The sequence below is a fragment of the Bos taurus genome, chromosome 27 (assembly GCF_002263795.3).
Source record: "Bos taurus isolate L1 Dominette 01449 registration number 42190680 breed Hereford chromosome 27, ARS-UCD2.0, whole genome shotgun sequence".
Lineage (NCBI taxonomy): Eukaryota > Metazoa > Chordata > Mammalia > Artiodactyla > Bovidae > Bos > Bos taurus.
Window position 1 is genome coordinate 37,102,115 of NC_037354.1, and position 121,896 is coordinate 37,224,010.

A 121,896-nucleotide genomic window follows, 5' to 3' on the forward strand; every position below is an offset into this window, starting at 1 on the left:
CGGGTTCAGTTCCTGGGTTTTCAGGAAGATCCCCTGGAGGAGGGCATGGCAACCCCCTCCAGTATTCTTGCCTGGAGAATCCCATGGACAGAGGAGCCTGGAGGGCTACAGTCCATAAGGTTGCACAGAGTCAGACATGACTGAAGTGACTTAGCACGTATGCACGTGTATGTAGAGCTGACTCACTTTGCTACATAAGAGAAACTAACAGAACATTGTAAAGCAACTACACTCCAGTAAAAATTTTTTAAAAAATGGCATATGGAAGAGCTATTTGAATATTGATATATCTTGTGCAAACGTGTGAATAACACAGGAAAAGTGACCATCAGGTTTATTATTGCTAAAGTTTTAATATATTAGTAATTTTTAATTTGGAAGTTTACCAAGTTTTTGGCTTCTGAAACAAACAAAAAAATCATCTAAAATCTTTTTATGAAACACTGTTATATAATAAGTAACAAAAATTAGACATTCTTAAAATTTTTCTTAGTAAATGAGAGATTCTCCATGTAGAATCACAATTCAAGGTTTAATTTAAATTGTATTTATAGTACTTGAACCCAAGAACAATTATAGGATTAAGTTATAAGAGTAAAAGAGAGATTACAGATAAATTTATGTGGGCATGTTAATATACAAAAGATAGTTTAGTGCAGTTAAAATGATAAATACATATGCTACATTATATTATAATGACTGCATACTTAGAAAGCACTGTCATTACTGAATCTGGACTGATCCATAAAACAGTAATGCTTGATTAAAAGAAAGAATCATTAGTTACAGGTTTTCCCCCAATTAGATAAATAAATGGGGGAAAGTTAGACTTGTTAAGTTAGCTTACAGTAATGTTTATGATCCTCACACAAATAAATAGCACTCTATGAATTTCCTTGTGATTTGAATTACCAATTAAATAATATAGCTGTTAAATCATGAGCGATTATAAGAGGTTCTGCTCCTATAAACCTTCATATGCTTGAATTAGTGCTGCTGTTATTGCTGCTGATTCAGAGGCCATTTGTGATTTTTTTAAAAAGTCTTCTTAAAAATATATCCCCAAAGGGCAGGATTTTAATTTTTAACGGGTAGGTTCTGCCACTCTGGGAAGGTAGAATGAACAGGTTTTCTGTATTCTTCCTGCTAAATACAACTGGAAACCCTGGACATTACACATAAAACACACTTAAGAAGCATCTGGAAGGTGGAGAGAAGGCAGACGGTCTGGGAGGCCTCAAGTCCCAGGCAGTGGCGGTGAGTTCTCTGGGTTTTCTTTTGCCTCGTCTATTTCCCAGACTTGAAGCTGGAGGAGGGAGCCACCTGGAAACACCAGTAGGTGCCACCCAAAAGAAAAAAACAAAACAAAACCCTCAAGGAAAGCCTGCTCCTACTACCAAAGGAGCAGGGGAAAGGCAGCCTATCTCCTAAATGAGACAGACAGCTTAAAGACAGTACTCTACCCTAGCCAGACAGCACAGAAAAGCTGTGGACCCACAGTCACTCACACCAGCCATGGCTGAGGCGGTGCTTGGACCTCCACCCTCCCCTGGCTGGAACCGGAGGCCCCTGCCTCCCTCCTGGGGGCTGTCAGAGGAGCAGAGAGAAGAACCAAAACTTTCTCCATTGCCCAGTGTTGACAAGGTCACCCCCATGATGTGTGTCACGGAGAGCACATGGGGAGCTGGAACCTCCACCCACCCCCCAAGCAGTAATGACCCCACCCTTAGGGATCAACGCTGGCAAAGTGAGGAAACTGGACTCCTCCCCTCCTGGCTGTAGCTTGCATCCCTGGTGGCTCAGACGGTAAAGTGTCGTCCTGCAACGCGGGAGACCTGGGTTCGATCCCTGAGTTGGGAAGATCCCCTAGAGAAGGAAATGGCAACCCACTCCAGTATTCTTACCTGGAAAATCCCATGGATGGAGGAGCCTAGTAGGCTACAGTCCATGGGGTCACAGAGCATCGGACACGACTGAGTGACTTCACTTTCACTTTCCTCCTGGCTGTACTGAGACAACGCTGTTGGCTGTCTTGGCCCCCCATCCAGCTGTGCTAACCAAACTATAGAGACAGAGTCTGGAGGAAATAGACCTGTGCTAAACAAACTATAGAGACAGAGTCTGGAGGAAATAGAACAATGGCTTCACCTTTGCCTGGCAGAGGGGAATCCACCGTAGGCTAACGCCTCAAGAACTATGGCCCCCCCCCCCCCCCCCCCCGCCCCCGTCTCTGGGGAATAGGGAGAGGTTTTATATTTCAATAAAGGTCTTGCATTTTTTTGTCTTTGCAAGGTTTCAAAACTGCCAGAACTGGTTTCAGGCAATGTAGCAACTGGGGCCGTTAACCCTAAAGTTATTGCCTGTGACCTTCTTTCAGAAATGCAGAAACCTACAAGAGAGCGTAGGGACAGAAGACTGCCAGGTACAGAGTACAATTCTCATGGGTCTGAGAGTAATTCTAATAGCTTTGTGAAGGACACGTCCTGCTTACAAGTGTAAGTTGGTACACTTAAACTTTTCGTGTTTGTTGGAAGTAACAGGCAAAGAATAACCAGGGTTGTTAAACACTTGCCGGCCTGTTTGGCTGGTATGTGCCAAAGGCTGTTCATTCATTTCTGCTGCCCACACCTGCCCCTCCAGAGCGGGGTCAGAGGCAGCTCATTAAAACACAAGATTTGAAAAAGATCCAGAACCTCCTAACATGATACCCCAAATCACTCCTTATGCCAAGAACCAGGAAGGTCTCAAACAGTCAATATATTGAGTAAAAAAATGACCATCTATAGGTGTCAAGATGGAGTTGACAGAGATGTCAGAATTATGTGATGACGATTTTAGAGCCCCTGTCATAAAAATGCTTCAGTGAATGATTACAAACACACTCGAAACAAATGAAAAAAAGAAATAGAAAGTTAATATGGAAATCTAACCTCGTGTGCTTATAAGTGATGTTGGTAAAAGCCCTGCTGTTAATACTGGAGGGGAAGAGAGGGAGCCCGGGAGGCGGTGGAGGTCGTGGGATTCCAGCTCAGATCGCTCCGTGGTGTACTTACATCTCAGTGGACAGGCCCGCTAATGTGACAAACCAAGAGCATCTGTTTAAAGTAGGGGCAGTTTGGGGACTTCTCTGGTGATCTTTTCCTGGTGGCTCAGATGGTAAAGAATCAGCTTGCAATGCAGCAAGTTTGATTGCTGGGTCAGCAAGATCCCTTGGAGTAGGGACGTGCAACCACTCCAGTATTCTTGTCTGGAGAATCCTATGGACAGAGGAGCCTAGCGGGCTACAGTCCGTGGGATTGTAAAGAGTCAGACCCGACTAATTGATTAGCACTAAGCCTGGTGATCTAGTGGTTAAGACTCCACACTTGCACTGCAGTGAATGTGGGCTGGGTTCCTGGTCAGGGAACTGAGATCCTGTGTGATACATGGTACGGCCAAAATTTTTAATTTTTAAAATTAAAGTAGGGGCAGTTTAGAGTATCAACCCTGAGGTTGGGATAAACATTTCTAATATTTTGAATAGAACCAATATTGCAAGTGTTAGAAGCTGTTATCGACAAGACTCATCTGACAGCGGCACTCGGCACCAAAAATACTAGAAGAATCGGAGAGTTTCAGGAAGGCAGTCAGTCCTGGCAAGAACCCCAAGGTTATAACTGCAGGCAAGCTCCATGGTGGACTGCTGTTCAGAGCATTAAAATAAGAATAAACAATCCTGATCTTTTGGTTAATCATTTCAAGAGCGTCTGTAGTTGGACACATAATATTTGAGCTTTTAGACTTACATGCGGTCTCGAATTTTGCTTATACTTGAGAACTTCGACTATAAATAGAAACTTAGCTGAGCTCTGATGGTGCAGGACACCAAAGGCTTCCAGCTTTATTAGCAGTAACTCCACGAGGGGGATACAGATATGTTTTCAAGGCTGGACACCCTCTTGTCTATATAAACTCCAAAACAGGTTTCCTATTATTTGGGGGGATAACTACTTGCAGTAATCATAATTTGGTTCCACCTGTGATACATGAAGACGTTTCATTAAAAGTATCATTTTATTTGGGCATTTGTCCTGCGTGGGGGTTTCCCAACAAAAATGTGGAAATCCAGGCCACCATGTGTATCATATCTGTGGAGTCATTTTATTTGAATGGATTATTTAATTAAACCTTCACATTTTTCTAGTTTGATCCCTGATTTGGGCAAGAAGCTAGTAAAAACAGAGTCCGTTCTGTTTCCTGCTTAGAACACAAGGGTGTCTGTGTCCTTGGCCGTCCCAGTGCTCTGGCTTCTGGACACGTGACTGGACAGGCTGTGCCTCTAACACACGCGGCTCTGCAGATGATGTTTTGAGCAAGCAGGCCTGATTTAAGTGTGCCAAGTTCCTTTTGCTTCTCTTAATCTTCTTTACCTCACTCCCGTGTTGAAATAGCAATGATTGGAGAAGTCATTCACAGCTAATTATATGTGTGAAGTTGTCATCTATCAGTGGATTATCCAGCAACACTGGGCTGCTCCTGTAATTGGTCCAAGAACTGGAAGGCAGGAAACACCATGGAACTCTTTCCTAGATTGTATCAGGCTGGACTGTGCATCAATTCTGTCCCTGTGCTCCATTTAAAAAAAAATATTTTTTTAAATAAATAAAATAATTTAAATAAATAATATATATTTTATTTATATTATTTATTTGGCTGCACCCCGTACTTATTGCAGCGTGAGAACTCTTAGTTGCATTATATGAACTCTGAGCTGTGGCATGTGCTGGTCTGCTCAGTCATGGCCGACTCTTTGCAACCCCGTGGACTGTAGCCTGCCAGTCCTCTGTCCATGGACTTTTCCAGACAAGGATACTGGAGTAGGTTGCCATTTCCTTCTCCAAGTTGTGGCATGGGGTGTCTAATTCCCTGAACAGGGATTGAAGCCAGGCCCCCTGCACTGGGAGTTGGAGACAGTCACTGGACCACCAGGGAAGTCCCTCTGTGCTCTATTATTATTATCATTACCATATTGAGGAATGTCTTTTACTGCATTTGAGACTCTGACTTGAGAATGTGTTGTGGCCAAAATGATTTATCTCAGAATTCCAAGATAATAATAATTTATATTTCTATACGACTTCAAAGCAGAGTTTGTATGCATTGATATTTCTCAGGTCATCCTCGTGCTAACCTGGTGAAGGAGAGAGCATTCTTGACTTTATCAGTTATGTCAGGCCTCAGCTGTGAGGCCCTGTCCTGAGCCTCCAGGCTCAGGGAAGCAGTGAAGACGGGACTGGCTGCTCACAGACCACACTCCTGCGGCAAAAGCAAGCCAATTTTGCATGTCATTCTGCTTTCAAAGACCATGCCCTTGCTTTTCCTGGCCAAGGGCGGAGTGTTGGAGGATTGCTGTGTTTCCCCAGCTGGCCGCTTGTTTGTAGAGAAAGTGAAAGTCACTCAGTCGTGTCTGACTATTTGCGACCCCATGGACTCAACAGTCCATGGAATTCTCCAGGCCAGAACACTGGAGTGGGTAGCCTTTCCCTTCTCTAGGAGATCTTCCTGACCCAGATATCGAACCCAGGTCTCCCACATTGCAGGCGGATTCTTTACCAGCTGAACTATAAGGCAAGCCCAAGAACACTGGAGTGGGTAGCCTATCCCTTCTCCAGGGAATCTTCCCAACCCAGGAATGAAACCGGAGTCTCTTGCATTGCAGGCGGGTTCTTTACCAACCGAGCCATAAAGGAAGCCCCATGGTTGTAGGGAAGTGGTTCTCAAACTGGTGGGCTTAGGAACCGTCTGAGCTCATCCAAGGCAGGTTCCTGGGCTCCTTTCCTAGAGTCCGATTCCATAGGTTGCGTGTGAGGCCTAGGAATTTGAACTTTTAAGAAACTGATGGTCTCTGAGGCACACTTTTGAGCAACAGTGTAGATCCTTCCTACACTGGAGGAGAACTAGCATGAATTTTTTTTATAAAAAACTTTTTATTCTGCATTGGGTTATAGCCAATTAACAATGTTGGGATAATTTTAGGTGGAAGAGTGAAAGGACTCAGCCATACATATACATGTATCTCTTCTCCAAACTCCCCTCCCATCCAGGCTGCCCCATAACATTGAACAGAGTTCTCTATGCCATATAGTAGGTCCTTGTTGGTTCTCCATTTTAATTATAGCTGTGTGAACACGTCCATCTCAAGCTTCCTCTCTATTTCTGTCCCCTGGCAACCCTAAGTTTGCTTTCTAAGTCTGTGAGTCTGTTTCTGTTTTGTAAGAAAGTTCATCTGATGAATTTTTAAACATGTTTTTAATTGCGGTAAATACACATTTATATAAAATTTACCATCTTAACCATTTTTAAGAGGTATAATATTCACATTATTACGCAACCATCACCAACATACATCTCCAAATCTCTTGCCATCTTGCGAAACTGAAACTCTATACCCATTAAACATTACTAACAATGTTAAACAATAACTCCCCATTCCCTCCCCCAGTCTCCGGTAACTGCTAGCCTACTTTCAGTGGCTATGAGTTTGACTATCTAGGTACGTCATATAAGTGGAATCATACATTGTCTTTTTCATGATTGGCATATTTCACTTGGCTTAGTGTTCTCAAGGTGCATCCATGCTGTGGCATCTGTCAGAATCTCCAACCTTTTAAGGAATGAATAGTATTGCATCGTGTGTAGACCACATTTTGTTCACCCATCAATGGACAATGGGGTTGCTTCCAACTTCCAGCTATTGTAAATAATGAGACCTCTTCAAGTCCCTGCTTTCAATGATTCTGGGTTTGTACCCAGAAGTGGGATTGCTGAATCATATGGGAGCTCTACTTTTAATTTTTTGAGAAACTCCGTACTGTTTTTCACAGCGGGTCCATCATTTTACAGTCTCATCAACAGTGTACAAGCGGGCTCATTTTCTTACATCCTCTCCACCTGTTGTTTTCTGGTTTTGTTTGCTGGTATCCTAATGGATGTGAGGTGGTATCTCATTGTGGGTATGATTTGAATTTCCCTAATAATGTTGAGCATATTTTCATGTGTTTCTACGTCACTTGTATATCTTCTTTGGAGACAAAGGATTTCTTCAAAACCCTCTGCTCATAAGGGTTTTGTTGATGAGTTGTAAGAGTTATCCATATATTCTGGATTAGATAGATGTTGCAAATATTTTCTTCCATGCCATGAGTTGTCTTTGCATTCTATTGATTATGTCTTTTGATGCACAGAATTTTAACTCTTTGAGGTCAAATTTACCTGTTTTTTATTGTTGCTGCTTGTTTTGCTTATGTCATAACCAAATCCAAAGCTGTGAACCTTTTCCTCTATGCTTTCTTCCAAGAGTTTTAATGACCAGGTAAAAACTGTTACAGCTTGGCTGGAAAGTCCTGCTTCATCTGCCTTATTCACCAGACATTGTGCCTTCAGATGTCCGTTTGTTTGGGTCCTTATAAAATTCTCTTAATGGAAAAAATTTCTGTTCCCTGAGAGACTTTAAAAGGCATCTGGAACAGTTCTTTGCTCAAGAAGGTAAAAAGTTTTGGGAAGATGGAATTCTGAAGTTGCCTAAAAATTGGCAGAAGGTAGTGGAGAATCCCAGGGATGGGGGACCCTGGTGGGCTGCCGTCTATGGGGTCGTACAGAGTCGGACATGACTGAAGCGACTTAGCAGCAGCAGCAGCAGTGGAACAAAACAGTGGATACATTGTTCAATAAAGCTCTTGGCGAAAGTGAAAAATGTGTCTTTTATTTTTATTTAAAAACTAAAAGAACTTTTGACCAATCCAAAACACCTCCACCAACAGGGTGCAGGAGGGTGCCCTCCCCTCCACATCCTTACCCTCCCCCTCATGCCTGTTCTAACAGGTGTGAGGTGATGTCTCACATGGTTTTGACTTACATTTCCCTGCTGATTAGTGATGCTGGGCATGCTTCCATGTATCTGTTGGCTGTGCCATACACCTTTGGGAAAATGTCTATTTAGGTTCCCTGCCCATTTTAATTGGATTACTTGGGGTTTATTCTTGCTCTATGACCCGTTTTTAGTTCATGTTTGTAGCATACGGCATAAATTAAGGGTCCGGGTTCCTTCATTTTCATGTGGATATCCAATTTTCCCAGCGCTTTTTGTTGAAAAGTCTGTCCTTTCTCTAGACAGGCTTTTGAATCAGTGAGACCTGGGTTCAGGTACTGGATTCAGAGACTGATTCCCCCACTGACTAGTCCAGAGATACACGGGGAACCCTCAGGAAATGCAAATGGACTTTCCCTCTGAAGGGAAGTCAGAGGGATACCAAGGCTGTGGTTTGCCTGTTGGCTGTGCCAAGGTCTGTGTGTCCTTCCCCAGACAGACGGCACATCTGGAATAAGGGGGACCATTTGGAAAGCTCTAGCCTAAAGGGGCTTTTAGGCCCTTTGTTTAGGAATCACACTGATAATGCTTCTGTACAAGTTAGGGTCACCCCCCTTTCCAATCAGTACCCCCAAGAAAAGTGGGAGCATCGCGATTGGTCGATGCCATGGGTCTACTCTTTCTGACTTAAGGAGGACAACCAAACAGGTCCGGACACGTTACCCCCCCGCCCCCACCAGTATCGCAGAAGGACTGTGCTCACAATGGCCCAGCCACGGGTCACTAGCCATCTGTCACAGCGCCCAGGGAGCCGCCTGGCTCTGCATGGAGAAGTCTTTGGCTGGTTGAGAATGATATGGGCAGGTAGAGAGCTGTGAGGGCTTCGTCTGGACCCCACGGGGCACCCATGTGACAACAAAGTAAATGAAGACTGACCCCATGTGTCTAGGGGCCCATTGTTGTTTAGTTGCTAAGTTACATCTGACTCTTTGTGACCCCATGGACTGTAGCCAGCCAGGCTCCTCTGTCCATGGGATTCTCCAGGCAAGAATACTGGACTGGGTTGCCATGCCTTCCTCCAGGGGATCTTCCTGGCTCAGGGATCAAACCTGTGTCTCCTGCATTGCAAGGGCATGCTTTACCTCTAAAGCCCTCTAGGAGCTCCTAATTACATCTTATCGTGATCATAGGAGAGGGAGGGACCCCCAGGCTCAGAGGAGAAAGGTAGCCCTGAGCCCACCAGACACCAGATCCATCATCTGGAGAAGCCTGTAAAACACAAACACTTTGGAGAGCCAGTTGGCAATAACTGACACAGACCTATTTCCTTTTCTTTCATTTTATTTATTTATTGGCATCTGGTCCCATCACTTCATGGCAAACAGATATGAAAACAGTGGAAACAGTGACTGACTATTTTTGGGGCTCCAAAATCACTGCAGATGGTGATTGCAGCCATGAAATTAAAAGACGCTTACTCCTTGGAAGGAAAGTTATGACCAACCTAGATAGCATATTGAAAAGCAGAGATATTACTTTGTCAACAGAGGTCCATTTAGTCAAGGCTATGGTTTTTCCAGTAGTCATGTATGGATGTGAGAGTTGGACCATAAAGAAAGCTGAGTGCCAAAGAATTGATGCTTTTGAACTGTGGTGTTGGAGAAGACTCTTGAGAGTCCCTTGGACTGCAAGGAGATCCAACCAGTCCATCCTAAAGGAGATCAGTCCTGGATGTTCATTGGAAGGACTGATGTTAAAGCTGAAACTCCAATATTTTGGCCACCTGATGCGAAGAGCTGACTCATTTGAAAAGACCCTAATGTTGGGAAAGATTGAAGGCAGGAGGAGAAGGGGATGACAGAGGATGAGATGGTTTGATGGCATCACAGACTCAATGGACATGAGTTTGGGTAAACTCCAGGAGTTGGTGATGGACAGGGAGGCCTGGCGTGCTTCGGTTCATGGGATCGCAAAGAGTCGGACACGACTGAGTGACTGAACTGAACTGAACTATTGACCTGTGGCCGCACTGGGTCTTTGCTGCTTTTGCGTGGGCTTTCTCTAGTGGCAGTGAGTGGGGGCTGCTCTCTCTCTAGCTGTGGTGTGCGAGCTTCTCATTGTAGCGGCTTCTCTTGCTGTGGAGCCCTGGCTCCACAGGGTGCAGGGCAGTGTGGCGGGCTCAGTATCTGCAGCCTGGGGCTCCACAGCTCAGGCTCAGCAGTTGTGGCTCACAGGCTTAGTTGCTCCGCAGCATGTGGCATCTTCCCACTCCAGGGATTGAACCCAAGTCCCCTGCCTTGGCAGGTGGATTCTCACCCACTGGGAAGTCCCCAGACATGTTTTCAAGACAGAGTATTCAGTGGAAAAACATTGCAGAAGAGTTTGTCTCTGTGAGTTGCCCTGTGTGAGTTTCACTTTCTGAACTGTATACTTCTGTTTTGTTCAGCACGGATCAGGCCTGGGGTGATGCTCACTAAACCATAACTCTGTGTATCAGGAAACATCTAGATAGAAACCTTCTTGATCTTGGTGCAGAAAACCACAGGAAAGCCAGTGGAAAACAGTTTCTTCAGCAGCTTTGCTGCCCTTTGACTGTCCCTACACAGCAATTTCAAGTTTCCTGTCTAAGGAAGGTGAACTGGTTTCTTAGACTGTTGATACCACCGTTGCCTTGCTGGCCATTTTCCCAGGCAGCCATTCAGTGAATTTCAGATGCTGGTAAAGAAGAAGGCTGTTCTCTAGGAAGTGCTGATCTTTACCCCGGAGTCCAAACTTATTACTCCTTTCATCTCTGGTTTGTGCACCCTTGTCATATGCAATTAGCTTCTAAGAGAATGGGTGTGCCTCTTTTTAAGAGGTCTGAATATCTGCTCCAAATGAGAGTTACAAAAAGGTCAATGAAGGAGAAAATTTTACAGTTGCAAGAGGACTCTGCTTTGCTAGATCTCTGAAGTTTCTTTCAACAGAGAACTACTATGGTTCATTTTAAAAAGGATTTACTTTGTAAAAATTGGCTAATTGCAAACTTGCAGAAACATCTTATCACCCAGAGCAAGGAATATTTCTATTAATTGGGAGTATCTAAGATGAACTTCAAGAACTCTGTCCCAGGAAAAAGCCAATGACTTTTTGGCTCTTATGAGCCTTCGTACGACTTCAGAACCTACTAAGCCCTTCTTTAAGGTCACACATTAAAAAACAAAGTTCAGGAGAGCAATAGACAGTTTGGAGTGGGTGCAGGTGTTCTAGTAACTTATCTCCAGCCTGGAGCAAGAGGTCTCTTGTCTATTCCATTTCCTCATTAGCAATGACGGGAGAAATATTTTTCTCTCTGTTATTTTGAGATTTAAATAAGATCATCTATCATCTTCCAGATAGACAGTATGAAGCTGCCATCATTAAAATAGTTCCCACATACACAGAGAATAAAAGAGAGCTAATGAGACAAAATAGAGCTCAGAAACAGAGTCAAAACAAAAGAGATGAAGTTTCTGATAAAGGTGATCTTCAATGCAATGTGGAGAAAGATGGATTTTCTAATAAATGGCTGGAACTAGCCTCCTGGGGCAGTGGGAAAATAGTGATAAATTGCTACCTCATTCTTTCCACGTAACAAAATTCTAAATAAACTATTAAACCTAAAAAAGAAGACCACAGGGCTTCCCTGGTGGTCCAGTGGTTAACAGTCCACCTGCCAATGAGGGGACATGGGTTTGAACCCTGGTCTGAGAAGTTTCCACATGTTGAGGGGCAACTAAGCCCCTCTCGTGCTTTGGAACAAGAGAAGCCACTGCAATGAGAAATCCTTGCACCGCAACGAAGAATAGTCCCTGCTCTCTGTAACTAGAGAAAGTTTGCACACAGCAACGAAGACCCAGCACAGCCAAAAATGAGTAAATAAATAATTTTTAAAAAGAAACCACAAAAGTACAAAGAGAAAACTCGAATGAGGTTTATAGGTAATTTTGTAGTGGGGAGGGTTTGTCTAATCAGAATATAAAGCCTAGAAGCCTCAAAAAGTCAATAAATTTGCTATTGGAAATTAAAAAAAAATCATACTCAGAAGTGTCAGAAAATAAATTGGGAAAAAATTTATGAAAAGGTTAATTTCTTTATTTACAAGGAAGGTCTATATCAATAAGAATAAAGAGAATGTGTGTTTATGGGAAAAGGATTTGACCAGGCAATATGAAATGCAAGTGGCTAATAAACCAATGAAAGATTGTCAATATCACTTGTAACACAAGAAATCCACTTCAAATCATAATCAAATTGACAAAATTTAAAATTTTTTATAGTATTCAGAGTTAGAAAGATTCAGATTAATAGACACTCCATTACTGATCTAATTTTTTTCAAAGAATAATTAAGAACACCTGTCACATTTTTTAACAATGTATTTTTTTGGAGTATAGTTGATTTGCAATGTTGTATTAATTCCACTGTACAGCAAAGTGATTCAGTAATACATACATATGTATTGTTTTCCGTATTCCCTACCACATTTTTGAACCCATAAACCTGATTGAGCATTTCACCGCTAGAAATCTTCTCTACAGGTATATTCCCAAATGTAAACCGAGAATATTCACAGCAGCACACTTTTGTAATCACTAAAATTAACACTACAAATGTTCATAAAGAGGTGACTGGTTAGAAATCATGCTACATACATACAACAGAATCATATCCTGTTGATAAATCAATTAGGTGAAAATGTATATGCTGCCAGCTCCCTAATCTTCGCTTCCAAATATCATTTTCCATTAAAAGGAACCTGGCCTTCTTGGAGAAAACGCTGATTCCAGGACGGTGGCATAGACAGTGTGAGAAAACTCTGGAGCATTTTGGTGCCAAAATGTTTCCAGAATCTAAGGAAGGGCTCGGAGAATGATAGGAACTAACCAAAAGGACACAGGAGCCCAGTTGAGGTGGCTTTCTCTGGCCAGCTGAGATAATTTAAGCATCAAAATTAATTTTAAAAAATAGCTTAAATTGTTTTAATTTATAAAAATAATAACACTGGATTACAATCCATTGAATAAGATAAGAATGCAAAAGCTTAAACTAATGTAAACAAAACAGACACACAGATACATGGTGGAAAGAGGAAAGTTCTTCTTTACAGTAGAATGCCAGCTAAAAAATCAAGTTCTTTGCAGTAGAATACAAGAATGGGAATGGCAGAGTTAGAACATCCTCAGTGGATGGGAAGCAAATGGATGGAAATCTGAGGAGTTGGATTTCTTACACAAACTACACCTTAATTGCAAAGGGAAAATAGTAAGTTTACAAGTGGAGAAATCTGACAGAAACCGCCTAAACCAAGGGATCAAAGTTAAAGGCACCGAGAACAAGGGGGATACAATGACGTCACACCACCCCCAAGATACCCTGATGTACCATCAAGTTATGACATCACGTCAGGTGAGCCCCTGCTGAGGTGCATTCTGCAAAATGGCTGGTGTGCACTCTTTCAAAACCTTTAGGTCCAGGAAGACAAAGCAAGGCTGAGGAATTTTTCAGATTGGAGGAGACTAAGGAGATAGGACAATGAAATGCAATGTGTGACCCTGGTTAAATCCTAGATGTGGGGTGGAGGGGGTTAGGAACAAGCCATAAAGAACATAACAGGAAGAGCTGAGGAATTTAGGCATGGACTGTCAATCGGGTAACAGCTACGTTTAAATGCTAAATCTCCTGATAGTGACAACTGGACTGTGGTTATGGTAAAGAAGGTCCTGCCCTTGGCAAATACACACTGGGGTAACTTGGGCTAAGAGGTAGACGGTCTCTGACGTCATCCAAAATGGCTCAGAAGAGTAATAAGTAGAGGGGTAGATAGGTAGAACAAAGGGGTGAAACACTGGTCATCGTGAATCTGGCTCGTGGGTGTACAGGGCTCCTTCTACAGTTCTTGCAGGTTTTCTGAAAATCTGAAACTATATCCAGATTAATACATATGCTGCCATGGAGAGAGTTCCAAGACTTACGCAGCAAAAAAGGGAAGGTCCAGAGCCTTGTGTGTATGCTGCTGTTTCAGACAATGTATCCCTCCCCCTACAAAGGACACACAGCAAATGGTGACGTGACGGCTTTTGGGGGCAAAGACCAGGAATTAAGATCTGGAGAGAGAATTTTTTACTTTTCGTTTACTTCGTTTCTTCCTGTTTGAATTTTTCCTTCCATCTGGTAGAAGATGTGAATTCACTTCCTTTTCTTTCTCCACTTAAAATGCAAGCGCCCCTGCAAGTGGTCCCCCTCACGGAAAAGGGCATGAAGTGGCGCCAGAGGCTCAGGGGAGAGAGAAGCTGGGTGAGATGTCTTCGGAGACAGAGAGGCCCCAGCCCAGAAGAGACAGGAAGCAGGTGGGGATTCCAAGATTCACTTTACCTATTTGGAGATCAGCCTTTGGAGAAAAGGCAGGCAGGTGGGGCAGACAGCACCCCCCCACCAGGGGACGTGCTGACAGCACCCTGGGCTCAGGATGGGTTGGAGTCTGACAGTTGAATTGCGACACAGAGCAGGCCTTTAATTCAAGTTCCCATCTCTGGCCATGTGGCCCCCTTCTCCCCCTGGAGTGGCCTTTCCCTCTTCTCTCTGTTCCTCATTCCTGGGCTCAACGTTGAGCCCGCCTCCCTTTCTAGGATGGCTCAGCCAGGCCTAGAGCCGCTGCCCCGGGCCCCCTTCCCAGTGTGTCTGCTTGGCCATCACCAGCCTCTGACTCTTCGGCAGAAGAATCCCAGCTCAATCCAGCAGCCTGGCCACACCTCAGCAGTTCTCTAGAAGTGGTAGATTAGAAGTTACATGATCATGGGCCAAACTGCGTAACTGCAGTGACGACGGCATCAGTGCTGGCCAGGGGCTGGGCTGGGGGTGGGGCGGGTTGGACTGCAAGGGGGCCCAGGGGAGGCAGACTCTGGGTGATGGAGATGTTCTGCCAGGTGATTCACAGGAGAGCCGCTAGGCTACATGCAGTGGCAAAACAACGCCTTCAGTGAAAATGGGTACATTTGATAGTATGTCAACAATACCTCTATAAACCTAATTTTTTTTACAGATTTTCTTTGATATGGATCATTTTTAAAGTCATTATGGAATGTGTTACAATATTGCTTCTGTTTTATGTTTTTTGACCACAAGGCAGGTGGGATTTTACCTCCCCGGACCAGGGATCAGTCTGCACCCCCTGCATTGGAAGGTGAAGGCTTAAACCATCAGACCACCAGGGAAGTCCCTAAGCCTAATTTTTTTAATGCTCAAAATGAAGGAGAGAGTTTGTCTAGTGTTCAAGTGATCTGACAGCCGCTGGGAATGAAATGAGTAGGGTCTACAATTTTTTTCTCCTAAGAACCATCCCTCTGGGTTCTGCCCACTACACAGACCCACCCACCAGATCAGCATGAACTGATCCAGACTGGTATATAGCAGTAGTAGCAGCAAGGATGGGGGGAAATTTTTTTTTATTTAGGGGACTTCCCTGGTGGCTCAGTAGATGAGAATCTGCCCGCCAATGCAGGGGACACAGGTTCCATCCTGGTCCAGGAAGATTCCACATGCCGAGGAGCACCTAAGCCAAGGCACGACTACTGAGTCCGTGCTGCAGAGGCAGGGAGGTGTAACCTGAGGCCTGTTTGCTGCGACTACTGAAGTCTGAGTGCCTAGAGCCTGTGCTCCATGACAAGAGAAGCTATGGCAAGAAGAAGCCTGGACACAATCACCAGAGACTTGTCCCTGGTCTCTGCAACTAAAGAAAGCCCTCAAAGCACCAGAAGACCCAGCACAGCCAAAAAAAAATTTTTTTTAATTCTTTAAGGCCCAAAATGGTCTGTCGGTGTTTCTGTCTTCTAAGGGAAGGCAGAATTCCTATCAAATCATTATAGATCCCTTTTTCTTAGAGGGTGGTGGCTCTCTAGGGTCTGAGAAGGAAATTAGACAGTGCCAACATCATTGCAGTCCAGGATTTTTGGTCCTGAAGGGGAGAGGACTCCAAGGGATGATGACGGGTCTGGAGAGGGGCTGGTAAACTGAGGGCAGTGGCTGGAGAGCAGGTGGGCAGGGACAGAGGCAGAGAGGACCCGCTCCAGGCCCCAGCCTAGGATTCTGGGATCTGAATCCAAGTTCAGAAGCGATGCTGGCCGCCCCAGGGCCTCTGGCCCTGTTGGGGACCAAACTGAGCAGGGGGGGCGGCGGGAGGTGGGATTGTGGCCGAGGAGAGCGGGCTGCTCTGCCTGAGACGTGGGAGGAATATGGTTCTTTGTCCAGGAGCAGGAGGCTTGGAACTGGGCAGCCAGGGCAAGTGGGGGCTGGGACCAGAGTGGGCGGGGTGGGGACCAGGGTGGGGGACTGGGGTGGGGGTGTCAGTGGGGGATCTGGGCCAGGTGGGAAAGGGATTGCTGAAGAGAAGGTGTCTGACATTTATTTCACATTGCCTGTGGGGCTGGGATGCAAGTCCTCCATCTCTGTGAACCTTTGGCAGAGTCTATAAGTAAGGTCCATCTGCGAATGATCACTTGGATGCATTGGAGCAGAAGGCCTGGGTGGAGCACAGGATACACAAACCCAGGGTGGCGAAAGGATTAATTGAAACTGATGAAACTCCTCAGGCGGAAATAATGACCGAGCGGGTACTGTGGAGCCTTCCTGTTTGCTGTTATTGCGCCTTGGGCAGCAGTTGATGCGTGGACAGCGGGGCACAGAGCAGGCAGGCAGGATGCTGGCAGTGTTGGGAGAGGGGACCATCCCTGCATGCAGCCATCGGCACCAGGCCTGGCGGCCACCAGCCCAACCCTGGCCCACCATCCTGGGCCACTGCGGTGACGGTCACAGAGAAGAGCAACGCCTTCCTTCAAGCAGCCGGGGGAAATGCTGCAGCCTCTGGCCAGGCTGATTTGCAAAGGCCCTGGTCAGCGGCACTGGGAGCCTCAGGGACAGCACAGGGGCTCGTGGCCCTTTGCCTCCAGCCCTGCTGCCTGGAGGAGGAGAAGAGAGTGAAAGCAAAGACAGAAGAATCTGAGGGGTCCGATGATGACCTGGGCTTGCATCTTTTTGATTAAATATCTTTCGTAACGTGAGTCAGTAAAAAGCTAAAATTTTCTTTAAGAAAAAAACATTAGAGATCACAGCTCTTGGGGACTAGAAGAGAGAATATGGAGACAAAACAGCTGACAATGGTAAAGAGGAAGAGTGACTTAGAAAGGACAGTTAAGAATTGAGCAAAAGCAGGAGCTCAGAAGCAGAGGAGCCTGCGGAACATACTACCCGTCTCACCTAGCATCACACGCCGCCTCTGGCATCAAATTCCTGGAGAGACAGGACAGCTGAAGGGAAACAGGGCTTTTCACTGTAAGTGGGGGTGGGCTGGAGCCCACTCCACCTGAATCACCAAGGAGAAGGATCTCAGTTGCATTCTGGATTATTGCATTTTAAAAAGAACAGTATTAATAGCCACTGTTCAAAGAGGTCCTAATAAGAACCAAGCTCTGTATTAGGCACTTTATATATATTATCTCACTTAAACCATACAACCACAAGGAGTAGGTTTTATTAGCCCCTAATTTATTTGTTTAATTTTATTGAAATATAGTTGATTTTAAAAGTTGTGCTAATTTCTGCTATGTAACAAACTGATTCAGTTATATACATATATATATATATTCTTTTTCATGTTCTTTGCCATTATGGTTTATCACAGGACATGGAGTGTAGTTCCCTGAGCTATACAAAGGACCTTGTTGTTTGTCCAGTCTCTATACAATAGTTTGCATCTGTTAATCCCAAACTTCCACTTCATACCTCCCTACCTCCTTCTCCCTTAATAACCAACAGCCTGTTCTCTGTGTCTGCGTTTCCATTTCATACATATATTCATTTATGTCATATTTTAGATTCCACATTTAAGTGAAATCGTATGGAATAACAGACTGGTTCCAAATAGGAAAAGGAGTACGTCAAGGCTGTATATTGTCACCCTGCTTATTTAACTTATATGCAGAGTACATCATGAGAAATGCTGGGCTGGAAGAAACACAAGCTGGAATCAAGATTTCCGGGAGAAATATCAATAACCTCAGATATTCAGATGACACCACCCTTATGGCAGAAAGTGAAGAGGAACTAAAAAGCCTCTTGATGAAGGTGAAAGTGGAGAGTGAAAAAGTTGGCTTAAACCTCAACATTCAGAAAACAAAGATCATGGCATCTGGTCCCATCACTTCCTGGGAAATAGATGGGGAAACAGTGGAAACAGTGTCAGACTTTATTTTTTTGGGTTCCAAAATCACTGCAGATGGTGACTGCAGCCATGAAATTAAAAGACGCTTACTCCTTGGAAGAAAAGTTATGACCAACCTAGATAGCATATTGAAAAGCAGAGACATTACTTTGCCAACAAAGGTCCGTCTAGTCAAGGCTATGGTTTTTCCAGTGGTCATGTATGGATGTGAGAGTTGGACTGTGAACAAAGCTGAGCACTGAAGAATTGATGCTTTTGAACTATGGTGCTGGAGAAGACTCTTGAGAGTCCCTTGGACTGCAAGGAGATCCAACCAGTCCATTCTGAAGGAGATCAGCCCTGGGATTTCTTTGGAGGGAATGATGCTGAAGCTGAAACTCCAGTACTTTGGCCACATCATGCAAAGAGTTGACTCATCGGAAAAGACTCTGATGCTGGGAGGGATTGGGGGCAGGAGGAGAAGGGGACGACAGAGGATGAGATGGCTGGATGGCATCACTGACTCGATGGACGTGAGTCTGAGTGAACTCCGGGAGTTGGTGATGGGCAGGGAGGCCTGGTGTGCTGCAATTCATGGGGGTCACAAAGAGTTGGACACGACTGAGAGACTGAACTGAACTGAACTGAACTGATGTGGTATTTGTCTTTATCTGACTTATTTGGCTTAGTATGATGATCTCTAGGTCCATTCATGTTGATGCAAATGGCATTATTTCATTCTTTTTTATGGCACAGTAGTATTCCATTGTATATATGTACCACATCTTTACCTGTTCATCTGTCAATGGACATTTAGGTTGCTTCCATGTCCTGATTACTGTAAATAGTGCTGCAATGAACATAGGGGTACATGTATCTTTTTAAATTACGGTTTTCTCCAGATAGAGTCCCAGGAGTAGGATTGCAGGATCATATGGTAACTCTATTTTTAGTTTTTTGAAAGCCCTCCATAGCTGTTGCATTAATTTACATTTCCACCAACTCTGTAAGAAGGTTCCCTTTTTTCCACAGCCTCTCCAGCATCTGTTATTTGTAGACTTTTTAATGATTACTAGCCCCCACTTTAGAGATTGTGGTTTTCATTCTGTCTGCCCTCTGATGGATGAGGATAAGAGGCTTGTGCAAGCTTCCTGATGTGGGGACTGGCTATGGGGGAACCTGGGTCTTGCTCTGGTGGGCAGGGCCATGCTGGGTAAATCTTTAATCCAATTTTCTGCTGATGGGTTAGGCTGTGCTCCCTCCCTGTATTTTGGCCCGAGGGGCCCAGTCCTAGGAGCTCCAGTCTCTATAGTGGGCTATAGGTTCTATAGGATGACTTCCCTGGTGGCTCAGAAGGTAGTAAAAGTGTTTGCCTACAATGTGGGAAACCAGGTTGGATCCCTGGGTTGGGAAGACCCCCTGGAGAAGGAAATGGCAACCCACTCCAGTACTCTTGCCTGGAAAATTCCATGGATGGAGGAGCCTGGTAGGCTAGGTAGGCTACAGTCCATGGGGTCACAAAGAGTTGGGCATGACTGAGTGACTTCGCTTTCACTTTCTATGGGATAACGGCAACCTCCTCCAAAAGGACTTATACCATCATGCTGCACCTCCCTAGACTGCTGCTGCTTGTGACCCTGACCCCGTCGCAGGCCACTGTTGACCCAGGCTTCCGACAGAGACTCCCAAACACTCACAGGAGAGTCAGGCTAAGTCTTTTGGGGGGTCAGTGCTCCTTGCTCTTGGGTGCTGGTGCACACAAGGTTTTGTTTGTGCCCTCCAAGAGTCTGTGTTTTCCCAGTCCTAGGGAAGTTCTGTAATAAAATCCTGCTGACCTTCAAAGTCAGATTCCCTGGGGATTCCCAGTCCTTCTACCAGATTGTCAGGTTAGGACGTCTGTTGTGGGGCCTCAAACTTTTGCAACAGCTCGAAAACTTCTTTGATATAATTGTGGATTGCCCACCCGGCAGCTCTGTAGTGGGGCTAATGTCAACCTAGAGGACACATGCCACGACTTCCAGGTCTGTGGCAGCCAGAGCCCCTGTCCCCAGAGGGGGCCACTGCTGACCCGTGCCTCCGTAGGAGACCGTCCAACACATGAGTTTGAGCAAACTCTGAGAGATAGTGAAGGACAGGGAAGCCTGGCCTGCTGCAGTCCAAGGGGTTGCAAAGAGTCAGACATGACTGAGCAATTTAGCAACAACAACAATTTAGAGATAAGAAAAGTAAAGCTCAGTGAGGTCCAGTAAACTGCCTCTTCACAAAACCAAAAAAATACAGAGACAGGGTTACAATCACATCTCCGACTCCAGAGACCACTTCTAATCAAATGTTGAAGGGTACAGTGCAGTATTACCAGCCTGCCTTGGCCAATTCCCCATTCATTCAGTACATTTTTTATTGAGCACCTATGATGTTCCAGGCACTGGGAATGCAGCAGTGAACCACATCTCTGCCTCCATGGAGTACAGGTTAAGACCTCAGAACTAAGGTGTACTGAGAAACATCCTACCAGGAAGAACACACACACCCACATTCATGGTTTCCCCACCACCGCGGCCAAGGGATGGGCCTCTGCTTCCTCTTTCATTTCAATTTACTGGAATAAAAACCTATGCATGTAAAAATGGAGGGAGCTTACAAACTGATTTCCTCCCCCAGTATCGTCCCTCCAAGAAGGGTGACTCAGGGCCCCTAATCCCAGCTCTGTCTGTTTTACCCAAGCTTTGAGGCACGATGGCCAGCTGGCCCGGGTCTCATTCACAGAAGATGATGTTGACTGCACGTTCTTCCCTTCCTCACTGCAGCCGGCTCTGTGCTAAGGATGGACCCAAGTTCATTCTCACCGTCAGTCTCTGTCAGCCCACCCTCGCCTCTCACCGTCTTCCCTAGAAGAAAGGCAGATGTTTTCACGCCCTCCAACTAAACACGTTTTCCAACCTTTGTGACAAGAGAATTTTTTTTGTTGCAGGAACGGGTCCTGACTTGCAGAGTCCTCTCCCTGCAAGGCTGGGATAAAACAAACTTGGAACTATAACGAAAGAATTGTTGAAATCACTGAACCAGAGCTGACTCCGGGGCTGGGGGCCTGGGGAATTCCTCCGTCTCCCCAGGGGTCTGTTTTATCGTCTTCCTATCTTTCAATCTGACTTTTTTTTTTTTTTTTACTATGTATGAGTCAGCTTCCAGATTGCTCAGAAAACAGTCCTTTTCTTACTCAAAGGAGGTCAGTTCTGCTTGGTTCTCAAAGATGGAGCAAGAGGATAGTTCTCTTTGACTTACCCTCTGAAGAAGATTTTTATTTTAAAATAACCCCCTCGGAAACGGTATCCTTATCAGCAGTGCTGTACGGCCTCTACAGCAGAACAAATTAGCACTGGACTCTGTATGGCTTGGTCCCCATCTCTCATCATGGTAACTCTCAGGGAGTCGCATGCCTCCAGTAAGATTCCAGATACCTCTGACGGGAGCTGGAGCCCCTGGTACAGTGGTACCCAGGGTTGTGCCAGGCACTCAGGCTGCTCAGTGCTTCTGGATTATCCAAAATAGCATATTCAGACTCAAAACAGGAAGAAAAAGAAAGATTTTTCCTCTGCACCTGAACATAATTTTGTGTAAACAATCAGCTCACTCATCTCTGCTGCTGCTGCTAAGTCGCTTCAATCATGTCTGACTCTGTGTGACCCCAGAGACGGTGGCCCACCAGGATCCCCTGTCCCTGGGATTCTCCAGGCAAGAACACTGGAGTGGGTTGCCATTTCCTTCTCCAATACGTGAAAGTGATAAGTGAAAGTGAAGTCGCTCAGTCTTGTCCGACTCCTAGCGACCCCATGGACTGCAGCCTACCAGGCTCCTCCGTCCATGGGATTTGCCAGGCAAGAGGACTGGAGTGGGTTGTCATTGCCTTCTCCGCACTCATCTCTAGAAGAGGATAAAGAAAAGATGTAGGCAGTGAGTACATCTTATGTGGAGGGAATAAGGAGTTTAACAAGATGAACATCTTGGGATGTGATAAAACCCAGAGACTCCTTCCTGGGCTGTCATTATTATTTTTTTTAACCCAGCAATATGTGACTTATCAGAGAGATTTATATTCAGTTGAAAATAGTTATTTTGAGCTGAGTAAATGAAAATGCTTAAATTACGGTGGCACAGAATGAACTTTTAGCATATTAATGGATGTCTCATTAAGTTTCTCAGGGACAGTGATTTTCTGAAGACAGGATTAAAAGGAAATCTTTTGTGATGTCACACAAAAAACAGACTCTACATAGGGCCCAGCAACCATAGGAGTTCAAATTTTACTTATGAAAATAAATTTATTTTTAAAATTGATTTATTAAAGAAACATATTGCACTGAAAACATGTCAGGCACTATTCTAAGTGTTTTACAACTATTTACTCATGTTCCTTTCTCTTTCTGCTTTGAGGTCAAGTGTGTTGTTTAGTAGAGGCAATAGCTTAAATGAAGAAACTCTGAGCATCCTGGCACATCTGCGTCAACCCTGGTCGCACTGACCCCTCTGCTTGTGTTGATGTCTGTTCCTAAGCGTTAACTTCAGACTCAGGCTGTGTTCAGGTCAGAGTTCCTCTGTCAGGCATGGCTTTTACCATCTCATCATCTGTCCTTCATAACAAGCTCCCCAGCCCCTCCCATCTCTGACTTGTGCCCTCTGTTGCTTTCAGGCTGAACCACATAAAACTGCTAATCTTTGTTGCTGACGTTTCAACTGGTTTCGTTTCATTTTTAAAAAATGATAATTTCATGCAATTCAACCTTATGCTGTCTACATTTTTAAAAATCGAGGTACAGTTGATCTGGGGGCTTCCCAGTGGCTCAGCAGTGAAGAATCTTCCTGCAATGCAGGAGCCACGGGAAACGTAGGTTTGATCCCTGGCTCTGAAAGATGCCCTGGAGGAGGGCATGGCAATCCACTCCAGTATTCTTGCCTGGAGAATCCCACGGACAGAGGAGCCCGGCGGGGTACAGTCCATGGGGGCACAAAGAGTCAGACATGACAGAAGCAACTTAGCACCAAGCACCATAGTTGATTTACAATATTAGTTTCAGGTACACAACATAGTGATTCAAGACTTTTACAGCTTATCCCCTAGCTCAGTTGGTGAAGAATCCACCTGTACGGCAGGAGACCCTGGTTTGATTCCTGGGTCAAGGAAGATCCACTGGAGAAAGGATAGGCTACCCACTCCGGTATTCTTGAGCTTCCCTTTGTGGCTCAGCTGGTAAAGAATCTGTGGGCAATGCGGGAGACCTAGATTCGATCCCTGGGTTGGGAAGATCCCCTGGAGAAGGGAAAGGCTACCCACTCCAGTATTCTGGCCTGGAGAATTCCATGGACTGTATAGTCCACGGGGTCACTGAGAGTCGGACATGACTGAGTGACTTTCACTTTTTTCATAGTTATTACAAAATATTAGATATATTCCCCATGCTATACAGTGTATCCTCATAACTTATTTATCCTCTACATAGTAGTTTGTTAATTCTACCCCTATCATGTCCCTCCCGTCTTCCTCCTTCCTACTGCTAAACACGAGTTGTTCTCTGTATCTGTGATTCTGCTGTTTTTTTGTTATATTCACTAGTTTGTTGTATTTTTTTAGATTCCTCATATAAGTGATATACTCTATTTGCCTTTCTCTGATGTATTTCACTAAGCATAACGCTCTCCAAGTGCATCCATCAATGTTGCCTACATTTTAAAGAGCAACGGGCTGCTTAGAGTGGTCGAGTAACTTGAAGTATCTAAAGTCTTTAGGTACCTGAGTACCTAAAGTCCCAGAGGTAGTCAACAGCAGTACCTGGATTTAAAATCCTTCTGAACTTACTAGTATGCTACTTTTAGCTACGTATTAAAACCTTGCACTCAAAAACAGCTGCTGGGGTTTGAACATCAGATCATTATCCACTTAAAAGCCTGTGACTTTGAGATGAAGACTTTCTCTCTGGGCTTCAGTCTTCTCATCTGTAAAACGGAGATAATAATAATACAGTACTGTTCAATTTGTAGGGTGGCCTTGAGGACTGGATGAGGAAACCTAAGTACAGATTTAGTGTTGGGCACTTACAAAGGTTGGTCTAGTCAAGACTATCGGAGAAGGCAATGGCACCCCACTCCAGTCCTCTTGCCTGGCAAATCCCATGGACTGAGGAGCCTGGTAGGCTACAGTCCATAGGGTTGCTAGGAGATGGACATGACTGAGCGACTTCACTTTCACTTTTCACTTTCATGCATTGGAGAAGGAAATGGCAACCCACTCCAGTGTTCTTGCCTGGAGAATCCCAGGGACAGGGGATCCTGGTGGGCCACCGTCTCTGGGGTTGCACAGAGTCAGACAGGACTGAAGTGACTTAGCAGTAGCAGCAGCAGCAGTCAAGACTATGGTTTTTCCAGTAGTCATGTATGGATGTGAGAGTTGGACCATAAAGAAAGCTGAGCGCTGAAGAATTGATGCTTTTGAACTGTGGTGTTGGAGAAGACTCTTGAGAGTCCCTTGGACTGCAAGGAGATCCAACCAGTTCATCCTAAAGGAGATCAGTCCTGAATATTCATTGGAAGGACTGATGGTTGAAGCTGAAGTCCAATACTTTGGCCACCTGATGTGAAGAACTGACTCACTGGAAAAGACCCAGATGCTGGGAAAGATTGAAGGCAGGAGGAGAAGGGGATGACAGAGGATGAGATGGGTGGATGGCATCACTGACTCGATGGAAGTGAGTTTGAGCAAGCTCCGGGAATTGGTGATGAACAGGGAAGTCTAGCGTCCTGCAGTCCATGGGGTCACAGAGTTGGACACGACTGAACTGAACTGACTTATTAAGCACTCTATCACTCTGTAAAGTGAGCTATTATCTTCAGATTGCCTTTGATACTTTATCCCTGCTTGAGTAATAATACACACACACACACAATCTTTGTCTGCTAATATGTTGCCCCCGAACTGAGAAACTCAATAATAAACTCAAATCATGATGCCAAGGAGGTAGGAGATGAAGGATTAACACGCTGACAGCTAGTCTCACAATTTCCTCCCGTTACTGGGGCTGAACCTGTAGTTTCGAGTTACAGTATTAGATTCTCTCCTCTTCTTCTTAATTTTTTTTTAAGGGGGAAGAGGAGGTTGTCACGCCTAGGGACTACAGGTGTGATTTATCATTCTCGATCTGAGCCCAGGAGTTTCCAGACCAGGTGAGGGATTACAGCCGGAAAAGTTAGAGGCCCAGGGTAATTCTTGTAAACCGTCCCTAAATCCATCCTGGGGGGGGGGGAGCGGGGAGCGGGGTGTGGGGGGAGGAGCGGGAAATTCCCCTACTTCAAAGTCTAGGAAGCCTGGTCAGGCTGACCCCGGGGCGGGGGTGGGGGGCAGGTGAGGAAATCCCCATCTTCCCCGTCTCAGAAAGCGCTCAGGTAGAAGTCGCACGTCTAAAGCGCACGGGGCCGTTTTCCCCAGGGTTGGTCACAGGGCGAGGGGGGCGTTGGGGAAGTCTGGGCCGGCGGCCCCTTTAAGGCCGCGACCCACGTGCCCCGTGACGTCAGAGCAGGAAGTGTTTGAGGAAGTGGCGCCTGTCTGGCGGCTCTGAGGGCCCCGCGAGTTCATGTCTTCGGGGCGGCACCCGCGCCCCGCCGCCAGGTGAGTGCCTCGGGCGGGCGCCCCCGGTGTCACCCGCCCCCCCGTCTCCTAGGCTCCCAGAGACGCGCGTGACCGGCCCCGAGTCCGGGGCTTCCCGGGCGCGGAGGGCTGGGAGGCCCCGGCGGGGTGGTGCCGGGCGGGGGCCCGGGACGCGGCGGTGATTCGTCGGGGCCACGGGGGGCTGAGCCGGGAGGCGCCCGAGCGGGGGCGCAGCCCGGGGATCCCCTGGCAGGTCCTGGGCGCGGGGGCGTTCTGTCCTGGGCGGGACCCCCACGCCACCCCCTGCTGCTTCCATACAGCTTCGGGGTGGGGTGGGTGGGGGGCTGCGAAAGACAGGACTTTGCTCCCCAAACGAAAACCAGACCCAGCCACCTGCTTTTATGTACGGAGATGAAAAATCAGTTCCGATTTTTCTTTCCCATCGAAGCGCTGTGGCATCTCTTAACCTTGTCCATCTTCCCACTTTTCCTTAACCATCACCTTTTGTCCCCCCTCCTCCCCCCCGTCCCCCACATTGTTTGCAGCGTTAGCAGGACTTCAGTATGAGCTGGTCACCTTCCCTGCCAACCCAGACATGTGGGGCCTGGGAAATGAAAGAGCGTCTTGGGACAGGGGGATTTGGGAACGTCATCCGATGGCACAATCAGGTAGGCTCTGTGCTGCTGGGAGGACCCGGGGGCGGGGGAGGGGCCGGCAGGGTTAGAGGGTGCAGACTAAGTCTCACCCCCCACCCACCCTGTGAATGGGGCTCACCTTGGCCCTGGGTGGGCTTCTTGGGAGAGAAAGGGCCTGGGAAGGCAGCCTCAGGTCCCCTAAGCTGACTCTAGGTTAGTGGTCTCCAAGCTTTACTGACTATGTCACCTAAATAAATAGTAAAAAAAAAAAAAAAAAAAAATTAAGCTTTCAACTTCAAATATAGATTTTAAAAATTACATATCTTTGCTAACCTAATATTATCACCTACTAATATATTGTGTAGTTGACTCATTGGAAAAGACTGGGATGCTGGGAGGGATTGGGGGCAGGAGGAGAAGGGGATGACAAAGGATGAGATGGCTGGATGGCATCACTGACTTGATGGACATGAGTTTGGGTGAACGCCGGGAGCTGGTAATGGACAGGGAGGCCTGGCGTGCTGCAGTTCAGGGGGTCTTGAAGAGTCGGACGTGACTGAACTGAACTGAACTGAATGTATTAGATGTTATGAAACATGCAAACATGTTTTCACACTTAAGAAAAATCTGAAGTGTGAAAATAATAAAACATTTTTAAATGTTTTAAAAGTTAATTTAAAAAGCATTTTAAATACTTACCAGTTCTGGTGTCTTCCCAGTGTTGTTTGCAATATCTCACAGCGAGAATTATACAGAGGCACACGAAAATGAGAATTATCGTTGAGGATGGTGGGTGAACATGCGCGTTTCAAGTAATTTTTATAATTTTGAATTCTTTGGGCTGATTTTACATCTCATAGATCCTCATTGTTCTCTTAATGTCTTTGACACATGAATTTTTCACCCCACAAGCATTACGGCTTCCATATTCCTGTTTGTCCGTGCACTGAAATTCTCCACAAGAATCTCTTTAAGCCACTCATCCATTTTATGAGAGTCCTTTTATTAAAATCCTGGAATGCAAAGTCAAGTGGGCCTTAGGAAGCATCACTACGAACAAAGCTAGTGGAGGTGATGAAATTCCAGTTGAGCTAAAAGAAGATGCTGTGAAAGTGCTGCACTCAATATGCCAGCAAATTTGGAAAACTCAGCAGTGGCCACAGGGCTGGGAAAAGTCACTTTTCATTCCAATCCCAAAGAAAGGCAATGCCAAAAAATATTCAAACTACTGCAGAACTACACTCATCTCACACGCTAGCAAAATAATGCTCAAAATCCTCCAAGTCAGGCTTCAACAGTACGTGAACCATGAACTTGCAGATGTTCAAGCTGGATTTAGAAAAGGCAGAGGAACCTGAGATCAAATTGCCAACATCCATTGGATCATGGAAAAAGCAAGAGAATTCCAGAAAAACATCTACTTCTGCTTTATTGACTATGCCAAAGCCTTTGACTGTGTGGATCACAATAAACTGTGGAAAATTCTGAAAGAGATGGGAATACCAGACCACCTGACCTGCCTCCTGAGAAATCTGTATGCAGATCAGGAAGCAACAGTTAGAACTGGACATGGAACAGCAGACTAGTTCCGAATCCGGAAGGGAGTACGTCAAGGCTGTATATTGTCACCCTGCTTATTTAACTTATATGCAGAGTACATCATGAGAAACGCTGGGCTGGATGAATCACAAGCTGGAATCAAGATTGCTGGGAGAAATAGCAATAACCTCAGATATGCAAATGACACCACCTTTATGGCAGAAGAACTAAAAAGAAGAACTAAAAAGCCTGTTGATGAAAGTGAGAGAAGAGAGTGAAAAAGTTGCCCTAAAGCCCAGCATTCAGAAAATGAAGATCATGGCATCCTGTCCATCACTTCATGGCAAATAGATGAGGAAACAGCAGAAACAGTGTCAGACTTTATTTTGGGGGGCTTCAAAATCACTGCAGATGGTGACTGCAGCCATGATATTAAAAGATGCTTGCTCCTTGGAAGAAAAGTTATGACCAACCTAGACAGCATATTCAAAAGCAGAGACATTACTTTGCCAACAAAGGTCCGTCTAGTCAAAGCTATGGTTTTTCCAGTAGCCATGTATGGATATGAGAGTTGGACCATAAAGAAAGCTGAGCGCCAAAGAACTGATGTTTTTGGACTGGGTGTTGGAGAAGACTCTTCAGAGTCCCTTGGACTTCAAGGAGATCCAACCAGTCCATCCTAAAGGAGATCAGTCCTGAATGTTCATTGGAAGGACCGATCCTGAAGCTGAAATTCCAATACTTTGGCCACCTGATGCGAAGAACTGACTCATTGGAAAAGACCCTTATGCTGGGAAAGATTGAAGGCAGGAGGACAAGGGGATACCAGAGGATGAGATGGTTGGATGGCATCACCGACTCAATGGACATGACTTTGAGTAAACTCTGGGAGTTGGTGATGGACAGGGAACCCTGGCATGCTGCAGTCCATGGGGTTGCAAAGAGTTGGGCACGACTGAGTGGCTGAACTGAACGTATTAAAATTGGATGATACTGTCCGTAATTCTACGTAAGTGGGGCGCTCGGAGCCTCCGGCCTGTCCCCACCAGCTCCTGTCCGCCCCTGATGGTGGAAACCCCATTGTCCTCGGGATCCCCCGAGTGTTAGAAGTGGCGCACGACCTGACAGATCCTCTGAGCATGGTGCTGCATAGTTAATAGCAGGAAAGCTTCATTTCCTGTGTGTTTTTTTTGGATTCCTGTTTTGAGTAACCCCTGCCTATACCCAGTTTGGAGATCTCTGCTCGGGGGAACCCTCACTTACCCTATAGCTAATACTAGCTTCTTGACCCAAAATTCAGACACACTGAAGCCCTTGAGGGAAGGTACCCACTTTTTAATGAAGGGCCTCCAGCATCTTTCTGGACTTGAAGAGATGGTGGATTCCCAGGAGCCTGGCTGCAGCCAGCGGGGAGAGTCATCCCGGCCTCCGGCCAGTCACAGCAGAGATCATCTCAGACCCCCAGCCTCCCCTATCAGCTGGAAGACGTGGAGCTCTGAATGGGTGGAGCAGCTCCCAGTGGGTGGAGCAACCCCTGGAGGAACGTGGGGGCCAGAGGACAGTCCTGCAGGCGGTAGTTACTCAAAGTCACCCGGGAAACTCTTGATTCCAGCAAACCCCGTGGCTGGGGTGCAAGCGGGGTGCAACAGAGCCCTGGCATCAGGATGGAAGAGCTAGCTCCTTCCCCAGTTCAGTTCAGTCACTCAGTCGTGTCCGACTCTTTGTGACCCCATGGACTGCAGCACACCGGGCCTCCCTGTCCATCACCAACTCCCGGAGCTCAGCTCCTTGCTCAGCCCCACACAGACCTGGGCCGGGGCCTTCAGAGTCTTGGCTCCAGCCCGCATCCCGCTGCAGTCACATCTCAGCTTCCTTGAGAGAGAGTTCTGTCAGGATGGGCCACTGTCTGCTGTCTCCACCCCCGGGGGCCCCTATGTGCTCTCTGGGCTTGGGATACAGTTGTCAGATGGAGGCTGTTTTTGGCTTTCTAGCTTTGAGCCCGAGAGAGAGAGAATGTGTGTGTTTGTGTCTTCTATTTCAAGTTTCTTCTCCTGTTCAAAAACCTTATTTAACAAAAAAGCCGAAAGCCAAGCTCTCCTTCTGCCATCTGGGGCCCCTGCCCTCCCTGCCTCTGCCCTCTGGGCTCCAGCAGGTCAGTCAGCGAGGCCCACCCGGTGGAGTCTGGGGTCAGTTCTCCCTGAGCTCCTCAGCCTCCCTCACAGCCCGTGCGTCTGCGGAGGAGGGCTCTCGTCAGCCCGGACCCTGTCTGCCTTTGGGCCTCTTCCAGTTCCCTCACGGAAACTCTATGTTGTGTGTGTATTGGGTGCCCAAGAGTCAGCCACTGTTTGATGAAGGCCTTTTTGGAAAAAGGAAAGCACCGCTAATCAAGTATTATAAATGTAAGCTCCCAACTATGGTCATCACAGCCTAGGAGAGGGACCCCAGGGCGCTGAGACCTTACACTGGGGGTCTGGAAGGCTGCCCCGGGGGGCATCGCCAGGCAGGAGGAACAAGGAACCTGAGGGTTGGTGGGCGCTGGCCAGGTGGGGAGAGTGGGAAGAGGGTCCAGGCTGAGGGGCAGCCTGTTCAGAGCCCCTGCCAAGGGTGGGCCTTGGCCAGCGGGTGTGAGCGAGTGGGCTGACAGGGGAGCTGGTGCAAGGGAAGCTAATGTGCAGAAGGTGGGCGCTGCTGCCGGGAGCCCTGCTTTGGGTGGGGGGGACCCATGGGAAGGGGCCCAGGCAGTGCTGGGCGGGGCAGTCAGCTCTCCCCAAAGACGTCCTGATTTCTACAGGGTAACAACTCCCACCTGGCTTATTTCAAACCACTGGCAGCTTGACCACCTTTCTCACCAAATTCCTGGATATTAGCCATCAGCTCTTGGGATGTGGTACTGGGACCCCGCTGGCCCTGCCTCATCCGCTGGAGAGACCAGTTATGAGGTTTCTGGAGTACTCCACGCGTGAGACTGGACGGGGCTGATGGTTGTGGAGGCAGGCAGATTTAAGAGCTGTTTTCACGGTGACAAGCGGCAGGAGGTAGGGGTGGGGTGGACGTGAGGGGCTGGGGGGAGGCATCCAGCGTTCGCTGGTGTGTGGTGAGTACTTGGCCGTGATCTGGCTTAGTCCAGGAAGTGGTCCAGGTCCCCCCAGGCTACTCCCCCCTTTCAGGGAAATCCCTGGGCTGCTCTGGGTACGCAGGGGAGGGTCTTTCATCAGCGTCCACGATCAGAACGTGAGCGGTGTGTTCTCTGGGAGACCCCCTTGCGTTCCGAGCCTCTGGAGGAAGGCACCCAGGAGAGAGGGGTGGCTATGTAACTCCAGTCGGGCAGAGTCACGGATTCTACTGGACGTGACAGCCATGCATGTTTTCCTAACACTCCACGTGCCTTGTCCATAAGAGAGAATACTTCTGCTTCCTCAGAGGAGGAGTCACATGAGAGAGCCCAAGCATCGGCACCCTCATTCGGATGAAAGACACCTAATGATCAGACCCACGTTTGTGGAAAAAGCACTGCACGCCCGCATGGGTGAGACATTTCACCTGCTTTGTCTCCAGTCTGCACGGCAGCCCCCAGCAGGAGTACTGTTGTTCTTACTCCCATTTCGTATCCAAGGAAACTGAATTGTAGGGAGGTTAACCCCTTCCCAGAGAGGCTGAGCTAGTAGGTAAAGGAGCCGGAATCTTCTGGACCTGTTCCTCTTTGAATCCCAGCCTCACGCCTCGTCCACTGGCTTGTGGCTTCTCCAAGGTGGGGATCCAAGGTCAGGGACACTCCCGGGAAAGCTCCGTTTTGTCCACCATCAGTCTAAACTGTTTTGAAGCACTATAGTGAAAACCCGCACTTTGGAAGACAAAATATGTAGGTCTTCCTTGCTAAGCAGAGACGCCAAAAATGAGTATCTCCGAGGGAGGAAGGGCAGTGGAACAAATGACCCCACCCGCCTCCCTGAGTGTTTTTTGCTTTTCTTACCAAGCGTGGGCTTCGACAGTCCCTGCTGTGTGGATACTCTCTTAAATCTTCAGCTCAAGTACTGTCTAGAAGGGCTGGCATTTTCAACAGGATGTTTTGTTAGACACAAAGGGAGAAGGAGAAGATGAGGTGACCTCAGTGACCTCAGCTGCAACCCCTTCCAGGACTGAGAGCTTGCATCACACAGACCCGGGCTTGGGTCCCAGCTATGGTGTGGGCAGCTTTGGGGCTTTGCGCCACAGCCTCCCACGTGGATTTGGAAGAAGCTAACCTCACCAGATGGTCAACACCGAAATCAGATTGATTATATTCTTTGCAGCCAAAGATGGAGAAGCTCTATACTGTCAACAAAAACAAGACCAGGAGCTGACTGTGGCTCAGATCATGAACTCCTTATTACCAAATTCAGACTTAAATTGAAGAAAGTAGGGAAAACCACTAGACCATTCGGGTATGACCTAAATCAAATCCCTTATGATTATACAGTGGAAGTGAGGAATAGATTTAAGGGCCTAGATCTGATAGGTAGAGTGCCTGATGAACTATGGAATGAGGTTCGTGACATTGTACAGGAGACAGGGATCAAGACCATCCCCATGGAAAAGAAATGCAAAAAAGCAAAATGGCTGTCTGGGGAGGCCTTATAAATAGCTGTGAAAAGAAGAGAAGGGAAAAGCAAAGGAGAAAAGGAAAGATATAAGCATCTGAATGCAGAGTTCCAAAGAATAGCAAGAAGAGATAAGAAAGCCTTCCTCGGCGATCAATGCAAAGAAATAGAGGAAAACAACAGAATGGGAAAGACTAGAGATCTCTTCAAGAAAATTAGAGATACCAAAGGAAGATTTCATGCAAAGATGGGCTCGATAAAGGACAGAAATGGTATGGACCTAATAGAAGCAGAAGATACCAAGAAGAGGTGGCAAGAATACACAGAAGAACTGTACAAAAAAGATCTTCACGTCCTAGATAATCACGATGGTGTGATCACTGACCTAGAGCCAGACATCCTGGAATGTGAAGTCAAGTGGGCCTTAGAAAGCATCACTACAAACAAAGCTAGTGGAGGTGATGGAATTCCAGTTGAGCTCTTTCAAATACTGAAAGATGATGCTGTGAAAGTGCTGCACTCAATATGCCAGCAAATTTGGAAAACTCAGCAGTGGCCACAGGACTGGAAAAGGTCAGTTTTCATTCCGATCCCAAAGAAAGGCAATGCCAAAGAATGCTCAAACTACCGCACAATTGTACTCATCTCATATGCTAGTAAAGTAATGCTCAAAATTCTCCAAGCCAGGCTTCAGCAATATGTGAACCGTGAACTTCCTGATGTTCAAGCTGGTTTTAGAAAAGGCAGAGGAACCTGAGATCAAATTGCCAACATCCGCTGGATCATGGAAAAAGCAAGAGAGTTCCAGAAAAACATCTATTTCTGCTTTATTGACTATGCCAAAGCCTTTGGCTGTGTGGATCACAATAAACTGTGGAAAATTCTGAAAGAGATGGGAATACCAGACCACCTGACCTGCCTCTTAAGAAAACTGTATGCAGGTCAGGAAGCAACAGTTAGAACTGGACATGGAACAACAGACTGGTTCCAAATAGGAAAAGGAGTACGTCAAGGCTGTATATTGTCACCCTGTTTATTTAACTTACATGCAGAGTACATCCTGAGAAACGCTGGACTGGAAGAAACACAAGCTGGAATCAAGATTACTGGGAGAAATATCAATAACCTCAGATATGCAGATGACACACCCTTATGGCAGAAAGTGAAGAAGAACTAAAAAGCCTCTTGATGAAAGTGAAAGTGGAGAGTGAAAACGTTGGCTTAAAGCTCAACATTCAGAAAATGAAGATCATAGCTCCGGTCCGATCACTTCATGGGAAATAGATGGGGAAACAATGGAAACAGTGTCAGACTTTATTTTTTTGGGCTCCAAAATCACTGCAGATGGTGACTGCAGCCATGAAATTAAAAGATGCTTACTCCTTGGAAGGAAAGTTATGTCCAACCTAGATAGCATATTCAGAAGCAGAGACATTACTTTGCCGACAAAGGTCTGTCTAGTCAAGGCTATGGTTTTTCCTGTGGTCATGTATGGGTGTGAGAGTTGGACTGTGAAGAAGGCTGTGTGCCGAAGAATTGATGCTTTTGAACTGTGGTGCTGGAGAAGACTCTTGAGAGTCCCTTGGACTGCAAGGAGATCCAACCAGTCCATTCTGAAGGAGATCAGCCCTGGGATTTCTTTGGAAGGAATGATGCTGAAGCTGAAACTCCAGTACTTTGGCCACCTCATTCGAAGAGTTGACTCACTGGAAAAGACTCTGATGCTGGGAGGGATTGGGGGCAGGAGGAGAAGGGGACGACAGAGGATGAGATGGCTGGATGGTGTCACTGACTCAATGGACATGAGTCTGAGTGAACTCCAGGAATTGGTGATGGACAGGGAGGCCTGGCATGCTGCGATTCATGGGGTTGCAAAGAGTCGGACCCGACTGAGCGACTGAACTGAACTGAAGATGCTGATCCCTTCTGCTGTCAGTCTGTCTGGGCTGAAAGCCTCCAGAGCGCCTTGCAGATATAAGCACTGGCATCCTGGGTCTTGGACGAGTGAGACGCCCCAGGACGCCTTGCAAATGTCACATCCTCCGCGCTGTGATGGAGAAGGCTGGAAAGTGCTGCCTGATCCCTGTGGACACACTGGTCACCGCTCGAGAAGTAGGGCCAGCTCTCCCTGTCCCCTCACTGGACGACACTACACTCGCTGTAACCTGTCTGTGTGTCTTCAAATCTTACAAGCTTTGAGCCCTGGACTGAGCCATCAGGGGACCATCTTTTTGATGATCCTGACTTACTATACTCACGCTCTAGTCAAGGAAGTGAAATGACTACTCAGGAATATATCAAATAGGTGTAAATACGAGCACCAGATCGTGCAGAAATCATCATGGCTCCTGTTCAGCGAGGGTGTCATCGCCAGGTGTGATGGGTGCCTTATCCATACCGCTTCCTGCATGCTCAGGTGTGATAGGAGGATCATCAGGCAGGATTTGATGGGAGGTGGGGTATTCCTGCCTGGAGAATCCCGTGGGCAGAGGAGCCTGGCAGGCCACAGTTCATGGGGTCACGCAGAGCTGGACGCACCTGAAGTTCCTTGGCACAGAGCGCGGGTTGCACGGAGTGTTAGGGGGCAGGGGTGGCAGGTGGCTTGGGGAGAGGAAGTAGGAACATGCTCCAAGCCCCCGAGGGCCCCACACTCCGTCTCATTTGACCGACAGCACCAGAAAGGGTATGGTCACCCCCACCTTGTGGATAAAGACCCAGAGGCTTAGGTGATGAGCTCGAGGTCACACATTCACCAGGTGAGGCGTGAGGGATCACCGGTGATCTGACCTGCTTCCTCCCGAGCTCCTGTGGGTGGGTCTGGAGGCGAAGGGAGTGGGCGGGGTCAGCCAGCTGACCTCAGCCTTCTGACTCTGGGCCCTCCTTCCAGAAACACTCATCTGGGAGGGAGGATCCGAGAAGGAACACGGAAGGTGTTTCCAGCCCCCCTCTTAGACCACAGAGGCCTGTTGAGTGGTTGCTTTGGTAACAGGAGGTGACTTCATGACCTGAGGGTGTGGACAGACCCCTTGGCTTCCTGTTCGTGGCCCTCCAGCCATTAGAAAAAGGCTACCAGGGAGGCCAGCGGCTCCTTCAGAGGCTGGCCTTCAGCTCGCTTCTCCTGTAGTGCCATCCAGGGGTCCCAGGAGTCTGGGGGAGCCTGTCCCCGCAAGCTGCCCCCACTTTGGAGTACACTCACCTTTGTTCACAAAAGGCGAAAAGATCGCAGAGACTTGAAGGACCTTCGTAATCAGCTGCCTTCAATGGAGACACCATCCTAGGCCCCTTTCTCCATTTTCTCCAGATACACCGCTTTTAAATTTTGTCCCAACTTCCTAGGAGTTGGGTACTGAGATGGTTTGGGCCAAGTCTGGGATTCCAGAGAACTGAGCCGAGACTGGGAGGTTCCAGGCCAAATAGAGTCAGTCGTCCATGCCCTGGTGTGTCATTGCAGCTTGGGGACAGACACCCCCAGAGTTTAAAAACCATCTTCACAGTCTGTTCATGATTAATTGAATTTTGCTTTCCAGAGAAAGTATGTGTTTAGCTACAGAAGGTCCTTCTACCTGGGTTTCTGTTTCAAGTGAAAGATTAATCGTGGAAAGACGGGAATGTTTTAGAGTGCTTCCTAGAGGGTCGCAGGGTAAGAGGTGTCTGTGTGGGACCCTCAGGCTTGGGAAGGCAGGGTTTCCCCTGGCACCGCAGGACCAGGCTGAGCTGCCCACTCAGTGTTGGGGCCTGTGCCCACTTAACCCCATGGTGTGTTCTGTGTTCGCGTCACAAAATTCACTCTATAGGTTGAGTTTGACTGTTCATCAGTCTTTAACATCAGTCTTCAGTATCAGGGTCTATTAGTGGATTCTGGGATGGGCCAGGTGACGGCTGTGTGTGAGTTCCGGTGTTTGTGTTGGGCAGGACATTACAGCTATCTGCAATCACCCAGTGTATATGCAGATGGATTCTATAAAACATTTCCTAAGGCACGTAACATCTACCCTTTGGGTTTGACTTATCTGTCATTTTTTTTTTTAAGATTCATTTATTTTCTTACTTATTTCGGCTGTGCTGTGTCTTTGCTGCTGCTCGGCCTTTTCTCGTTGCAGCAAGTACGGGCTGCTCTTCATTGCGGTGCCTGGGCTTCTCGTTGCAGTAGCTTTTCTTGTTGCAGAGCACAGGCTCTGGGCACGTGGGCTTCAGTAATTGCGCCTCGTGGGCTCTAGAGCACGGGCTCAGTAGTTGCGGTGCACTGGCTTAGTTGCTCCACAGCATGTGGGATCTTGTGGGACCAGGGATCGAACCTGGTGTCCCCTACATTGCAAGGCAGATCCTTAACCACTGGTCCACCAGAGAAGCCCTGTCCGTCATCTTCATGAAGGAAGCGTACTGTTTATGCTCAGGAGAATAGTGACCCCCTCCCCAAATGTCTGCGTCCTAACCCCCTGAGCCTGTGAAGGTTAGGTTGCGCTGCAGAGGGAATCAACGTTGCTCATCAGCTGACCTTAGTTGGGAAGCTCATCCTGGACCACCTGGGTGGGCCCAGTGTAACCACAGGGGTCACGGAAAGTGACGAGGGAGACTGGAGAGTCGGTGTCAGCAGTGCACCCGCAGAGGCTGCGCTGGTCACTGCTGGCCTGGAGCTGGAGGAAGGGGCCGTGGGCCACAGGTTGCAGGCAGACCCTAGTTTCTAGGGCGGACATGAAGGGCATTCTTCTCTAGGGCCTCTGAAGAGGACATGGCCTGCCAACAGCTTGATTTCAGTCCCGTGAGACCCTCGCCAGACTTCTGAACTGCCAGAACCATCGGGAAGTAAATTGGTGTTGTTTTAAGCCAGCGAGCTGGTGGCAGTTTCTTGTAGCAATGATAGAAAACGAATGCACTGTCGTGTATATTAAATTAGGTGCAGATTTTTAAACTCGAGGAGACGTTCTGCAGTAACAAACCACGAGTTGCAGTATCTTCTACTGAATGGTTGCTTAAAACAACCGTCCGTCTCAACATCACGTGCTCAGCGGACACTCCCGGCGGCCTGACCTCCCTCTGCAGTGTGGCCATCCATCTCTCATTGCTGGAGCTTGGGTTTCTGCGCGATCCCGCCTACCTGCAAACAAGCTTCTAGACACATATTGGAATGGCTGTTGGTGGAGTTACCAGAGAACTGAGCCAAAAAACGAGTCTGAACCCTAACGGGAAGTGAAACTTGAAAGCAGATTCGAATCACTTTGAGAGCAGGGGATTTGGGAAGTTCACCACGCAGAGGGTGGAAAGTCTCGTGCAATGTAACGCAGTCTGGTTGTTCATCAATGAAACAAATCGTGGCTTCTGGACACACACCCTAACTCTTGAGCAGTGCTAGCTGGATGTCCATCCAAGGTCGCTTGTCCAGCTGTCCTGGTGGGTTCAAGAGCAGCAGAACTGCCAGTTTTTGAAAGAGGTCAGCTCTTCTTCAAGGGCACCTCCGAATCCTGGCCAGAGGTCGGGGTTCTAACCGCGCAGTAAGTGGACAGAGTGGCGGAGCCTGGCCGTCAGCAGCTGCTGCCGTGGGCGGTGCCGGGCAGCGTGGCTCGGAGCAGCCTGGGCCGCCAGAGGTGAGCCTTTGAAATACTGCTGGGCGGGGGCCTGATAACGGCACATCTTGTACGATCCTCTTTATGTGAAGTATCCAGACGGCTAAATCTGTAGAGGCAGCGTGTAGATGAGTGCTTGTCTAGGCCTGGGGGTGGAGATTTCTTTGGGAGGTGATGAGTATGTTCTCGTTTAAAATAATTAACTAATTAGTCCCTTGGACTGCGAGGAGATCCAACCAGTCCATCCTAAAGTAAATCAGTCCTGAATGTTCACTGAAAGGACTGATGCTAAAGCTGAAGCTCCAATACTTTGGCCACCTGATGCGAAGAACTGACTCATTGGAAAAGACCCTGATGCTGGGAAAGATTGAAGGCTGGAGGAGAAGGGGACGACAGAAGATGAGATGGTTGGATGGCATCACCAACTCAATGGACATGAGTTTGAGTAAATTCCAGGAGTTGGTGATGGACAGGGAGGCCTGGCGTGCTGCAGTCCTTGGGGTCGCAGAGTCAGACACGACTGAGTGACTGAACTGAAATGAAGATGCTCTGGGTCTTAGCTGCGGGACTGAGATCTTCAGTCTTGGTGTGGTGTGCGGGACCTTTAATTGCAGCATGTAAAGCTGTTAGTTGCGGCATGTGGGGTCTAGACCCCCCGACCGGGGTTCGAACCTTGGCACCCCCACACCACGAGCACCGAGTCCCTGCCCCTGGAGCACCAGGGAGGCCCTGGTGAGCGCGCCCTAAAACGGACTGTGGCTTTGCCACGTTACTCTGAATGTACCCCGGACCATCAGTGTGTGTGCCTTCCATGGCTGAGTTGAATGGCGTGTGAGTGATATCTCAGAGCTATTGAAAGAAAAAAAAAAAAGCATATAAGGTGACTGTGTGACCGAGGCTTAATGACAGCCGTGTGGGGACTTGATAGAAGCCACTTGGGAGAGTGCCCTGGGTGGGGCTGCTGGAAGTATCTGCTTCTGGCCTTGGAGCTGTCACAGTCAAAGGATGCCTCCACCTCATTCCTGAAGCTTTCATTCATGAATGTCGATTTTAGGGACGGGTCTGCTGACCAGCGAGTAATGCGTCCCAGGGGACACTGTCTGTTTCTTGTCTGCGTGCGTGTGTGCTAAGTCGCTTCAGTTGTGTCCAACTCTCTGTGACCCTGTGCGCAGCAGCCCGCCAGCCTCCTCTGTCCGAGTTATTTCCCAGGCAAGAACGCCGGAGTGGGTTGCCATCTCCTCCTCCAGGGGATCTTCCCCACCCAGGGATCGAACCCAAGTCTCTTCCGTTTCCTGCATTGGCAGGTGGGTTCTTTATCACTAGCGCCACCTGGGGAGCCCTGATTCCCATTGTCCTTTTCCTCCCGGGTGGGCCCTTGATCTGCAGGGATCGTGGCTGGATTGGTGGACCTGTGATTCGATGCGTGTCTGCTGCCCTGAGGAAGCATGTGTCCCTGGGGGCCTTGCCACGACCTCGACATGCATCCGTTGAGTCCCAGTTTGGACCGAATGAATTTCTGCACTTATAAGACTTAGGATTCCTCGTAACACACATTTTCATAAACAGAAAAAATGGTCCAGTGGGGCCTCTAGGACACCCATCTTTCGTTTGGGCCCCAGTGGAATTTTGGTACCATTCTGAAGCCTTTTCTTGCTGGATTTCTCCTCTGCCTGCCCTGCAGGTCAGGGCTAGTCCCAGGGCATGTGGGCTCTTAAGGGGGCTCTCACTGCAGGGGCCTGGGGGCCTGGGAAGGGGCGGCTGAGCGCTGACCTCGGTGCTGCCTGGACACCCGGGGGGAGGGAAGAGTTAATCCTCGGGACCCAGGCTGTCTGTCGTTCACAAGAATTGTAGCAATTCCCTCATTCCCATTCATGAAGCTTCCATGGAGGGCACTATGTCAGATATCGCATTAGAGGTTAAACTCCTAAGGATGGACAGGCCTATAGTGTAACAGAGAAAAGAGAAAGTAACCCTGTGACCCTGCAGAAAATAAGTCTTTGGTGAGTAAGTGCTGGGAAGGAGTGCCCTGTTGAGACAGGAGGGCAGGAGCCCCTGCTGTGGGGGACACCCAGGCCTTGTCCCGGAGCAGAGACCAGAGGGCACAGGCTGGGCCAGTGGTCTGACCCTGACTGGGCATTGGAGGCCCGAGGTGGAGTCGCAGGAGGAGGATGGAGAGGTGGGTTAGAGCCCAGCTTCAGAGAGTTTTAAATGCCAGCGGCGCCTGCGTGGGTCTGCCATCAGGAGTGTTGCCCAATGCCTGCTAAGGGCTGGACGCTGCCAGGGGCTCAGCCTTGAGGCACCCCTGAAAGGCAGGTGGATGTCAGTGTTCCCACTTTACAGATAGAGAAACCAAGCCAGAGCCCGTGGTCCACCCAGCATCACAGAGCTGGGAAATGGCTGTGTTGGGATTTGAATCAGCCTGTGTTCCATCTCCTATACTGTGCTTGCCTTCTCTCTGGAGAGAGAGACCCCCCCAGCGAGAGAAACATGAAACCTGGAGCCAGGGCGTTAACTGTTAGGCTGAAGCACAGGGAAGTGCCTTTTGCTTGGGTCCAAGATCAAGTCCGGTGGTACCAGGGTTCAAGGAATGAGGGTTCTCTTGGGCAGAAGTGTTCCAAAGAGGTCTCAAGGGGGAGGTGGGGACAGAGCAAGGCCTGGGTGCAGATGTGGGGTGGATAGAGATGACCAGGGGGCAGGGCCGGGAGGTGGGCTGGAGGGAACTTGGGGCCATCCGTTAAGGGGCACGCTGCCGGCCTTGGGGGCCTGGAGCTGAGCGCGGGCTGTGTTCTGGGCCCGGAGGCGACAGCTGTGGGTTTGACCCTTGGCTGTCTCTAATCGTCCTGTGCATCCTCTGCAGGAGACGGGCGAGCAGATCGCCATCAAGCAGTGCCGGCAAGAGCTCAGTCCCCGGAACCGCGAGCGCTGGTGCCTGGAGATCCAGATCATGAGGAGGTGAGGGCCTGGGCGCCAGCAACCCTGGGGTGGGGGACCTCAGGGCTCAGGGGACACTACAGTGACTCTGGAGGAGGGCCTTAGGATCTGGAGCCGCAGCCCAGCTCTCTGGAAAGAGGCGTGAGGCCCAGCGCTGATACCCTGATAGAGGTGTCAGGGCCCCAGCCAGACTGTCCAGGCCGGTGGCCGCTGGGGCAGCGGCAGTGACAGCCCACGCCCCGGCCCCGCCAAGGGTTCTGAGTGGGCTTCCTTTGTTATATGATATAAAGCAGCCATTACGCTGAGTTTTCTGTCAGGAAAGATCCTTTTTCCCCAGTGTTTCCACTTCTGAGCTGGTAGGTGAGTGTCCCTGCTGTGAACCTTTTGGCAGAGTCTGTTCCTCCAGGGGGCCGGGGTGGGGGAGCTGGGGGGCTGCCCTCCCAGCTGGGAAGGCGCGGAGGAGTTACAGCCCAGCAGGGGCTCCCTCCCGACCCCGGGGAAGGGGGTGTCTTCTTGTGAGATGTGAGCACGTGCACATACACCGCACACTCTACAAGCAGACACACCTTCACACACATGACACACACACATGCCACATGCACAGACATGCCACAAACACACCACCCACACTCCACAGACACAAACCACATACAGACACCCCACACGCACCCCACATGCACACGCACACACACCACACGAGCAGACAGAGACACACCACACACACATGCCATACAGACACACACACATGCCACAAACACACACCACCCACACACACCACATACACATACCACACACACCATGAACACACCAACACTCCACACACAGATACACACCACACATATGACACACACTGTATACACCGCACACATACACCACACACAAACACACTGCCCACACTCCACACTCAGACACACACCCCACACCCCAGACACATAACACACATGCCACATGCACAGACACACCACCCACACTCCACATACAGACACACAGACCACACACAGACACCCCACACACACCCCACACGCACACACACCACACAAGCAGACACAGACACACCACCCACACTCCACATACAGACACACAAACCACACACAGACACCCCACACACACCCCACACGAGCAGACACAGACACACCACACACACGCTATACACACACACACGCCACAAACACACCACCCACACTCCACATACAGACACACAAACCACACACAGATACCCCACACACACCCCACATGCACACGCACACACACACCACAAACACACCACACGAGCAAACACAGACACACCACACACACATGCCATACAGACATACACACACGCCACAAACCACCCACACTCCACATATAGACAACACCCCCCACACACCACTACACACACCACACACACATGCCATCCACACACACACCATGAACACACCAACACTCCACACACAGACACCCCCCACACACACCCCGTCCCCACGCAGTGGCGTGCTGTCCGCAGTCCCTCCGTTTTCTCTGCTTTAGAACAGTTGGGAAGCGCGGGGGGCGTGCCGTGGCCTCTGAGGAGAACCAAGCTCCCCGGGCCCTCGCATGACCAGGGCTCACGGCGCAGACCGAGCGCTGCCCTGCCCTCGCCCCTGCACCCTCCAGGCCCCGGCACCTCGAGGCTCTGGGGAGCAGGGGTGAGCCTGGTGTCTGCCCCCCTCACCCGTTCCGCTTCCCCTCTAGGCTGAACCACCCCAATGTGGTGGCCGCCCGGGACGTCCCTGAAGGCATGCAGAGCCTGGCTCCCAACGACCTGCCCCTGCTGGCCATGGAGTACTGCCAGGGCGGGGACCTGCGCAAGGTGAGGCTGCAGGGCCTGGGGCGGGGCCCGGGGCGGGGGGTGCCTGCGCGGGGGCAAGGGGAGGCTGCGGGTGGCCCTGAGTCGGGGCCCGGGGTGGGGGTGCCTGCGTGCGGGCAAGGTGAGGCTGTGGGGCCTGGGGTGGGGCCCGGGGCCGGGGGGGGGGTTGCCTGCGCGGGGGCAAGGGGAGGCTGCGGGTGGCCCTGAGCGGGGGCACCCTAGCGGGGCAAGGTGAGGCTGCAGGGCCTGGGGCAGGGGGCACTCGGGGGGGACACGGAGGTCGGGGGGGGGGCTTGCTGTGCACTCTCTGGCTGTCCCTCGAGTGATGAGGGAACACCACCCGGTCATGTCCAGGGCAGGGCTGGACCAGCCCCAGACCTTCCTCCCCCAGCACGGCTGTGTCAGCCCTTTGGTGCCCCGTGGCCACAGTCCCTGTGAGCACAGCTTCTCCCAGCCATGGCTGCCCGGGGTCACAGAGCGGGGCAGGAAGGGACTGACTTGGCTCCAGCCAGCCGGGCTGGGGACCCAGAGCCGCCACTGACACAGCTTCTGGGCTGTGCTCCCTGCCTGCCTTCCCGCCATGTCCTCACGTCTCTGTATCAGAACACGGGCTGCGGGGTGGGTCCTGGGGGCCCTGTGTGTCCCATCTCGGAAATGGTACCACGACCTGCTCTTACTCATAGCCTGGTGAGCAGCCCTGCGATGCAGGGGAAACAGATGGGATCCCGAGTGAAGGGGGGCACCTCCTGGCCCAGAGGGGCTGGGTGGGGGGCTGGGCCGCCACAGCCGCAGCGGCAGAGCCTGGGGCTCACCTGCGGGTTCCAGCCGTGGGCCCCGCTTCGTCTGTGAGGACAGAAGTGTGAAGACAGAGCACGAAGACCGTGCAGGCTCTGGGCAGAAGGTGGCTTTATATTGCAGAGAGCTTGCCTCTCTGTCCATATCCCCCGACTCCTCCCCCCAGAAGAAGGTGCAGGGTGGCGGGCAGGACAGCCAGCAGGTGCCTCGTGCCCCCTCGGCCATTCCCAGAGCCAGCGCCGCCTGCTTTCCCACTGCTCTCCTGGCCCCTGCCACTGTCCCTCTCCAGAGGGACTTTCCATGAGGCCCATGTGCCCGAGTGGCCGTCTCCCGCCCGAGGGGTGGCCCGTCTGGGGTTGTCAGGGCAGGATATGAGCACAGTTGCTGGCACGGCCCACAAGCAGGGACTGATAACAGAGGCGAAACAGGGACTCAACAGAACTTCCATTTTCCTCTTTTATTTTCCTAACCTTTGACAGCCACTGGATTACTAACTGCAGCTATTTAGGGAGATAAAGCCATGTTCCTGTAGCCAAGAGGATACTCCTTGGCGGGCAGCGTGGGCGGTAGGTGGGAGGCAACCAGCTTACGTCAGCGGAGGACCTCCAACGTCATCTCATGGGCAGCGGGGAGCCAGGCCGCTGGGGAAGAGAGTGATACAGACTGGGGCGTGATTGACCCGGCCAGGGGTGCCGGGTGGTGCGGCAGAGGTAGGGTGGCGCCCCACAGGGCCTGCATCCACGTGGTCACCAGGGGAGATCAGGGAGGGGGGGCACTGCTGCCCCGGCGCCCAGGGTCCGTCATCTCAGTTCCAAGTGGAGTGGCCTGTCTTTCCCTGCTCCTGAATGTTCAAAATTCACACTCCTGGGCGGGGAGACATGCTTGGCCAATGCGTGCTGCTGCTGCTAAGTCATTTCAGTCGTGTCCGACTCTGCGACCCCATAGACGGCAGCCCACCAGGCTCCCCTGTCCCTGGGATTCTCCAGGCAAGAACAGTGGAGTGGGTTGCCATTTCCTTCTCCAATGCATGAAAGTGAAAAGTGAAAGTGAAGTCGCTCAGTCGTTTCTGACTCTTAGCAACCCCATGGACTGCAGCCTACCAGGCTCCTCTGTCCATGGGATTTTCCAGGCAAGAGTACTGGAGTGGAGTGCCATTGCCTTCTCAGTGGCCAATGCCTGAGTGAATCTAAAAGCCAGAGCTGATCAGAGGAGTGAGGCGCGTGTGCCCGATATAGGAACAACTCATGGACACACGTGGGGGTGGGGGTTACTTCGCATCGGTGCCCCTCTTGTCGGGAAATTGCTTTCTGAAGTCGAGGCTGGCTTCTCGCAGCAGACTGAGACCCTCGATAGGCCACCAGGGCCAGGAGGGCCTGAGCCTCAGGTGGACTCGCGTCCTGGGGCAGCTCCTTCCTGCGGCAGCCTTAGGGGTGGACAGACTCCTGGACCCCTTCGGTCCGGCATCTCACCCGTGAGCTGGGAAGGCCGCTGATGCTGGCCTCAGAGGAGGGCAGGGTGGGATGCAGTGAGATGGGGCAGGAAGGCTCCAGGGAGCACATCCACGTAGGTCTCCATCCGCAAAGAGCTCAAGGGCCGTGTGGGCTCTGGGTGCAAGCTAGCTTTGTACCTCCATCCACACCCCCTCACTCCTCCCTAGGGAAGAAGGTGCACAGATTTGGGGCAGCTTTGGGGCTTGGGGGGCAGGACAGCCAGGTGGCACTGTGTCCACGCTCAGCCGTCCCTGGACCCAGCGTCGTGTGCTTCCTGTTGCTCTCCTGGCTCCGTCGTGGTGCCGGCCCGTGGTGAGTGCTTGCCACGTGGCCCCTGCTGTCATCCCCACCCAGGGCAAGGGGAAGGGGTCGGAAGGAGGGATTCAGTGGGTCCCCAGGGCTCTTGGGAGCAGTGGATCAGCAGTGGCTGAGCTCCGGCTGCGCCCATTTCCCCAGGACCGTGGCTCAGGTGAGGCTCCGAGAACGGCTTCAGGGTCGCACACGTGAGCACCTCCAGGAGCTCGCAGGTCTCTTTCCTCCATCCCTGCCCGGGCCCCGCCCCGGCCAGTCCTGCCGCCCAGCGGCCTGCCCGCCCAGGACCCGGGGAGCACTCAGACAGCCTCGGCTGGCGGAGGACCCTGGTGGACAGTGCATTGGTGGCTGGTGACCGCTCTCCTGACGCCTCTCCCCCCTTCTCAACAGTACCTGAACCAGTTTGAGAACTGCTGCGGCCTGCGGGAAGGAGCCATCCTCACCTTGCTGAGCGACATTGGTAAACCCCAGCCCCGGATGTCTGGCCGTGCCCGCCAGGGAGGGGCCCTGAGGGCGCGGAGGGGAGGTGACAGGTCCGCCGGTCTCTGCGGAGGTGGGTTGGCAGGGACAGACGGTGGCGGGGGCTGGTGATGGATCGGTCGACAGGGCCTAGTCAGGCGGGCGCTGAACTCAGATAGATTTCCCTTCCTTCCGGACTAAGTCGTGTGCACAGAAGAGCGAGTTTCCTTTCCCATTAAAGAGCTCCACTCCCAGCTTTCCCGTAACAGCCAGTGATGGAGTTGGTTGTCCTTTGAATGCATCTCATCCCTTGGCAGTGAATTTTTCCACTTCCTCGTTGGTAGTTTTCTTGCTGGCTGAAGCCATAGGAAAAAACGGTGCTCCTTTAAACCCCGTTTAACCCTTGGCGTTCTCTGAGGAGGGTGTTGACGGCCCTCTGAGAAGGCCTGGCTGGCCTGAGCAGCAGGAGCCCGACCTCGGCGTGCAGGGCTCAGATACCACCTCCCTGGCCCTGGCACCTGCTCTTTTGGGGGCAAATCTGCAAGGTTGATGGTGCAAGGTGACAGTCCGAGATCGAGAGTTGAGAGGTACCCAGGGTTCGTCACTCAACGTTTGCCCCCAGTTTGGGGAGCGACACTGTTTTCACCCCTCGCCCACCGCGCCCTCTCGGAAGCTGTGTGTTTTTTGTTTTGGTGTGTTCAGACTTTCTGTTTAGGAAAATACCAAGCATATAGGAAAGTTGGAAGGGCAGTGCAGTGAAGCCCACAGGCTCGTCACCCAGGTTCACCAGTTATTGCCACCTCGCCCCGTCTGTAAAGCCGCGTTGCTGATGCTTGGCCTGGGGGGGTAGGGGGCTTGCAGTGCCCAGGCTTTGGCCTTGCCCCTGCCGCCTCTTCACTCTGGGCGAGAAGGAAGTGAGGGGGAATGGAGTGATGACGTGCTTACGGTTAGGATCCGAGCAGTGGGACGTGGAAAATTCCGTCTGTCCTGTGGATGGGGTTCACAGTGAGGACAGGATGACGTGGCACCAGTCGGGGGTTTCTTTTCCAGCTCTGTTGAGGCGTAGTTGACGTTGGACACGTGTGAGTTTCAGATGTGCAGCGTCAGGACGCTGCAGCCGTTTCACGTGACCTGAGTGTGCGTCCATCACCAGCCAGGCTGCTTCAGAGAGGGAGGCGCCCTCTCTGATTCCCTAGAGAGTCCAGTCCTTCAGCCAGTATCCCACCTGCTCCCCGGACCCCTGCCCACGCTGGCCCGTCCGTGCTGTGCATGGATGTTCACCTGTCTTCTGCGCCGGTGGCCACATCAGTTCATTCTCTTGAGTCGAAGGCAGGTTAGAAGGTTGGAGCATGATCTTTTGCTCTTCGTGGACAGCTTTTGTTTCTGGTTAGAGCTTCAAGTCTTTTCTGTATGTTATTTCTTCAAATGTGTTTTCACTTAGTAGGTTGTTTGTGCATTCAGGAAATTGTTGTTATGATAGTCTCTGAGTGATTGTCTCAGGCACACAAAACTGTCTACTCCCTCATGTACATTTAGCATCCTCCAGTGACCCTTACGATATTTACGGAGCCTCTGCGGGTCTCGTTTTTGGTGTGGCTACATGTGTCCAGGTACCACTGCCTCCTGTGGTAGCTTTCTCTTATGTATTCGAAGTGTGTGTGTGTGTAAGTTACATGTAAGTCAGAATAGTGAGGACAGGTAAGCCCTGGGGAAGCTTAAGTGGCTCCATTCTCCTGTCTGTGGATGAGTATCAAAGGTCGTTAGGTCGCTGGTTCCCTGTCTTCCTCTCTGTGGCCCCAAGTTGGAAATAATGAGGCTTTCTCTGAAGTGCTGGTCTGCTAGAATTAAACTCACAAAGGCCAAGACTTGATGTCAACGCTGTGTCTCCCACAATTGGAACAGTAGTACCTTGCGTAGCAGCTGCTTTATACATACTTGTCAGTGAATGAAATAAATCCCAAAGGAAATTAGAAGAAGGACCTACTTTTTATTTAAAAGAACAGCTGTTCACATAAGATTAAATGAGCCATCGGGGGTCAGATAGCAGCTCTTGCCGCCTGTTAGCAGCGTGGCCTTCGGCACATTGCTTATTTCCTTTAATGGATCTGTGTTGAGCTGTGCCGGGTCTCCATTGCCGCACTCAGGCTTCCTCTAGCTGCGGCGAGTCAGGACTGTTCCCCGTTGCGATCCGTGGGCTTTCCACTGCAGCATCTTCACTTGTTGCGGAGCACAGGCTCTCGTGTGGACAGGCTTCAGCGGCTGCGGCACTCAGGCTCAGTAACTGTGGCTCACAGGCTTCATTGCCCTGAGGCTCGTGGGATCAAACCCAGGTCCCCTGGATTGGCCGGCAGACTCTTAAGCACTAGGCCATCAGGGAGTCCCCTGTTACTTCTTAAGGGTAGCAGCTTTATTTGCTGAGAGACGGACACATGGCTCGCCTTGTGAGAACCGTCGGGAGGTAGGGCAGTTGCCATGTGCTGGTCCCTCCTGTCCTTCCCCCGGCCCCCCAGCCTCCCCTTTTGGAAAACCCCCGCTGTCCTCAGTTGGGCTGTGACCCAGGGCTGAGGTCCGGTGAGCCGGGCGGGTGGCCGTCTTCCGGGATGTCCCTCCCCGGAAGTGGCCGACCTTGCTCAGACCACCGCCCTTGCCGCCTCCTGGATGCCGTCCGGCCACCTGGCTGGGGGGTTGCTGATAAGCTCAGATTGTCCTTTCAGTCCCTTTTCTGATTTGTGTACGAGATTCATAAAGTTTATTGCTCTTGCACAATGTCGTCACGGAGCCCAAGTTCAAAGGGTTTCTGGGAGTTCCTCTCACATAACTCTCTTGTATTCTGGAACGTTTCCTGAGCCTGTTTTGTTCCAGTTAGTCCCAAGGGCCGACCCACGTCCCTCTGTGGAGCTGCCCTTCTGGTCCCTGCCAGGCTGACCGCAGATATGGTCAGAGCCCACCCCTGCCCCGGGGTGGGTACGTGGCCCTCTCTGGAGGACTCCTTGTTCTTCTTGTTCAGTCTCTCAGTCGTGTTCAACTCTTTGTGACCCCATGGACTGCAGTACGCCAGTCTCTTCTGTCCTTCAGTATCTCCCAGATTTTGCTCAGATTCATGTCCACTGAGTGGGTGATACTATCTAACCACCTCATCCTCTGCCAGCCCCTTCTCATTTGACCTTCAGTCTTTCCCAGCATCAGGGTCTTTTCAAATGAGTCAGTTCTTTGTATCAGGTGGCCAAAGGATTGGAGTTTCAGCTTCAACATCAGTCCTTCCAGTGAACACTCAGGATTGATCTTTAGGATGGACTGGTTGGATCTCCTTGCAGTCCAAGGGACTCTCAAGAGTCTTCTCCAACACCACAGTTCAAAAGCATCAATTCTTTGGTGCTCAGCCTCCTGTACAGTCCAGCTCTCACATCCGTACATGACTACTGGAAACACCATAGCTCTGACTGGCCGGTGACCCCTACTTAGCTTTAACCTCTCCGGTGCCACTTGTCTCCCAGAGATGCCCACACAGAGCAGCATCAGGATGATAGACACAGGCATTTCCCAGGGAGCTTCATGTTGCCCGAGAAGATCTTGCAGAATGCACATGAGCAAGTGAGCAGACGCCCAGGAAGCCTGTGGGTGAGCCCATTTCCTGCGCCAGGACAGGCGAGCCTGTTAGAACATTGCGCTTATGCTGCTGAGAGGTCTGGAGACAGGTGCTGAGGCAGCTGGAAGTGATCTGTCTTCCACATAAAGCGACCTTAAAATAGCTCAAGGAAGTTGTAACTCAGTGGACTCATTATCCTCTGGAAAACATTGCCATATGTTTCCTTCTGCCGGCTGACAGCAAACTCCTGCTTGCTCTAGAGGCCCGGGTCTCTGCTGCCTCGGGTGGGGACTGCCCATGCCCAGGCCAGCCGGATGGGACAGTAAGCGATCCCTGGGCCCTCCTGGACCTTGGCTCTGCACCGATCTTGGTTCTCCAGGCGGCCGGGGAGTGGTGGTGACCCACTGCCCTGTCCTTGGGCCTCCAGGGCCCCTGCTCGCTGTCCCGTCTGTGCTTTGCTCTCTGAGTCACTGTCTCTGTTCCCGTCGAAGCGTCTCCAAGCAGGTGTCCAGTCTGTCCACCTCACAGGACAGGGAGGGTTCCAGAGGGAGCGCAGGGCTTTCGGGACTCAGAGCCCTGGCTTTCTGCTCTGTTTCCTTTCATTGTGGCTTTTCTTGCTTGTTCTGTTGAATACCTACGTTCTGACTGCACTGCTGATTGTCATGAAAGGTGACTACCGCATCTCAGAAATTCAGATTATTTGTATATAGAGTACCTGGAAAATCGTAAGTAACCAGGTTTAACAAACATAATCAGAATGAAAGAGCTGCTCTCAGACCTGGCCTTCCCTACTCCCCCAGCTCTGCCTCCTCGTTCAGGGGCCTTTCCTCTCTAGAAAACCAAGGTGACTTTCTGGGCCTGCGTGTCCTCAGCTTGAAATGAGCACGTGGACTGGGTGAGCCCCAGGGTCCCTTCTAACTCTGAGTATTGCATCGTCACTGGTTTTGGTTTTGGTTTTCAGAAAGGCCGCCCAGAATGTCTCTGACGTTCGCTGTGCTGCCCCAGCCTGACGGCTCCCTGGGGTCCCCTGGCCTCTCCCTTCCTGCATCCTCTTCTTGGAGCTTCGTCTCGATGCTGTCTGTCTGTCTGTCTGTTCTTTCCCCCACCTGTGTGTCCCTCTCTGCACCTGGTGACCGCCCGCTGCTTCCAGTATCCGTGTGCCGGGTCTTTCTCACGACATCTCAATCCAACTGCATCTTCTCCCAAGTCTGTTTTCAACCCTGACCTCCATCCTCAGTTCCGAATCCACGTCTCCTTGGTGCTTCTCCCTGAGTCACTTCCAAGGTGAAGTCCTCGACGTCTTCCTTAAACCCGATCCCTTCCTGACGTCCTCTGTCTCATCCCTGGCCCCATCTTCTGCCAGTCACCTGGACATGGGTGCCGACTTTGAATCTCGTCTCTTCTTAGGATCTGCCCCTCTTCCCACCCCGCGCCCCCGCCCCCTGTTTGAAGTCTCCAGTCTTTTCCTTCGTGTGTACACCCTGCTTTCCCTTCCTGTGCCCACTGCCTCCACTCATTCAGAGTCGTTCTAGCACCTCACTGTCCTGGGCGCCCATTCCCACTGACTGATCACTCCCTTGTGCTTCTGAGAGGACACGTCCGTCCCCGTCCCCCGCTAGGTCGAGGCCAAAGCTCGTAGCCTCCCGTCTCTCCTGATTCGCTGCAGCCCATTTCAAAACCCGCCCTTCAGTCCCTTGTGAGCCTCTGCCCATGCACAGCTTTCAGAATGCTGCGCCGGCCCCTCCCCTGGCCTGCCCCTCCGTGGGGACCGCCCTGGCCCAGCGAGCACAGCGGGCCTCCCTCTCGGATTCTGCTGCCCTCGTGGCCTCCTCCACCCATTGCATGACCTCTGCCTGTCCTCAACAGTAAGGACTGACCCTGGGTTTGAGGCCTGTAGACCAGATTCAGTTCAGTTCAGTTCCATTCAGTCTCTCAGTCATGTCTGACTCTCTGTGACCCCACGGGCTGCAGCACGCCAGGCCTCCCTGTCCATCACCAGCTCCCCAAGCTTACTTAAACTCATGTCCATCGAGTCGGTGATGCCATCCGACCATCTCATCCTCTGTTGTCCCCTTCTCCTCCCGCCTTCAATGTTTCCCAGCGTCAGGGTCTTTTCCAAGGAGTCAGTTCTTTGCATCAGGTGGCCAAAGTATTGGAGTTTCAGCTTCAGCATCAGTCCTTCCAATGAATATTCAGGACTGATTTCCTTAGGATTCCTTTAGGATATGAGCCATGCCGTGTAGACCAGATTATTTGCGCAGTAAGTGACGGAAATGGTTCGATCCAGCGGCACATTTTCGACAGCTGCAGCCACACAGAAGACACTTGTTCAGGACGGCAGGATGAAGAGAGGGTGACTCTGCGCTTCCCTCTCAGCACTGGCAACACCGCCCTGCCACCTCGCTCGTGAGTCACAGGCTCTCCTTTAGCCAAGAACCCATTAGAGGGACTGGATCTTTCTCCACACCTCCGCACTTGGCCTACCAGCCCGTCTTGCTTGGAAAGCCCAGTGACATCAGAGCGACTGGCACTTAGTAGGCTCACAGCCAACTTTTACTGAGTGAACAGATGTCCTCTTGCCCTTCTCCGTCATGGTGACTTAAACCACCGACTGGTGACTGTCTCTTCTGTCTCTTCTAACCCGTGTGTCAGCTTGCTGGTCTGTGATCTTTAAGTCTTATGCACTGTTTAATTTATTTATTTGTTTGTTTTTGGCTGCGCAGGGTCTGTTGCTGTGTGCGGGCTTTTCTCCAGTTGCAGCGAGTCGCGCTCCTCTGCAGTGGGGTGCGTGGGCTTGTCACTGCGGGGGCTTCTCTTGTTGCAGAGTGTGGCCTCTAGTAGCTGTGGCTCACGGGCTCGGTTGCTCCACAGCACGTGGAATCTTCCTGGACCAGGGATCGACCCTGTGTCCCCTGTACTGGCAAGCGGATTCTTTAACCGCTGGACCACCTGGAGCGTCCCTGGTCCATCGATCTTTGCATTTCCTCCCCGTGGCGTGTATCCCGAGCAAGTGTACCCTCAGGAGAGCTCAGTGGTCCCTTTCAGCTCAGGGTGTGGTCAGTAGGCTTCGTGGACAGTCCTCACACAGCCGCTTCTCTGCATGGGAGTCTAGCTGGTCCTGTCTGTTCCCTCATCTCTGGAGCGTGGTTTGGGATTCTGGCTCATCAGTGAGAACTCCGGAGCGGCACAGTCTGCAGTTATATGTCCGTGTCTCCCTCACGAGCCGGCGGGAAGCTGGAGTCCAAGACCTGGGTGCCGCTCCTGCCAAGGCCCCAGGAGGCCGCGGTGCTTGATGCAGACCCCCCGGGGCAGCGTCTGTCTGAGGAGGCGCCGCTGCATGGGGTAAAGTCCACACAGAGTGCCACTCGGCACCTCTTTCCTGTCACGGGACCGTGGAGTGTGCAGCCTGCAGGCTCTCATGCTTGTGGGCCACTTCTCCAGTTTTATGCGCTTGCAGTATCTCTGTTGTTAGGGGCTTTGACTTTTAAGAAAGTTTCAGACGCACAGGTATTTCTTTTTTCCATCTCAAATTCTCATGTTCCATCTAATTTAAGTCAAATTAAGTTCTCTCGCCTTGAGAAAATTCTGATTCATGACACGGGCCTCCCCCCCCCGCCCCGCCCCGTGGTCCCGTTCTGTTAAATAAGGCATAGTCAGACCGAACTGAGCCTCTCAGGGACTGATCCTGGAAGGGGCGCTGCCACCGAGCCCTTGCCCGTCAGCGTTTTGACCATTTCACTCAGTGTAAGAAACCACGTGTTACAACATACACAGGACTGTCAATATGCGTATGTAGTGTGCGTGTGTGTACAGTAATAGCGTGTATACGTATGCAGTGTGTGTATATCACACACACACTATATATAGGACTGTCTAATTCCAGGTTTGACTAGGTTGACAAAAAGTATTGAAAACGAGGGACTTCCTGAAATGAGAGCTCAGATGTGTTACGAGCAGTGGCTTCAGCATAAGCAGAGCCCGCTGTTAACAGGGTCACCGGCTGGGTCACCGGCTTGGCCTCCGTCTTCCTAAAGACCCGGGCACGGCTCTCGAGCGTCGTGGCACTGAGCTGTGCCCTCCATCTGATGTGAGCGCTCTGCCTCCCAGGGGCTTCTCAGGGCACCTCCCCGCTCGTCCTCCCCCACGTCACTCTCAGTGGGACATTCACGTCTACGTCACAGGCCTTGCCTTAGCCTGGGCGTTCCTACTTGTTCAAACTACAGTGAGCCTCAACATTTCACGTACCCTGGCCTTGGACAAACGGAGCCCCGCCTTTGTGTTAGAACCCCTGACGCTCATGTCACACAGCCGCACGGGCCCTGGGGCCTCGGGGGCTGAGCAGACACACCCCATCCTCCCCGCAGGTGCTCCCCGCTGGCGTGAGTTCACGTGAGGGGAGGCCGTGTCCCCGTGTGCAGGGTCGTGCCCAGACGGTTATCAGAGCCTGTTTTCACACTGCGCTTTGACCCTAGTAAAAGTCAATAAAACCAAAATGAAAGTGCTGGTGAGAAGCACCAGGCTTTTTTTTTTTTGCCACGCCCCATGGTACGTGCGATCTCAGTTCCCCGACCAGGGATGGACCCACACCCCCTGCAGTGGACAGGCATCTGAACCGTGGCCATGATGGCCAGGGAAGTCCCCCAGCAGACAAGGTGGGTGGCATATGGGGTGTACCCTCTGAGAGCAGTGGGCATGTTGCTTCATCTGGACGTTTGTTGGGCCTAAGCCAATCTGCTGTGCCCAGTTGTGAAAGCAAAGAAGAGGGAACAAGTGTGAAATGTTGAAACTCTACGGTCAAAGGCTGGATTTAAGGGCAGACTCAGTGAGAGGTTTTGCGATTTCACTTAATGTGTGGCTGGAATGCCCCCAAGAAGGTGGAAGGTGGGTGTTTAACTGTCAGGGGTTTCCCTGTGTTTTCAGAAAACACTCAGCACGAGGTCTTCACACAGCATGTCTGGCCCCTTGGGCTCTGCGAAGGGTGTCTCCTCCCCCTTGGGGTGCACCCCTTCCCTGCTATGCCCTGGCCCAGACCCTTTAGTAAACTTTTCTTAGTGTGGTTATTGCTTTTGCTTTTGACCTTTTTTTGCCTCTAATAAAAAAAAAAGAGGTTCACGCCATTACAACATGGACATCCCTCTGAGTCAGGTAATATAAGCGTAGATAATTTTAATAATTGCCAGTTATACTGTGGATTTCCCGTGATTCCTTTAGCCCTTCCGTGATGGGTGACTTTTCATTCGTCTCTAATGATCTCACTTGACACTGCGCAGTCCGCACCCGGGTTTGTAGGTGATGGTGCTGTTGGCTTTGTAAGCTGGATTGCCAGAGGCAGAAGCAAAGGGTCAGACGATACATACGTCTTAAAATGGAATAGCTTTTGCCATGTTTCTTTCCCCCAATTGCACAGCAGTTATTACTCCTTCCAGCGATGTAGGGAGTGCCTTTCACATCTCATCTGAAATTCCTTCTGCTTGAAGAAGTGAAAAGGCATGTTGTTCCCTTCACGCGTGCTTTGTGGACGGCCAGTGAGCCTGAGCGACTTCGTACGCAACCGCGTAATTGCTTGCGGTCCGTGTTTAATTTCTACTATAAGCTCCCCTTTCATGTGTTCTTTGCCAGTTTTTCTACTGGTTTGCTTTCTTTCTTTGTTATTAGAATGGTCTTTTCTTTAGTAAATCACTAATTACTTAGCTCTATTGATAGTAGATGATAATATTTTTAAATGTGCCTAAGCTCGGAAAATAAAAACATGGTCATTTTCTCTTAAACCCCATCCTCAGTCTTTATCCTTAATCCTTCTGGCCTGAATCTAAAATCCTGGGAAGCACCTGTCTAACCCACTTCTTTGGGTTTTTTTATGTTCCTTTAAAGTAAAAAAAAAAAAAAAAAAAAGCTTTTTTTTTTATTTAGAAAAGTAACATAACATTATGATTCTGAAAATAGTAGTGTCGCTTCCCTAACACCTGCGTTGCTTTCTTACTGGCTTGTAGGAGTTTTTGTCTGTAGATGCATGTTTTTGGCATATGTGTTACAGATATTTTTTTCCCCCTTTTTTGGTCTTTTGCTCTTTGTATAGTATCTTTTGCCATAAATTTTTCTTTCTTTCTTTTTAAGTGAAGTGTAGTTGATTTACAATATTTCAAGTGTACAGCAAAGCGATTCGGTTATAGACATGTGTGTGTATGTAGTTTTCATTCTTTTCCATTATAGTTTATTATAAGCTGTTGAGTATAGTTCTGTGCGCTATACAGTAGGTCCTTGTTGATTATTTTATGTTCTGTAGTGGGTGTTTATTCATCTCAGACTCCTAATTTACCCCTCCCGCTTCTTCCCCTTTGGTGACGGTTAAGTTTGTTTTCCGCCTCTGTGAGTCTGTTTCTGTTGGTGTGTAAGTTCATTTGTATCATTTTCTTTTAGATTCCACAGGTAAGTGATACCATGTGATATTCATCTTTGTCTGTCTGGTTTGTTTCACTTACTGTGATAATCTCAGGGTCCATCCATGTGGCTGCAAGGCATTGTTGCGTTCTTTTTCACGGCTGAGTGATACTCCATCGTGCGTGTACCATATCTTCTTCATCATTCATCTGTTGATGGATGTTTAGGTCGCTTCCGTGTTTGGCTGTTGTAAATAGCACTTCAGTGAATGCAGTGGTGCGTGTATCTTTTTGAATTAGAGTTTTATTAGAGATAGTAATATACGATTCATCTGGTAACTTTATTTTTAGCTGTTTAAGGACCCTCAGTACTCTTTTCTCTAGTTGCCACAAACTTTTAAAACCTCTTTGTGTTATTTGTTTAGCTTTTTTTTAATGCCATATAGTTTTCCTCCCATGACGCTTTTTTTTTCTTTTTTTTTTTTGCTAAATTTATCCTGTGGTACTTTAGAATTTTTGCTGTTAGTGTGAATGGGATTTTTTTTTTCCTTTCAACTGGATCTATGACAGGGCAAAAACTGTTGATTTGTATCTACTTGTTTTGCTTGCAGACAACTTACTACATTTCCCCCAGTTTTTAGTCTATTGAGTCTTCTACGCTTAGAGTCAGATCATTTCCAGATAAAGATCATTTTATCTCTTTCTAATACTTCTTGTTTCTTTCATCTGTGGTACATCCAGGTTGTTAGGACTTCTGTTAAAACCTCTCTTAGGGGTAAAAGCCACATCCTGATGGTCTGAGCCTTGGCCGTCCTGGCTCACGTGGTCACGTTTGTTCTTCACAGCAGAGGCTGCGGTAGCGAGTGAGCCGGGTGGTGCGGGCTGCTTCCTTGTCAGCTAGAGTCTGAGCGCTTTAAAGTTGGGAACCACGTCCTCCCTTATTTCACGGCCCTCAGAGCCCAGCAGAGGATGGGGCACATGGCAGACGCACGCTGGACCGGCAGGTGTATTGAAGGCGCCCCCCATTCTCCCCTTCTAGGCACCCTACCCCGCTTCCTCCCTGGAGGCAGCTCTGCCCTGCATCCTCTGCATCCGATGACCAAGTGCTGTCTGCCCAGAGGGCCCGTCTCCCTTGCCCACCCTGCAGAATTTACTTTTCGAGCCTCTAGACCAGAGAAGGTCCCCGTCTCAAAGTTAATCAGCACCTCCTGGAGGGCTTGATAGAGAGCAGACTGCCGGGTCCCCCCCGCCCCAGTTTCTGATTCACTCCACCTGGGGCGGGACCCGAGGGTTTGGCGTTTCTGTGTACCAAGTCTGATGCTGCCGGACTGGGCTGTGCTGTTTGAGAACCGCTGCTCGAAACGGGAGGTGGTGACCTCGTGGATGGAAGGCTCGGAGTTCTTTACCCGAACCAGGCAGATTCTGGTGCTGGCCCAAGTTCTGCTCACGTAGCCAGGTCTCCCTCCCTTCACTGGCTGGGCGTCTGTGGGCCTGTCCCCCACCGCCCCCGCTGTGAGCCCCTGCACGGAGTCGGGGTGTGTGTCCGGGACACGCAATAACCGTCTTTCACTGGGAAGGCAATGCCGAGTAAAAGGCATCGTCCAGGCTTAACGGGAACTCACTCCCCTTTCCACCCTCTCAGCCTCTGCACTTCGATACCTTCATGAGAACAGAATCATCCATCGGGATCTGAAGCCAGAAAACATTGTCCTGCAGCAAGGGGAACAGAGAGTGAGTGACCCTGCGGGCCAGCCTCGGGGAGGGGCGGGGGAGCGTGGGCTGAGCAGCTGGGGGCAGGCAGTGGGGGCGAGGAATGCGCTTTGCGTGCCTGCTTATGTTTGGGTTTCCTTGCTCATGCTTTTGCTTTGATTCTCTGGGAGTGCTCTTTGAATCGAAACAAAATCCAGCACCAAGTTCTGGCTCGCAGGTTGACGCCAGTTTGAACAGACCACATTGTTAACCATCCCAAGATGCAGGAATCCGATAAGAAAAATAGTGTTTGTCTTCCACCTGCCACCCCCTCCAGCCTTGGGGCCTTGCACTTCTTGGAAACATGTTTTTTGTTTTCCGTTTGTTTGGGAGCCTCAGCTTTTGAAGCTCACAGAGAATCCAGCTGTAGGTGGGTTCTGGACGTGGCCGAAAGGATGTATTTGGAGCTGGCCTGGTCCAGCCTGCAGTTTCCCCAGAGCTCTCAGGGGCCCCCCTGCTCAGGTGTGGGATCACCTCCCTGCAGGGCTGGGCCATGTTTGTTCAGCTGGGTGGCGAGCAGGGCTCAGATGAGTGGAATGCAGCCGCTCAGCCGTGGGCCGTCTGATCTCTCCCCCGCGGCTTCCGTCAGCGTAACCCACGCCCGTCCTGGCCCTCACCTCTGTCCCTGTTCACACCCATTCCCGGCAGTCTATCGGAGGTTGGAGAATTTAAGGTGTTTACTGAGAAGGAAGCCCACCTGGTCCTTCGCGTCACGGCAAGTCCAGGGTTCGCAGTCCCGAATTCGGGCTGCGTGGTCACCGAATTCTGACCTTCCTCCAGCAGGTGTTCACCAGGCAAGGGGGGACACGCGCCTGGCGTTTCTACGTTGTTTCTTTTGCCTGAACCTACCGCGTCTAGGGCATTCTCCTGCCTATTTGGCGGTCCTTAGGCGCTTGGGGTCTTAGGACTGGGAATCCAGAGATACACCCTCTGCACCAGCAGAGGTGCTCAGGATTCTTGAAGGACAGCGGACTCGCGGAGCCCTCAGATGTCTCCCCCTCCTTGATTTTTCTTCCAGTTAATACACAAAATTATTGACCTGGGATACGCCAAGGAGCTGGACCAGGGCAGCCTCTGCACGTCCTTCGTGGGGACCCTGCAGTACCTGGTAAGAGGCGGGTTCCCAGGTCTGCGCATCAGCCTCTCTCTGGAGGCCATGGCCGCAGGGCTCTGCTTCCTCCCTCACCTTCTGCCGTCTGAGCTTGCCGGCTCTCTGGATGACTCCTGGAGGCACAGGAAACACTGGTGTGTGAGGTCAGACTCCTCGTCCTCCCAGAGGCCCAGGCGGGCGCAGTCATCCTCTCACGTCTAAAGGGCTCTGCTCCTGGGCCTGCGCGCGTCCCGTGACCCCCCATGCTGCGGTGTTCTAGCCCAGAGAGTTTAAACCAGGCTCCCGCTGCTCCAAAGGGCTCTCCGTTCCCACGCCACATCACGGGGGCCAAGGGCAGAGGGCTGGCTTCCAGCTCCAACCCTTTCTTCTTCTTATTTGGTCTGAATGTTGTGGCTCTATTTGAGTCCCCCATTCATCCAAGAAATACTGACCACCTGTAGTTTTTCCTTTTTATGTTTTATTTTTTTTGTGGGGGGAAGCCACATTGCACATGCATATATTTAAGGCTTTTTTAAAAAAATTATTCATTTTAATTGGAGGATAATTGCTTTACAATAGTGTGATGGTTTTTGTCGCACATCAGTATGAATCAGCCACAGGCATACATGTGTGCGCCCACATCCTGAGTCCCCCGCCACCTGCTGGCCTCCCCACCTCATCCTTCCAGGTCGTCACAGGGCGCTGGCTCTGGGTGCCCTGCTTCATACATCAAACTTGCACTTAAATGTATTTCTTTCTTATACCAAGAAAGCCACTTTTCTTGGAACCCAGTGCTTCCCAAACCTGTTTTTCCTGGAAGCTCTTCCTCACGTCCTGCAGACAAGCTGCAAGCGTCGTTTTAGAGTTTAGGAAGAAGGTGGACGAGGCCCCGGTACACAGATGATGAAGCGGTTGGACTTGTGATAAGGACTGCGAAGGGAGAGCGCGGGATGTTGTGACACGTTAGGGGGACCTGGTGCTGGGCCTGCACGTCCAGGGACTGGGGGTGCGAAGAGGGAGCTCCAGGCAGTGGGGCAGCAGGAGGCGCCCAGAAGGCACAGCCGGAACCAGAGGAGGAGGAGGCCATCTCGGGTTGAGGCTGGAGAGGGAGGCGGGGGACAGGTCATTCAGAGCCTCGCTGGCTGCGTTAGAGACTCCAGACTTGATCCTGAAACCTCTGGAGGGACGGTGAAGGGTCTTGGGCATGAGAGGAGTCAGGTTTACCTTCAGAAGAGACCACACTTGGCACAATGTGGAGGGTGAGCTGCAGGCAGCGGGCGAGTGGTATGGAGGCCGTTGGGGCGGGCTAGTCTGAGCCGGTGGGCAGCGTCAGGATGTGGAGGACGGCTCAAGAAGTGCCTGAGAGAGGGGCCTCCCTGGGGAGGTTAGGACTCCGCGCTTTCACCGCCAAGAGCAAGAGTTTGATCCCTGGTCAGGGAACTAAGATCCCACAAGCCACGCAGTGCGGCAAAAACAAAACAAAACACCAGCAAACAAACAAATAACAAAAAAAACAAGAAAGGCCGGAACAGGTTCAGCAGGACTTAGTGGTAGATTGCATGTAAGTGATGACCAGGAAATGTGGACTGAATAACGGAGTCTGCGGTTTATAAAAGAAAAATGAAAGAAAGTTGAAAGCCCCTGGGCTCCGTGAGCTTAAATAGCCTACTTGGGTCTTACATAAAAAAGAGAAGGTCCTTGTGAGTGCATCCACACTCCCATTAACCCCCGCTGGGCAGTGGACGCTGTCCTTTCAACCCCTGCTCTGGTGGGTAGAGGTTTCAGGGTGGGGACCTGGGGCTGTGACTCAGTACCTGTGCCCATGGAGCGGGGTCCTGAGGGTCCTGCCCTGTGTCCTCTGGACCCCTTGTCGGCTCAGTGCCAGTGAATGTGGGGCCTGAGCTCTGACCATTCGCAGGGCCAAAACTTCTGTCCAGAACCAGACACAGAGGCCGACCTGACCGTCCCACGCGTTTCGTCTTGGCTTGTGGTCCTTCGTGTCCTGCCTGCCCCCAGCCTGGGCTCAGTCCTGCCTGCATGCCTCAGGGTCCTTTCCGGAACATCTGCCCTCAGGCACCCTGAGCCGGCCCCGCCCCGCCTGTGCTGGGAAGCTTCCTGTCACCCTAGCCTGACTGCTTGGGCAGCTGGCCTTCCCTGCTCGACTGTGACATTCTGTCCCATCGTGAACCGCGTTAGGGGGTTGGCCGGCATTCGTTGCATACGCTGTGCCTGGGTTTGTGTGGCCTGGATCACTTCCCTTTGTGGCCCTGCACGGCACCCGGGAGAAGGGTGCACAGCACACCAAAACCCCCCTGCCCCTGCCGCAGGCCCTTCTTTCAGCCCTGGGATGGGATGAGATCAGAGAGTCTAGATTCTACCCTCCGATTCGTGGCCACCTCTTCCCTCAGAGCGGGGTCCAAGGAGCATGGGGCAGGCCAGGGTGCTGGGCACCCCCCCATGGTGGCCCCTCAGCGTGGGGTCCAGGGAGCGTGGGGCAGGCCAGGGTGCCGGGCACCCCCCCATGGTGGCCCCTCAGCGCGGGGTCCGGGGATCGTGGGGCAGGCCAGGGTGCCGGGCGCCTCCGGGAAGCGTGGGGCAGGGCAGGGTGCTGGGTGCTCCCCCGTGGTGGCCCCTCAGCGCGGGCTCAGCTCAGGTGTGTGCCCCCCGTCCCCGCAGGCCCCCGAGCTGCTGGAGCAGCAGAAGTACACGGTGACCGTGGACTACTGGAGCTTCGGCACCTTGGCCTTCGAGTGCATCACCGGCTTCCGGCCTTTCCTGCCCAACTGGCAGCCCGTGCAGTGGTGAGTGAGCCCCGGGCCCGCCCCCCGGGAGGGTGTCCCCTGCCTTTGCCAGATGCCGCCTCCCCTTCCCGGTCTCGTGGGGCGCCCCAGTCCGGGCCTGAGACCCCTGTGACCTGTGACCCCAAGGAAGTCCTGTTGCGACCCGGCGTGAGCACAGCCTGAGCTCCAAGAGCCCTGGATTCTGAACCTTAACAGCCCAAATCCCATCCTGTAAATGACTGCTCTGTGCAGGGCAGGAAGCCAGTGTGTTTACAGAGTGTGTGTGTGTGTGTGTGTGTGTGGTAAACAAGCAAAGGGCATGTTCACAGGACAAATAATGGGACGTATGTACATGGAAGTTTATTGTGGACAAATATTACTGCACCTCAGTACAAATTTTTTTTTTACATACGGCAGTATACACGTTTCAGGGCTGTTCTCTGATATCATCCCACCCTTGCCTTCTCCCACGTAGTCCAATGGTCTGTTCTTCACATCTGTGTTTCTTTTGGTGCTTTGCATATAGAATCATTGTTACCATCATTGTAAATTCCATTTATATGCATTAATATACTGTATTGGTAAAAGAATGAAACTAGAACACTTTCTAACACTGTACACAAAAATAAAGTGGATTAAAGATCTAAACGAAAGACCAGAAACTATGAAATTTGGATTTAAAAGCATCAGACAGTGGACCTGGTACACTGCCGAAAAGATATTTTCTAATAAGGAATATGATCAAGGTTTTAAAAACTACTCTGTATTTTTAAACTTTTCTTCTAATTGTAATACTAATATGTGGTTCATTATATACATAAAAGTTAATCATTACTGAAATGCATCATTTAAAAGTTCATGTTCCCTTGAACCCATTAGGGTTCATTCACAGTGATTCCTTGAGGGACCACACACTGAAACGATAGGACCATTGTCCAGAATTTTTTATCTCCAGTTTTAGTGTTTGGAGCAGTGCTAAGTTCTCGGGGTTCATCCTTCAGAAAGCAGAAGAGGGAAAAGTCATCCCACGCCACCTGCTTGGTATCCTCACCCCCACGCACGCCTGGCACTGTTGGCTTTGGGCCCACCTCAGGGCTGTTTTGTACATCCACAAGTAAGCGGCATGGATCTGCCCGCTGGCTCATTTGTGGATTTCACCCCTTCTCGCCTCTTGATGACATCGCAGGCACGCTGCCCTGTGAGTACTTGTCCAGGGTTTTTACACTGAGAATTTCCTCCCGCCGCCACTAACATTCCTCCGTCTCCAGACTCTTCTCCTGTGTGCCTGTGTTTGTTCAAAAAACAAAGTAGGTTACCATACGTGCTCTCACAGAACCTGCCTTTCACACTTAACTCAAATAGCTCAGGGAAATCCTGGTCTATCCACAGGTATTTCCCTGGGTTAAGTTCCTAGAAATGGGATCAACATACCAGATTGTGCACGTGTTCAAGGTTTTTGGTTTGTACTAACAACGTGCTCCACAGAAAGTTTGTGTGAATAACATTTCCACCAGGAACATGCAAAGGTCCTCTCCCCCTGCCCCCTTTGTGGGGCAGCACTGGCTGATGTCACGTTTCTCAGTATCTTCCTGGGAGTACCAAAAACACAGACTTTCTCAAAGGACACAGGTACTTACATCATGAGAATGTTTATTTGTAAGACCAAGACGTAGCCTTTGAAATCGGTTCAAGAAGAGTAGCTTTCTGTGACGCAGTCCAGTTCCGTCACCGTTTACACACCAAACACAGGAAAGGATGACCCAGGCTCGGTCTCCACGCCCGAGGGGCCTGCTGACGTGGCGGAGGGCGCCCTCCCGTGGGGACTGACGTTAGCACAAGCAGCGCCCTGAGCTGGGCTCCGTGGCACTGACTTAGCTCCTTGCGTTAACAGTCACACCGCATCATGCGACCGTCACGACAGTCACTTTAAACTGTCTATACATGCATTGTGTTTTTAACTCACCAAGGGATGACTGCAGTTCTGTTCAAATGTTGAGCGTTTCCATTATTTATAGCAAGGTGAATCAGAAGCCATCAGAACTAGAGGAAATGCCATTTGAAACCATCCCTGATGGCCCGGCTGTCTGCAGAGCCAGCTTCCCTCACGTTGCTGGGAGGCCAGGTGACCACTTCCAAGCACGCATCTCTGAAACCCGAGAGTTTGTGAGACGTGCCTGTCTGGTCTGCCTGTGATGCCTGAGGCAACTTTAACAATTTCAGTCTCATCTCAAACGGCAGGTAGATAGTAATTTCAGAACAAATGCAATTTGAGCTTTATTATTCTATCATAAAGCTGCTTTGAAGGACCAGTCTTGAAAATACATTTTAGAATCAGCCTAAGCAGTGAGCGTTTCACTCGGCGTCCTTTCATTTATCTGTGTGATTTCCCGTGGACAGACTTGAGTTTCTATCAGAGTACCATCCCGCTGTGTGTCATGACAGCCTGATTCCAGCAGGCAGATTCAAGCCACACCCTGGCTCTTCCAGGCTCCGTGTTCTCCACGTGGCTCAGTTTACACCCCCCCCCTGCCAATGAGACTTCAGGCTAAAGCATTTTCCAACTGAATCTTCAGTGTCTTTCTGGAAAGGAAGGACGTGGACATTCAGACGGAGTAGGAGGAGCACCTGTCCTTGGCTCCAAGTCCCTGGTTCTGTCTTTCTCTAGTGTGTGACCTTGGGCAGGTCATTTCCTGACCTGGTGAGGGTGGGGGGTGGGGGACTGAAAACTGCCTACCCCACAGAGGTCTCGGGTGGAGAAGGCTGCATTCACTGTCAGCTCTTGATTCTCTGTGAAGCGTCGCAGAGAACATGTGAAGCCAGTTTAAAATCTTTTTTCTTAAACACTACTTCAGATACATCTAAAGGGTCTCCTAGTTGGAAGACGTTAGTGCCTCACTTGCCTTTAGAAGTCAGGCATAGCCATTGCATTTAGAGGGAAGTGCGTGGTGTGTGCAGATGGCACGTGAAGGAACCGTGGTGCAGATGTCCTGTCTTCATTCTCTGTGTTAGATGGAAAGTAAAAGAACAAGCCAGATGGGCCGGGGTGCGGTCAGGAGACAGCGGTACAAGCCCGCAGGTTCCTGACTCTCACCGGGCAGTACCGATGCCCTTAACCTCCCAAAGAAGCATCCCAGCGGGTTGCTGGGCCTCACGAGTGGTTCAGTAGCCCCCAGGGGGATCCTCTCTGGTTGTCAAATGGAAGGTCACCCATGTAAGGGGCTGTTGGGCACCCGCTTACATCAGGGTCACTGCACGCAGCGTGACGGTACACGCAGCGTGAAGGCTACACGCAGCGTGACAGTCCCCCCACGTCCACAGGCACTCCAAAGTCCGGCAGAAGAGCGAGATGGACATCGTGGTGAGCGAGGACCTGAACGGGGCCGTGAAGTTCTCCAGCTCGCTGCCGCACCCCAACAACCTCAACAGGTACGCCCCCGGCCTCTCTTCCTCCTCCTCTGCGGCCTGTCCTTCCTTTCTAAAGACAGGGGTTGGGGCCGACGTCCCCGGCAGCTCTGACCCCAGGTCCTGCCATCGTCCATCTCGGTCTTAGCACGCCGTCCCCACCCCACCCGTCTGGAGTCACCTCCTGGGTTCCCAGCACCGCTTGTCGCCCTCCTCAGCCGTGGTGGCTCTGCCTTGCAGGCGTTTGGTCTGGCAGAGGGCTTACCTCCTGGTCAGCTGTAAGCCTCTGAAGGGTAGGGAATTGCCCCTTATGCTCTTTGCCCGTCCTTCTGCAGCCTGGCACTGTGTTACTGCCAATAAATAGACCTTTGCATTTGAACAGCATAGCGGTCTGGTCTCAGAACCAGAATATGAGCCGTCAGGTCATCTTACCAGAACCGGGAGATGGTTCAGGAGACAGCAGCCAGCAGCCCCATGTCGAGGCACGCGGCTCAGTTTCCATGAGTCTGTGGAGGATGGGGAGGGGGGTCCCCTGTGGAGGAGCTGAGCTGGAACTTCCTGGAAGGATCTGGACCAATAGGCAGGGCAGGTTGATGAAGAGGAAGGCTCTTCAAGGGGAAAAGCCTCGGGGGCGGCCAGGGAGAGGCAGCGGGTGGTGATGTTGGCCTCTGGAGGGCTTCTGTTGGGGGGCAGGGAGGGGTGCTGGGGGTGCCCAGCAGTGCGGCGTGAACTCCTCAGACGCTTTCCAGGGAGCGACTGACAACATGGATCGAACCGGCGGTGTGGGGCCAGATCGTTGGGCAGTGCTCCTGATGGGGGACGGGGCTGCTCAGCACCTGGAAAGCTGCCTGGAGGGTCTCGCATGGCCCTCTGCCCAGAGGCCCCCGACGGGAGGGTGTTTGTGCAGATCCGATGGCGGGGGTGGGGGGGAGAGGTCGAGCCCCCGAGCGATTCATTTTGTTAAGGGAAGGCTCACCCTTCCTCAGGGTGGTTCAGCCTCAGGGACCACTTTGGCCCCGTCTCGCGATGGTCACATGGGGCGTGAGAAGCGTGTGTGCTCTTCGGTCCCCATGTGCGCCGGGAAGCTGGTGCTGGGCCTCATGCACGTGCACGCACACATGTGGGATGGGAAGCTGGTGCTGGGCCTCGCACACGTGCGCAGGTGCACACACACACCCCCGCCCCCTCAGCGTCCTGGCCCAGCGGCTGGAGAAGTGGCTGCAGTTGATGCTGATGTGGCACCCGCGCCAGAGGGGCACCGACCCCGTCTACGGGCCCAACGGCTGCTTCAAGGCCCTGGACGACATCTTGAACTTGAAGGTGAGCCTGCGCCCAGTCTGCCCCAGGCCATGGGCCCCCTGACCCCTGTGAGGGTGTGATGGGACCCTTGCTGACTGATGGGTCGTGAGGCCGTCGCCGGGGACCCACAGGAAGGGAAAGATTCTGGCATGCGGACCCCAGGCGGGGCCTCTGAGAAGCCGGGCCAGCAGGAAGGCGTCCCCATTGAGCCGTGTCTCCTGTGACCCTCCCGTGACCCCCCGGGTTTTTGCAGCTGCTTCATGTCCTGAACATGGTCACGGGCACCCTGCACACCTACCCCGTGACCGAGGACGAGAGCCTGCAGAGCCTGAAGGCCCGCATCCGCCAGGACACAGGCATCCTCGAGGAGGACCAGGAGCTGCTGCAGGAGGCAGGGCTGGCCCTGATCCCCGACAAGCCTGCTGCCCAGTGCCTCTCGGACGGCAAGGTGAGCCCGGCCTCCTGCAGGCGGCAGGTGGCCCGTCTGCCACACCACTGGGCAGGCGCCTGCCCGTTCCGAGGTGGGAACGCGAGATCCCGCGGGCTTGGTAGGAGACACGGATCGCCCCACGCTTTAGCTGTACCTTCCAGACCACTGGGAGTGCCTTTTGCCCTTACTGCCAAAGCGACGCTTCATTCTTCCACGTCAGCCGAAACTGTTTTTGACCCCCCTGTCATGTGCGGTGCCTTGCTGACCACCGCACAAAATGAGCTGCAGATTTAACACAGGGGAAGAGGCACTGGACAGTAAAGGAGATGGCAGGCATCTGAGTTAACGCGGTAAAGACAGAGGATAGAGCAGGAGGTACTGCGGTAGATGAGGTGTGCATCAGGTAATAAGCGTAAAGGGAGCAGCCGAGGGCAGTAGAGGCCAGAGGCGCTGGGAGAGGCCTGGTGGGCACCTGGCGCGTCCTGGCCGAGCATGCTCTGTAGTCTCCCGTTTCTTGGGGGACGGTGTGGTGGGGGCCGCGAGACCTTATTTTGCCTCTGGTCCCTTTGCAGCTGAACGAGGGCCGCACGCTGGACATGGACCTCGTTTTCCTCTTTGACAACAGCAGGGTCACCTATGAAAGCCAGGTCTCCCCACAGCCCCAGCCTGAAAGCGTCAGCTGCATCTGTAAGCACGGCCTATTCTTTTAAAAAGATGATCACTTATAGCTCTTGGGACAAAGCTGGGGGGAGAGCCCTGGCCCAAGCGAGGGGTCCCCCCCAAGCAGGCGCGTCCACCCGGTCCTCAGACAGCTGTCTTCAGTCGCACATGTGAGGAGCAGCCCTGCCGGAGGCAGGACAGGACATCTTCAGTTAATTTCAACCTCATCTAAACAAAGGACAGAGAAGATGGCCCACAGGCTGTTGACCTTGAATCGCAAAACCATCTTATTTGTGAAGTTGTCTTTGTACGTTAGGAATTGATATATGCACAAGATAGCAAAAGGTACGATAGAATAACACGGTGAAGAGTAAGCCCTCCATGTCCCCAGTTTCCCAGGGAAAACTGCCACCAGACTCCTGAGTCTTCCTTCCAACGTGTTCTGTGTATCTGTAAATTTGGACGTGTGTGTACCCCGGGCCGCAAATGTGAGCAACAGGAAGCAGGCTCAACACCCAAGGCGGTTGTGTAATAGCCGAGCCGTTACAGAGCCAGCGGGCTCCAGGGGTGGGATGCTGTCGTCCACCGCAGGCACTGCACCCTGACGGTCGCCTGTGTTTCCGTTCAGTGCAAGAGCCCAAGAGGAACCTCCCGTTCTTCCAGCTGCGGAAGGTGTGGGGCCAAGTCTGGCACAGCATCCAGGCCCTGAAGGAAGACTGCAGCCGCCTGCAGCAGGGCCAGCGCGCGGCCATGTAGGTGCCCAGCTGCAGGACACCGCGTACCGAGTGCCCAGTGCCTGGCCATGGGGCGGGGGCCGAGGCGGGGGCCCAGGGTCAGCCACCGTCGGGAGGGGCAGGAGGGAAGACGCTGCTCTGGAAGGGCGGGAAGCCGTCAGTGGGCGGGATGGAGGGAGGGCCTGTTATACCCAGCAGGCACATGTGGTCAGTGCACGGGCCAGGGGTGTGGACAGGGCGGGGGGCAGCCGGCTGGAGGGCTGGCCTGGCTCCATTGCGGGTAGGCCACCCTGCCGGGCCAGGCTGACTCCTTCCCCAGGTTGTGGCCGGTCTGGGTTCCTTTGCGTGGCACTTCACCTAATTCTAGTTTCGAAGCAGAGCCTCACCCATCGCCACGGGCCAGGAAATTGTCGTGATGGATATAAGTGGCTGCTCTTGTTATGATTATACTAATTACAGCAGGGGCCTGCCAAGGTGTTGGAGGCCACTTTTATTATTGTCCAGGAAGTGGTACCTGGATCCCAAACATGCCCACGGTGTGTCTCTCGGGGGCCCCTGCAGGATGAATCTGCTGCGGAACAACAGCTGTCTGTCCAAGATGAAGAACTCCATGGCCTCCATGTCTCAGCAGCTCAAGGCCAAGCTGGACTTCTTTAAGACCAGTATCCAGATTGACCTGGAGAAGTACAGGGAGCAGACAGAGTTTGGGATCAGTGAGTGTGTCCTTAGCAATCAGTCTGGAGAGACCATTAAACTCTTCTTTCTCAAGTATTTTTTTTTTGGTTCTCTTATAACGGAGTTCCTTTTTACTTTCTTGGTTTTGGGGTGTTTTCATTTTATTTTTAACTATTGTTTTCACCTCCGTGTTTTTCCTCCAGCGTCGGACAAGCTGCTGCTAGCCTGGAGGGAGATGGAGCAGGCCGTGGAGCTCTGCGGACGGGTAGGAGGCTCCCTGGGGTCCCCAGCCTGGCCAAGGGCACCCTCTTCCCTGCCATCTTTCCCCTTTCTCACTGAGTGCTCGGTCCAGCTTCTGTGTCAAAAATCACATTTTCCTCTCCAGGCTCTCTGCCCTCAGCTAGCACTTGCTGGAAGGTAGGGGGTGCCAGGCAGAGGTCCCCAGTGTGTCTGGTCCAGGAGCCACACAGATCTGAGTCAGGCTTACGACGTGACACGTCCCGGGGAGTGCAGACCTCTTCCCGCGAGAAGGGCCTTTGCATAAAGGAGCAGCACTCCGCCATGTCAGAAGTTGCCCTGACTTCCTCCTCGGGACACTGAGCCCGTAGGAAGGAACGGGTCTGAAGGGGCAAGTCTGAGGGCTGTGAATCAGATGCCGCTGAAGTGTTGATCGTGAGGCCAGGCAGGGAGGCGGGGTGCCCCGGTGGACCTTGCTCAGGGGGAAGCCTGGGCCCCAAGGCCTTTTCCTGGACTTTTCCACCATCTATCTGCCCAGTGAACTCGGGCAGGGAGCCTCCCCTCCGTGTCGAAGTGTCTGTTTCTATAAATCGGTGCCGATGCCCCTCGTTCGAGGTGGGTGACCCCTTGTTCGGGCGCAGGGACGTGAGCCACCACGCCACCCCACCGCTCCCCCCGATCTCTGTCCTCGTGGGCGTAACCCTTGAGATCAAGGACGAATTAGGAGAGGGGAGTGTGCCCCAGCTCGTCTCCACACCAGGGCCAGGCCGGGTCCTCTTGGGCCCCGTCGCATCTCACCCCAGTTTCTGGTGGGGGAGACTGCAGCTTGGGGCCAGGGTGACCTGCCCCAGGGCCACAGAGCTGGCGGGTGGCAGGCCCAGATCCCAGCCGCAGACTCCCAAGGCCGTGTCCCTTCTAGCCGGGCAGCTGAAGGTCCGTGGTGAGGCTCGGGTGTCCCTGGCCGAGTCCGTCGGGGCTCAGTCTCAGCGCAGCACTGTCTCCAGGAGAACGAGGTGAAGCACTTGGTGGAGCGGATGATGGCCCTGCAGACGGACATCGTGGACCTGCAGCGCAGCCCCATGGGCCGGAAGCAGGGCGGGACGCTGGATGATCTGTGAGTGTGTGTGTGTGTCTATGCGCGGGCGGGCGGGTGGGCTGTTCAAGCGCAGTTCCCCTGGAGCACGCCCTCCCGTGCAGCCTGGTCCTGGGGAGGGCCTCTCGGCACGTCTAGAAGCTGGGCCCGGGCAAACCTCCGTCCCTCTGAGCCTCATCTGATACAGAAGAGCTGTCTGACCTCACAGTTGTGGGGACCAGTTCAGATAACGCCCCGAGCCATGGTTCGTGAACTCCAAAGCATCAGGTTAGATGCCTGGCTGCCCAGCATATCCCAACCTGGGTGTGGCCTGAGAAGCAGGAAGTAGGAAGGGAAGGAGTCGGGTAAGTCTTAGAAGGTGGCACCTTGACTCTTCATTTGAGTCATGATCAGGACTTGGCCTCGGCTACAGGGACCCTCCCTGGGCAGAGCAGCCCCTCCTGCATTCCGGGAGCAGACAGGGGCGCCAGGAGAGCCTCCCTGGGGCTCAGCCAGGCCTCTGATGCTTCTGCCAGGACTCTTAGGACCGGAGGCTCCAGTCTTTGAAATGTGATTATCTGTAGCCTATATTTTGTCAAGTTATTCAGTGTTTTATTTTACTCTGGTTTTCAAACAAAAGTCAACCCCTGGAAACGTCAGCCTGTCTCACTGTGTTCAGGCCCTGGGGAGGGCATGTCTGCTCCTGGCTTGAGTTTCAGAGGCCATGTTTTCTGAACTCAGGACCCGCACCTCTGAATTGCAGGGGCCAGGTTGGTGGGGAACGCTGAGGGACAGAGGAGGCTTCTGTCCTGAGGACTCTCAGGAAGTCTTGACTGTGAGCTTTGAGTTGGCATTTCGACAGTGAGCCGGGTCTTCCTTTGTCATGGGTTTTGCCAGTGACATCCCCAGGGAGCGTGCTTGCCTCCGGCCAGGACATACTGCCCGCCCAGCTTCCAGAAGGCGGTGATGCTGCTGGCAGGGCTCGGGCACTGCCCGCCCAGCGTCCAGAAGGCGGTGATGCTGCTGGCAGGGCTCGGGCGCTGACGGAGCCTCTGCCTTGTGTGTTTCAGGGAAGAGCAGGCGCGGGAGCTTTACCGCAGGCTGAGGGAGAAGCCCAGAGGTGAGTGGGCCCCCGCCCGGGTCCCCCGCTGCCCGGGTACCAGGCTGGTCCCCCCACAGACCATGCGTCTCCGTCCCGCTTTGCAGACCAGCGGACTGATGGTGACAGTCAGGAAATGGTGCGGCTGCTCCTCCAGGCAATCCAAGGCTTTGAGAAGAAAGTGCGAGTGATTTATACGCAGCTCAGGTATCAGGCCGCTGTCCCCTCAGAGGGTGGAGCGAGGAGAGGCCCCGTCCCCTCCCCTGGGCCCCGGAGGAGCTCCCACCCGCAGTGGCTGAGCGGAGTCATCCCCGCTGGGGCCTCGTCCTGCTCCCCCCAAACCGGGCGGGCTGGAGCTCATCGCACTTGGTCTTCACAGTAAGACCGTGGTCTGCAAGCAGAAGGCCCTGGAGCTGCTGCCCAAGGTGGAGGAGGTGGTCAGCCTGATGAGCGAGGACGAGAAGATGGTGGTGCGGCTGCAGGAGAAGCGGCAGAAGGAGCTCTGGAACCTCCTGAAGATTGCGTGTGTGAGTGAGCCCGGGCGGGCCCGTCCTGGAGACAGCAGGGTCGGTGTCCACGCATCAGCTGGGCCGGGCCCCCTCGGGAGGCTCAAGGGGAGAATCCCTCCTCGCCGCTTCTCAGACACCACTGGCTCCAGCACTCCTTGGCTTGAGGCAGCATCAGTTCAGTCTCTGCCTCAGACTCAGTGTGGCCCTCTTCTCTACGTCTCTCTCTCTTTTTAAAATTGGTTTCTTGTTGGCGGCACTGGGTCTCTGTTGCTGCAGTCAAGCTTTCTCTAGTTGCCGTGAGTGGGGGATGCTCTCGAGTTGGCGATGTGCAGGCTTCTCACTGAGACGGCTTCTCTGGCTGTAGAGCACAGGCTCCAGGGTGCTTGGGCTTAGCCACTCTGCCACACGTAGAATCTTCCTGGACCAGGGATCGAACCCGTGTCCCTTGCGTAGGGAGGTGGACTATCATCCGCTGTACCACCAAAGAAATCCTTTTCTGTGTCGAGTGTGTAAAAACACTTGTCCCTGGGTTTAGGTCCCACCCAGATAATCCAGAGTGTTCTCATCACAGGATCTTTAGCTACATCTGCAAAGATGCTTTCTCCAAATGAGGTCACACCCCGGGTTCCTGGAGACCTGCGTGCAGCCCCCGAGGGGCGTGCCTGCTGGGCCCTGAGCCAGGCCTGTGCAGTGCAGCACTCGGCCCGCTCTGCGTGTGCCCACCATCCCAGTGTAGCTGTGATCCCACTGAGTGCTGCTCAGAGAGAAACCGCAGCACAGAAGAGAGCCCAGGACAGAAACTGGAGAAGAGCCGAGAAAAACTTGGAATCGAGCTGGCAGGCGGCGGGAAGGCTGAGGAGGCTGATGGCAGAGCCACTCGGCCACGGGCCGGGGAGGCCCGCTGCTCCAGGTGCGCCGGCTGCCGCAGCCCAGGAAACACCTCGGCCTCTTGCTCCCCATGTGGCGCAAGTCACGGGAAGTCACCTAGGACCTCCGTGTGTTTCTCTTCTCCTTGGGAAGAGTAAACGCGCCTTCCTTCTCATTTCCTTGTAAGGGTTTGTTAAGCAATCCAGCTAATGAAAGAGAAGCCTCAGGGCCTTCCCTGGCAGTCCAGCGGTAGAGAATCCACCTTCCAACACGGGACGAGGGTTTGTTCACTGGTCAGGACACTTAAGATCCCACGTGCCACGGGGCAACTCAGCCCTCAGGCCACAACTGGAGAAGCCTATGACTGCAGTCAAGAGCCTGCAGAGCCAAAAAAACACAGAATTAAATGGCCAATGGTTGATTTAAAAAAAAAGAGATAGAATCCTCAAATCTCTCTGTATTTAGAACCCCCAGAATTTAAAATTAAATGGCCAATGGTTGATTTTTTTAAAAAAGAAATAGAGCTCTCAAATCTTTCTGTATTTAGAACCCCCAAAATTTAAAATTAAATGGCCAATGGTTGATTAAAAAAAAAAAAAAAAAAAGAAATAGAACCCTCAGATCTCTCTGTATTTAGAACCCTCAATCAAAAAGTTACACCTGCAGATGCAGAAGCAGTTTCTAAGCCGAAATGCAAACCATGAGACGGCAATGTTGCCTGATTTCTGCAGGAAGAGCATGTGTCTCGTGGCCAGGTGTCTTCACGAGAAAACACCCTGCCGTGAAAGCAGAATTTCAGTCATCCCTCTGCCCCCAGACCACTGATTCTCTTTCCGGTTTTGCCCTCTAGAGCAAGGTCCGGGGTCCCGTCAGCGGAAGCCCGGACAGTATGAACGCCTCCCGCCTGAGTCACCCCTGCCAGCTGATGTCACAGCCCTGCACGGCTCCCGACAGCTTGCCCGAGGCCGCCGAGAAGAGGTCAGTCCTCATCCACGGCGCCCAGTACCAAAGTCCGGGGCGCATCAGGAGGTTCTGGGCACAGAAGCGTGGGTCTCTTGGTGGCGGCCGGCGTCTCCCATCAGTGGTGCCGTGCACGCCCCTTGGTGTCTGTCCCCCGTGCCGGGCACTGTGGGCGTGGATGTGGTGTGTTGCTCACAGTGCTGCTTGTGACCTGCCCAGCCAGGCGTCCTTACCTGAGGCCGAGTTGCTCCCACTGGATGGGAACCTTCCGTCCAGTGCTGGCCAGTCCTGTGCCGTCCCCTCATCCGTCCCTCGATATTTGCTCACAGAAGCAGGTCCCCGAGGGTTTTTGCTGGTCACCGCGCCCCAGCCACGCACTGCTGGTCCCTCCTGTGGCCCCTCCTCCCCCCTCCCCCCGTTCACCCCTCCCTGCCTGCTGCGTACTCCCCTGCTGCAGAGCTGGGAGTGCAGCCTCAGAGCCCTTCCCGTGAGGCTTTCCCTCTCTGCTTCCAGCCCAGTGCTGCCCCCAGGCCCTCTCTGGTCAAATCCGTCTTCATGGGAGACCGTTTTGATTGAGTTATTCTTCCGGATATTCAGGGACCAGCCATGGCGGCCAGCTGCCTCAGGGCCAAGGCTGAGCCTTTTCCAGCCTCCAAGCGTTCTCTCCAGGCTCACCCCTGCTCCCAGGAAGCTCCTGGCTCTGCCTGGGGGTCTTGGAGCCTGGTCCAGACCAGCAGCATCAGTGGGTTCTGGGCTCTCACTGGACATGTGGTTCGGGATCGGCAGCCCTGGGTAACCAGGCCGGGCCGACCCACCTGCATCCTGGAGCCCCGGGTCCTCGGCTCTGCTGAAGCCCTCCCCGGAGTGTCTTCCCTCCACCCCGGCCCTGCCTCCCACCCTCTCTGCGGCCCGGACACATACGCACAGATCGCCGTCTCCTGAGATACCTGTGCGGTTTTTTTTGTTTCTGGTTCAGCCTCACACCCATTTCTTCAGAGCATTCCCTTGCTGGGCCCCAGGCACTGGAGATAGTGAAAATTGATTCCTAAGGGCAGATCTACAGACTAGAGAGGAGACTTGATTGCTGAGGGAGAGGAATGACTGACACCGGGTACAGGGTTTCCCCTTGGGTGATGAAAACGGTCAAGGACTAGACCTCTGCGGTGGTTGCACAGCGCCGTAAGTGCACCAGAAGGGTGTAGTCGTGCACCTTAAACAGGTGAATTTTATGGTTTGTGAATATATCTCAGTAAAGCTGTTTTCAAGAAGTCCTGTTCCTGTACTTAGGGAGTTTGTAACCTGTACTGTTTTGGGGTTTTTTTTTTTTTTCTCTATTTCTCTTTTTGGCCTCTTGGCTTGCAGAATGTATTTCCCTAAGCAGATACTGAACCTGGGCCCTCGGCAGTGAAAGTGCAGAGTCCTAACCACTGGACCACCAGAGAATTCCCCGTGTCGGATTCTTAATTCTCTCCCCAACTTCCAGTTAGCTCCTTGAGTGTGGTATCCAGGTCCGGGGCCTCTGGGGCCTGGGCAGTGGCCGCCGGTGGATGAGTCTGGGCTCTGCTCCTCTCACCAGCGCCCCCTTTCCGGTGAGAGGAGGAACTGCAGGCCCTTTCTGTTGGGTTTGTCCTGTTCCTCCACGAGATCCTCAAAGCTCTAGGAAAGGTGTCCTGGGGGCCCAGGCTGCCGTCTGTCTGCCCACCTGGAGCCGAGGTTAGAACAGGACAGATGGCTTGCTTTGGTCTCGCCTTTCTCAGCCATGGCCTGTTCTCGGGACGTGTGCATTTCTCATCATAGGAAAGGCCAGAGCGCAGCAGATGAATCAGTCCCTAGAACACGCCGCTCCCAGTCTCAGAGAGCTGAGGACACCTGGGGAAGTCTCGTGGTCTGTACGCCTTTGTCAGTTTCAAAAACCGTGAAACGGGTGATCTGGGAGAGATTTTCAGATGGTGGCAGTTTAGGGAGAGCCTAAGAAATCTCTTCGGCTCTGAGCTTTCTTATTAGGCCAGACCTCTGCTTTCTCATGTTGTGAATGGCGATGCTCACGGCTGGGTTCGAGCTTCCGTAACAGCACTCAAGAAGAACAGATGAAATCGCGAGGCAGTGTCGTGTATTTTAAGACACTCAGAATATTCGTTCAATTTTTAAAGTCTTTCCAGAAGCCCTTTAGCATATTTGTACACAGTAATATATTACTTTTGAAAAAGTATATTCACACTGACCGCATTCTAATAGTCCAGTTGTTTTCTTCAGTGAGGACCTGGTGGCTGAAGCTCACACCCTGTGCACCCAGCTGGAGAACGCCCTGCAGGACACCATGAAGGAGCAGGACCAGAGTTTGAGGGTAATGGCCCACGGGGACCCCCGCTGCTCCACACCTTTTCTTTTCTGCAGCAAACGAGGAGAAGCTGAGAGAGAGGTGACGCCCTGCCGCCTTGATCTCAGTGTACACTTGCGATTTTCTGGTACAACCTTCTTATTCATCGTGATAACAGGGCTGACGACTGTTGAACGAGCACAGGTACCTTACGTGCTCTATCTCCTCTCATCCGCACTGCACATGGTCCTTATGAGGCCGGTAGCATCCCTGTGGGAAGGCTTCTCTCCCGCTCTTCCCTTCTGTGCAGTTGCTGGGCATGCACGTCAGAGGTGCGGTGCTGGGCTCCAGGGACAAAGCCGTCACCACCCCCTCTCTCAGGGACTCAGAGCTTAGGGACTCAGCAAGCCTAGCTCTAGGGAAGTTGATCTAAAGAAAAATGAGTCCAGGTGCAGAGACATCGAGGCAAAGCTGAACTTGCCGCCGCCGCTGCTGCTGCTGCTGCTGCTGCTAAGTCGATTCAGTCGTGTCCGACTCTGTGCGACCCCATAGACTGTGGCCCACCAGGCTCCCCCGTCCCTGGGATTCTCCAGGCAAGAACACTGGAGTGGGTTGCCATTTCCTTCTCCAGTGCGTGAAAGTGAAAAGTGAAAGTGAAGTCGTTCAGTCGTGTCTGACTCTTAGCAACCCCGTGGACTGCAGCCTACAGGCTCCTCCGTCCATGGGATTTTCCAGGCAAGAGTACTGGAGTGGGGTGCTGAGACGATGCTTATTCGTTCACTTGGGTCTTTTAATGGCCATTTCCTGCCAATACAGTCCCGTGATAGTGTTTCCGGAACTTCTCGGTTTGGGGAAGGATCGGAGAGGTCACTGCCAATGGTAATCACCTCTTATTTCTTCAAGTGTCCTTCTCCGGTTTGGGGCTTTCTGTGTCTCCTTCTTGCTGCTCTTCCTCCTCTGGGCCCTGTATGATTTGATCCTTGCACTGCCTATTTGCTTCTGCCGGAGGGAAAGGAAGTCTGGCCAGGCGGTTCCACCTGGTTAGCCTGGAGGTGGAGAGCTGAGACGAGCCCTGGGCACCTGGGCATGCAGTGAGCATAGGTCAGTGCTGTGAGCTGCAGGAATAACACTTAAATCGCCTGGCCAGAGTCTGAGGGGCTCCACGCCCATCTGAAGATAAGCTCCTGCACGATCTTGAAGACGTAGCTCCGGCTCTGGGGTCCCTTGCAGAAACTTGACTGTCAGTGAAAGGCTCTAGCCTTCCTTCTAAATTGCGCTGGTTGCCTCCCAAAGAAGAAAACCAGGTACCTGGGTGGCCACGGGGTTGTTAATGAGCCCGTTGACTTTCAGTCTCTAGACTGGAGCTGGTTGCAGTCGGAGGAGGAGGAACAGCAGAGCCTGGAGCGGGCCTCGTGACGGTGGGCGGCCCTGGCCCTGATGGGCTGCCTGGCCCGAGGCCCCAGCATCATCGCGCCGGCATCCTCGGCACCCAGACAGGGATCGCGCTCCTCCAGCAGCCGTTACGGTCACCGTGGACCGAAGGCGTGGCCCTCCGTGGGCATAGCCAGCAGCTCGTCCACTTGCTGGATTTCCTCCGCTGCAGAGGCCCAGAGGACGTGGATGCGGGGGGGCGGCATGTAGGAGATGTCACCAGGGCCACCGCTGCCCCCGTGAGGGGAAAGGAGTGCTCCAGGCTCAGTGGCTGCACCCAACTGGCTCCCAGGACGCAGTCTGAGTGGCGCTCTGTGCCAGCTGTCTCCTCCTGACCCCTCCTGCTCTCCAAAGGAGGTCTGTCTGTGTAGCTCGAGTTTCTGGATCCAGCTTCTCTTGAGCAGACCTCGAAACCCCGGACCCCACCCTGCCCCATCCTCCTTTCTCCTCTGATCTCACTGCTGCTAACATTCGTCCTTCCACCTGCAACCTGCAGCCAGGCTGCGGTCCTTCCATCCAGCCTGACTGTCTGGAGCCAGGAGGGAACAGCATCTCCCTTCCTCCGGGTCCCAAAGAGTCCTGGGAGCGAGCTGCCTTGGAGAAGAAGGAAAGACGGAAAGAGTGTCTGTCACCCACGAGCCTGCTGACCCCCTGTGCCCACAGCCCTGCCCCGTGTGCGGCCATGGGGGCACGGGAGAGGTCCCGCCCCTCGTATCCTCTCACGGTATTATTTAGTGAATGTATTTAAAAAACAGACTCTCTATTTTGCAACATGACTCGGACCCCACTGTCTATTTTTATAACACCTCTGGTTAGGACTTAACAAACTCGAAACCCAACTGCAATGGAACGTTTGATGAAATCGAACGGTGCTAGAGCCCGTGCTGCCTCTCTGCCGCCTCACAGAAGCTTCTCTGTGTAACAGAAGGACAGCACGGTGAGCTTGGATGATCCCAGGCAGGCAAGTTTGGTTGGAGAAGAAAGCCAGACGAGAAGTTTCACAGAGTGCCTTCCGTGGAGGCGGTACCGTGGGTTCCATGTACAGGAAGTTTGGGGAACAACGGTTCATGCTTTAAGTGCCTCTTAGAAATTCACATTATGCACTGGTTTACTGAAGGAAGGAAAGTCCCTTGATAATAAACTGGGTTAATTCCGCCTAAATCCGCTGTTTCCCCAACTCACTTGACAATGACACCTTTTATTTTTCTCTCGTGTGCATGTAATATTGATGAACGGCCCAAAGAACTGGAGAGTGATAAAGCATGATTTAGAAAACACTGGTGAGGAACACAGTGGGAATTTAGACCTGAATGGTAGGCTGGGGTGGGGTCAGATTAGGGAGGGAATGAGTGTTGAGCTAAGAGTCAGGGGCCGATTTTAATGGCAGCTGGAAGTCACTGAAGAATTTTGAGTAAAGAAACATCACCAAAGTTCATGCTTCAAAAGAGTAACAGGGACTTCCCTGGTGGTGCAGTGGTTAAGAATCCGCCTTCCAATGCAGGAGACATGAGTTCAATCCCTGGTCGAGGAACTAAGATCCCAAATGCCAGGGGGCAGCTAAGCCCACACACCACAACTAGACCGGCATGCAGCAACTAAGACCCAATGCAGCCAAATAAATAGAAATTTTTAAATTAAAAAATGATAAAAGAGTAATATAACTAGAAAGTGCTAATGGGTTGAAAAAATGAAAACCCTGGAGGTTGGACTTCCAGAAAGTGGAGCAGATGCACCTCCCCACCTCCTAGTGCAGCTGAGACCCTTGGACGTTATTTATAAACGAAGAAGATTCTGAAAGATAGATGGATGCAGAGCAGCGGGGACCTTGGCCCTGAGTGGTAACACGCGGTGAGTTCCCAATTCCTCTTGCTCCTGCGTCCCTGGCGGGTGCTGGAGACACCAGCCGATGACGCCAGCAGAGACGCTGCTCTCCAACTCTGTCAGGTTCCTAGGTCTGCTGTAACAAATCACCATAAACTTCATGGCTTAACACACATCTATTCTCACAGGTCTGGAGGCTGGAAGTCTGAAATCAAGTCCTCCAAAGTCTCTAGGGGTGATTCTGTTACTTGCTTCCTCCAGCTTCTGGTGAATCCAGGAGATCCTTGACTTGTGGCCGCTTCTCTGCCTCTGTGGTCGTATTGCCACCACTTTTCTGTCTCTCAAATCAAATGTGCCTTTTAGAAAATCAAATGTGCCTTGTGATCAAATTCAAGGCTGATCTGGATAAGTGTCTCTTTTCAAGACCCTTATCTTACATTTTGCAATATAAGGCAATATTTATAGATTCTGGGGATTGGGATGTGGACATTTCTTCCTGGGGGCCACCATTGAACCCATATAGCCCCTCCACAAAAGTCATGGTATAAAGAATGACTTAGAAAAGAGAAGAGCAAAATAAAAGCAAGCAGAATGAACAAAGCAATAAAGATCAGAGCAGAAATCAAAGACATTGACAAATAGGAAAACAATACGATCAATAAATGAGCTGATTTTTGATACATTCAAAGACGGAAGACACAAATCATCAATATTAGGAATGAAACAATGAAATTACTGATGTTGCAAATACCAAAAGAATAGTACAGGAATACTATGAACAACTATGCGTATAAATATAACTTAGAATAAATGAACCAATTACTTGAAAAATGCAATCTACCACAACTCGTCAAATTTGAAATAATATGAATAGCAATATAGCTATGGAATAAATTGAATTTACAATTTAAAAACCCCTGAAAAAGATCTCTGGCCCAAATGGTTACATTGGAAAGTTCTACCAATGAAAGAATTAACACTTATTCTGCACTATCTCTTCCAGAAAATAGAATTCAGAGGAAGTATACCTACCTCCCAATTCACTTTATGAAGGCATTAACATGGTACCAAAGTAAACAAAAACAGTACAGAAAATGAAAACACACAAAGATGCAAAAATCCTTAACAGAATAATAATGAAAAATCAGCAGTGTTATAACCCATGACCAAGTGTGGGTTTTTTTCATGGATATGAAGCTAGTTCAATATTTGGAAATCCATCAGTGTAATCACACAGAGGCTAAAGAAGAAATATCACACGATCATATCAATTGATGCAGAAAATCTCAGGACAGTATTCAATACCCATTCAAGATAAAAGTCTCAGAAAAATAGAACTAGAAGGAAACGTCAACTGAATAAGTAGCATCTACAAAAAACCAACAACTACTGCTTTACTTAATGGTGAAAGACTGTTTTCCCCTTCCAATTCAAATAAAGCAGGGATATCCTCTCTCCTGTTATTTAACATAATACTAGAGGTGTTAGCACAATAAGGCAAGAGAAGGAAATAAAAGACATAGGGATTGGAAATGATGAGATAAAACTGGCCTTATTTGCAGATGGCATATGTTATTTTTCGGTGGCTCAGTTGTGTCCAACTCTTTGCAACCCCATGGACTGCAGCATGCCAGGCTTCCCTGCCCTTCAGTGTCTCCTGGATCTTGCTCAAACCCATGTCCATTGAGTTGGTGATACCATCCAACCATCTTATCCTCTGTCGTCCCCTTCTCCTCCTGCCCCCAATCCTTCCCAGCATCAGGGTCTTTTCCAATGAGTCAACTCTTCACATCAGGTGGCCAAAGTATTGGAGTTTAAGCTTTAGCATCAGTCCTTCCAATGAACACCCAGGACTGATCTCCTTTAGGATGGACTGATTGGATCTCCTTGCAGTCCAAGGGACTCTCAAGAGTCTTCTCCAATACCACAGTTCAAAAGCATCAATTCTTCTGTGCTCAGCTTTCTTTATAGTCCAACTCTCACATTCATACATGACCACTGGAAAAACCATAGCTTTGACTAGACGGACCTTTGTCAGCAAAGTAATATCTCTGCTTTTCAATACTCTGTTTAGGTTTGTCATAGCTTTTCTTCCAAGGAGCAAGCGTCTTTTAATTTCATGGCTGCAGTCACCATCTGCAGTGATTCTGGAGCCCAAGAATGTCTGTTGTTGCCATTGTTTCCCGATCTATTTGCCTGGTAGAAATTCCAAAGAATCTACAAAAGCTCTCCTAAAACTAAAGAGTGACAGGATACAAGATAAACATTCAAAATTCTATACTAGATGAGCACATGAAAACAAAAATTAAGAATACACTAGCATTTATAATTAACCCAAAACCAAATTAATATTTAGATGTATTAGTATCCAACATCTAAATAGCTCATATACCTCAATATATATTTTTTTAAAAATAAGCAACCTGATCAAAAAATGGGTAGAAGACCTGAAGAGAAATTTTTCCAAAAAGGAAATGCAGAGAGCCCACAGGCACATGAAAAGATGCTCAGCTAATCATCAGGGAAATGCAAACCGAAACCACAGTGAGATATCGCCTCACGTCTGTCAGAGTGGCTGTCACCAAAAGGAACACAAATAAATGTTGGCAAGTGTGTGGAGCAGAGGGAACTCCAGTACACTGTTGGTGGGAATGTAAATTGGTACAGCCACTATGGAAAACGGTATGGAGGCTTTTCAGAAAAACTGAAAATAGTACTACCATATGACCCAGCAATTCTACTTCTGGGTATATATATGAAAAAAAACACACATTACAAAAAGTACACATGCATCTCAGTGTTCATAGTAACATTTGTGATTGTCAAGATATGGAAGCAACGTAAATGTCCATCAGCAGATAAATGGGTAAAGAAAATGTGGTACATATACAATCAGTTCAGTTTAGTCGCTCAGTCGTGTCCGACTCTTTGCGACCCCATGAATTGCAGCATGCCAGGCCTCCCTGTCCATCACCAACTCCCGGAGTTCAGTCAAACTCACGTCCATTGAGTCAGTGACGCCATCCAGTCATCTCATCCTCTGTCGTCCCCTTCTCCTCCTGCCCCCAATCCCTCCCAGCATCAGAGTCTTTTCCAATGAGTCAACTCTTCACATGAGGTGGCCAAAGTACTGGAGTTTCAGCTTCAGCATCATTCCCTCCAAAGAAATCCCAGGGCTGATCTCCTTCAGAATGGACTGGTTGGATCTCCTTGCAGTCCAAGGCACTCTCAAGAGTCTTCTTCAACACCACAGTTCAAAAGCATCCATTCTTCGGTGCTCAGCTTTCTTCACAGTCCAACTCTCACATCCATACATGACCACAGGAAAAACCATAGCCTTGACTAGACGGACCTTTGTTGGCAAAGTAATGTCTCTGCTTTTCAATATGCTACCTAGGTTGGTCATAACTTTTCTTCCAAGGAGTAAGCGTCTTTTAATTTCATGGCTGCAGTCACCATCTGCAGTGATTTTGGAGCCCCCCAAAAATAAAGTCTGACATTGTTTCCAATGGAATACTGTAAAAAAGAATGGAATTTTGCCACTTGCAGCAACATGGTTGCCCTTGGAAGACATTATGCTAAGTGAAATAAGTCAGAGAAAAATACAGCATGATATGACTTGTATGTGGAATGTAAAAAGTACAACAAACCTGTGACTGTAACAAGAAAGAAATAGGCTCACAGATATAGAGAACAAACTAGTGGCTATAATGGGGAAAGGGAAGCGGGGAGGGACAGCATACGGTGTCATACAGTATGTCATACAGACCGGTATAAGACAGGCATGTAATGTACACACAGGGAATGTAGCCCTCATTTTGTAATAACTATAAATGCAGTGTAACCTTTAACATTGTATAAAAATAATAATAATAGATCCCAAGAACCTCCCTCCCCCCCCAAAAAAAAACTAGGTGTAAACCTAACAAAACGTGTAGGACTTGCATGCCAAAAACTGTAAAAGTGAGAATGAAGGAATCCAAAGGACTAAATAAATGAAATATTACTGAGAAATATCATGTTCATGGATTGGATGACCTAGTGATTTTAAGTATCACTTCTCCCCACATTAATAATCAGGCTGAACAATTTCTATAAAAATCCAAGCAATACTTTTTGTAAGTATAGGCAAGATCATTCTAAAATTTACTTGGAGCTTAGGAGCTAAATTGTGAAAGAGAAGAGTGAACTGGAAGTAATGACACTACCCAGGTTCAAGACATTATAGTCAAGACTGTGTGATGTTAGATAAATAGATGCACCATAGATCAATTGAGTAGAATAGAGGACCGAGAAATAGCCCCACACAAGTACCACCAGCTGATTTTTGACAAAGGTGCAAAAGTAACTCAATGGAGAAAGGACAGTCTTTTGTTTTTTTAGCCATACCACATGCCTTGCAGGATCTCAGTTCCCGGCCAGGGATTGACCCCCAGGCCACAACAGTGAGGGTCAAGTCCTATCCCCTGGACCACCAGGGAATCCTGAAGGATAGTCTTCTTAACAAATAGTTGGATTTCCATTAGCAAAAAAAAAAAAAGATCATAGAGTTAAGTATAAAATGTAAAACTATAAAACTGATAAGAAAAATACATAAAATTTTCAGGGTGTAGAGCTTGGTGAAGTTTTCAGGCATTATTTCAAAACTATGGTCCATAAAATTTTAAAAATAAAGTAGACTCCATCAAAATTGATAACTTTTTCTCTGTGAAAGATACTTAAGGGAATGAAAAGCTATAGACTTGGAGAAAATATTTGCAAACCATATAGTTCACAAAGGATTCCTCTAGAATATATAAAGAATTCTCAAAGTATCTTTTTAAATTAACAATCTCATTAGAAAATGGACAAAAGCCATGGAGAGACATTTCACAAAAAACGAATATATATATACACACACACACACACACACACGAATGGCAGTCATGTAAATAGATGTTCATTATAACTGGTTACTGCTGCCACTGCTGCTAAGTCGCTTCAGTCGTGTCCAACTCTGTGCGACCCCATAGACGGCAGCCCACCAGGCTCCCCCGTCCCTGGGATTCTCCAGGCAAGAACACTGGAGTGGGTTGCCATTTCCTCCTCCAATGCATGAAAGTGAAAGGTGAAAGTGAAGTCGCTCAGTCGTGTCTGACTCTCAGCGACCCCATGGACTGCAGCCTACCAGGCTCCTCCATCCATGGGATTGTCCAGGCAAGAGTACTAGAGTGGGTTGCCATTGCCTTCTCTGAACTGGTCACTAGAGAAATGCAAGTTAAAATGATTCATGATCAGATATTATCACTTATCAAAATGGCTAACTTTAAAAGTAGTGACAATATGAAGTGAACCCATGGGAAACAGAGTCACTCATCCACTGCATGTAAATCAGTGCTCTGGCATGGTTTGGCAGTTTCTTAGGAAAAACTAAATGGATACTATATGACTCAGCAATCAATCATATTCCTGGCATTTACCCTAGAGAAATGAAATCTTAGGTCCACACAGAAGGGTGTTCATTGCAGGTTTATTTTTAATGGCTAACAACTGGAAACAGCACTTCCTACAACAGGTGATTAGTTAAACCTATGATACAGCTTGGAGATCTCAGGAATAAAAAAGCACGAACTATTGGTACGGGCGACAATTTGGATGAATCTCAAGGACGTTATTTCCAGTGAAAAAAACAGCTGGTCTCAAACGGTCACACAACTGTGTAGTTCCATTTATAGTATCTTTCTCAGAATGACTGTTACGAAATGGAGAATACAAGGAAATCAGTGATTTCCTGGAATTAGGAATGTTGGAGGGTGGATATTTAAGTGTAATCCAAAGGAGATGCTTATGTTGTAGTAGAACTCTGTATCTTGATTCTGGTGTGTGCGTGCAGGCATGCCTAGCCACTTCAGTCGTGTCTGACTCGTTGCGACCGCATGGACTGTAGCCTGCCAGACTGCTCTGTCCGTGGGATTCTCCAGGCAAGAATACTGGAGTGGGGTGCCATGCCCTCCTCCAGGGGGGCTTCCTGACCCAGGGAGTGAACCTGGGTCTCCCACATTGCAGGTGGATTCTTTACTGTCTGAGCCACCAGGAAACCCCATGAATACTGGAGTGGGGTGACATGCCTTCTTCCAGGGGATCTTCCGAATCCAGGGATTGAACCCAGGTCTCCCACACTGCAGGCAGATTCTTTACCCTCTGAGCCACCAGGGAAGCCCCAGTGGTTATACAGATCTGTATGTGATACTTTGACATAGAGCTACACACACACATTCACTCAGTGTCAGTTCCCTGGTTTTGAGAATGGCACCCCACTCCAGTACTCTTGCCTGGACAATCCCATGGATGGAGGAGCCTGGTAGGCTGCAGTGGGTTGCAAAGAGTCGGACACGACTGAGCGACTTCACTTTCACTTTTCATTTTCATGCATTGGAGAAGGAAATGGCAACCCACTCCAGTGTTCTTGCCTGGAGAATCCCAGGGACGGGGGAGCCTGGTGGGCTGCCGTCTATGGGGTCGCACAGAGTCAGACACGACTGAAGTGACTTAGCAGCAGCAGGTGGATCTTGCGTGAGATCTTTCTATAGTGTATTTGCAACTTCTTGCAAATCTTGTAATTGTTTGAAACTTTCCATGGATCTGTAGTTATTTTAAAATTAAAAAGTTTAACAGCAAAAGATCCCTGGAGGTGGAAGCCCAGTTTTGTGGATGGATGTTGGTGAGGGGGGAGTTTGGGGAGAAGAGGCAGAGATGGTAATGATGGAAAAGGAAAGATTGTGAGTGATGTGGACATTTAGGACTATGTTCTAAGTACATGCAAGAAGTGCTTAGCAACATGGATGAGCCTAGATATGCTAATACTAAATGAAATAAGTCAGACAGAGAAAGACAGATACTCTGTATTGTTGTTTATATGTGGAATCTAACAACCAAGTGAACAAATGTATGTAACAAAACAGAAACAGACTGAAAGATACAGAGAACGAACTAGTGATTACCAGAAGGGAGGGATATGATAGGGATAGGGGATTAAAAGGTACAAACTATTATGTATAAAATAAGCTACAAGGAGCTATTGTACAGCACAGGGAATATAGCCATTATTCTGTAATCCCCTTAAATAAAACTTAATCTTTAAAAACTGTGATTCACTATGTTGTCCACTTGTAACTAGTATAATATCGTAAGCCAACTATACTTCAAAAAAAAAGTGCTCATTATGACCATAATTCCACATTTTCTTTCAAAGTAACCACCAAATTCGTATGGGTTGTAAGAACAGAGGATGGCCAAAAAAAGGCAAGACCATTTGTCAATGAAATACAAGCCAAAGGACCGTCAGTCACATGTGCCAGGCAACGCAATTGAAGGTGAGAGAGACTGCCAGGTCCCTCCGAAGAGCTGAAAAAATTCAAAGCAACAAGAGCTGGTGTGACTCATCCATTGGTCATAGGGGATTAGCATTATGATATTGTGCCATTTGGTTGATGGCATTTTTTTCCTTAGTGGTATTGGGTTGGCCAAAAGGTCCGTTCAGTCTTTTTCTGTAAGATGGCTGTAGTAGAGGAGCCTGGTGGGCTGCAGTCCATGGGGTCGCTAGGAGTTGGACATGACTGAGCGACTTCACTTTCACCTTTCACTTTCATGCATTGGAGAAGGAAATGGCATCCCACTCCAGTGTTCTTGCCTGGAGAATCCCAGGGACGGCGGAGCCTGCTGGGCTGCCGTCTCTGGGGTCGCACAGAGTCGGACACGACTGAAGCGACGCAGCAGCACAGCAGCAGCAGCAGCACTTAGTTGTCTTTAACTTCATTCAAAATAATTTTGTTACATCATACTGTGACAGCTGTCACATCATCACGCATTAAAAAAAACTTACCACGATTGCTGAATTTTCATGTGGCCATTTAAATATTGAAGATGGAAGAAAAAAGGAACATTTTCAGCATATGATGCTTTATTGTTTAAAGGTAAAAACGCATCTGAAACACAAGCAGTTTGTGCAGTGTATAGAGAATGGGCTCTGACTGATCGAACTTGTTAAAAGTGGTTTGTGAAGTTCCGTGCTGGAGGTTTCTCACGGGATGATGCTCCACAGTTGGGTAGACCAGTTGAAATTTATAGCAATCAAATCGAGATATTAATTGAGAACAATCAATATTATACCACACTCGAGACAGGCAGCATGCTCAAAATAGCCAAATCAAATCTTGATCATCATTCGTACCAGCTTGGTTCTGTTCATCGCTTTGATGTTTGGGTTCCACGTAAGTGAAGCAAGGAGAACCTGCTTGACCATTTTTCCACCTGTGATTCTCTACTTAAAAGTAACAGAAATATTCCATTTTTAAAACAAGTTGTGATGGGCGATGAAAAGTGGATACTGCACAGTAATGTGGATAGAAGGGATCCGGGGTCCCTTCCTCTTCATCTACATCTCTCTGCGTCGGTGGCCTCATCAGAGAGGGCTCCCCTGGCCAGCCTCTCTGCCTGGTACCCACTCCCTGCCCCACCTCCCAGGGCTGCCCTGGAGGTCTTTGTCTTCTTTGTTTTATGCTACTTACTACCATCGGATATATTTATTTGTCCCTCCACCTGCCCCCCCCCCGCCCCGCCTAAAAATGTCCACAAAGAACGGGATTAACAGATACACAGTACCCTATATAAAATATATAAACAACAACTCCTGTCATATAGCCTCCCCGATGGCTCAGTGGGTAAAGAATCCACCTGCAATGCCAGAGACACGGGAGATGTGGGGTTTAGTCCCTGGGTTAGGAAGATCGCTTGGTGTAGGAAATACCCACTTCAGTATTCTCGCCTAGGAAATTCCATGGACAGAGGAGCTTGGAGGGCCACAGTCCATAGGGTCAAAAAGAGTCAAACACAACTGAGCGACTAAGCACACACACAGGGAATTATGTTCAATATCTTGTAATAATCTATAATGGAAAGGAATTTTAAAAGAACATTTATATAAATGTATAGATTTTTTACAGTATATATTTGATTATATTTTAAAGAATGTATATATATTTAAAAAGAATATTTGATTATATGTATTTATATTTTCAAAGAATGTATGTATAGATATATTTTTAATATTTATTTATTGGGCTGCATCGTCTTAGTTGCAGCACTCGGGCTTAGTTGCTCTGTGGCATGTGGGATCTTAATTCCTGGCCCAGGGATCAAACCAGTGTCCCTGTATTACAAGGCAGATTCTTAACCACTGGACTACCAGGGAAGTCCCCAAATGTGTGTGTGTGTGTGTGTGTATATATACACATTTTAAAAGAATGTGTGTGTATATATATATATATATTTCATTATATGTATATATACACATGTGTATATAACCAAATCACTTTGCTGGTACCTGAAACTAACAAAATATTGTAAATAAACTTCAATTAAAAAAAAAAAAAAAAAACCTCCACAGGATGGGACTCGGTCTGTCCATTGCCATATACCCAGACTCCAGAGCAGTGCCTGGCCCTTAATAGGTATTCATAGCCTCGAGGTGCCAGGGCCCTCCCTTTTGAGACTCCCTCCACGCCCTATCCCACCCTTCTAGGTCATCACAGAGTGCCAGGCTGGGACACTTGGCGTTTAAAAGGGCGTTTAAAACCGGACAAGGTGGAAAAGCCAGTTAGAGGATCAAGACCGCAGGCACTTTCCCAAGAAGGTGGTTGATGGGTGGAGGGGAAGCCGGGAACCAGCACAGACATACAAAACCGCTAAGGAGCGGTGAGTAAGGCAGAACAAAGAAGAAGGAAAACCCACAGCACGGACTAACTTAGAAGCCAGTAAAGACAAACTACAGCAAGAAGACAGTGACGTGGTGGGTCAAATGCTACTGGTTGGTCCAAGAAGATAAGGTTGGTCCCGAGTACTGATTATTTTCCTAGGGTTTTCTGAAACTGATTAAAAAAATATATATATATCATATATATATATATATATATATATATATATATATGATATACACACACACACACACACACACACACAAACAGTGATCTCACAAGTTCCCAAACTTGTAACTTTCATCATTTAGAGGTGAATACAAGCTTTTTTTCATGAGAAATAACCATCCTTCATAGTAAAATAATAGGAATAAAATCTGGAATAGAGATTGCATAGGAAAAAGGAGAATAGAGACTACCTAAATGTTCTCAAGGGACTTAAGGTGTTGAGAAGCTTAGAATAAAGTTTAAAGGCCAAGGATAAGCTGCTGCTGCTGTTGCTGCTAAGTCGCTTCAGTCGCTCTAAGTCTGTGCGACCCCGTAGACGACAGCCCACTAGGCTCCCCTGTCCCTGGGATTCTCCAGGCAAGAACACTGGAGTGGGTTGCCATTTCCTTCTCCAATGCACGAAAGTGAAAAGTGAAAGTGAAGTTGCTCAGTTGTCTGACTCTTCTCGACCCCATGGACTGCGGCCTACCAGGCTCCCGTCCATAGGATTTCCCAGGCAAGAGTACTGGAGTGAAGGTTACCATTGCCTCTCCTTCATTGATGTTAATTATTTTCTAGTCTCCTTTTATACATTTCTCAGATTTTGCTACAGTGTTGATGTATCATTTTGTTAAGTTTTTAATTTATACAGAGAGCAATTGCCTGGCATTGACCGCTGAGTATGAACCTCAGGAGTTACTCTTGTAAATAAAATATTGCTGATGTCACATTTTCACTTCTCAAGCAGACTTGGCAGTTGCATTGCTCATTAGCTAGGTTAAGGGATTGTCAGTGGTTTTTTTCACTTTGGCCCTTAGCACAAATGTGTTACTTGGTCAGTCCTGTCTGACTCTTTGTGACCCCATGGATGCAGCCCACCAGGCTCCTCTGTCCATAGGACTCTCCGGGCAAGAATACTGGAGTAGGTTACCATTTCCTTCTCCACCTAGCACAAATGGAGGGGAATAAAACAAAATATCCTTGGACACTGGTTGGCATATCTGCTAAACAGTCTGGTGTGGGAGGCTGTCCTGGGATCCGTGGGTTTTGTTCCCGGCTCCCGCAGGAGGCTTACCGGAAGCCCTCTGTAACGCGGGCTCACACAAGCATCGGACAGTAAGTCTGACGCTGGTGTTGCCCCTACTCACACGTAAAGCACGGGATGCATTCGGTAACTCATCATTATACACAGATGGTGTGTATCCTACCCCATCATCTTACATAATCCCATCATCTGAAGTTTTGACTTAAGAATCAAAACCCGACTTCCCCTCCTAGGGGAAGGATTGCAGAGAAAGGTACCGGGAAGACAGGTCCAACGCCTTACGTCAGGAATCCTGGCCTTCTCAGAGAAACCCCACTGGCTTATAATCCCGAGGCACCCAGAACCCCACCTCCACACTGAAGCTCCGCTCGGGCTTCCTCCTCCTGGTCCCGAGCACTCCAGGTTCCTTTTACTGGCTCGCCGTGCAAGCCCCGCCCCTGGCCCCACTCCTAACCACGCCCCCACCCACAGGGCTCGGAGGAAGCCTCTAGTCCCGCCCTGGCACCGCCCCCAGATCGTGACGTCACTCAGGCGCCGCGCGACGCGCCCCCTGTCAGAGGCGGCCATTGTTCAGCCGGTCGTGGTGGCTTTGCCGCCGCTGGGCTGGTCCTGCCCGCCTCGGCGAGTCCCGGCGTCTCCTCAGAGCTGGGACAGGGGGCTGTCCTGGGCGGTGAGCTCTCCGTGGTCCTCGGGCGCAGGCCGCCATGAGCAAACGGAAGGCGCCGCAGGAGACTCTCAACGGGGGCATCACCGACATGCTCACAGGTTAGTCCGGCGGGCGCCGCCGTCTTTCTCCTTTGCTGCCTTCCCGCCGCCTTCCCTTCCTTCCCTGCCGTCCTGACAGCCCAGGAGGAGTCGGCCGCTCGCAGCGCGGGGTCTTCGGTGCCGGCCTTCGCTCCGCCGCCGGTGTCCGGTTGTCAGCGCTGCTGGGGACCCTCGAGTCGCGCTTGGGCTGCCTTGACCTGGTGTGCCCGCGGGGAATCACTGGTGCTTAAGAGGTTGTTAACGCCTCCTTCCAGGAAACTCGGTTCTTGTTTACTCGTGGCTCTTGTTCACCCGGACCTCTTGTTCCCTTTTCAGAACTCGCAAACTTTGAGAAGAACGTGAACCAGGCTATCCACAAATACAATGCCTACAGGTGGGACGGTGCAAGCGTTGTCTGGTAGCATGCGTTCTGGAATGTGTGGCAGTTGACGGGGCTGAGGGTCCTCGTGGATATTTGAACCATCTGCAGGAGGAGAAAAAAAAAGCAAGAACTGAGGGTATTGACTTTGGTGGCACCTTCCTGCGATATTTCTGGGAGAATTGGCAGAGCTCTTTAGGATCCGTTTTGATTGGTTCCCAGTTCTGATTGAAAATAGGTTAATAGGTACTTTTCCCCATCAACAAATGTAAATTACTGAAAATGCAGTTTGATTTCAAGCCCTAATGAAAGACAGTGAGGCCTGTGTTGTGAAATGGATGTGGACCAAGGGAATGTTTCCATCTGGTTGGTCAGTGGGTGTTCTGTCGCCTTTTGGATCCCATCCTTGTCCATTTCACCAGGGCCCTTATCCCGGCCATTAATGCCCCATCCATCTGCCTCTGCACCCTTAACCGGGAAGCGTGTCCAGTCCCTCAACTCTTAAGAGCAACAAAGCAGTCTTCTTCATTTTCCTCAGCCCTTGAGCCAGCACCTTTCTCCTTTCTCCACTTTACAGTTAACCTTGAAGAATCTGTGTTCCTTGTCTGGTTTTCTGCATCCCCAGCCATTCTTTATCTCATTGCACTGTGATTTCCTTCCTGCCGTTTCTCTGAAAGCCTCTCACCCACATCGCATCTTACTGAACTCTCAGTGACGTTCACCTTGATTTCCACAATGGCACAACTTTCTGTTCTTTCTTACCTTTTAATGCCCTTCGCCCTTTTGTCTCACTTCTGTAGTTGGCAGTCTTAGCGTTCTTGGCTTTGCATACCAGTCTGTAACTCCAGATCTGTGCTCACAGAAGTTTTCTCCAGGTTTTCAAGCCTATGTTACCTTTGTCTCTTTCCTTTCGAAACTAAACTCATCTTCCTTCTTTCCTTCCCACTCAACATAACTAAAAACTGTTTACACTTCCTTTCTTTACCTCTTGTGAATTTCTAGGTAAAGTAATTGTACTGTAGTCCACACATTTGATGATCTGAAAATTAGATATCCAGCCCTGTATTCTGTTTGAGTCTTAGCAGGTTCAGAGAGGAGGTGTTTGGTCTTGAAGGAGCCCAAAGTGAAAGATAAGTGAGATAAGTGAGAGAAAGAACAATCTAGAGAAAGGAAACAAAATGAGCCATGGCGTTGAGACATGAGGGGTATTTCATTTTCTAGGGAGTCAGTAATTCAGTTTCTTTACGGGATGTAGTCTGAGTGGGAAATAAGTCTGGAAAAGCAGGTGATGCCTTACACCCCTGAAGGCTCCTCCCCACCCCTCAGTTCCCATACATGTTTCTTTTGATGTGGCCAAAGTATTCTCTGGAAAAATAGTTACCTGATCTTGTCATTCTCCCACATTAAATAATTAAACATTTTCTCTTTCCTTTGATAAAGCCCCAAAGTGTCATGCATACAAAAGGCCTTTCATGATTTAACCCTTCTTCCCTTTCAGGCTTTGTGTCATAGTGCCAATTATGTGGAACTACTTATCTTTGCTGAAACAATTTCATCCACAGATTGCACTCAACCTACCTTTCCAGACTCATTATCAGTAATATGCTAATAGAGAAATCAGAAGAAATCTAGGTCTAAAGGTTACATGTGCTAGAATAGAATGAAAAACGAAGGTCCAAAGACTATCCAGTACTTACGCTTCACACTTAGAAGTGCTGCTCTGTACGGGCATCAGTGCTTATCTATATTTAGCATTGAAATTATAGGTAGACAGGATACCGTCAGTGAGCTCCCAGGGTGGACCCAGTCTGTCACCACATTACTGAACAGGGTACGTGTAGAGATGGCAAGGATCACAAGTCAGTGCTTTAAGTGGAACTGAAACGAGAGCGATGAAAAAACAACTGGTACCTGGACACGGGAATACAGCTTTAAGCCATGAATTTTAAAATAACCCTCCATAAGCCAGTTTAGTATGTATTACATACGAATATTAGTTTGAATATTACTGGCTGCACACTTTTTATGAAAGATTATTATGAACAGTTTCTAAAAACTAGCTATTTTAAGGGCTTCCCTGGTGGCTCAGCTGGTAAAGACATCACCTGCTATGCTGGAGACCTGGGTTCGATCCCTGGGTTGGGAAAATCCCCTGGAGAAGGGAAAGGCTACCCACTCCAGTTTTCTGGCCTGGAGAATTCCATGGACTGTATAGTCCATGGGGTTGCAAAGAGTGGGACACAATTGAGTGACTTTCATTTCGCTTCACTTCTGGTGGCTCAGACGGTAAAGAATCTGCCTGCAATGTGGGATACCGGGGTTCGATACCTGGGTTGAGAAGATCCCCTGGAACAGGGCATGGCAACCCACTCTAGTATTCTTGCCTGGAGAATCCCCATGGACAGAGGAGCCTGGCGGACTGCAGTCCATGGGGTCACAAAGAGTTGGACACAACTGAGTGACTTAGCACATGGCGTATAAATGTATATATGTATGTATAGAGTCAGACACGACTGAGCAACTAAGCACAGGACAGCACAGCTATTTTTTTAAAAAGGCTCAATGATATTTTCCATTTAATCCCCAAAAGGAAAGCCTACTGGTTTCCTAAATCACCCTAGTTTTACATATACGATTAAATTTGTGTTATTCTCAAATGCGAGGATCTTCAGGATACTTCTAAAAGTTAGAGATGTGGATGATCTGTCAGCTCATTGAGTTTTTTAAGTTTTACACAGATGTGGGAAATTAGTTATCTTGGTGAAAGTTTAAGCTGCTTATTTGCTTGTATGTGTAAGAAAAATTAACTGCCTCACTGGATTTCTAATTGGTTTTCCTTTTTTTTTTCCCCTTGTAGAAAAGCAGCATCTGTGATAGCAAAGTACCCACACAAAATAAAGAGTGGAGCGGAAGCTAAGAAACTGGTAAGTTTAGTGAGCAAGTTGATCGAAGAGTTCACACATGTACCAGTTTGGTGGTTTCCCACAAAATGAAATTTGCCTCTGAAACTGCCCTTGACCCAAACAGGCAAATTACAGTGCTTTCTTGGAATAATATTAATGCTATCTCAAGCATACTTTTCCAAGCTCCGGGTATGTTAATTGGAGGAGGGTGTGGGTTAAAAAGTTTCTTTAATATATGTAATTACAATTTTCTTTTACTTTGCCATGTATATGTGTGTTCATTTTCACATTGATTTTCAACTTGAGAGTTAGTCCTTAAGAAGAGTGTGGTGACAGATTGGTACTAGCACATCTGCTCATTCGCTATTCCTTCTGATGCCCACGTATAGGGATTTCTGTGAGTTAGAGTTACTGTTCCCAAGGAGATCTTACTTACTACTAATAAGCTCATGATTAAGCCCCTTTGCATAGTATGGCATTTAGCCCAGTTCTCTGTAATTTCCATGAAACCTTTTAAGCTGGTAGTGTCACAGTTCTAGAGGTTTACCTGCATCTCTTGGTAATTTGCATTAACATCGCTAACAATATCTTAGGGAAGTCTTATAAAAGATTATAAATCTTATAAAAGATTGTAAATTCCTCAGGATTAAGGACCATATCTTATGCATTTGTTGTTAAAAATGCCAAACTGACATGACTTTTTGAGAAGTCAAGGTTCTGATAGTTGCCACCTTCTTTTATTCTTTACCTGCCTGTGTAGGTCTCACGAAAGCCCTCTGGAATTTAGGTATTAGTATCTGACTGTCCTTGATTTTCTCATGAGAGCCTGTAGCGTGTGACCGATAACTGCTCTTTTATTTTCACTTGTCAGAGTTATAACCTTAGCATCAATCTTACCCGTCTTATGACTGACAGATCCGCAGTGATTACGTGTCACGTGTCCACCTTTTGTTTATTACTCACAAGTTGTGCTCGGGGTTTTTAAATCCCTGTGCCATTAACAGTTCTCAACTTCAGTAAACCAGACAGACTAGCCTAACACGTTTTAAATACCTTGGACTTTAATTCCGAGTTTCTCTCTTGGACTGACCCAGTTTTACCACTTGTGCTTCCCTTCTATCACCTTGAATTTCTTTCTTTATGGTAATTGCAGATAGCCTGCTCATTTGTTAGAGGCAAACTTTTCACAAGTTCTGATACATCTCATCCCAAATCTGAGCTCATGATATATCTCTAACAAAAATGTAGAAATACCCAAAATTCCTTTTGCATAAGACTGGATTTTCACTGTTAATTTAAAAAGCACAGACCTACTCTCTGGCACATGTGAGTGCTTCTCAGTAATCTAGAAACCTGAAATTTCCAGAATGAGAGTTTTGCCTTTTGTTCCTTAATGTTTGGTTTAGAAAGTAACTTAGGCCAAAATTGCTTCAGATCTATGTGTATCTTTTGCTTTAGGAGATGAGAAACGCTAGCAGTTTCCCCTTTTTGTTCTACTTCTTTTATTTACTCCTACCTATGTTTGCTATTTTCAGAGCTTGACTATGCGTTCAGTGGTCTTTGGACATTTATTTAAACGTTAAATCAATTAAGAATATAGAAGGGTGAACTTCAGGCTAAGAGACAATAGGAAATAACTGGCACATGTTATAATTGTTGAACACAACTAAAAAGGACCAATAAACATGAAGAAAAGTTCAACTTCACTAGTACATCAAAGTTGCAAATTCAATTATATAGTGCCCACCAAATTATCAAATACAGTGTGGACAAATGTGGGGAGAAAGATACTCATTTATTGCTGATTGAAGTGTTGGTTATTTATAGCTTTTCTGAAGGATGTTGAGGCAGAATGTTGGCAAAATGTGTGTGTGTGTGTGTGTGTGTTTTGTCCCAGCAGTTCCACTTTGAGCAGTTCATCCTGAGGAAACCAGTAGAGAGAGATTTATACAAGGATTCACTAGCTCATAAATTTTGAGCATCTGTATGCCAGGTATTCATCCGGGTGCTAGAGATAAAGCAGTGAAAAGATAGAATTTCTGCTGTCTTAGAGCTTATATTCTAGAGCAGTGCTGTGCAGTATATATTTACTGAACGTGAGTCACATTTAGCTAATGAGCTCTCATTGCTGTTGAGTCGCTAAAGTCATGTCCAACTCTTTGTGACCCCATGGACTGTAGCCCACCAGGCTCCTTTCTCCATGGAATTTTCCAGGCGAGAATACTGGAGTAGGTTGCCATTTCCTTCTCTAGTGGATCTTCCCAACCCAGGAATTGAACTTGCAACTCCTGCATTGGCAGGTAGATTCTTTACCACTGTGCCACCAGGGAAGCCCAGTGAGCTCTTAAAATGTGGCTAATGTGACTGAGGAATTTATGATTTTGATTAATGTAAACTTAAGTAGTCACATGGAGCTGGTCACTGTCACATTGGCCTGTGCAGTTCACTGCATTGGTTCTCAAAGTGTGGTACCCAGACCAGCAGCCTCTGCATTGCCTGGGAACTTGTTAGAAATGCAGTCTGTTGCATTAGAAACTCTAGGGCAGGACATGGCATGCTGTGTTTTAACACATTCCCCAGGTGGTGCTGGGGTATGCAGAAGCTTGAGAAAGCTTCCTCTGTTCCAAAGGAAGTCCACAACAGCATTGTTATAATATCAGAAATTGGAACCATCCAAATGTTCTCCTATAGGGCATTTTTAAGTAAAGTATCATACGTTCGTACAGTGAAACACTACGAAGTCATTAAAGTGGTTGTAGTTATATTTATTTATTGGTACATGAATTTGTTCATGATGTAGTTTTAAGTCAAAGCACTTTACAAAGCAGTATGATTCTATTTTTGTAAGAAAAAAGTAGGTATATATACACACATATATATATACACTTGTAAATATACATACACAGGTAACTTTGCGTGTCTATATACGTGTATGTGTATATACTGACTGCAAAAAAGTCAGTATATAGCAGATGTTAAGTGGCAAGATTATAGTTTATTTTAATTTTCAGAGGGATGAAATTAACAAATGACGCTAATATTTTTCTTTATTCAGCTCTGTAGTTTCTAATTTTTCTATGACAAAAGTTAATTTTTTAAAAAGAAAGTCATTTAAAATTGTCTTAATACGGCTTTTCATTTGGCAGTCATTTAAGCATTTTGTCTTTGGGAGAATATGTATATTTTTTTACTGGTGCTCAATTACCTGTGTCCTTTGGAAAATGATCATGTAATGGTCATTGGTTTTTCATTTCTCATTTTTTACTTTATCTTCTAGGGATTTGGTAAGCATTATATTTATGTGACTTTTGTATTTTTTATTTTCTATGTAGCCTGGAGTAGGAACAAAAATTGCTGAAAAAATTGATGAGTTTTTAGCTACTGGAAAATTGCGTAAACTGGAAAAGGTAAAATTTTTACTCATTTGTTTATTTGATAATTATGACAGCTATCATGTAGCACCATTGCAGAGTAGGTGATATCATCCCCCTCCATGAGACTCCGTAGGTTAAGGAAGGAGCAGTTTATGGCTCTCTAAGTGTCCTGTATTTTAACTTTTAAATATTGCTCCTCTAAAATGTTCACTTATTTTATGTGACATTTAAGAGACTGTTACCCTCTGTAAAAGGATTATTTCTTTATTTTCATTACCAGTTAGAAGGGAGATTATAAACTTAAACTAAGCGATTGTTATCTTTTAGAGTTTTTAATCCTTAAATCCTCCCAAGCATTTTTTATGGTTTTATTTTATTCTGATGATAGTAATTGTATCACTTCTGGACTTTTATGAATAAGCCTTTAAAAAATATTGGATGAATGAGAAATGAGCCATCTTCATCTGCTTCCTTACTCACTTGTAACCACTGAGGTTGTACATGAATACTTCTGCACGGGTTATCCAGGCAAATGTAATGGCCCTTAATAAGTCTCTAAGCAGACTAGTGTATTTCTAGTAAGATCGTTTGAGTCTTCAAAGCATTCCTAAATCATTGTTAGACTTTTTTTTTCCCTTAAAGATTCGGCAGGATGATACGAGTTCATCCATCAATTTCCTGACTCGAGTTAGTGGCATTGGGTAAGAATTCTTTTTTAAGCAGATACAGTCATAGGGTTGGTTTAATTTTTTGTGTGTCAGCTGAACTAAAGAAGTTGCTGTTTCCCTTTAAAACCTGCGCCTCGCCACCTCTGTGCCTCTGCCCACGTACTTCGCTCTTCCATACTTTACATGTTTGAAACTGGTTCTTCAGTTGCTGCCTTGACTCTAGGAGTGCCATTCAAGACCTGTCAGCTCCCTGATGAATCCAGTTTGAGTCCCCAGCCAGAAATACTCTTTCCTTCCTCTGAGCTCCGTTAGCACTTGTTCTGTGGGCATATTATCACTCCCTCCAAGTTATGTCTCTTCTGCCTCTCTGGTTATATTTATCTTAAACATTTAAAATGCCTTTTTTTTTTTTTTCCTGTAGCACAGTGCATATGAGTTTCGAACAAGCAGTCAAGTATTTCTTAATGGAGGCACCTTTATCTTAAATTTGATACTCAATAGAGTAAAGATTGACACCAAAATGTTAACACTTTACTTAATTATTGTCTTGATGGATTGAGGCATAGGTATATGATGATTGTTTCTTAATGGCAGCATTTTCCATAAAAGTTCATTTAAAATATATTAAATTCCTAAACCTAGTATATAGAAAAGGAGCATAACTCTTTGGGGCCCCAAAACAATTAACAGTATAAAATGTTAGCATTTGTTTTACAGAGTGTCTGTTACATTGTTCTTTTTCCAGGCAAGAAAGCTGAGTACAGAAACTGAGGTAGCTGTGGCAGGGTCAGAATCAGGGCCCAGGTCTCCGAGCTTTCAATTCAGATTTATTATTTCTGTGCCGTGTTGCCTTCCTGATATCAGGTTCTGTACCACACAGTTTCTGTACCAAGGCTCTTTGTCATTAAAATCTCAGTTTATTTATCATCTGAGAGGCCTTCCCTCATCACCCAATCTAAAGAAGACCAGCCATTCTGTCATAGTACCCTGTTCGAATTCATCTACCTGGTATTTTCTTTGTTTATATATCTCTTTATTGTCTCTCTCTACCTACTGGAGCGTCAATAGGGAAGAGCAGGGCCCTTACTTGTCTTATTCCTGCAGTAGTTTCAGCACCTAGAGGAGTATCTGACCCATAATAAGCCCTTATTAAATCTCATTTGCAAGAATGAATAGTTTTCAAGGGCCTGTATGTCTGGTTTATGAGTAAAGTAGATAGGTGTCATGACACCTAGCTGCTTGGATGTCTTTTTCATGTCTAAGTTCATGACTATCTTCCTAGATTAAGGCTTCAAGGATTTGAACATTACCAAAGTAACCACTTTGGGCTTTTGGGCTTCCCTGGTAGCTCAGCTGGTAAAGAATCTGCCTGCAGTGCAGGAGACTCCAATTCAATTCCTGGTTTGGGAAGATCCCCTGGAGAAGGATAGGCTACCCACTCCAGTATTCTTGGGCTTCCCTGGTGGCTCAGCTGGTAAAAAATCTGCCTGCAATGTGGGAGACCTGGGTTTGATCCCTTGGTTGGGAAGATCCCCTGGAGAAGGGAATGGCTACCCACTCCAGTATTCTGACCTGGAGGATTCCACAGACTGTATAGTCCATGGGGTCGCCAAGAGTCGGACACGACTGAGCGACTTTCACAAAGTAACCACACAATAGTTAGCAGGTCTTTTTTAGCTCACCAGTAACTTTTATGTTTGACAAGAGACGATATCACTGGTTATTTGTTATAAGGATCCTGAGTTTCACTTGATATTGAGATGATGTTTTTCTTTCTTTGTAGTCCATCTGCTGCAAGGAAGTTTGTAGATGAAGGAATTAAGACATTAGAAGGTGAGTCTGTACAGTTGGTCTCTACTTTCAGGTCAGATATGGTCCTGAAGGACCAGTGATGCTCTAACAAACTGAAACTTGGAAAAAAAAAACCTTTCTCAATTAGTAGATACAAATGATGTGCATGCTCAATCCTCAGTCCTGTCTGACTCTGCAACCTCATGAACTGCAGCCTGCCAGGTTCCTCTGTCCATGGAATTTTCCAGGCAAGAATACTGGAGTAGGTTGTCATTTCCTACTGCAGGGAGATATGAATGATAAGATTTTCTTTTTAACTATACAGTAGAGAATAGATGTAAAATGTAGTTTGTATTCCCATTTTAACTGTGTTTTGTTCTATAATTCAGAAGAAAATCAAGAAGAGCAAGGGGTGGCGTCTTGATTTAAAGATACTAACTTCACTTGCAGATTTTTAGATGATTTAAATTGCTTTTTTTTAAAATAAAATTTTAGACCATGGAAATCCTGTACATTCAGCCTAAAAACCAAGTCATGTATATTGAGAAAAATTCTGTTAAGAGGCTTGTAATTCTTATTGAAGGAATTTTTGCTTTCAAAGAAGTGATAAAAATAGAAGTCAAGTAATTGTAAAACATTTTCCTTAAACCTAATATAGCAATCTTTTAAGCATAATCTATCTCTTCATGCTTTCAAGGGTATGTACTATATTGATTCATTACAGTCCATCTCTGGCATTTGGGGATAAATATTTGTGGGCTCAACTTTTATAAGCAACCCTAATGATTAGGTGGACAGAGATTTTGGAGACTGACCTGGGATTGCATCCAGTTTCCACCAGTTTCTTAGAATAGATGACTGTGATGCTCCAGGTTCTCAGCTACAAGATAGTTTTGTAGTATCTCATGTGATTTAATGCAGTAATGTCTATAAAAACTTAGTAAAGTGCTTGATCCCTAAAAATAATAACTGACTCTCAAAAGGTATGACTAATCAGTCATACTATTAAGTTGAGAATTTGTGTGAATCTCACAGCTAAGAGTGAACTTGTTCTATACCTGCATCTCATGGAGGGTTAGTGCTTTTCTGCGTGTGGCATATATCATTTATCTGAGTAAAATATTGGTTAAGGAGGCCAAGAGTTTGTTCCTCAGAGGTATTCAGTTGCATCACTTGGGAGTGTCAAGGATCTATAGTGATGGTTTTAGATTACTTCACTGTTCACAGATACATAATGTAATAGCTGTGGGATCTCTCTATATAACAAACTCTATTTCTGTTGCATTTTCAATCATATACTTGGATTTTATGTGCACAAAGCTATGATAAATATTCCATGCTCAATGTGTCATAAAGGTGCTTATCTTCCTCCATTTTATATCTCCAGAGAGAATTTGTGAACATCAGGTGACCATTTTGTTGTTGTTGCTCAGTTGGTAAAGCTGTGTTGGACTCTGTGACCTCATGTGTTGTAGCCCCCTGGGCTCCTCTGTCCTTGGGATTTTCCAGGCGAGAATACTGAAGTGGGTAACTGTTTTCTTCTCCAGGGGATCTTCCTGACTCAAGGGTTGAACCTGTGTTTCCTGCATTGGCGATCAGATTCTTTACCACTGAGCCCCTAGGAAAGCCCAGGGGCAACCATAGGCATTGCTTCTGAATCATACTTATCCTCTCATTTCTTTAATAAGGCTCCTGCCTGTGCTCATACCCATGAAGGGACCATCCAGATGGATCTGAGTCACTTTCAGTTTAAGACATGACAGTTTTTCTGATTAAAAAAGGACAGTGATACCACTCCTTTCAACAGAATTTTTAGCACAGTGGCTGCACAAATCAGTACACAAAGAGTATTAATTCACTGAAAGAGTGAATGAACAAATGAACAGTATGAATGAACTTCTGTGGCTGCTGTTAATTATAAATTAAGCAATATAAGTCCTTAGAAGGGTGGTGGCCACCACTGGTGGCTCAGTGGTAAAGATCCCACCTGCCAGTGCAGGAGACATGGGTTCAACTCCTGGTCCAGGAAGATTTCCTGGAGGAAGAAATGGCAACCCACTCCAGTATTCTTGCCAGGAATACCCCATGAACAAAGGAGCCTTTCAAGCTATACTCCATGGGGTTGAAAAGAGTTGGACCCAACTTAGCGACTGGACAACAATAGAAGGTCCTTACAAGGCTGCTTTTTGCTGTACTCAGTGAAAGTTTGTGTAATCTTGATATGTTTTATGTACTGTTTTATATAACTATAACTGAAATTCTGACTCAGTAAATAAAAATGATTATGAAATCAACTGTCAGGTTTTACTACATTGACTTGAAGTCACCTTTATCGAGTCTTTAGTATCTGAAAGTTGTTTTCATTGTCTTTTCAAAGTCATTCCAGTGTTTCTCTAGGTAGCCCTTTGAAGAAAGGATCACTGAATTTAGCATTTTTCCCCAAAAAATTGGAAAATGTTTTTTTTCCCAGAAATTAGCACCTTAACTTTATTTATCTTCTATACAGATCTCAGAAAAAATGAAGATAAATTGAACCATCATCAACGAATTGGGCTAAAGTAAGATAGCAAATTTTCTTTCGACACTTGAAGTGTAAAAGTAAAAAAATTTATAGCCATTCTTCTGTACTCCTTAAGTCTTCAGACTTAGCTAAACACAAATCACTTTACTGTTCAGAAACATTAAGGTTGTTGCATACTCCTGTAGAAGGTATCCTTGTATTCACACGTGGGGTGTGTGTGTGTGTGTGTGTGTGTGTGGTTCCCTCATTCCCTTGACTTTGGCTGAGAACTTCCTCTTAAAATACACAGAGTGGAGGGTGTCAGTCAGTCAGGGTGTTTATTTCTTGCATACATTGTTGAAAGTACTGCACTCTGCGTGAAGTTAGGGTACAGACAGGTTCAGTGTAGCTCTCAAGAATTTTAGTCTGCCTGAGAAGATGGGCCATGACTGTGAAACACTTTAAGTTTTTAAAAAAGGAATAGGAAAAAAAAATCCAAACACCTAAATAACAGAATAGGAATAACTAGTAGACATGTCATCTGTCAGCATGGGTAATTTCTTTGTCAGGTGTGAAATACAGAACCCCCTCCTTTCTAACTATTTATAGCATGTAGTACATTAGCCATATCTACCCTAAGCTTGTATCTGCTCTGATCTTGTCTTGTTGGCCATTCAGTCCTAATAACTTTCTGAACTTGCCTGATGATGGCTTAGCACAATATTTGAAAATTTATCCTGACCTTCCAAAACTTCAAATCAGTGAGACATCAGGATGATGTGGTTCCCATTCTCCTTGCACGTACATAGTAAATGGACACCTTCTGAAGAACTTGCTTGTTGTGAGAATTGGTTTTGAACAGTTTATTTATCATTCTTGGATGTTACTTAATACTAAGATAATGCTCAGTGGTAAAGAATCTGCCTGCCAGTGCAGAAGATGTGGATTTGATCCCTGGTCTGGAAAGGTCTCCTGGAGAAGGAGTTGGTAACCCACTCAGTTGGATTGCCAACTCAGTCAGTTATTTTTGCCTGGAAAATCCCATGGACAGACGAGCCTGGGGTCCATGGGGTTGCAAAGAGTCGGACACAGCTTAGTGACTGAACAACAACAATGTTTTAATAACGTTATTGAAATATCATTTCATATACCATATACTTTACCCACATAAAGGTATACAAGTCAGTGAGTTTTTTAAGTATATTCCCAGAGTTGTACAACCATCACTATAGTCAATCCCCAGAAGAGCCCAAACCATTAGTGGTCACTCTCCATTTCTCTCTAGCTGCCCTTCCTTCCCCCAGCCCCTGGCAACCACTGTTCTATTTTCTGTGTCTATAGATTTGGCTATTCTGGATATTTCATGTAAATGAAATAATATAATATTTGGCCTTTTGTGACTAACTTTCACTTAGCATAATGTCTCAGTTCATCCATATTGTAGGATCATATTTTAAAATATTTATACAAGTATTTTTCAGGATTTAAAAGCAGTAAATTGCAATCCCTGAATTTGCCGGTAGGGAGCAGTCTAACTTGAATCCATACTAACTTAAATATATGTATTTACTCTTGAAATGTGAAGTTTATTTAAAATGAATTTGAATGGAATATCTGCAATATCAGTTAGTGTGACACTTAAGGATTTTGATCCAAGTTAAGGAGTAAACCTTTCCTCACACTGCCTCTCCCCACCCCCCACAATTTTACTGTTAATGAATTTTCATCTTGATTTTTTAAATATTTGCTTGTATAAAGATGCTCGATAAAGTAAACAGTTTAATGTTAAGATTTAAATTTTACAAAAAAATCTTTTGTCTACTTATTCTGTCTTTAAAGATATTTTGAGGACTTCGAGAAAAGAATTCCTCGTGAAGAAATGTTACAAATGCAAGTAAGAGTGCCCTGAATTATATTCTTTAATTAGAATTTAGAATTTCACTTGGTGAAAAGCCATTTTTAGAATACTAACTTAATTTTTCTTCTATTAGGATATTGTACTAAGTGAAGTTAAAAAAGTGGATTCTGAATACATTGCTACAGTCTGTGGCAGTTTCAGAAGAGGTAACATACTTCCTAATCTTAGGTTATTCATGCCTTGATGTTAAAATTGGCTAATGTATACAAAAAACATGGATTAAAAAGATGTAACTTGTTTTACTTCATAGATTTGCTAAGACCTCATAGTATTAGCTAAGTTTATTTGTGTATAAATGGGAATATATGAGTAAATGAGAGGAAGTTCATGCTGATTTTATGATAGGGTGGGTTTTTTCCTGCTGTTTTGGTTTCTGGGCTGCGTTGGGTCTTCATGGCTGCACGTGGCCTTCGATAGTTGCAGCGAGTGGCAGCCCCTCCCGGTGGCAAGCAGGCTTCTCGTCGCGGTGGTTTCTCTTGTCCCAGCGCACGGGTTCTAGGTGTGCAGACTCAGTGGTTGTAGCACACGGCTAAGTTGTTCCATGACCTGTGGGATCTTCCCAGACAGGGATCAAACCCATGTCCCTTGCATTGGCAGGCGAACTCTTAACCACTGGACCACTGGGGAAGTCCAGCATGGGCTTTTTTGATGACCAATTTTAATAAAATTTATAACATAATTTTATTATAATATTATAAAGAACCTGCCTGCCAGTGCAAGAGACATAAGAAACATGGTTTTGATCCCTGGGTCAGGAAGATCCCCTGGAGGAGGGCATGGCAATCCACTCCAGTATTCGTGCCTGGAGAATCCCATGGACAGAGAAGGGCAGGCTACATACAGTCCATAGGGTCACAAGGAGTCAGACACAACTGAAGTGACTTTGCACTCACATAACATAATTTTAGGTGTATTAAGTACTAGTAGTTGTTGTCTGGCCAGATGCTAGTGAAGCTTTGGGTAGGTTTTTGCTTCTTGTTTTACTTCAGTTTTCAAAGTTTTCTATAATGAATCAAAGTTTAATGTCTCAGGAACACCAGTTTAAAACCAGTTCTCAAAACAACCAGGTTCTTTAGATCTTGATTTACTATGTGAATATGAGCAAAGTAAGAACCACTCAATCCAAAATTTTGGAAGAGTAACCTGAAATTTAAAATTGTTATTTTTGATCAGTTGTGTCTAACTCATTGTGACCCCATGGACTGCAGCACATCAGGCTTCCCTGTCCTTCACCATCTCCTGGAGCTTGTTCAAACTCACATCTGTTGAATTCGGTGATACCATCCAACTATCTCATTCTCTGTCATCCCCTTCTCCTCCTGCCTTCAATCTTTCCCAGCATCAGGATCTTTTCTAATGAGTCCGCTCTTTGCATCAGGTGGCCAAAGTATTGGAGCTTCAGCATCAGTCTTTCCAATGAATATTCAGGACTAATTTCCTTTAGGATTGACTGGTTTGATCTCCTTGCAGTCCAAGGGACCCTCAAGAGTCTTTCGGACACCATGTTTCAAAAGCATCAATTCTTTGGTGCTCAGCCTTCTTTATGATCCAACCTAGTTTACCCCTATTATCTTACAAAGTTGAAATTGAAAAACTTTATATAAACTTTGGAATAGATGTCTGACTAAATCCATGGCCACCTCTAGAGTTTTGGTTAGGAAGTGGTAATAGACTGTCAGGAATTCTCTGGGCAGCTGCTCAGATAGTCTAGTATTCTTATCTATGATGCCGTAATAGTAATGGTTACCAGTATTCTTTAAATGAATGCATTCGTAAGAATTGAAGTGAATTTTCTGATTAATACAGAGTTATATTGTTTGTTTGAGAGTCTTAGACATTTATTTGTATTTTTAAAGCTATATTTATTGTTATCATTATTGAGTAATTTCTTAGCTGCATTTTTAATAACATAACTAATTGTATACAATGCATATCTAATGTCATTTACTGTTGTTATCTGAGATTCTGGTGTTTACATCAATAAACCTGAATACTTGGACAGAAAGTTGAAGTTTTTTAACTAATTCTGAATGTGAAACACAGTGAAATAGAAAGTTAGGCAGTAAGAATGTCTATGTGTCGTCACCTCAGTTCAATATCTGCCTCACTGATACGTTTACGAGGGGAGCTCCATGCATGTTTTTTGCTGTTACAGGTGCAGAGTCCAGTGGTGACATGGATGTCCTTCTCACCCATCCAAGCTTTACCTCTGAGTCAGCCAAACAGGTACCTCTGAACTTATAGGCAAAGGTGATCAGTCTTACACAGCAATGAATATCATTTTCTAAGAGACAGTTGGGTATTTTCAGAACGAGTTTTTGTTTTAATCTTTCTGAAAGTCAGTTGAATCATTTTGTACTGATTGAATTCTGTGAAAGGCAAAAAGTAAATTGTTGAAAGGAATGCATGTTGTTTTTCCACAGAGAACTGACAGAACAGCCTGAGATTTGAAAGAGATGAGATTTAGTAAGATACTGCCAGAATCATTTATTGCCTAGCATAGATACTTTAGAAATATCCAGTATAATGTTCAGGCTTTAACATAGAAATATTTTGCTATTAAAAATATTGTATTAAGAAACTTTACCTCTATTAGAAGACCCATGAAGGCAAATGTTTTTTATTTTGAAATATATACCTTTTAAATGGAGAAGGCAATGGCACCCCACTCCAGTACCCTTGCCTGGAAAATCCCATGGGCGGAGGAGCCTGGTGGGCTGCAGTCCTTGGGGTCGCTAAGAGTCGGACACGACTGAGCGACTTCACTTTCTCTTTTCACTTTCATGCATTGGAGAAGGAAATGGCAAACCACTCCAGTGTTCTTGCCTGGAGAATCCCAGGGACGGGGAGGCCTGATGGGCTGCCGTCTATGGGGTCACACAGAGTCGGACACGACTGCAGTGGCTTAGCATAGCATAGCATAGCATACCTTTTAAAGATAAGCAGGTAATTTTTTTTATGAAACAGGTAAAGACAAATGATGTCTGTTTGGAGGTGTCATGGTATTCATGAAAAGCAGTGGTTTCATTTGATAAGGTGAATTTTCTGTTAGAAGAAAAATTAGAGCATAGGAAAACTAGGCATTTATGCAGAGAGCATCAGAAAACTCATGTTAAAAATGCTTTCTTGCTCTAACAGAGTAATTGCTTTTTTTTTTTTCTTACCCCTGATTATGATTCTACAGCCCAAACTGTTACATCGTGTTGTGGAGCAGTTACAAAAGGTCCGTTTCATTACAGACACTCTGTCAAAGGGTGAAACAAAGTTCATGGTGAGTACTTGCTTGACTTAACACATTTGAAAAACAAGTGTGGTGACCTCGAGGTAGCTTAGTGTCCATCAGTAAATAGGACATTCTGGACCTTGGAGGGGATATATTCTCTAATCTGAGAATATTTTAGTAAAGAGTTTGTTCAGAATTCCCCACTTGTAAATAATCTGTGCCATTGGAATAGGTGGTGGTGGTTTTTGTTCAGTCACTAAGTTGTGACTCTCTGAAGCCCTGTGGTCTGCAGCACACCAGGCTTCCCTGTCCTTCGGTATCTCCCGTATTTTGCTCAAAATCATGTCCATTGAGTCACTGATACCATCCAACCATCTCATCCTCTGTCACCCTCTTCTCCTCCTGCCTTCAATCTTTCCCAGCATCAGGGTGTTTTCTAGTGAGTCGGCTCTTCGCATCAGGTGGCCAAAGCATTGGAACTTCAGCTTCAACATAAGTCCTTTCAAAGAGTATTCAGGGTTGATTTCCTTTAGGATTGACTGGTTGAATCTCCTTGCTGTCCAGGGGATTTTCAAGAGTCTTCTCCAGCACCACAGTTAGAAAGCATCAGTTCTTCAGTGCTCAGCCTTCTTTATGGTCCAATTCTCAAATCCGTACATGGCTACTGGAAAAAACCATAACTTTAACTATACGGACCTTTGTCAGCAAAGTAATGTCTTAGCTTTTAATATAGTATCTAGGTTTGTCATAGCTTTTTCTTCCAAGGAGCAAGCATCTTTTAATTTCATGGCTGCAGTCACCATCCACAGTGATTTTGGAGCCCAAGAAAATAGTATCTGCCACTGTTTCCACTTTTTTCTCATCTATTTGCCATGAAGTGATGGGACCAGATGCCATGATCTTAGTTTTTTGAATATTGATTCTTAAGCCAGCTTTTTCACTCTCTTCTTTTACCCTCATCAAGATAATGGGATAGGTAATTAGGCATAATCTGCTCTTTTTAAAATATCCATAATGACTTTGACACATTATATTTTTTTCCCTAAAATAGCAAATACTCTTTGACTCAGAATGTATTAATAAGTGAGATTAGAATTGTCTGAAGAGTATTATCTGTGACAGCACGAAAGAAAGAAGGCATCAGAGTCAGTGATGGAACGTCCAGGGGAAGAGCCATGCAGTGTGAGATGGTAGGTAAGGGAGCAGCACCTGCAGAGCATCACTGAGAAACCCGCTGCTACGGACCATTGAAGTCCTGTGGTCTTCCTGGGGAATTAAGACTCAAGGACTCAAGACAAATGGCCAGTGGATCAAAAACAGATTAATAAATGGTCCTGTGTAGAAACTGGAGGCAGGGAGAAATCCTAGGGCTAAGGCAACAAACCGCCTTCGTCTGCTGCTCCCTTAAATATAGCATGCGGACCCTGTCTTCTCCATGCTCCCTTTTTTGTGAGCTGTGCAACTGAAAGGAAAGAGCCTGTACTTCTGGAGCGTGGATTAGGCTAAAATTAGCAAGAGTCTCAGCATGTAGATTTGACAGCTTAGCTGAAAGTAGAAGATGGTTGAGACAGAAAATTGAAATGCCACGTCATTTAGAAACTAGGCCGAGATTGCCAGGGCCTGGGCAGGGTGGCAGGGAGGTGGGAGGGAGTGCCCAGTGGGGACAGCGTCAGCTGCAGGTGATGATACAGTTCTGCAGATGAGTGGTGGTGATGGCTACACCGTGTGAGTTGCTCTGTGCTGTTGAACTACATGCTTAAAAATGGTCCATCTTGTGTAATTTAATCACATGTGCAGAAAACGTCATTAAGTTCAGCATGGTGATTTTAATGGGCTGTGAGAGTATATTGTCTAAGTTGGCCACACTTTATCAATATTTTCAAAAGAACTTTGGGAAAGGTAAAAATAAAAATCGCCATCAGTTTTAGGGAATTAAATTTTTATTGATTCTCCTGAGTCTGTCAGGTTTTGAGCTTTTAACTCTGTGTCCAAAAATGTATGCACCCAAGATATTAATTAAAAATAGGGTTTGTATGTGCCCTATGAACATTCTTTGGAATTTGGCTTGTCTTTAATTCCCTCAAAATGAATGTGCACAAACTTTATATTTAAAGAACATTCAGTCAGATAAAATTCTAAAAATAATAAGTGCTGGACAAGTTTGGGGTTTTTTGTTTTGTTTTTGAGTAGTAAGAAAGTGTCCTGGTATGCCTGCGCATATTCGGGGACTCTTGTGGCCTAACCGGCTTCCCACAGTAGTCATGTTTGTGAAAGGCAGTGAGCTGTCTCCTGGGGGACTGCACCAGCTGCTTTCAGAATTAGCCACCAGGAAGGTGTTTATTCAATAAAAAAAGCAGAAGCATTTTTTTACAGTCTGAACAGCATTCTGCTGTGCCCAAAGAGACCCAGAGGGCAGACCAGCAGAGGCTGTAGTACTCCGGCTAGCAAGAATACAAGGACAGATTATCAGCTGCTGGGCTGGGTGTAAACTGCAAAAAGAGGTGGGCAGCCAAGTTCATGAATGCTGAGAGTTGCTGACGATAGTGGAATTCCTAGTAGCTTCTCAAAGAGAATCCTTTGCTAGGAAGGTCATGGGCAGCCAAATGCTGCAGAGTCAGCCAGGTCAGCCTTTACAGAACCTGTGCTGTGGGAGAGGCAGGGCCACTCACCCATCCTGGGTACGGGCTTGGTGGGAATCTTGGCTGTCTCTTGCCTTCCCAACCTCATATATATCTGGCAGCACATGTACAGATCTTGCTAGAAAGGGAATCCTCCCAAACCGATTCCCAGAAGAAAACAGGCTGAGAAATAAGAAAGCAGGTTTTTTTTTGTTTGTTTGCTTTTAAAGTATAGAAGACTTTAATGACTGTAAGATCAAGAGACTAAGGCCTTTTTGTTGTGACATAAGCATCCGTCTAAGTGGGTTTGTGTATTAAGTTCAGGCACTGTCATATGCTTCATGTATTTACTGAAGCTTAGAAAAGGCCGTGTGTGAGCCTGCTGTCTTGACCTTTGTCGTTCATATTTGTTAGGATGAGAAGCACTCCAGGTCAACTCTGAACTCGTTTTGTTTTGGAGGCAGTAAGAAGTGGCAGAGCCGGGGGTGGGGTGGGGTGGGCGTGCTGCGTGTGGTGAGTGGGTCTGGGTACGGGGTGAACGGCCTGAGCGCCACTGCCAGTTCTTTGTGCGATGTTGGCAAGTTGCTTTACTCCTGTAAGGCTTTAATTTTCTTATCTATAAAATGGTATCCTTGCCCTCTGTCAAAGGACTCTCATGCAGGTTAGATTTAGGCCATATACGTGGAAACTTTGAAGCGTCTGTACAAATATCTTTTGAAGATATGGAATCTTTGAAGAGTTGTGCAGAGTGTTATACTAGGATAACATATAATAATAATATAAAAATAGTGTGTTTCTGTTTGGAAATAGATCGGTGAGAGGAAGGCAGTAGTCTAGAAGGTATAAAATTGGGGAACAGAAGAAGGGATGGACAGAGAGAGGGTGGTGCTGTGAAAGAACAAAATGGGGAGAGGGGCATCAGTCAGATGAGAGGCTGTATTCAGTCAGTTCACCAAATGTGGTGTTCAGCATCGCAGCGTCCTAGGCTCTGCCCCAGGAGCATGGGACAGATGAGTGAATTTAAGTGGCGCTTTTATTTGAGGGGCGTGGAAGGGATTGCTTGTCAATAGTGAATATATTAAGTAGGTAAGTTGCATGGTAGGTTAAGATAGTGTGTGCTCAGTCACTTCAGTCGTGTCAGACTCTTTGCAACCCTGTGGACTGTAGCCTACCAGGCCCCTCTCTCCACGGGATTCTTCAGGCAAGAATACTGGAGTGGGTTGCCCTGTCCTCCAGGGGATCTTCCCGACCCAGGAATCAAACCCAGGTCTCTTACATCTCCTGCATTGGCAGGCGGGTTCTTTACCACTAGTATCATCTAGGGAGTTCAGGAGAAGGTATTAAATAGGATGGCCTTACTGAGATGACACCCGGGGAGAGGCTGGAGGTGAGGGAGTTAGCCCAGCAGATCTCTGCGGGGAGAGACAGCAGGCAGGAGTCAGGGCAGTGACTCTGGGCACAGAACATTAGTGAAGATCACCAAAGAAGCTTTAAGATCTCTGGGTTTCTGAAAGGAAATTGGCTGCAAAATGAATTCAGCTTATAAAGTAGAATAAACTCCACTCTATATCAATCCAGTTGATTTCAGAATATCTTGTTGTTATAATCGCTGACTAAATAGTTTGAAAGATACAACCTTCTCTGTGTTTTTAAAGTTATCTTTAAAACATGAATTCCTTTAAACTAATAGTAATCAAACCTTAGGAAAGTCAGGGTTATTCAGATCTTCTTGTGGACTCATGATCTTTAGTTAATTCAACTGTTCTTCCTGTGAATATAATAACATTTGGAAGAAAAACCAATTTCCTCTGCATTTAGATACCTTTTTATATAGATGAGTACCACTCATATTTTAGCGTTTTTGTGCAGGTTTGGCCTCAGAAGATGATTTTCTGTGATCACAGTGAGGATTTCAGGGGACACTAGGAGAAACCTAGGCCACACTAGAGGAATGGAAGAGGCTTTATTTCAGTCAGTCAGCATGAAACTACCTCATTGAAATGCCAAACAAAACTAATCCACTCACTCTAATAAAGAATTTATAGTGATACAGAGAAACCTTTAACAACAGCACTTCAGAAAAAGTGCAGGAAATAAAATTCAGCCTTGAGGAAAGGAACAAAGCCATTAGATGAAATCCTGTTCCTGATGTGACAGACAGCAAGATCATTGCCCAGTTCCTCAAAGCTCCATATCTGCAAGGCGATTCCATCTGAAGGTCGGGTTGTGACTTGTTAGTGCCTGAGAAGGTAGGTTTCACATTTGAAGATAAACAGGATTCGTTAATCTCTCAGCCAGAGGAGTTGCTAAAGAAAATAACCATTTTAGATTTTGATGTTTATGTGTTGCTGAGTGAAATGTATGACTTTTAGTGACGTGTGAACCAGCTCGACTGCCCTTCAGAACCGGAAGCTTGTAACTTGTGTATTTTTCTCAGAATGTGGCGTTTGAAGCTTTAAATTTGAAAAATGGCGATGTTTTTCTTTTTTACATATTTTACATATGGGTTGTTGCCCAGCCCACAAACTTCCCCCATTTTTCTGGAAAAGGAAACGATAACAAAACAGACCTTGATAATTGTTGTTTAAAAACTACCAAAGTATAATGAAAACTCCCCTATAGAGAAAGAATAAAGCGGTCCTCTATCTTTTAGTTTTTTCCTTAATTGTACTCTCTCTGTCTTCTCTAATTTCTGGAAGATACCTCCAACTTCCAGTTCTTCTATAGTATTTTTTATTTTGATTTAAATCCTTTCCTAGAGTTTTCTTTTTCTGTAGCATTCTGTCCTTGTATCATGGATAAATATCTGTAATCTGAGAAGATTACTGATAGCTTTTGTGTGTGTTTTCGTCTCCCTGAATAATCATTGTTTCTTCCAAGTTGCTTTTTTCTGTTTGTTCTGGTCTGTCTTTCGTGCTTTCCTTGATTATTTTCCTGTTTAGAGTCACAAAAAGCCAGATGAACCATCATCTGCTGTTTCCTTTGGTTCTTTAGTAATCGTGAAGGATTACAGTACAAAGCGGGTGATAATATGTAGAGCACAGAGAAGTTAAGTTACAGGTTTTCACAGTTCTAAAACCACCTCCGTTTAAAGCGAAAGTAACTTCACACTTAACAATATTTGATTAGAATTAAGCCTGAAGTGTTTTTAAAAAATCTTTTAAACATTATTTTAAATATCCATTTTAGGGTGTTTGCCAGCTTCCCAGTAAAAACGATGAAAAGGAATATCCACACAGGAGAATTGATATCAGGTATTGCTCAAAATTTGTTGCTCACCTATTAACTTCTTTCTTTTCTCCTTTCCCCCCCTCCCTCTCTATATCTTGGAATTTGCATAAATACCCAGGATCCCTTTTCATTCTGCAGTCCCATGCTACTGCTAAGTCATTTCAGTCATGTCCAACTCTTTGTGGCCCTGTGGACTGTAGCCTGCCAGGCTTCTCTGTCCAGGGGATTCTCCAGGCAAGAATACTGGAGTGGGTTGCCGTTTCCTTCTCCAGGGGATCTTCCGGACCCCGTTTCTTACTTCCCCTGCATTGGCAGGTGGATTCTTCACCACTAGCACCCCCTGGGAAGCCCCTGAAGTGCCATTCTTGCAATAGACAGTTTGGCCTGAAAGTATGTAAAGAGTAACACTATCCACAGAATCTGCTTTATCATCTCTGGATTTGCCTCTTGATAAGGTGCCTTCCACAGCATGAGGTGGATCCTGCTGGGGAAGGTGGTCCTGAGACCATCTTTGGGTTTGTCCACACCCCATGCAGAGTGTAGTTTACTGAAGCCTGAACTAACTGCACGGTTGAGGTCATTTGAATGGTCCTAGTGATGGTGGCCTCTTTAGGTTATTGGACTGCACAGGCTTGTGTTGTGCCTTACTGATTATGAGTCCTGTTTTTGCTAAGTTTGAAATGCATAGTAAAGGATTGCTCGATTGTTTATTTTGTTTAGGTTGATACCCAAGGATCAGTATTACTGCGGTGTCCTCTATTTCACTGGGAGTGATATTTTCAATAAGAATATGAGAGCTCATGCCCTAGAAAAAGGCTTCACAATCAATGAATACACAATCCGTCCCCTGGGTGTCACTGGTGAGTATTTGTGTCTGCATCGGAGATAATCCCAGTCATCTGGATATTTTGGTTTAGCAACTTTGGTTTTTCTAAGAGCCTTTAAGTAACCATGGTAGTTAATTGTAGATTCTTTAGAATTGTTAGTCCCTCAGGCAACAAAGAAAGCTTTGCTCCATAGGTGTTCCCAGGCCCTCAGCTCTAGTTGACAAGATTTCTGTGTTAGAATGGATTAAATTCTTTCTACTTCCATGGTTAGTAAAAAAAGAAAAAACTCTTATTGATCTAAAGGATTTTTGTTTTCTTAAATGTACCTCCAAGATTTCTGAAAAACTCAGGTGTTACTCCTTTCCGTGTCAGGCCAAACTTGGTAGCTTTGACTCCAAACTTTCAAAGTTTAAAGAGTAAGAATTGCTTAGTCTGTTTTATGGATCTTGTTAACATTTCACAGTATATTTATTATGTGGTCTACTGTGATCTACTAGGAGAGTGAAGATTTCGTCTTTTTGTCCTAAAACTGTAAAGTAGGGCCGTGCTTCTCACGTGTCAGTGGGTGTACAGACCACGTGGGACCCTCCCTAAATGCAGGTTTCACTTCAGTGGGCTTTGCGGACTGCTGCACTGCTAGTCCAGGGGCTGTGCTGAGTTACAGAGGAGCTCAATGGGGTCTTTTCTCTGGCACAGTGGAGATCCAGCAGAGAGGAGAGCCATGGATTAGGGTCACTTCAAAGGGCCAGAGTTGAGGTATTCAGGTTCGTCGTGTAGCGCTGGTGATAACGTGTGTGGCAAAGCATGACCAGAAGCTCTTGAGGGAGGTCTTTTTAAGTCCCTTATGGACTATTTTCTTTTCCCTCTGAAAGCAAGTCCTATTGAGCTCTCCATCCTGACCCCTCTGTAACTGAGCTCCAGAACTAGCTCACGAGGAAGGTCTTTTGTCCCTCCTTGCAGGCGTTGCCGGGGAGCCCCTGCCCGTGGACAGTGAGAAGGACATCTTCGACTACATCCAGTGGAAATACCGTGAGCCCAAGGACCGAAGCGAGTGAGGCCCATCCTCCCCGGCACAGCCCAATCAGAGTCTTAATTTATTTCTTAAGCTTTGCTATGTAAGGGTCTGTGGTGTTTTTAAGTAACTATTTCTTCTTCATGCCGTAGCCTGCACTATAGTCAATAAAACCTCTTGTATGATTATCAGCTGTGATCTAGTTCTTACTTTATTAGCAAACGTTTAAATTTATATATTCTGTTCATGACTGCACTTTACTAAGGGTCAGTAGAGAGAATTAAGAGATGAGATGATAACAAATCTTAAATGGGGATTTTTATTTTCTCATTTCCTGCCCTTATGTTATAAACTACATTACCTCATTACCTTTCCTCCTGTTTACTGATTATAAATTAGTTAAGGTGCACCCAGGGGCCAGCCTCTGGAAGAGGGTTCAGGCTTTTTTAGAGATTAGAGAACTTCATAAATTTAACTTTTTTCTTTGCTTGACCCATATTTGATTTTGTTATAAATACTTATAAACTAAAGAACAGATGTGTGGTTTATCTCTTAAATGAAATCTGTAGCAATTGATTGTAATCCACCAGAAAGAACTTCCCTAATTAAGTTCATTCCGGTCACTCAGTCGTGTCCGACTCTCTGAGACCCGTGGACGGCAGCGCACCAGGCTGCCCCGTCCTTCACTGTTTCCCGGAGCTTGCGCAAACTCACCTCCATTTCGTCGGTGACGCCATCCAACCATCTCGTCCTCTGTCACCCCCTTCTCCTGCCTTTAATCTTTCCCTGCATCAGGGTCTTTTCCAACATGCACCCATTTGTATCAAATATGACCATTTAAACTTCAAATAGACAAGATTTCACTTTTTTCCCCTTGTTTTCCTCCATTGTAACTTTTGAGTACAGATGGTCAGGCACTCCTTGAAAGCCCAAGCTTTGAAATACAGAAATTATATCAATACAGAAATATGAAAAGTTCTTAAGTAGTAAGGCTATTGAGAACAAAGTAATGGAAAGGTGCTTTGGAACTTGCAGTGGGTTATACCAACATAGGCTATTAGCTTTTCAATCTTATGTCTTTATTAACCAAGTTTCTGTTGTTGTAGCGAGACGGCATTTCCCTTCCAAGAAATGAAGGATTATGAACAGTAGGGGTTTTAAGGAAAATTTCCCTGGTAAGCTAATTTAACAACAGATAAACTGTCACTCTGCCTCCCCGCCCAATTCCCGTCAGGTATCAGAACTTCACCAGAAAGTACTTAAAAGATTTATTTGAACTAACTGAATCACTAGATGAACCTAAATTTGTTCTAGAATCATGTCCACTTTTCTGCGGAAACAAAAAGCCAAACTAGTTTCTATTCATCACAAGACAGCTTCTCCAGCTCAGTTTGTTTCACTGACTACAAGATTGGATTTTAAGATGTGTAGATGGGAAGATGTGTGAGCGCATGCCTGAGACTTCTGCTGGATTAGACCTGCAGCCGTTAGGCCTTCTGGCACACGTGCAACTGTGTGTGTACTGGATCTTGAGCCGCCTGACTCTGACACACTAGCCCGGGCGCACAGTGACAGCGCTGGAAGATATCCACAACATGAGTGTTGTTGTTGTGACCCCTCCTGGAGCAGACGTGTCCCTCCAGGAGCACCGGTTTACAGATTTTGGTCCGATAATGATGAGCGCAGCAAAGTCCAGGCCCGCAGTTGAAATCTCTGAGACATCTTTCTCCCCTATGTCCTGTAACAAGATTGACACAGGCTTTAGTGATAAGCGGGTGGCTTGTGGGGGTGTGACTGGGGTGAGGCAAGGCAGGGAGGATAAGCTGGCAAAGTAAGGCTGGAGCAGCATGCCCGGCTCCAAGGCTGAGCGCAGCAGTGAAACGGACAGCTCTCCCGAGCAGAAGATACTGCCTGAGAAGCCTGAGAGCAGGAGGAGAAGAGGGCAGCAGAAGATGAGATGGTTGGGCGGCATCACTGATTCAATGGACGTGAACTTGGGCAAACTCCGGGAGATGGTGAGGGACATGGAAGCCTGGCGTGCTGCAGTCCATGGGATCGAGAAAGAGTCAGACGTGACTTGGCGACTGGACAACAACCAAGTTAAAACATCTGTCAGAGAAAGATGGAATTTCCTGTCTTGAGACAAAGTAAGTATCACCCATCAGTGTTTTATTAAAGGGATGTGTACTGACATGGTAAGAGACCACTGCTTACGCGGGGACCAGTTAACCTAAAGACACCACCAGGAGCAGCCAGTTCACCCTCAAACATTCCAGCTGCTTTCTGTCAAACGTTGGATTTTAAGATTCCAGTTGTTTAAAAAGCTTCTTAGTGAAGTTTGTATTTTGTTTGAGAATGAAAAGTTACTTCATCTGTGTTCATCTCTTTCGTATTTTTTTTTTAAACAAGTTTATTGGCTTATATTTGTTGGATGTATTTTTTTTAATTGGGGTATGTGTGTGTTAGCTGCTCAGTCACGTCTGACTTCATGACCCCATGGACTGTACAGCCCGCCAGGCTCCTCTGTCCATGGGATCTTCCAGGCAAGGATACTAGAGTGGGTTGCCATCTCCTATTCCAAGGGATCTTCTTGACCCAGGGGTCAAACCCACATTTCCTGCATTGGCAGGCACATTCTTTACCACTGAGCCACCCATATATATATGGGAGCCTATATATATATATACACACACACACTCATATTTAGAATGCTGCTCTTACTCTTCCTGGGTTGTGGCTTTGTAGTATTTGAATTCCCCTGCGTTGGGTGCTCGGTTGTCTCTTCTGTGTCTATGTTGTCTTTGTCGTCCGTCCCCTTCTCCGGCCCTTTGGCTGCCTCTTCCACTGGAGTACAGAAATCTGAGAGACAAGCGGGCGGGGTTAGAGGCCGAGAGCCACGGGCAGGCGCATCCTCAGGCTGCCAGAGAGTTTGGCAGGGCCTCTGCCTTCAGTCTCTGTGTAACTGTCTAGGTTTCTGGGACACGTGCGCTAAATATTTATATCTCACATAAGGCAAAGAAAGGGGGTTAAGTAACTGAATCAAAGTAGAAACAGTGATTCCAACTTGCACCGTTTCTTTAAAATCATCTCCACATTGCTGGCAAGGGTTGTTGCCAGGAAAGGAACTATTTTGCTGCATCGAAAAGAGGCAGCTGGGGAGATTCCCTTCAAGAATGACTTCAGGAAGCCTTTAGAGAGTGCCTGTCATGGGACATCGTCGTCCAAGAGACCCAGGTGCTGTCTCCGCCTTGTTGGAGCACAGCAGTCCTGTCAAGCTCCGGGCCGACTCACTGTTCATGCAGAGCGTCCCCGGGCAGCACATGGTAGAAAGCTGGCACCGCCTCCGTGGTCCACGGCAGGTGGCACAGAACGGTTTCTCATCATAACGTTGGAGGCAGAATTTTCTAGCACTGCAGTCCTTGTCAGACACGCACTGTGAACCCTGTGAAGGGACATTTGTTCACAGGGCTAGAGAATCCAGTGAGATGTAAGCAGACTTTACTGCAGGCAGGAGGTGGAGGAAGCCGAATGCTGAGGCCCTTGAAATGTTGCCGCAAGCCTCTAGCAGCATCTTCATTTTTTTCCACTAGAGTTGGTTTTCTCCCACGAAGGGGAGAGCAAATCACGAACAAAGAGACCTATGTGCTGCAAAGGTTATTTGTGTTTGAAAAATTGTCCTACTTTTAAACCCAGAATTTAATTTTTATGTTCTTTGTGAAAATGGAAGAAAATGTTTTCCCATGTGTCGTAGAGATGGTTATGAGATTTTTTAAAAAATATATTTATTTGTTTATTTGGCTGCACCAGGCCTTAGTTGTCGCTGTGGGATCTAGTTCCCTGATTAGGACTCGAACCCAGGCCCCCTGCCTTGAGAGTGCAGAGTCCCAGCCACTGCACCACCAGGGAAGTCTCTGTTTACAAGATTCTTGCTCTGTGGCTAGAAGCCCTCGACACTGTTCTACAGTTTAATGAGATGGAAGGTTGGTGTTTGTGGCAGCTCTATCTAGCTGACCTTTTGAACTCCCATCAGTCACCGTTGGCCAAGTAGCCCTCGGGGGACCTCACCTGAGTCACTTGATTCTTAGGGATGCCTCATTTGCAGAGCAACAGATTCCAAAGACCAGCTTTTCTTATCTACAACTGATGCTTTTTCAAACAGATATGAAAATTTCCTATAAAACAGTTCTGTGAAGTGAGACGGTGACAAGCCAGTGCTCCTTGCCACGTAGCATTGAACTAATAACTCCCGTATTCCCTGACTTCGTGGCCTTAGTTAAATCCCTTAGCATCTCTGAGTTGCATTTTCATCATCCGTCGTTAGGAGGCGTGACAACTATCTGAAGCTATAAGGAAGCAAGGTATTATGTATCAGAGGCCTGGCATGTGGCACAGCCTTCTCGGTGTTCACTTCCTCTCTGATTTATAGGCGAATTGAGAGCTCAGTGCCCTGAAAAGCCACTAGGCTTCTTGGGTGAGTTAATGCTAAGGTGACTGGATTCTCCCAGGAGGCCTTCAGTCCAGCTCATAGCCTTTCCAGCTCCCAGGCTAGTTGAGATGAACCATTTCAGACCCCGATCCGAGTGATGCTTCATGCAAACCCGGCACCCAGCCCTCCTCCCTTTCGGGGCGTTACCTTCCGGGCCCTTTGTGCACCACTAGAGCTCTTGATGTAGTTGGAATCCAGAACTAGGGCTCCCAGGGGGGCGCACAGCCAGCCGAGCCCCAGCAGGACCACCACCACCATCCTCGACCCTCAGACCTCCCTGCGTCCTCCTTGAAGCTGGGCAGCTCTGCACCCGCAGTGGAGCTTTGGCCGAGATGGAAACTCAGCAAGTTGCTGGGAACTGCTTTTTCTGAAAGAGAAGGAAGGTGTGTGAAATGCGATAAGCGAGGTCTGATCCGCAGGTTCCCTCTTGAACTATTTATAGATGCGTCCTCTCCTTTCTCCCTGCTCCCTCCTCCTTCATTTCCTTCCTTCTTACCCCACACAGGCTAGAACAAATCCCTGCAATCTGTTTGATCAATAGTTCAAAACGAGGACTCAATCGAGGTGGGAGCAAGAGACAGGACTGCAGCCGCTGCTCCTCCAGGGGTTGAATCCCTCTTAATTACGGCCTATCAAAGTCAGTTCAAAGGGCCAGCAGAGGAGCAGGATGTCTGTATCAAAGGCAAACTCTAATAATGACCTGCATTTCCTACCTCCCATAATCCTGTGGGGGAGGAGGGAGTCCACTCTAAGATCTGTTTTCACAGCTAATTGTGCTCCCAAGAAAGAATGGCTCCTATTAGCCAATGTGCTACGCGGGATGCCAAAAACTAATGAGTTACAAACGTACTGAGACATTTTAAACTATGCTCAGGTAGTGAAGACTATGCTCAGGTAGAAACGAGGGACGATGCCTCTGATTAGCTCTGGCATCCAGATGTAAAGAACCCAACAGCTTAAGAGCTGTGAATGTAACAGCACCTGTTGGGGCTAAATGTCAACTGGAAAATAATTCTCCTTAAGATGAAAATGGAACTGTTTGAAGTTAGGATTATTTAATTAGGAACATAATGAGATTTATGAAAATTGTCCTTTTAATGAGAACCCCAGAGAGCCCATTGTATGTATAGATTTACACAACTTGATAGGAAGTTTGGGTGCATTTTATTGAGCAGTGGATTTAACTTGTGTTGTATGATGGTGAATTGACTGAAGCAGAACAGTCTCCAATATAGCAGATTTCAGAGGGAATTTTATGCATTTTCAATTTTCCTAATTTAAATTTTTATAACTTCTGCTTCATCCCCTTTTGTCTGTTTTTTTTTTCCAGTCAAACTGTTACCTAAGTCAAATAATTTAGACATGCACTTATCTTCCTGGTAGCTCAGACGGTAAAGAATCTGCCTGCAATGCAGGAGACCAGGTTCAATCCCTGGGTCAGAAAGATCCCCTGGAGAAGGGAACGGCAACCCACTCCAGTATTCTTTCCTGGAGAATTTCATGGACTGAGTAGCCTGGCCGGCTATAGTCCATGGGGTCGCAAAGAGTTGGACATGACTGAGTGACCAACACTTTGTCACTGCCTAAGTACTTTAAGGGTAGAACAGTCTGAATTTGGATCTAAAAATCCCTTTACTGTTGGCTTTGTTCTCAGGGTAAATTCATCCCAGTACCTGGGATGTAAGGTGCCCTTTAAAATCTAACGACGTGTTTTCTGTATGCCATCAATGTCATTCTTAGTATCACTGGGTCTTCTTCCAGAACCAACTGACCTCAGTTGTCAAGATGAACCTGGATATTCTGTGCCAGAGGACCATTCTCAGCCTCAAAGGCTGCCCAGCGCCCCGGCAGCTGGGGCAGGTGACCTGAGGCTCTGTTACTTGGCTTTCTTCCTGGTGTTGGGATGTCTGCCTCCGTTGTGTGGAGTGAGGAGCTATGTCTTCTGCAAGGACTACTTTTTTCATGTAAACCAACATCAAACACCCTTTGATTGTAGGATATGCCTGGTGACTAGATGTATTACAGAATTTATTTTAAAGTTGGACAATTATGACCAAATATAAAGGAGAAAGCCCCAGGGTTTGTTCCTTGCTGGGTTTCTCTGCTTCCTGTTACCTAACTGAAGAGAGAATCTTAGGGCAGCAGAAGCCTCTGGCAAAACAGACAGACAAAAAGGACTGGCACAAATATTCACTGAGAACTTTGTATGCAGCAGAACCTATGATTAGGTGTTGGTAATAAAAGCTAAAAATGGTCCTTGCCCGTGAGGAGTTAATGTCCAGAAGACAAATATGTAGAGAGAATTTCTATATATTATGACAAACACTA

General features: G+C 48.1%; 3 protein-coding genes and 2 long non-coding RNA genes across 8 annotated transcripts in view; 2 read left to right on the forward strand and 3 right to left on the reverse strand.

Annotated features, from left to right (window-relative positions):
* LOC132344068 (uncharacterized) overlaps window positions 1–2,229 on the reverse strand; it is a 5,147-nt gene extending 2,918 nt beyond the window's left edge. Inside the window, exons 1-2 of the long non-coding RNA XR_009493173.1 lie at window positions 1,905–2,229; window positions 1–105 (exon numbers count right to left, since the gene is read on the reverse strand). The exon at window positions 1–105 is cut by the window's left edge and continues 63 nt beyond it. This is a non-coding gene — a long non-coding RNA (uncharacterized lncRNA). The remainder of the gene's footprint in view (window positions 106–1,904) is intronic.
* A 23,409-nt stretch (window positions 2,230–25,638) lies between these two features.
* Window positions 25,639–78,251, forward strand: IKBKB (inhibitor of nuclear factor kappa B kinase subunit beta). 3 transcript variants are annotated; one of them, NM_174353.2, is given in 22 exon segments: window positions 25,697–25,713; window positions 26,238–26,360; window positions 40,862–40,956; window positions 42,646–42,763; window positions 45,748–45,817; window positions 57,422–57,510; window positions 58,547–58,636; window positions 61,295–61,419; window positions 64,717–64,824; window positions 65,991–66,120; window positions 66,353–66,547; window positions 67,102–67,216; window positions 67,818–67,941; window positions 68,485–68,636; window positions 68,802–68,863; window positions 69,840–69,949; window positions 70,978–71,027; window positions 71,114–71,213; window positions 71,386–71,533; window positions 73,233–73,360; window positions 75,596–75,686; window positions 77,010–78,251. In NM_174353.2, coding segments are annotated over 21 exon segments (2,271 nt in total). In that variant the 5' UTR covers window positions 25,697–25,713; window positions 26,238–26,255; the 3' UTR covers window positions 77,076–78,251.
* Window positions 78,252–84,961: 6,710 nt separating this feature from the next.
* On the reverse strand, window positions 84,962–90,453 carry LOC132344069 (uncharacterized). The gene is made up of 2 exons (XR_009493174.1): window positions 90,244–90,453; window positions 84,962–87,210 (listed from the first exon to the last, which is right to left on the reverse strand). It is a non-coding gene; the product is annotated as an uncharacterized lncRNA (long non-coding RNA).
* On the forward strand, window positions 90,447–115,270 carry POLB (DNA polymerase beta). 2 transcript variants are annotated; one of them, NM_001034764.1, is given in 14 exon segments: window positions 90,450–90,659; window positions 90,975–91,032; window positions 93,875–93,941; window positions 97,253–97,327; window positions 97,937–97,995; window positions 99,746–99,795; window positions 102,260–102,311; window positions 104,093–104,147; window positions 104,245–104,317; window positions 106,327–106,397; window positions 107,356–107,442; window positions 113,202–113,266; window positions 113,964–114,103; window positions 115,031–115,270. In NM_001034764.1, coding segments are annotated over 14 exon segments (1,008 nt in total). In that variant the 5' UTR covers window positions 90,450–90,598; the 3' UTR covers window positions 115,126–115,270.
* An 804-nt stretch (window positions 115,271–116,074) lies between these two features.
* On the reverse strand, window positions 116,075–120,076 carry DKK4 (dickkopf WNT signaling pathway inhibitor 4). Its single transcript, XM_015460894.3, has 4 exons — window positions 119,716–120,076; window positions 118,374–118,524; window positions 117,804–117,941; window positions 116,075–116,820 (listed from the first exon to the last, which is right to left on the reverse strand). The coding sequence occupies exons 1-4, from the start codon at window positions 119,824–119,826 to the stop codon at window positions 116,570–116,572; spliced, it is 651 nt and encodes a 216-aa protein (XP_015316380.1). The 5' UTR covers window positions 119,827–120,076; the 3' UTR covers window positions 116,075–116,569.
* Between the last annotated feature and the right edge of the window lie 1,820 nt (window positions 120,077–121,896).

Bases quoted from the DNA above. Each gene is read 5' to 3' on its own strand.
- IKBKB (XM_005226099.5), top strand. From the start codon at position 26,256: ATGAGCTGGTCACCTTCCCTGCCAACCCAGACATGTGGGGCCTGGGAA. The intron at 42,764-45,747 runs GTGAGGCTGCAG...CCTTCTCAACAG, and splicing joins AGGGCGGGGACCTGCGCAAG to TACCTGAACCAGTTTGAGAA. The intron at 71,214-71,385 runs GTATCAGGCCGC...TGGTCTTCACAG, and splicing joins GTGATTTATACGCAGCTCAG to TAAGACCGTGGTCTGCAAGC.
- POLB (XM_005226123.3), top strand. From the start codon at position 90,599: ATGAGCAAACGGAAGGCGCCGCAGGAGACTCTCAACGGGGGCATCACC. The intron at 90,660-90,974 runs GTTAGTCCGGCG...TTCCCTTTTCAG, and splicing joins CATCACCGACATGCTCACAG to AACTCGCAAACTTTGAGAAG. The intron at 113,267-113,963 runs GTATTGCTCAAA...TATTTTGTTTAG, and splicing joins CACAGGAGAATTGATATCAG to GTTGATACCCAAGGATCAGT.
- DKK4 (XM_015460894.3), bottom strand. From the start codon at position 119,826: ATGGTGGTGGTGGTCCTGCTGGGGCTCGGCTGGCTGTGCGCCCCCCTG. The intron at 118,525-119,715 runs GTAACGCCCCGA...GTCCCTTCACAG, and splicing joins GTGCACAAAGGGCCCGGAAG to GGTTCACAGTGCGTGTCTGA. The intron at 116,821-117,803 runs GTAAGAGCAGCA...ATCTTGTTACAG, and splicing joins AAAGCCACAACCCAGGAAGA to GACATAGGGGAGAAAGATGT.